The sequence below is a fragment of the Zosterops lateralis genome (assembly GCF_965231275.1).
Source record: "Zosterops lateralis genome assembly, chromosome: 12".
Lineage (NCBI taxonomy): Eukaryota > Metazoa > Chordata > Aves > Passeriformes > Zosteropidae > Zosterops > Zosterops lateralis.
The window spans coordinates 13,482,737-13,584,164 of record NC_139772.1 but is presented as its reverse complement, the minus strand read 5'-3'; the positions used below and the strand labels follow the sequence as shown (position 1 = coordinate 13,584,164).

The 101,428-nt window shown below is 47.9% G+C and overlaps 2 protein-coding genes across 7 annotated transcripts; one reads left to right on the top strand and one right to left on the bottom strand.

Annotated features, from left to right (window-relative positions):
• The first annotated feature begins 628 nt into the window (after positions 1 to 628).
• Positions 629 to 4,314, top strand: TPPP3 (tubulin polymerization promoting protein family member 3). 2 transcript variants are annotated; one of them, XM_083869918.1, is made up of 4 exons: positions 629 to 698; positions 1,649 to 1,993; positions 3,040 to 3,193; positions 3,453 to 4,314. In XM_083869918.1, exons 2-4 carry the CDS (start codon positions 1,806 to 1,808, stop codon positions 3,639 to 3,641), a joined length of 531 nt encoding a protein of 176 aa, XP_083726044.1. In that variant the 5' UTR covers positions 629 to 698; positions 1,649 to 1,805; the 3' UTR covers positions 3,642 to 4,314. The 2 variants fall into 2 exon arrangements, with proteins under 2 accessions (XP_083726044.1, XP_083726043.1); XM_083869917.1 differs by lacking the exon at positions 629 to 698 and having other exon boundaries at positions 1,461 to 1,993.
• A 10,695-nt stretch (positions 4,315 to 15,009) lies between these two features.
• Positions 15,010 to 101,092, bottom strand: PLEKHG4 (pleckstrin homology and RhoGEF domain containing G4). Of its 5 annotated transcripts, none has more exons than XM_083870116.1 (24): positions 100,939 to 101,092; positions 87,060 to 87,257; positions 78,989 to 81,116; positions 73,642 to 73,857; positions 69,779 to 69,902; positions 68,619 to 68,712; positions 63,307 to 63,393; positions 61,405 to 61,521; positions 59,070 to 59,168; positions 57,958 to 58,106; positions 45,011 to 45,149; positions 42,532 to 42,654; positions 41,831 to 42,022; positions 25,607 to 26,550; positions 23,481 to 23,730; positions 22,830 to 22,919; positions 22,274 to 22,498; positions 21,214 to 21,384; positions 20,534 to 20,750; positions 19,817 to 19,933; positions 19,465 to 19,731; positions 18,687 to 18,883; positions 18,066 to 18,141; positions 15,010 to 16,858 (listed from the first exon to the last, which is right to left on the bottom strand). In XM_083870116.1, the coding sequence occupies exons 1-23, from the start codon at positions 100,939 to 100,941 to the stop codon at positions 18,100 to 18,102; spliced, it is 6,189 nt and encodes a 2,062-aa protein (XP_083726242.1). In that variant the 5' UTR covers positions 100,942 to 101,092; the 3' UTR covers positions 15,010 to 16,858; positions 18,066 to 18,099. The 5 variants fall into 5 exon arrangements, with proteins under 5 accessions (XP_083726242.1, XP_083726244.1, XP_083726243.1 ...); XM_083870118.1 differs by having other exon boundaries at positions 20,573 to 20,750; XM_083870117.1 differs by lacking the exon at positions 18,066 to 18,141.
• Positions 101,093 to 101,428: the final 336 nt, after the last annotated feature.

Here is a 101,428-nt window from a genome sequence, read left to right as displayed (position 1 = left end):
CATGTGGCTGCTCCAAGGGTGTCTCACTGGGTCACAGGTGCTCACCACAGTCCCTGAGGCACCAGGATGGTTGTCATTGTCTCCCCAGCCTGGGCAGTGGCCTCGGTCTGTGGTGTCACCCACCAAGAGGACAGTTCCTCTATGGGAGGCATGGTGACTGTGTGGGGCAGGGAAAGGGCTGTAGGGTAAAGCACAGCAGGGGGGCCAGGGTAAGGTTAACCTATGCCAGGGCAAGGTTAACCTCAGCACAGGCTCCTTAACCTGTGTTAACCTTTACCAGGTTAAGGAGCCTGTGCCGAGGGGGTGGCAGAGAAACCTTGTGGGTTTATGCTGGGGCCTGGAAGGTGCTAAAGGGACCTTGTGGGACAAGGCTGGGGCTTTCTAGGGTGATGGAGAGACTTTGTGGAGTGTAGGAAAGACCTGGTCAGGTGCCGGTAGGGTCTCGTGAGGAAGCAGAGAGGCTCCATGGGGTGGTGGAGGGTCCCAGAAATGGTCCGGGTCCGCCGCCCGGGCTCCGTCTCCCCGCCCCGAGGGCGCTCCCGCCGTGCCGCGGCCCGGGGGAGGCGGGCGGGGGCGGCCCGGCCCCTCCCGTCGCTATGGCGGCGCCTTAAACAGACGGCGGCGGCCGCCCCCGCCCGCCTCAGAGCGCGGCGCCGGGAGGGGAGCGAGTGACCGGGAGGTGCCTGAGTGGCCTGGAGGTGAGTGACCGAGCCACCGGGACCCCCCGCACCCGCGGCCCCTCCGGTGCCCGTCCCGGGGCCGCTGCACGGGGAGGGAGGAAGCCGGGGAGGAGGGCGGGCGGGGTCGTCTCTGCCCCGGCATCCCGCGGCCGCGGGCAGTGACCTCCCAACTCCAGCGGGGGGAGCCCCGGCTGGCGCTGCGGGGCCGTGCGGGCCCGGGGCGATGGGAGCCCGCGGGAGAGCGGGGCCAGGAGGGGACCGGCGGCATCCCCGCCCCGCCGCGCCTCCTTAGCGACGGTCGCCAGGCAACGCCCATCCTCCCTAGCGACGGTCTTAGGGACCACTCCCCGGCCCTCGCCGAGGCTCCGGGGGCCCATCCCGGCCTCTCTCGCCCGGGCATCCACCGGGGGAGGTACCCGCTCTGCACCTCGGGGTGCCGGAGACCCCCCTGGGTACTGGAGCTCCCCCGAGTACGGCTGCACCAGTCCTGGCCGAGGTGCTGTGTGTGCTCGGGGCGTGGTGAGGGATGCTGAGCCTCCAGGGCGAGGTTGGCGAGGCGATGTTAGACGGGGAGGGGAATGGGGCAGCAGCAACAGTGCCCCCATGGGGTGCAGAGAATTGTTGGCAACTTGTCACCCTGCAGGGCATCACATTGGCCCGGCCCTGGGGGCAGGTCACAGGGCTGGGGCGCTGCCCAGGGGATGCAGGCAGGGGAGAGGTGGGGCTGAAGGCGGGCGGCGATGCCGGTTCTCCTGATCTCGAGCGGGAGCAAGGCGGACGCATTGCGTCATTCCCGGAGAGCGCTCCCGAGGGGACAGGCTGATGCTCTCACTCCCCGCCAGCCCCGGAGCCGACAGCCTCGCTGCTGACAGCTCTCGACCCGGAGCCTCCATTCCCCAAGGCACGTTCTTGGCTTTCGGCCTCGGGGCTCATCCGAGCTGCTGTCAGCCCTCACCCCACGCCCGCAGGTGCTGCCAACACCCCGATCCTGCTGCGGAGCCTCCACCCTCTCCAGCCTTCCTCCTCCTCCTCCTGCTGCTGCCCTCGAGGGCCTGTGAGCAGCCAGCTGAGCTCTGCCTGCAGCCAGAGGAGCCTGGGCTCGTCTGCCCCCTGTCCTGCAGCCCCATGGCTGAGAACGCTGAGGTGGCGTCCCTGGAGGAGAGTTTCCGCAAGTTCGCCATCTATGGGGACACCAAGGCAACGGGGCAGGAGATGAACGGGAAGAATTGGGCCAAGCTGTGCAAAGACTGCAAAGTCACCGACGGCAAAAGCGTCACCAGCACCGACGTGGACATTGTCTTCTCCAAGGTGAAGTAAGTGACTTGGATGCCTTTGCAGTGGGGGCAGGGGGTCGGTGTCTGGGCCTGGGGGTCCCCACAGAGCTGTGCCACCCCTGCCGTGTGCCCAGGCTGTCCATCCTGCTTGTCACGGAGCTGTGGGCACTGTCCTGCAGTGCCACACCTTCAGGTTGGACATGTGGCTGCTTCTGAAAGACCCAATAATAAATCAACCCAAATTTTGGGATGGGAGGCTCAGATTTGGTGCAGAGATTGTGTCTCTTCTCCCACTCCAAGCGTTGGGGTGGGCCTGGTTGGCTCTGCCAGGTTCCCATATCCCAAGAAGGTGCCACAGGGAGCAGAGGAGGGTGCTCAGGGTTGTCCCATGTGATGGGCCCTTCCCTGGGCCTGGCCAGCCAATGCACAAGCTTGGGGAGGACTCTGGTCCATGGAGGTCACAGCGGCAGCTTGAAGGGCTAAAAGGCACCTGGAACTGCTTTTAGGGTCCCTGGGGACACAATGACACTTCATGCTCCACACCAGGGTATGAAACAAGAATGGGTGGAGCTGCTTTCCTCCATGTTCTCTGTCCAGGCATTCCCATGTTCCTGGGTTGGGTCAGACAGAGCTGAGCACTGGGAGGTTTTTGGGGTGCAGGAGACCAGGTTGCTGTGCTGCCCCAGAGATGAGGACCAGGAGCTCAGGGGAGCGATGCTCTGTGTATGTCCTTCCAAATTTGACTGGAGGATTGATGCCTGCCAGGGGAGAGGGGGTGCTGGGCAACCCAGGCAGGCTGGGAGCAGTGGGAAAGGACACACTCCCCTCCTGACACCAGCACCAAGTCCTAGAGCACTTCTATGCACTATGGTTTTTGGTAACAGAGACTTCAACAGCATGTGGCTGAAAAGCTCCTGGAGCTCAGCATCAGCTGTGCCCAGCCCAACCCATTCAGCTGTAGCTGAATTTCAGAAGTGGGTGAGGGACCCAAGGGTGATATAGGACAAAGGGTCTCTCTGATGCCACTCATTTGGAGGCATGACCCAAAGATGTGCCTGGTGGCAGCCTGAGTTTTGTTCTTGCAGAGGGAAGACAGCCCGTGTCATCAACTACGAGGAGTTCAAGAAGGCTCTGGAGGAGCTGGCTCCCAAGAGGTTTAAGGACAAAAGCAAAGAGGAGGCCTATGAAGCCATCTGCCAGCTGGTGGCAGGGAAGGAGCCCATTAACGTGGGTGTCACGGTGAGTGAGGAGCCCCTGGCTGCTGGGAGCAGGAGTGATCACCAGGAGGGGAGGATGGAGCTCTGCCCACAGTGCAGAGATGCTTTCTGGAGACCCCATGGCCCTGGGTGAGTGGGGTGGGCTGAGGGTTGCACAGGGCACAGGGGGCACAGCAGGGGCTTTGGTGGGGGTCAGGAGCTTGTGTGGGGCAGGGGATGGAGTTGTGTGGGAAGGGGATGGAGCATCTTCTCGACTGCCACGTCCCATCTCCCCACTGCAGAAAGCCAAGACAGTGGGGGCCGTGGAGAGGCTGACAGACACCTCCAAGTACACGGGCTCCCACAAGGAGCGCTTCGACGAGAGCGGCAAGGGCAAGGGCAAGAGCGGGCGGGAGAACATCGTGGACACCAGCGGCTACGTCAGCGCCTACAAGAACGCGGGCACCTACGACTCCAAAGTCAAAAAGTAGGGCCGGGTGCCCGTGGCGCCACCGCCCCGGTCCCTGCGCCGGCCGTGGGTCAGTGCCCGGCCCTGGGACGTGCCCTGAGGGGGGGCCCGGGGGGCTGCGCTGGGGCCGGGCCCGGGCTGGCGGGATGTGTCCGCCCGGCGCTGGGGGCACTGGGGAACTCACCGGGCCGTGTGTGCGCTCTGCCCCAGCGCCGCGTCCGTCCCACCCTGCGCTGTGATCCCCCGCCCCTCCCGTGTCCCCCGTGCTGTCACCCCAGCCCCACACCGCACTAACAGCACTGCTCCTCAGGGCTGCGCTGCCCCCGGCACCCACACCTGCCCTACCTCAGCCCCGGCTTCTGGGGCACCTCCCTTGTCCCACCGGGGACCGCAGCCTGTCCTCCCCTCCCGGGGACCTGCCTTAACCCCGCACCAGTCACACCACAGCCGCCTCCTCCCTCCCCCACCGGTGCCCTCGCCTCGAGGCTGCCCGGCTTTGCCGCTTGGCCGGCGGGAGGCTCAGCCCCTGCGGTGCCCTTTGTGCCGGAGCTGCCGGGATGCTCCTGGCCCAGCCCCGGGATGCGCCCCGGGAGAGTTTAGTGTTGCCTGGCCACCGGCAAAGATCTCCCGCTGCCTTCGTGAAGCCCAAACCAAAGGATGCTGCAGACCCACGCTGTAACCCGGCTCTGCAATAAACCCCCTCCGCACTGAGCTCCCGTCTGGTTGTGTTGATGGACCGAGCGCCCGGAGCCTCTCTGGCCGCTCGTCTGGCCGGACAGAGGGGCCCGGCCGGCCACGCCGCCCCAGGGCAGCTGTGCCGGGGGCTTGGCCCTGGCCACCGAGGATTTTGGCAGCTCCCGGCTGGCTCCGAGTTGCCTGAGCAACCGCAGGCACACAAACACGAGCGCCTGGCTCTCACCGCTGCTCTGTTTGCAACCAAACACACGAGCTCCTGGTAACGATCCCTGGGAACAGGCAGGGCTCCAGGATGGGACGGCAGCTCCGGGATGGGATGGGATGGGATGGGATGGGATGTGATGGGATGGGATGGGATGGGATGGGATGGGATGGGATGGGATGGTCACTCCGGCCAGTGCACGGAACTGGGTGTGGGCGCTGTGACCCCGCTCCCAGGCACGGGCTGAGCCTGCTGCAGAGCTGCTGGGGGGCAGTGCCAGGATTTGCAGCTGCATATCCACCTCCAGGCTCATCCATTCACAGCCAGGCTCCCTAAATAACCCGCAGGGGTTATTTCCAGGTGCCTCAGCTGTGGCGCTGCTCAGGCCATGAGGGCTGTGCCAGGGGCACACGTGTGGCTGGGACAGGCTCACTCCCTGCCAAGGCACAGCACTGCACCTGTGCATCCCAGACACCTGCTTTGGAAAACACGGGAGAAGGAAGAGGTTGTCTTTTTCCGGGCTGGATTCAGCCCCATCCTCAGTGAGGGTGTACCAGGCTGGGGGATATTTACTCTTCTTTCTCCTTTGAACAGGTTTGAGGGAGTTTGTGGCTGTCTATCCCTGAATGCTCTTTCTAAGCATCCAAAGATCCTCCAAAAAATTGTTGTGAGGGGGAGTGGCGGAGAGGGGGGCAGGGGGAAGGGGAAGAGAGACTTTAACCCTTTGCTGACAACACTGCCCAGCTGCACAAATGAGCTGCAGGATTCCCAGGGCCAGGCTGCCCTGCGTGCCCCGAGGTCTGTGGAGGTGACTCAGCCTTGTCCTTGGAGGCTTGGCAAAGGAAGATTATTTTGGGAAGAGATGAGCAGGTCAGGCCCCACAGCACTCATCCCCTGCCTGTGTGTGCTCCTGGTCAGGACCTGGTTGTGGAGCACTGTCCCCATGTGGGGACAGCTCTGAAGGTGTTGATCTGTTTTTGATATGGGGAAATCAAGATTGGGAATCACAGAATCCTGGAATTATTTGGGTTGGAAGGTACCACAAAGACCATCTTGCTCCAATCCTCATGCCATTAGCAGGGACACCAGGTTGTTCCAAGCTCTGTCCAACCTGGCTGTGAATGTTTCCAAGGAAGGGAGCACCCACACCTTCTCTGGCCACCCTGTGCCAGGGCCTCCCCACCCTGCTGCTGAGGTGATGGCTCATCCAAGACAGGGACTGTGGGATCTCCCAGGACAGCCAGCTCCATCAGCCAGCCTCTCCCTGCTCTGAATCCTGAACAGAAGCAGCTTCTTCACAGCCTGTGAAGCCACTGCAGAGACCAGGCAACAGCCCACAGCTCTCACAGCTCCCGCAGCTCCCACGTGCTGCCACCCCCTGCATAAAAATGCTCCTCACCCACTCCAGCACCTCTTCAAGTCCTCCACTGCTTTCTCCACAGATTACACAGGATTTCTCCCCTCCAGCCTTCTTGGTTCTCAAGGAGGCAGTTCCAGTGCATGATGTTCCCAGCATGGAAAGGGCATCTCAGTCCTGCCAAAGCAGCCCCAGGAGAATCTGTGCTGGTCAAGACCGACTGGGTCTTTTCACTGCAAAGTCCTCCAGATCAGCCTGAAAAAATCATGTCCTCTGAGGTGATGGGAACAGCTTTCTGGGAAGAGCAAGATACTGATCTGGGTCTTCATCAAAAAGGGGAATCTTGCTAAATACCAGCGTAGTTATCTCCTGAGGGTTGTTGGCTCTGTGTGTGCATGTCCAAGGCTCCCCCATTCATCCTTGCAGGAGGGTCTGAATGCCCTTTAGAAACAGCATCTGCAGGACTGTGGCTGTGACCTGTATTGCAGATACATCACACACTCATCAAAGTGGTCGAATCCAGGTGGAGACACAGGTAAGTGCAAGGAATATGGCCTTTAAACACCAGTCTTCCTGAGCAGTGTGGGCAGGAAAGCAGAGGTTCCTGGAGTGGTTGGCAGTGGAGCACAGGACTGACAAGGAGAGGTCGAGTTGGAGTGCTCAGCACTTCAGAAGACCAAAACCTGAAGGAACTTGCACAGGACCAGCAGCTCCAGCTCTTTCCCCAGTGAAGCTTGAAGTGGTGCCACAGGCTGTTGAGACAGGGAGACCTTGAGGCATTAGCTGCAGATCTACTCAGTGTGGTGAAAAGTGACACTGCCCAAACCAAAGAGCCCGCAGCCATTTCCTCGTGCTAATGGCCTTCCTCTGGCCAAGCATCTGCTCTGAGCTTGGCTCCACACCAGCCCAAGACAGACACTTTGCAGCCAGCCTGTAATTCCCTGGCAGCAGAGGAGCCAGCAGGGGGAAGGTGTCTCAGCCAGTGTTTGTGTTGTGTGCATTGATCCAAGCTCCAGACATGAAGATATTTTTTCCTTCCCACTTGTCTCTTCCCCTTGGCCACTCTCTGGCCACACTCCCACAGTGGAGAGACACGCCAGACCTTGCTCCCTGTGGTACCCTGCCACCAGAAACTGCCACCCCCTCTGGGTTTTAGACAAACTTAGACTCTCTTACAAGGTGATGTCCCACCTTGCCACTGAGATGTGCAGCCTGGAAGGATCAGCTGGGTGTTTGCAGCTAATTTAGTTGTAAAATGTGTTTTCTGCCCCCAAGGTCTCTTCCCTAGAGAGTTTCTAAAGTCATCTGGGATCATGGCTAATGTGCTTCATGCCTTGACAGCAAGTTGTGTGCTGGGGATGAGGGAACTGGCTCCTCTGAGAGGTCATTTTTCTCTAGGATGAGCCATTTGACCAGAAATACTGATGAGGATGGATCACCATGGCCTTCAAGGATATAGATTTGTTCCTAGAAGAAGGAGATAGTGGATACCAATATGCCCAGGGAGGTTTTACCCTTTCTGTCCCTGTGCAGGATCACCAAGAGCTCATATGTTGTCCAAATATCTGCTCCCCAGGGAACATCCCTCCTTGGAGGGCATTGTGCTGGTGCAGAGCAGGTCCTTGGTCCTGGGCCAGGCAAAACACCTTCCCTGTGGAGCTGTACCTGCCCTGCTCCTCAGTACTTTTCCATTTCACAGCTAGCCTGATGGACAATGTTCCAAAATACACAGACAATGTTGTAAATCCTGTTCAGACAAGATTCAGAGTGCAGCCTCTATCACCTAAACCTGACACTCAGATTCAAACTCCTCCTGTCAGTGCCCTGAGACTGGTTTGACCACGTGTGTTCCAGGCAATACTTCACCGCCAGCCACGTGCTCCAGCCCTGTGCTGGAATATTGATTCAGTGCCCTTTTAGATGGAATTCAATTAACTAAATTACCATCTTCCCAGCATGGCATGGTTCCAGATAAAATGTTATTATCCAGGACTCATCCCTGCATTTTGTTAATGTAATTACTGCAACAGAGTTGTAAGAACACAGGGGGAGATGGAAACAGGAAGATGCAGAGAAAGAAAACAAAAGGCAAGGATTGGATTCACCAGATTTAAATACAACACAAGATACCATGCAAGGTAAAACTGAACATGATCCATAGTTAATGTCTTGTTCCCTGTACAGAGCACAATTGTATAATTGCACTGAACTCCAGAAATACCCAGAGCTGTGTGCACAACTTCACTGATGTGGGATGCATTTCTTCCTAGTGGGGATGATGGTGCATTTCTCATGACTGGTGCATTTCTCAGCTGGGAGAGGTGTTTTGGGAACAGTGTGGCTGCTCTCTTTAGTCAGCTGCTGCTGCAGCAGGATGATTTGTGGATAGTAAAGACCTGGTCAAGATTGTAGAAAAAAGATTAAATGATAAGCAGGAATTTGGGAGAGGGCACATGCTGCAAGGACATTTTTCCAAAACTGATACACTGATTTCATCATGGAACATTTGGGTCTAGAGGGGATCTTAAAGATCCTTTAGTCCCAACCCCTGCCATGGGCAGGGACACATTCCACTATCCAAGGTTGCTCCAAGCCCTGTCCAACCTGGCCTTGACCACAGCCAGGGATGGGGCAGCCACAGCTGCTCTTTCCACCCTCACAAGAAAGAATTTCTTCCTAACACTCAATCTAAACCTCCCGTTGTCAGTGTGAAGCCATTCCCCCTTGTCCTGTCACTCCATGCCTTTGTCCAATGTCTCCCTCCAGCTCTCTTGGAACCCCTTTAGGGACTAAAAGGTGCTCTAAGGTCTCCTCCTCTCTTCTCCAGGCTGATTTCCATTTATTCAAAATCACATTTTAAAACATTTGTACTTGGAGCTCTGAGCTTGTAGCCCAGAGCTCTGTATTTCAAGATCTACAGCTACAGCCAAGATTCATTTTAAGATTTCATGCAGAGCTTGCTGACAATCGTTAATAACTGATAGAAACTGTTCCAAGAGATCAATAACATGTGCTAAGATAGCTGGAAGCACATCAGTGGAGCTCTGTGATTGCAAAAGCCAAGTCTCCTCTCTCTCGTTTTTGCATAAGATATTTTTCTAAAAAAAAAAAAAGGTTTCTTCAGACACAGAATATTCCTGATGTGCCACTCACCAAACTGGCATTTTCATGACTTGGCTTAGAAGTCTGTGACCAGTCCCAGCCTCATTAAGGGTACAGTGTGTGTTAATGGCCGCTGAAATAGCTCCCTGTTGTGTCCCAAATCCCTCCATCTGCCAGCAGTGGGGGGCATTACAAAAAGCAGGCAGACTGGAGGAATTCCTCTGGGACAGAGGTACCACGTCCTGCCATGGCAGCTTAGCTGTCCCCTGCCTGTGACCAGCCCACACCTCTGCCTGTCCTGCAGAACAGCCCTGGGCTCCTGCAGTTCACTCAGTTCACTTCCATTCTTGGAAATAACATCTGGCAACTCAGACATTTTTCCAAAACATTCTTCCAAAACATTTTTCCATCAGAAGGAAACACAGGGAGAAGGGTGGGTGATCTTACAGGTGCTGCTGTTCTGAGCGTCTTTCTAACAGGCTGGACTGTTCTGAGGGACAAAGGGGACTGTGGGATCCAGCAGCTGGAGATTACACACAGCACAAAATCTCCAGAGCTGCCTGTGAGAGGCTGCACATTCTGTTTATAGAAAAGCTTGTTTTGGTTCTGCAGCAGCCCAGGTAGCCATCTTGTGGTGCTCTGGCTTCCTTGGAGTAACTGCGTTCTTGCTGGACCATGACTCCAAGCTCCTGGAAAATGCCAACAGGGCACAGCTGGCTCTGGCACCACATAGGTGTTGTTGCTTTGTATCAGTTCTCATGAACCTTATAAACCACATCAGCCCCCATTTACTTGATGCCCAGGAGGCTCTGAAGGATCCTTCCATTTTTCTTTACTCTGTATGGGCGTTTGATTCCTGGAGATGCAGTGGCTGGAAGCAGCAGCCTGATCCATCTCTTGTAGGGTGGAAGCTGCTACATGGTTCCCCTAAAGCCTTTCATCCAGCTACTGAATCAGATAATCCCTTTGGGATGAGACAAGACATAAGAAAACAAACCTCAAATCCCCAGAATCACAAAGGGTCATAAATGTTACAAGAAATGAATCACTTTTGTACAGTTTTCCCCATGTCTGGTAAGTCCCTCGGAGCCTTTCCAGTGGTGCTGCTGAGCCCTCGGAAGCAATGAATATCCATGAGTGTAACATGGTGTGAGTTTAAACAAACCCTTATGTCACTGCTTTGAAGTATTTGTCTCAAACACACTTCAAAAGGAAAAAAACCCAACTTTTTCCACGCATTCCTGCATAGGTGTGCGAAAAAAAAAAAAAATAACCTAAACAAGCAGTAAAATCTGAAACACACCAAGATAATCTGGAGTTTTGGCAGGAAGCTCAGGTGATGTCAGGAAACAATTCTAAACAGAAAAGTTTCTATGGATTTTTTTTAAAACCTAATTGGAAACAGATTTTTGCTTTGGATTTAGACACATCCCTGCAAGTATCTGCAGTTATCCCTGCCTTATGCATGTCAGGAACAGGAAGGAGGAGATGGAGCAGAGAAGGGAAAAGCTCAGCATCCTCCTGTTCACTTAATTGCCACAGGTTTAGCCAGTCTTGGGACAGCCATACAACATCATTTTCTTGGGATTATTACCCAGTAGATTTCAAGGTAAATTACAAAATCCAGGAAGCTCCTGCCCATTGAGGTCCAACCTTCCGCCCTCATAAATCCAGCAAGGGTTTCTTGTTCGGAGCTTTGGGAAGAACAAGGAACCCAGCGCAGGATGCCGCTGTTTTCCCGGGAATGGGGAGAGGAATGAGCAGCTCCTCGGTGCGGCGGCCGCTGGGGCAGCACGGCCGGGACACGGCGGGTGTCAAACACTGAGCTGAATGTGAGCACAAAACCCCCACGGGCATTGTCTAAACACGGGATCTGAACGGTACCAAAGCTTGGAACTGTCAGTGGGTTCACGCTGCACAGCCTGGACAGGACAACAGTGACCAGCCACTGGTTCATGCAGTGCTTGTTTATCAATGGGATAATAAAAATATCCTTATTTGGGGTTTTAATATTGTTCTGAAAACATTTTCACCTTATCCTAAAACACCATCTGGCTGCCCTTCTTCCATCACGCCTCTCAGATCTGCCATCTAAAAGCATCCAACAGCTCTTCTATATTAATGTTTTTTGCAGTCAAGCCGACCAGCAGAGAATGTCAGAGACACCAGCGACTCCATAAACCTGACACAAAAACCAGCCTGCAAAACACTGTCTGGAAAGGTTATTAATAAAAAAAATTTAAATAAATTATCTTTATGTCAGCTGAGAGTTTCAGTAGTAACGTGCAGAGATGATAATGGGTAAACCTAAGAGAAATGTTCAAGCCATGTAAACTCATCCCCAAGGTGTGACACAACCCCAGAATTGCAGTTGTTATTGTACAGATTTATTTAGATATTAATATTTAAAGTATAAATTATTAACAAATAAAAATGTAGACATCAACATGCAGAGTTAGCCTGTGTTCATATTGATGCTCTTTTTTTTTTTAATGCTGACCTTATCTCCAAAGGAAGCTTTAAAATATTATTTTGAAAAATAGTTTAAATGTTCAAATAATTAAATATTAATGCATATTAATAAAATATTAATGTACTATTGATGAGCATTCCTATATCTTCATCTAAAGCCCTCTTTAGGTTTTTAAACTAAAAAGTCCACATGATCAAATTGATTAGTTAATTTATCAGCTGTCATATTCCACATTTTCTTGGGTTTTTTTATTCTTCAGGTCTTGCTCCTCACCTGTCTTCTGAGAGATTGAAGAGATCTGTCACGTTAGCATAGTGTTAATTGGCTTTTAAATAAATTGCAGCCCTGCCATGGCCCCCTTTGTGCAGGGGGGAGCTGCTGGCTGGGCACTGATGCCCATCAAACAGCAGCCTGAGCTGCCTGAACACCCTCAGGAATGTCTGGGAATACTTTCCTTGGAGCAATGGTGCCATGGGGGTGTTCTGGTGGTGCTTTGTTCCACTGTCCCCTAAAATTGGATTGAGCCTCAGATATACCACGATTTTACTATCCAGTTGTTTTTCTTTAAATTTTTCATCTTTCTTGTTGAACAGTATCAGCAATAAGAAGTTGACAAGATTATTGATGGAAAAATCTTGTTTCCCACATCATCTTTGATTATCAGTGCAGTGTGGAGCTACAAGCTGTCTCTGGAAGCTACTGATATTAATTCTTGCATCCACTTACAGAGGGGTTCCCCCAACCCCATCCTCCAGACATGCTTTTGACTCCCTTTTCTGTGGCCATTTGCATGGGAAATAGCCTAAAAACATTCCAGACATGAGGTTGTTCTATAATTTACAGGTTTGTTCTTGCTCCTCAATGTTTTCTGTGCGGAGGAACCTGAGAGCATTCTGGGATCTGCAGAAGAGTTAATTCATTTTAATGTCAGTGACTGGTATTTCTCAATTCCCGAAAGTCACTCTGTTTCCTGAATCTCTGTTGTGGAAAGAAGCTCCTGCACAGGGTAAGTCTGATAATCATAAATTATTCATTGACCAACACAGTTTTGTGGTTTTGCACTTTCATTTTTACGCAGAGACCTCAAAGTTACCATTTCTCAGCTCTGTTGAATTTATTTGTATGAGCATTAATTTTGCAGCTGAAGCCTTTCTTGCAGGCAAAGTGGGATTTTCTATGTTGTTTTTCTATGCTTTTTTCATACTTAGATAATATTGTTTGCAGAAGGACATCACAGAGTTTGTGTAAAACTTAACTTTATTAATGCTCCTGACACATATCCAAACAAATAATTGTCACATTCAACTGGTTGGTGAGAACAGAAAATTCCAAATTTCATGCTTGACCTTTCCATAAGAGCTCATTTAATAGTTTTGTTTTTAATTAACTACAGTTAAAGAAAGCAGTTGTTATGTTTGAGGACAATTTTATACTGCCCCATCTTATTGAATACAAATGTTTTAATCTGGAAAATGTGGTGTTGCCCTTTTTACTGTTCCATGAGGAGGTCCAGTTGGCCTGAAAATAAATTCATTCCAATGTGACACCACTGAATTTACTGTCATGTGCAACAGGAAAGTGACAGCTCTTCCTCTTCCCCTACTCTGTATCTGTATAAATGAAAATATTAAATGGGTATCTCTAACAAAGATTTAATTTGCTATTCAGCTACAAGTATTTTTTATTTAAACTACAGTGTATTTTTGTCTTGTGCCAGTGAAGGGTGAGTGTGTACATCCTGGCTGGATGAAATGTCTATTTTCAAGCATTAATGCATTTCCTCCAAGTTTTATCTAAACTCATTTTCTTCTGATTTCCATTTTTTAATGGAATTGTCTCAAAAATCTTACGCTGCTTCATATTTCTAACATCAAATATTAACATTTTGCATTTAACATCATCCTTTTTTTTTCTTTTTTTTTTTTTCTTTTTTTTTTTTTTTTTTTTCTTTTTTTTTTTTTTTTTTTCTTTTTAGGCAGTGTTTAAAGATGTCCCCTCTCCAAAGGAGAGGAAGACCAGCAAAACCCAGTATTACTGCATTTACAAACAGTGCACAATCATATTTGCCATGAACCTGTTGAGGTATGGCCAGAAGATATCCCACTGAAGTAGAATTCTTGCATTCCCTATCCCTATCCCAGGCTTGGAGCAACTTGATCTATTCAGGTTGGTGCCACTGTCCATGGCAGGGGGTTGGAACATGGTGATTTTTAAAGCCCTTTCCAACACAAACCAGTCTGTGATCACAGATTTGTGCAATGTCTGCACATCTTTAACAAAAAGGAAAATTGCATCTCTCTTTAGATTTTTGTGGGGCTTTTTTAGGGCAGGATCAGCAAAGTCAGATTAGTCCAGCTGAAAAATGCTCTATCTGCCCCCTCTGCTGGTGTCCCTGCTCCAAGGCTGAAAAATGCTTTCCGAAACTGCAGTGGTCAGAAGAATTCAGGGAGCTTAGAGGAGAGAGCACTCTCCCTTCACAGGCACAGCAATCTATTAGATCTATAAAATTTATCAATCATCAGAAACTGAGATGGCTTAAAACACCAGTGTCCTGTGAATATTCCACACTCCACCAAATTAGAATTCTTGCATTCCCCATTCCTGCAAGTGTCCAAGGCCAGCCTGGACAGGACTTGGAGTGACCTGGTCCAGTGGAAGGTGTCACTGCCCATGGCAGTGGGGTTGAAGGAGATGGTCTTTAAAGTTTCTTCCAACCCATTCCAGGATTTTCTAATTCTAACACCCAAATGGCCAAGCTATGCCTGGGAACTGTTGGGAGTACAAACCAGGCAGGGCCAAGCCTGGTTACAATGTCCATTACCAGCAGAGATAATGGTGCTCTCGGGAAGGGGGGATTTCCTAACAGTCCACTGAACCCATCTACCATCTTTAGAGGATTCCCTATGGAAAATGTCATGAAGAATTTTCCATGTGAGATGTGTCATGAGTGTCACAGAGCAGAGTGGGATTCCTGCTTTTTAGTATCAAACTTTATCTACCCTTGGTTAGCTAAAGAAGGAGAAAAAAAGAAATAAGGGACAGAGAATGTCACTTAACTTACAGAAAGGCAATAGCTGGAAAAGGTATTGAAAATTCCAATTCTGAAAAGATTTCAGGCAAAGACCTCTGGCTTAGAAGCTTATTTATTTTGGTTACAGCCTCCCAAAAATGCATTGTCTAATTGGGGATTCCTGATAGCAGCTCAGACCTTGTGAAAGTCAAGGTTGGCAAAGGAAAGATTTCTACCTATGCCAATAAAACCAAACTTTTTTTTTCCTCATTGTTTGGGTGCCAGATATGGAATAGGGGGAAAAATTGTTTGTGTACTTTTCAGTGTTTAAAATGACAGGCACCATCAGCCTGACCCCAACAACCTGCTGGGTTAGGTTTGGTCAGAGAAATGTTACTTCAAGCTGTCCCCAATTCTCTGAGGGGCTATTTAGACACCCCAGGGACAACTGCCCCTCTCAGTGCTCCCTGTCTCCTTCTGCAGCCCAGGTTCCCATGCTGAAATCAAGACACAGTGCAACTAAGATTCATATAAAGAAAATAACCTTTATTAGACAAATCAATCAAACCCTGAAAAAAGAATGTCAGGTAAACAATGCTAAAGGATTTTCCAGCAATTCAGAAACCTTTGAAACTGAGAAATTCCAGAAGTTTCATGTTCCTCTTGTTGCATTACTAAGTTCTCTCCCTCTTGTGACATGAGCTACTGCTGTCTTGACAGCCCAAAAACCTTGCACTAACCCAGCAATTATCTCAAAATAGTAACTTGTAAAATATTCCCTGTGTAACTGTTTCCCACACAATTTTGTACAAAGGTATATAACTGTATTTTCTTTGCTGTTTGAAAAAAGAACAAGGTTTAAAAACATCCAGCTTATTAAAAATAAACAAGTGTTTTATATACAGTACAGGAATTTCCAGACTTGAAGGAACACTGTCTCCAGGGCAGCTGTGAGGTGTAACACCCCAGTCTGCCAAGGGGAGAAAACTGCAGTTAAATAAATTACTACTCCATCTTCTTCCTCGGGCCAGATGTGGCACTTCTCTCACACCTGCAGGAGCCTGATTTACAGCCCTGCATAAACCAGGAGTAAACAGGAGCTTGGCAGCCATGTAACTACTGTTTCCAAAAATGCTAATTTTCATTTTGTCCAAGAACAGAGGGAAGGTGTCACAGCCACGCAGTAACCTTGGATGTTACTTAAGAAAAAGCCACCTTGGAACACAGGGCTCGTTTGTCCTCCAGTTACACTGAGTTATTTCAAACAACATGCACTTAAGGTTCAGCATTATAACCAACTCATTACACTCAAAACCTGTTGGTCTCGAATGCCAGCACCATCCAAAGCTCCTCAAACAAGCCATGACAGTGGGACTGAAGTACCAGAAGAGGGGCTGAGTCAGGGGTGAAGCAAGGAGCCAGTCCCTGCCACTCCAAAACCAGGGGCACAGCCAGGATAAAGCACAAAGGAGCTGAACTAAGCCACTGGAACCTGAACCAGAAGGGCAAGAGAGAAGACTTGCACTGGGACAGCAGCTACAGGGGGCAAGTGGCTAAAAATAGAGCCAGGTACATTGGAGCCCTCCTGAACTCCACCAGACAGGTCCCTCTTCCTCCCACCTACTGACACCTCTGCTGGCTGCTCCAAAGCCCCTCTTTGTGTCAGCCTCCCCACTGGCATCAGGAGAGTCCCTTCCTGGGCATCTCCCCCTCCTCTGGTGAATGCACTGAGGATTTACAGGTGGAGCTGGCAGTCGGTTAGAGCAGAGGTGGCACAGGCAGAGTGGCAGAGCTGACAGATGGTTATGAGAGAGATTAGCTCAGCACCAAGGCACTGGAAGAACCATCTGAAGAAACAATTTATAACAATGAAATTGCTTTTATTAGAATGAAAGTGTTAAGCCCAGGAAATAAATTATTGCCTACGATAGACATATTTAGAACATAAGGAAGGACGTTAAATCTTGAGCTTCAGGTCAATATAACCCCGAAACAGAAAGTTATACTACTTTTTTTAAATACCTCAATTTCTCTTCATGCCCTTCCAAAAACTTTATAAAATGTGCAGCTTACACAACAAATAGTAACAGAGTCTTGTAATAAAAATCTGTACAACTCATAGCTTTAAAAATAATACATTTTTTTCCTCCAAAATGCTATGTTACTTATTATAAATATAGGGCTAATGAGTTTTAAATGCCCAAGGTCCCATCCAACACCAAAGCTATTACATTTAGTTGACAGAAGCCTTCCTGCCACTTCACCTCAGGCAGAGGTCAGGTTTTGGGCTGTTTGAAAGAGCCTGATAATGGGCAAAAAATATCTTCATGGATGAAGACTGTCTCCTTCTGCTGGTCAGAGGCCTGGGGTCTTCAGTGAGTTTGAAATGGCAATCAAACCTGTAACACAGCACCGTGCAATGGGTTAGACCAGCTGCACTCCCATGACATGGCAGGATCCCACAGGTCCCTCTGTCCTGGCCAGCAGTAACTTCACAAAACACTTGAAATCCACTGTTTGTCAGAGGTAAATTTTGGTGGGGGAAAAATATCTTAGTGGAAGAGCCTTGCAGGAGAAGCACAGCTCTTCCCCCATGTGGAGATCTGACTCTGTGCATCACGACTCACCCAAAGGCTATGTTCTGCTGTCCCTACTGCTTCTGTGGCCACTTCAAAAGTCTCATCTGTGACCCTCCAGAAGGGGCTCAGGATCTTAAATCTGAACCTTGGCTGGTTCTGTACAGCTGGTTCTGAACTCCTGCACCCGCAGGTGACGAGGCATGGCCCTGCATGGTGTTACACCCCACAGTGCCATTCATCACCCTGTGCTTGACCATTCAAGCCCTAATCCTGCCTCTCTCATGCTTGTAGCCCTGTGCTCCCTGTGATAAGGGAGGCTGAGCCTGAAGAACAGAGAGGAAAAAGCTGAGTCAGGAGCAGGCTGGTTTGAGTGGGTCCTCACATGACATATCAAAGGCTGCCAGCCATGAGGAGGAGCCCTGCTTGGCTGCAAGCCTTGTCAGGGTTCACCCCCCTGGAATCAACAGTGACTTCCTCACAGACAAGGCATCTTCCCAAAATCACTAAGTACCGGAGCAACATCTGGCAGCTCCCTCACGACATCCTGACCATAATGTAGCAGGTTCCTCTGCCTGGTGAAGTACCATTTCCTTTGGAGGTTTGAAGGAAACTATGGGATAAATCCACCTTGGGGAGGAGACTGATTCCCCAAGGCAGTTCAGAGGGACTAAGAGCAGGATTTTGGCAAACAGCCACAAGAAACAGATTAGTGGTTAGACAGGTGGACAGCATTCAGAGGAAAGCAGCTCATCTGAACACTCAGGAGGTGGTCAGGCCTCTACTACCTGAACATGATTTTGGTCGTTTTACTTCTGCAAGGCAGAAAGCATCAGACCAGCTGTTCAGAGTGTGGCTCCATGGGAGTTGCTCCTCTGTAACCAGATGAATCAGAGCCTCAGACACCAGTCAGGAATGCATAGGGAAAACTCATAGAGGAGCTGAGGGTGAGGTTCCCCTGACTCAGAGCTACTGACAAACCTAACCAGCACTTAGAACTGCTGGAAAATACCCTGCAGGGGCTACTTACAACAACTCCACTTCCTGAGGCGGGGCCGAGAGGCTCACACTATTCTTGAGGGAGTTATGGTGACCTGGCCTGCTTTCTGCAGAAGAGAGAAGCCAGTGTTAGTACAGGGTTAGAGGACAACAGCATCAGGACAGGATTTAGTGGGAAGCAAAGCAGCTGAGAACTCTCAGGAACACATCAACATCTCAGAGCAACAGGCTCCCACTCTTCCATCTCATCATTCCTCAAAAAAGGCCCAAATCTCCCAGAAAAGGAGCTTGGCAGCATCTGCAGCAGAGCTCCAGCCATTCCAGGAGGTTATATATGTACCCCAGCCTATGGCAGCATTATAGCTCCTGTTTGTGCAGCATCTCTTCCTTATGCAGCCTCCAGCACCGCAAGTCCTTTCTAGCTCATCTCCTCAGGGATCTTGGCCACCCCAGGGGTGGCCCCTGCACCAGAGGGGCTCTTGCCCACCCCAGAGGGGGTGAGTCTCTGCAAGAGGAAATGTCACTTCCCCACAGTCACCCCAAGCCCAAAAGCAGCATCTTCGGTCCCCCTGGGAGAGGCAGTGGCTTGAACTGGGGAGGCAGTTGCAGGAGCAGGCAAACTGAACAAAGTGTTTTGGCTGCTTGCACTTACTGCAGAAATGTACTGGCTGTTTGTGAACCTGGGTCTGCCCTCCATGGCAGAGCTATGTTGTGGGCCTACAGGCATGTAGGGGGCCGAGCCCATGTCTTCACAGAAGCTTTCCTGTGGGACGTTGGAGACACAGCCGCTGTCAGAGCCGCTGGAGCCAGTGGCTGACATGCAGTGCGATGACTCTGAGCTCTCTGTTGCTGGGGAAAGACAGGAAGGTCACTCTGATAACCATGACTTTGGGCTGCATAGAACTCGTGCCAAATACACTTGATAACATACCTGATTGAAAAAGCACTGGCCACACAAACCCACATATCAGCCACACTCCTGTCTAGGGGCCTCTTTAAGGCCACAGACAACAAATCAACACAAGGAAGTAGAGTTATAATGATGCTGGTGATTGGTATGGGCTGGCCAATGAAGTTCCCACAAGGGAAGGCAAAGGGTCACAGGGCCAGGCTGGTGAGGGCAAGGGACAGAGCACTTCATACCAGGGGGGCAGGGACCCAAGAAAAGACCACAGCAGCACCTGTACACAGCATCAAGCCTGCCGTGAGTATGGCTGCAGCTCAGCAGGTACTTTATAAGCCCTGTATTTGAGCTAATGGAACATGAGACAGAGCTGCCAGGGAAAGGCAGGGCCCTCATGCCCTGGTCTGGGTAGGAGACAGGGACTGCCATTACCCCAGCAAGCCTGGTCTGACCACACTGCACAGAACAAGATGCAGGGATGAGCCCACACATCCCAGGTGCTGCAGAGCAACGGGGCTGTACGTACTCATTGAGGGCTGGCTGCTTGTCTCGTGCTCCAGCTCATCTTCCTCGATGCAAGTGCCAATGTCAAAGGGGCGTCTGGGGGCCAGGACTCCTGGCAGCAGAGCCTGGTCCAGGTACATGTGGAGGTTGAGGGGCCCCAGCAGGGAGGAGGAGGAAGAAGGGGTGTAGGCAGTGGGGGTGCTGCTGGTGGAGAGCTGCGTCTGTGTCCTCTTGAAGGGATTGGAATGGTCAAATAGAGACACTGCAATTGAGGCTCTGGTCCTGGCACCTGCCAGAAAACATAAAAAGAACCCCCTGAGAACCAGTCCTGTCTCACTCACATGGATCAAGGGAAAGGCACAGCCGGCACCTACCTCTGCCTTTCATGATGTAATCGATAGCACGGTCATTAATAGCTGCCTCACTGGGTTTGATATCCAGGAACGGCTTGTTACCCACACCCATGGACACCATCTCCTGCATACGGATTTCTGGAGAGGAAGAGACCCATAGCCACGTTGTGAGGCTGACCTGACCCAACCCTCCCCACAGGCATTATTCAGCCATAGGTTAGAGCACTCCTGGGCTGGACTGCTTCTGAACTGCTGAGATTAGACCTCTTCTCCCCTTGCTCCCCTCCCCAGTGCTGTGGACTCTCCAGGAACAAGCAATCATGCCCTACTCTGGCCAAGTAGCTCAGTGCCATGCCATTAGAGTCCTGCCAAGCGGGAAGCCTGTGGGGGACAGGGGGAACTTGGTCAGCATGATTCAGTAGTGAGCTCCGGTAGTGGCCTAGATCACAGGAAGACCAGCAAGTCTTTCAGGAGCACAGCTTGTGCTCACAGGACAGGGAACCCTGAGAGTGGATCTTCTGTTTCTCTCATGGGGAACAGGTGGGTGTCCACAGTCACACAGAGCTTGGACCAGTTGAGCTCCCTGAGGATGAGGGGCAGGGAAGGGACATGCCCAGCCAAGCCCAGCACATGCTCCTGAGGCTGCATGCTGGCACACAGCTGCTTGCTGCACAGAGCTGCCTGGTAACAGGATCCAAACCTACTCAGGACAGCATGAGCTGAACAGGGCTCCCGCACCTTTTGCGGCACAGAAGGAATTCCAGGAAGGAATCACACCTTTATTGCGGGCTGCCTGCTGCCACAGGATCTTGGCAATGTCACAGGTCCAGGCGTCCTTAGTCTCAGCTGAGCTGGCCTGGAGGATGTAGGTGTCACTGGACTTCCGCCTTCGGAACCAGATCTCAAAGCGCAGGCCGCTGTCTCCAGAGTTTTCTGTCAGACCAATGTCTGCAGTCTGTGAGGAAGAGGAAAAGCAAAGCATAAACCAGACTGCACCAGGAGCAAAAGGAGTAAACTGCTTCAAACCCGTGCTAGAGCTATCACCAGCTTGGCAGACCTAACAGGAAGGAGCCTGAGGATCTGGAAAGCGGCAGGTATGTCTTGGACACAGTTGAGCACAGACAGCTCAAGCAATTGCCAGTGCTTCATCCAGAATTAGCACCACTTCCCTACCACATACACACTGTCCTTCCCCCATACTTCATGACCCTCAGAAAATGTTGGCCCCACATCTCACAGCACAGAGAGGGCCTAGGCATAAATGAGTGAAGTATTGCCTTCTGGCTTCACTGTATGATTTGGAGGACGCTTAGAAGTGGTGGGAGCTCCTGGTTCCCATTTCAGAGGCATGTGCCATGCATGGGGAAACCAGCCACGGACATCTCCCACACAAGAGGGAGCTGCAGGGCTGCCCTTACCTTGAAGGAGCGCTTGTAGATATACACATCAAAGCCCCCCTCGATCCTCTTGGGCTTGCTGAAGAGGATGAGGTCCTCAAAGAGGAAGACATGTCGCTGGCACTTCCTGCGGCCCAGCCAGATGGTGAACTCGTCCTGCCGCACCAGCTGCCCCTGCTCCTTCAGGTTTACCTGGACACAGAGGACATCTTCCTAAGATGACACCAGTATAATCCAGGCAGCCCTAGACCTGGACTGGGAGAACAGGGTCCCATACGGCTGTAGCCCAGGTGGTGAAGAAGCGGCAGCTACCTGACATCTTAAGAGGGCTCTCAAAGAAGCTGGGATGCATGGCATTGCTGGGGACCACATCCAGCTGAAACAACTCGCTCCAGGCTCAGGGGAGAACTGGACCTTTCTCCTACACATAACCCACAGATGACCCTCCTCTGTCACCCTGTGCAGATCTGTGACAAAACTCTGGAGTGGCAGCAGCAGGCAGCAGACAGAGCTTTCTCTGGGGGAGGAAATGAGTTCCATCCACTGCCAGGAGCCCATCTGAGTCAGAAGGCCAGCTCCTCAGTTCTTCCTGACCCAGACTGATCCTATGTCCACCCTGAGCCTCAGGATTTCTCCTTTTCCAGTGTTGCACTTTGTACGCCTCTCCAAGTCCCACTTAGTCGATTTTGCCCTACCCCTGGTATTTGCATCAGTTTGAATTCCTTCTTGCAATCTGCCTGACCCTCTTTTCACCAACTCAGGAGATGAAAGGTCCAAAGCAGCCTGCAGGAAGCCATTTGCAAGGGCTGCCAGGCTGCCTCCCATCACTGGGACCATGATTATGACAAGCAGCTAAGGTAGCAGCACCCAGGCTGTTCTAGGAAATGAGGGAGACCTCCATGCCCCACTGTTCCCTTGCCCCACACCTCAGCAGTCCTGGTATGCTGTACTGGCAGACAGCACTCTGATCACTGGGGGAACCTGAAGGAAGGCTCACCATACAATCCAAAGACCCCAAGTCTAGAGAAGGGGAATAAGTGTGGCTCTGTCACCCCGGGCAGGGGAAGACACTGGAACGTACGTCACAGTCACGGATGGCATCCATGGCCAGCAGGTCATTTCCATGCCGGAGCTGAAACTTCACCATCTCCTCAGCAGCCCGGAGATAGCCCAGCTCCTGCTCTTGTGCCTCACTGCACTCCTTGATCAGGTCCTTCAGGAGCAGGGCATATTTGCTCATCCGCTGGATGGGTTTCAGCAGGTAGGAGGCCAGGTCCATCTTATCCCCCAGCTTCATCTGCTTGAACTGAGAAATGCAGCAGAGTGAAGGTGGCAGCTTCCCCAAGGAGCACCCTGTGTCCTCAGGCAAGCACTGACACCTCTTGACTGGAGTACTCAGGGAAAGTAAGTACTGTTAGGGATATGCAAGGCCACAGGACCAATGCTCCTGTGTGATGGGTTCCTTCCCCAAGCCCTCACTGCACCTCTGCCCTGTCCCTTCCATACAGCTGTGTAGAGAGTTGTGCCAGGGAAGCAGAGGCAGCACTGAGCCCACTTTAGGCACATAAGTTGGTTTTTCTTAAACAGATCAGTGACCAAACACACTGAGCAATCCTGATACAGGCAGTGAAACTTACCTTGAAGAAGGTATTCCCATGGCTGGCTAGCAGTGAATCTGACTTCGGCTTGTTCTTGCTGTACAGTGCATACATTCCAAACTGGTCTTTCTGCAGAAGAGATCCATCCTCGTGTGAGACTCATGCACCCAGGACATGCTGACAGCCACAACCCTGATAGGTTACTCTACTACTTCTGCCTCTCCCTGGCTGCACCAGAGCCTCCTCTGATATCAGGAATCACTTTGTTTCAAGCTGTTAAAGAGCCAGGAAATGTTCTTCCTACTCCCGGAGTAGCTAGCACTTTTTGATTCATTGTTCTGCTACCCCTAGCCCCTTCAATACCCCAATAGTCACCTGGTACCATTCACACCAGGTAGCAGCAAAATGCATGGGGCAGCTGACCTTAAGACCTGCATCCCTATGCTTCTGCCCAGCAGCCCTTTTCACCAAGAGTTGGTCTGTATCTCTCTGCTCACTCCAGTCATTCCCACTGACACCAGACAAAAAACAGATTAAGGGCTGTCCCTGTAGAAACTGATGGGCTTTAAGGAGCAGACATTTTGTTTCCCTGGCAGCATCTCTTGGTGGGAAAGCACAACAGGAAAGGCACAGAAACCAAGCCCATGTCTGGAAGAGCCTAACCCCGGGGGCAAGGTGCTGATGCCTTACGTGTCGCAGGAAGCAGTGGCTGACCCTCAGTGGGTGGTTGCAGCAGCTCTCAAGCTCTCGCAGGAAGTATTGGCTGTGGAAGTCATAGAGTTTCTCCAGGTTTCCAAAAATGACACTGCGCTTCCCACGCAGGTCCTGGGGGAGGTCGAGGCGCTCCATCTCAGGGAAGTAGCTGTCAATGATGTAGCGAAGTGACCGCACATATTCCCGCTCCGTGGTTACCATCTCATCAATGATGTGCCGCAGTTTGCTGCAACAGGAAACACTCAGCCTTGAAGGGACCCAGGCTGCAGCAGGGCTACAGCAGCCCTACAGCAGCCAAAGTGCCTGCAAAGCTCTCTTCAATGCCCAGCATGGAAATGAAATGATCCCTAGCACAGACCAAGCTCAGATCCGCAACTGTCCATGATAGCTCTGATCCTGAGCACTGACAGGATTCAAGGGAAGAGCATGAAGCTGTGTCAGGGGAGGTTTAGGCTGAGGCTATTAGGAAAAGGTTCTTCTTTGTGAAAGAGGGTGGTTAGGCACTGGAACAGGCTCCCCAGGGAAGTGGTCATGGCACCAAGGCTGTGGGAACTCAAAGAGCCTTTGGACAAGGCTCTCAAGCACAGGGTGCGGTTCTTGGAGTCCAATGCAATCAGAAGTTGGATCAATTATCCATTTGGGTCTCCCTTTCAGCTTGGGATATTCTGTGATTTTAAGGATTCAGGAAGGGAGTGCTCAAGGCTGGCTGTGATCCTGACCCAAACTCAGCAGGACACAAATTCCTGGGCCCAAACAACCCTTGCTGTGGACACAACGGGTGCTCTGCAGATGGCTGCTCTCCTGAAACAACAGGGACAGCAGTAGCCACAGTAACTTCTGTGAGGTGTCGGCCTGACGACTGGAGACTGTGAGGAGCAATGTTAACCCTGGGAGAGGGTTAATAGCTCTAGAACTAGGTGCTGTTGGGCTTGTCCTAGTAAAAGTGAGAGAGTAAAACTACATGTCCCAACACATTGGTGAACAGCAGTTCCAAGCATGGGTTGCTCTCACATATCTCAAATGATGCCCCTTAGGTACTTGACGTTTCCACTGTGAGGCAGTGTAGCACCAAGCATAACTACTCCAGTGTGTCCCTGGAGTATCTGCCTTTCAGCTTTCCCTCAAGTCAACTCCTCTGGCTGTTCAGAGAGCAGAGCAGTGGGACTGTCCCAGCACCCATGGACATGGAGGCCTGTTGCACTGCTCCCTTGAGAAGCAAAGTAGTCACCCTGCTATCTGCTGGTGCACATTCTCTGCCATGAACTTTTCTGGGCCTCCCAGGGATATCAGAGTCCCCTTCCCAAAAATTTCACTGTCCCCAGCCATTTCACTCAAGAGTAGTAACCATGGTCCCCCAGCATCCAGAACTCTATTCTCATCTCTGCCAGTAATATTTTATTTTTATTTTAACCTTTTCCAGTGAGAGCAACTGAAAGACCTGCCTGGAGATCCTTTGTCAAGAGCAGCTCATATCCCTGGGCTCTCTAAAGTCTAGGCACACATTGTAGTATGACAACAGTGTTGAGATTCTCAAGGATAGAGAAGGAAAACAGCACAAATGCCAGCTGTTGGACACCCAGAGATTTCAGCTCCAAAGGCACTAATACAAACATCCTCTTATCTGTGAAGCTGCTGTCACAAGGTGCTGGAAGTGCCTTCCTACCAGTCCAGGTACAGCACTCCCAAAAGCATGGGGGATGATGCCCTGTGCTTCTGGTCTCCCACTGCACCTGTACCCCTGGCTTTGTTAGGTCACTGTATACTGTTTCTGTAATCCCTCATCCTCCAATGCCAGCAATGTTCAGAAACTCCCTCTCCTGTCTGGGAACTGAACTTTCCTCTCCTAGAGGAATCACACTGTGAGAGAAGAGCCACAAATCCCATTTCTCTGCTTCCCCACCAAGGGAGATGCCAGATTATGGGACATCCCTGTGGGCTTGCTCAACACGACATACACATATGCAGGGAAGCTGGAGCTACATCTCCATCTATCTGTCCTGTAACCAGTGCCAAAGCGATTAGCACTACAGAGCTCCTCTAATCTCTGCTGGTGCCTTTTCACCACCCTGAGAAACAAAACACCAAACGTCACAGACACTTACCTGCCCCAGCTCTTGGCTTCTGACCCAGAGAGGCAGCCCCTCTGTCCCTCCAGCAGGCAGTCTGCAGCCCAGCTGCATACAGCTGGCTGCCGCAGTGCGAATGTCCTGTCCACCAGCTCGGTGCTGCTCACCTCCAGCCCCTTAATGAAGACGCCGGTGTTGCCGTATCTGGCTGGCTCACTCCTCTGGCAGCTTGACCACAGGCTCTCACCACAAGGCAGGTCAAAGCTTTGGGCCTTCCGGAGGACCCTTCTGGGAGGCAGCTTCCCAGGGACTGGAGTGGATGTATAAGATTGCTTCACCTCTGTGGTTTCTAATATGCTGTCCAGGATTGGCTTTTCTTCAGGCAGCACTGGAGACTTACAAGCCTTGCTGGTGAAAGAAATTCTGCTTGAGTGAGGACAAGGGCTGAGAGCAGCTTGGCTGGCAAATACTTCCTCAGCATCAAAATCACCAGGGCAGCTCAGGGAGGGTGAGGGAACTTTCTCCTCAGTCCACTCCAGAGAGCTGTTGGCTCTGTTGTAGCCATGGGATGTGCTCTGAGTCCTGTCCCAGTGGGACCTGGAGGTGGTCCCCTCAGAGTGCCTCCGGTGAGACAGAGTGCCAGTCTCACTGCCAGCCTGGGGCTGCTCCCCAACAGCTGGGTTGCGGTCTGACAGCAGAGACTTCCTTGTTCTCAAGGCTGCTTCGAGTTTCTTTTCAAAAACCTGCTTGGTCTCCTGGCATTTAGACCATGCAAATTTCCACTGCTTGAGCCCCTTGTCACTCTTCAGCTTACAGGCCAGTTCTTTCATGTCCTGGAACCGGGCAGCACTGATGTCCGGGTGTTGCCCCTTGTAACTCTCCAGGCACTTGATCACATCTGCACAGTGCTCAGCGGAGCTGCAGTCCTCCATGCTGATACAGGCAAGGTGTCGCATCCCTTCCAAGGCCCACTCGTACGCCTGCAGAGGGAGAACAAAAAGCAGCAGCCAGTCAAGAGGGACTCAGTGCTAAGAATAACCCTAATTCGGTGCCTAAAGACAAGAGAAAGGATCAGTGTCTGGCCATCACAGTTCCTTGAGTGTGCAGAGTAGGGGGGGCTGCTATTGTCAATGGGGCTTAACAATTCAGCAAAACAAACAGCTCCTTATGCAAAGGGCTTCAGCTGTGCTGGCTGCTCTGCCACAGCCCCACCTCCCCACCAGGTCCCTGTGAGCTGGCACCCACACTGCTGGGCACATTTGCCCTCTCCGAGCAGGGGGGCACAGGGAAAGCTGCTGCTAAGACTGCAGGAATTCACGCCTCAGTGTGGCCTTGCTCAGTATAAAACCTGGAACTCTCCCTCCTCCTTTGTCCAGCCACTTTCACCACTGTCAAGCAGGACAAAGTCAAGGGGCACCAGAGAGCTGCATGCAAAGGGACTGCTGCTCCCTACACTGTTTTCCTGGAGTTGATAGCACATAGAAGCCACAGCTGGGCTCTGTGGATCACCCCAAATGCTCCGACCCATCCTTGCAGCAATGAGGAATCTGAAACTATGCAGCTTGCTCATTTTCTGTGCCTGCTGGCAGCTTGTGTGGTGTGCCTTGTTCTGCCTGCCTGCCTGGCTCTGCCTGCCACTGCACTACATGCTTGTGCTGGTTAGTCAAATACTGAGCTCAGCAGTTTATTTCTAATACTCCAGGAATGCTGGAAGCAGCTTCATGGGGCTTAACTCTATCACTGATGCACATGCTGGCCTTGCTAAAACAGTTCTGCCGCATCAGTCAACCAAGGGAAGTGGGACAAAATGTGGTCCAGTGGGACAAATACAAGGGAGGAGTGAGTGCTTTATCACCATGGAAGGAATGGGGCTCAGCACCAAGACCCATCATCGATCAAAGGAGAAGAAAAGCAAACATCTGACTTAGGCTCATAAGCCACCATTTTCTCTATAAAGCAGAGATGGCAAGATTTCATGATAGAATAAATAAGATGTGACCAGCTGCTGTAGGCCTGTCCAGGGAACTTAAATGCTCATCAGTGAACTCACAGGGTTATTTGTTGAAATCAGACACACAAGGTGGGGAAAACACCCTGGAAAGGGCTGCCTGGCATCTTCTGCCGACTGCCCAACATCGGTGTATGTGCAGAAACACCACTGGCTACCCTGAAGTGAGCCAGACCATTTCTAGCACTTGACCTGTCAGGCCTTGTGTATTTGCAGAGAAACAACTCTCATGCTTAGTGCCAGGAACAAAGTGACTGGCTTTTCCATTTTTCATTTCCTGAGCAGCCTCACTGTAGCAACCTTCACTCAGAGAGCTTAAATCACTTTTATGCAGCTTTAGACATCAAGAAAATCCTCTCAAGCTTTATGCAAATAGACATTGCATCCCCATCAGGGACATGGTGGTCAAACAGATTGGGTGCCAGGCTCACTCTCTGTTGGTGACAGAGACAGGCAGGGCAGAAGGTATTTCATACACATGATGCTCAGTCCCTGGATGGGGATGGCTATGACAGCCAAATGCTGCTGTTTGTAGCAGAGCTGAATGCCAGCACAGGCTGCAGCCTCAAAAGAGTCACTCTAGGGACAGATTCCACAGGAGCTCTCACAGCCGTCCACATTCTCCTTCGAGCTGCAGCTGCATGGTGTGCGTGCAGCCAGCCCCATTACTCATGCGGAGCAAGGAGCTGCTTCAGAAACACCAGCAGCTGCTCAGGGAAAATGCTTCTCAGCACCACACAACTGCAGCACGGGATAATCCAAAGAGCAGCAGCCCCCTTTTCTCCCATTGCCCTGCCTAGAGCTGCAACAGGCCCCTGACCTGCCTCTCTCTTGATCCAGGCTTTATGCTCTAGACTTGTCCACTGCTGCTGGCCAGGAAGAGGGTGCAGAGGCAGAGGACATGTCAGATTCTGCGAATCTGCATTTATCCTCGATGCAGAGGTTTTTCTATTCCCTGGGGATGGAAGCCTTTCAAGGCGAGGTGAATCTCCAAGTGCAGCAGAGCCCAGCAGATCTGCACAGCAGTGACAGATGGCCTATTCTGCTGTGGGGTTTTGAGCTGCCCCCTCCAGCTGTACACAAACCAACACCAGCCCCTTACAGCTCTGCCCAGAGCAAGGGTTGGCCATTACTCTGGGCTAAGAAAGGGCACATCTCACCTCTCTTGCTGTGGAGGTCAATTGGTGATCCTCACTGAAGGCTGCATGCTGGCTGCCTTTTGCTCAGTGATGGGAAAAGCTAAGCTCAAAAGGCACACAGGGCTGTCAAACAGGCTGCTGAGAGCAATGTGCCAAGAGGGACATCCAGCAGGCCTGCCTGGACTTCACAGTAACCAGTCAGGAAGGCGGATGCCCTGTGAAGGCTTTATCTAAGGCTGGGGTACTCACTTCCAAGCACAGATGGGAGAGAGAGAAAAGAGACTTCCTTTATTTCTTGGAAACTCTGCAGATCTGCATGCAATTATTGTGAGGAGACATCAGGGCTGCAGAGCACACAGGACAGCCACCCCACCACCTCTCATCTTCATATGGTCTCTGTCTGTTCTTGGCAAGGACTCCAGGCCTGAGCAGAAATTACTCTCAATCTCGATGGCATTTCCCTCCATCACCAATGCTTGTCGAAGGCCCAGCAAATAGCTCAGCTTTGTTCCCTGCACAATGGAGCAGCCCTCCACATTCTGCAGCTTTGTTTGGTAACATGCTAAGTGACCACCAAGGCTTTCTCCAGTCCCATCACCTGCTTTAACTGCCCCTTTCTGCACATAAATGGCAATCCTCTCCAGGGATAAAGTGTGTCCCCATCCTAATTCGGGCTGGGGTATTGCTGTCATCTGTCCCCCCAGTAAGGCTGCAAACAACACTCAGCCAAGCCAGGATATGGCCCTCTGGATGTGGGGCTTTTGGGGTGCAGGCAGCCCTACACCTTCCCTGCAGAGCTGCTCAGATAAAAGGAGGCACCTGTGCACAGGGAAGCTGAAATCTTCCCAACCACGTCTGGAACCAGGCAGGAAGGAGCCTGTACCTCAGCTTTTGATCTTCACAGGCAAGTTGTTACTGAAACTCTCAATTACAGGATTAAAGACAAATGTGCTTCCTGAATACACAGGACTGACCTATCCTGCAACAGGCATCAGCAACAGGTTGGTCCTGCCAGGCTGCCCAGGAGAGGCTTGGGCTCTCAGGGACCTGCCATGTTATAAGGAAAAGCCAGGGACTGCACTGGATTATGGTGCAACCTTTAAGGCCATCATCCTCAGCTGGTCTCTGATCATTTCATCATGGACAAGGCTTGCAGCACATCGAGGACAGGAGCTAATGGAGTCTGTCAGGTTTGGCACCACTCAAGTACCATCTGCAAACACAGGCCCAGACAAGTTGCTCAGCCCTGGCTCAGGGCATGCTGCCAGCACTGAAAGCCTCCCAGGGGTCCTGGATCCTCACCTGAGCCACCACGCAGAAATTACACCTCCCCAACCCAAGCCTATCACAAACCTCAGATTCCTCGCATACTCAAGGTTAAGTGACCTCTAAGACACCCTCTGGGTAGCCAAAACAGGGAGCAGACACTGTGCATCTCTGACATATGCCAGACATATGCCAGCTCATTGTGCTGCCTTTGTCCAAACCTCTTTCCCCCTCCTGTGGGGAGATGATGACTGTAACTGTATTTTTCTTGACAAATAAACTCTGTGAACAGAGTGTCTGAATTGGCAGAGGTAGGCAGATCAACTTTCTGAAGAAGAAAAATACATCTGGGTGGGTGTCTAACTCTCCTGTGAGGTTTCCTTAGGAATCTCAAGTGACTGCACAGTGCAGCTGAGACAGAGGTGATGAAAAGTCGAGACTGGTCCTGGTGGGAGCAGCAATACAGGCAGGGGTGGAATTGTGCTTGTGGACACAATGACTGAAGCACAGCAACAAGACAGACCAAATTTCTCACTTTTCTGTGGGGATGTCCCAGGACTGAAGTCCCCATCTCCCTCACTCTCTACAGATCAGAGAGGAGGAAGCAGCACAACAGCTGAGAACACTGCCAAAGACAGCAATAAAAAAACCAACATAATCAAACAAACCCTGATCCAGCTTGGTGCAGCACCTGCATCCAGGGTGTGCTCCACTCTGCTGTTTCTCAGTGAAACACAACTGACTGTAGGTCTCTGTGGCAAGAAACAACTGCACAGCTCCCCCACTTAACCAGACCTCCTCTCACCACTGCTGTGCTCAATTTAAGTGTCCTCAACTCCAGCTGTGAGCTTTAAGAGCAAAATGAGGTTAGCTTGCAGCAAAGGAGACAAAACTGGTGCAGCCAGAAAAATGAAAAGCATCACAGATACTGTTGTGAACTAAACAAAGCACTTCCCAACAGCTATGCAGGGTGTCACACAGGCACTGAGTCCTGCAGCTGCCCTGCTCTGCTGGCCACCCATAGCCTTGGTACTGAACCTTGCAGAGCTCAGACCTTGATTGCAGCATTCCCAGCACAGGAGTAGAGTGACAGGAACTCACCAGAACACCATTCCAAAGTAAATACAGCTCTCTTGTAAGAAAATGCTACTGTCATTACAGATGCTCATTTGGGTTTACCCCCTCTAAAGTCCAATATGGCTTTAGGTTGGTTTGAAAAATGACTCTTGCTCACAACACTGGTATGTCCCTTGTTACAGGCTGCTGCAGCATGCAGTGTTAGCAGGGACCCGTGGCTGGAGACTGCCTTATATGCTGACAGTTCAGAAGGACCATGATTAAAAAGCTATTTTACATCAAAATATATTGAAAGAAAAATCACCCAGGCTTACCTTACCTACCACAAGTACTGTCAGCTGGCAAATGGTGACAAGCCTAACTCAGAGACCAAGCAGCTTCAGCAGAAAGTGGTCAGCTCACCACTCATTTGGATCTGCTCCTTTCCTCAGGCTCCCACCTACCAATACTAACAGCACCCGTGAAGAAAGGAGCAGAGAAAGAGCAAGACTTCAAGACCTGCAGATATTCCCTTAGCAAGTCTATTTGTTGGTTAAAAACAGACTTCATCCTACCTTCCCATCCGTCCAGAGGGAGTCCATACCCTGGCTGTGCCCAGCTCTGTGCTGTACATTATCCCCTACAGCCAGACTGAGGCAGGGCCACTGCTTCAGTGCATCATCTCAGCTCTGGTTATTCACAAGCAAATGCTGCTACCCTAAATACCAGATTGAGGGGCCCTGGTAACCAGAGACAAGGCAGAGGGGGAAGGGGCCGTGATTCACACGAGAGCTACTGAAGTGTGCAGAGAACACCCTGACTGGGCACAAGCCAGATACTCTTTCACAATGCAAAAAACAGGGTGAGAAAGCATCCCAATTGACCCCAAATTGAAGCAAAATGCAAAGTAAACCACTACTCAACATATAAGAGCTATGAAGGAAACACTGATCCCCTCCTAAACAGCATGACACTTCTTCCACCTCTCTAAGAGCCAAGATCTTGCTCACTTCTACCAAGATCTGAGGGTCCACAGGCAGGCAGCTACACTTACACACAAGAAACCATGTAATTTCAGAGCACAAGCATTTCAGCGAAGCCACAAAGTTAGAAGTAATCCCTTCTCTATGCAGAGGTTCACTGTTATTCTCCAACCCCTCTGCAGCACTCAACTTTTCCAAATTGCATTTGCAGCTCTGCCTGCAATTCATTACCAGCACAAACCAAACTAATCAAAAGTGTGCCCTTCATGGGTTGTAGCTGGTAAAAGCTCAGCTTTAAGAAAAGGAGTCATGCTCTTGAAATGAAGAGCTAAACCATTTCTGAGTTGCTGTGTAGCTCAGAGAGCCTCCCCTCCTCCAAGGGAAAACAGATCTTTAGTTTGCCTAAAACTAGCTGCTAAGGAAAATAAACTTTAAATCCTGTATTTGCATTTCTGCCAGTTACCAAGTGCCAGCTGCTGTACAAACACTGTGGGAGGGCAAAGGATGAGAGACAAGCACAAACAAGAAACTCCTTGGATTTAAGCATAAGAAAGGAGAACAAGCAAATATCCACAGCTGGGCAGGAAAGATGAACAAGGGGTCAGAGAAGCAGCACCTGTCAGGGTTGGTCTAGGCATGCCACAGTCTCTGTACCATCAAAGACTGCTCATTAGAGCAATGTGCTTGGACATCCTTTTGCAGCAGCACTCTTAAACAGAGCTCAAAAATCCCCTCATTTGCCCTCTGGGTAGCCAGGCATGACAAGTCCAGGAGAGCCTAATTACAGGAGAATATAATAGGCTAAAATAAGATTGCACATGATTTCTGCTTTCTTGATGACAGCACGAGGACCCAAAGGGCAAATGTGGCTCGCTGGGCTGGAGCTGTCGTGCAGGACGCGTGCTTGCCCTTCTTTTTTCTAACTGCTGCCACTGCCAGGCAGCACCTACGGGTGTCCATTAGAAACAGGGTGACTCACCTGATGAATCACAAGCAGCTACAATAACCCCTGCTTCAGAGTAACTCTGAGATTCCACAATCTCAGAGCAGCCTGTGTCAGTTTCTCCATCTATCTATGTACACACACACACATAGGTAAATATGACACGCGTATGTATATTTACATGTGTATGTATGTATAAAATTACTCTCTAGGTAGCTGGGGAGCAAATGGCAGATTTGCTTTTCTCAAAGCTAACGAGTCTCTCATGACTGTGGCTTTGGGTAGATTCTACACTGATTATTCTCCCCCTACTTTTCTGTCTCATCATAGGGATTTTCTCAACATTTGAAAGCTCCCAAGTCCAGAGGACCAGGGGCCAAGTTTGCTCCCAGTAAAGCTAGAAAATTCAATGTTTGCTTTTGCTGCAAACCAGCCTCCTCACATTTGAGGCACTGCCCATTTTTTCAGCAGCTTTGTGCACCCATGAGCCAAGAGCCTCATGTTACCAGCCAAGCTCAAGATCAAGCAACAGCAAGATGTGTGAGTCACCAAAGCTGGAGCTGGCAACTTATGCAACAGCAACAAATTACCCCATTCAGAGACTAATGTCACCTCCAGAGGTTTTTTGCATGCTTTGCTTTTACATCTGTCCCGACAGTCACATCGTCATCCTGTTCAAATACCCCACTGTAATAGCACCCCACAGGCAGGTGTGGACAGACTGGACTGTGGTGGGAGTCTCCCCTCTGCCCTGTACTGGCTCCCTTTTAATGAGGTTCTTCGTGCTCCATGCTGGGGATTGCAAAACTTCCAGTATGCCCTTGGGCCTGCATGGGGAAACATAGGTGCTTTCTCTATAGTCTTCATTTCACATCCTTTCCCTTGTGACAAGCTGAGCCAAACTCTGCTTAACTACTGCATGATGTGTTGGGATCTCTCTGCACTGCACTTTGGGTGCTTGTGCCTGGGAAATGTGGAGCTGAAACTGGATCTAGACAACCCAGCACATTTACTGGCTCTGTCATCCCCAGGGGAACTGAGAATGCTGGAAACAGCTCCCTGTTTTAAGAGCACACCAAGATGTACTTGGCTGGTGCAAGGCCCTGCAGAGCAGCCAAAGGAGCCTCGGCAGCGGGCGCTTGGGAGAACCCTGTCCATATGTCCAGGGCTTTGATATGCAGATCGAGCCATTGTGAGCTTCAGTTCCATCTGTACACTGAGGGGAGCTTCATGACCAGATTGTGTGAACAGATCTATTTAACTCCCATGACTAAAGGGAATTCCAGTCTCCAGGAGGATCCGAGCATCCAGATGGATGCCAGCACACAAAAATTCAGAAAATCTGTCACCCTGTACAGCTTCTATCTCAAGATTAGAGGGGGGAAAAAGTACCCAAACTTTGCAGTGCACACAAGCACAAGGCTTGAAGGGAGATCTCTGCTGCCTTCAGATCTCACATTTCAAACACTCCGCTCGCACCTCAGCTGCAATGAGAGCTGGGAAATCCCTAAACCTGCTGGGTGGAAATGCTGTTTCCCTGTCACGACTGACTGGCTCCCTGTCATGATCCCTGTGTCATGATCCTGCAGGAGATTTGAACCCACCTGACAGAGGCCGAAATTTTTCAGATAACTGTCAATTTACGCTCATGGCAGCCAAGGACACCGAGGAATTTTTACACAGAGGTGCCTGACAATCAAGGCTGAAGGTGGTTTCAGCATGACAGGCATTACTCCCCACATACCTGCAGTGGCAGCGACTCCTTGGATCAGGGAAGGCACATGAGGGGCAAATACCCTACATCCCAACATATGCTACACACTGGCTGGCTCCCTCAGCTTCTTGTTCCTACTGTGTCCTCCACCGAGGGGGAGAATTTGGCCAGCACAGTAGGAGGAAGAAGGACTCCAGACGGATCAAGGCTTTGCCTCTCTGCACATGTCACAAACACATCACAGACCTCATACTGCACTGAAGCATTGCCTGAGGTGCTGGGACAGGTGCTCAAAAGCGTCTTAACCAAGAACCTCTCACCTTCAACTGCAAATTGCACTTGGATTTAGCACATGACAAAAACCTAATTAATTCACTGCTGCTGCCCTGTAACACTGAGGGACAAATGAGTCTCACACCTATGTTGTGCAACCAGAAAGGAGCACTGAGTGCTGGTGCTAACTACTATTTAGCTTTTACCTCCTGCCACAGAGCTCGCCAGGGCTACAGGCACTGCTGTGCTGCCCATTTGACAATACAGTTATTGGTGAAACATGGGAGAAAATAACTCAAGTACCAGTAGAGCTAGTAGTGATTTACTGAAGAATTTATAAGACAGAACAGTTTCCAAATTTTGCAAGACAAAAAAAATTATCTGTAGCAGATCAGATTTAAGTGTTCAGGACTTGTTTGTGCAAGAGGGCTATCTCCAAGGCAAAGCAGAAACTTTCTAATGCATGAATACACTTTGAGAGGAAAGTAAACACTAGACGCTTTTTAACCTTGCAAAAAAAATTTCTCCAGCAAAAACCTGGCAGGAAGGAGAGGGGAGAGATTTCGCCCATTAACCTTGCATGAACTCTGCCAGAGGATCGATTTTCCTCGAGGCTCATTCCCCCCACTGCTTCAGGCTGTGCATGAAAAAGGACACCCCTGAAACAGGAGAACAAATCAGACTAGATGTCTGTCTAGGGGCACGACTTTACAGGCATAACTGAGGACGGAGAGAGAAGGAGAGATGAGACAGCTGCTGTCAGACAATGCTGAAGCCAGAAAACAGTGACTTCCTCTAGAACTCTACTGTAAATATTCCTCTCCCATGCCTTTTGGATCTCCTTTCATCATCCTGAGAACTTGCATCAGTAACAAGATGAAAACTGTTATTTGTGAATGTTGTGCAGATCATCCCCAGAAAGGCAAAGCCAATCTCTGCACAGAGGTGGAGAGAGAATAGTGCATGGTAAGTCCCAGGGACTTCATTACAAACCACAGCAAAATCTCATTTACTCCAAGGTGCTGGGGGGCAAAACCATGTTCTGACCTGTGTAGAACTGATGGCATCGTCATGGCACAGCGACCTATGTCTCTGTTTATGGTAAGTATGCTAGAGTAAGGACACATCAAATATTGTTTTTTCCACTTTGGTGCTAAGTTCTACTCTGCATTTCTCCAAGCACATTCCCAGAGCAGGGAATCATAGCACCCTTTCAGTAAAATTACTTCTCAAACTCTGCCAAACAGCCTGCTACAGAAAAATCAACCTTTTAGGTTGCAGACACCAGGATCGTTTCCAGCTTCCCACAGATCAGCATTCACAACCCTGCTTTTTCATCAAAGGCTAAGAATAAAGAAACATCAATAATTTTTTGCCTAGAAGCGACTTTTTTCCCTCAAAATGATCATCTGCAAAATTGTATCTGGTACATAATCAGAAATGAAACACAGCAGAAAACAAGGTATCAGCAGGTCTCTGTTCTGAAACTTTTGGGGAGAAGTCAGAGGAACACAACCTATTTAGCACAGTCTGGATTTCTGCTGACAAATCTAAAATCAGATCCATTTCTGGAAGCTGGGAGTGCTGTGCCAGCAGGTCCCAGTCACCTGGACGGCAGGAACCCAGCAAACCTTAGAACAGTCCAGGTGAGCAGCCCCCTCCTGTGCTGTCCACAACATTTGACAGAAGTCCTGGAGGCTGAGAGGTACCACCTGCCCTGCACATATACCCAGTCAGTCTGCAGCACCCAGCCCCCGCAGCAACTTCTAGCTGCAGGTAAATTATGGCCACTGAAATGATCATGCAGTAACTTCTAATAAAGAGAAAGAGGGACAGACTCTGCTCTACTACAGACAGCACAACCCTGGGATTCAGAGGGACCATGCAAAGATGCCCACGGCCCACAGGATTCTGTCTGAGTGCACAAAAGCCGCACACAAAGCACTCTGATTCATGCTGGAAGCGCACAGACACGCACAAGCAACCGAGTGAAAAGCCTTCTCTACATTGTTTCCAAACAATATCAATACAGCTCACACGTCAGCCGGGGCGCCGCACACTTGGTACTTACAAGAGGGTTTGCTGTGTCCGTCTGCTGCCTGTGCCGGGATGGAGCGATTGAGACTTGGAGGGAAAGGTGCATGGAGATGTGCAAAGCGGCGAGAGCGATGGGAAGAAGGGCCTCAGCCCCTCTTTGGGCCCCAGAGTAGCAACACTTGCTCACGGGATGGAGCGCAAAAAGGCTGGCATTCCTACAGCAGCAAGGACAATGGGGAGGGATGAGGAGGCACTACCATAATCAAATGCAGGCCAGCTGGCCCTCCCCCAGGAAGGGCAGGCACCTCCTTCACTTGCCAAAGGCTTTGTTTTCTAAGCCACAAAGAACAAAGTGGCTGAGGAGGAGAGCACAGGAGAACCCACTGTGGGGGCAGATCCACCCATGAGCACAGGTAACCCAATCCTGGAGATGAAAACACAGATAGAGAGGAGTCAGGCAATATTCTGCCCACTCCAAGCAGAGGTCAGAAGCAGCAGCTCCTTGTGTGCAGCAGAAAGAAGACAGACAACTGAGGAACAAGAATCAGCAGAGGTTGATGGTCAGGGGTCCTTTGAGGGAAAAGATCCAAGGGAGGCAGACAGAGAACGCCACTGAAGGAATCACTTGTGGAACAGAGCCCCAAGAAATCCCACTATGGGAAACCCTACCATTTCTCAACCTACCTTGTCCCACTGATCCTGAACAGTGAAAACTGAAGCTGAACAGCGAAAACTGAAGCTGAACAGCTTCCCTCAGAAAGCAAACCTAAGGCAAAGGCTCAAGCTGCAAGAGACTCACAAGCTATGGCAGGGCAATGACCATACTTTCCCTGAGCACCAATGAGGCACCGTCTTGCACAACATCCTGAGAAGCAGGAAAAAGCCCCCGGAGCTGCCTCAGGCCCTCCTGTAATGATACAGGCAGTTCAGCTCTGGGCACCACATCACCACACAGCCACAGGGTATGCAGGTGCTGAGCCTGCAATGGGAAGCTGCTCATTCTGGTTGGGTCAGTGCTTTCTTCCATTTGTGCCAGCAAGGATCAAGCACCTTTACTCCCGACCTTCAGCAGGACTGGTTGTCATCCCAGACCTGGTAGAGACTGTCCTGTGTGCTCTGGCTCACTGGACATGCTGCTGCAAGTTAGGTGATCAGTCCAGATAGGGCACATGGCTCTCACATGAGCCATTTCAAACCTGCAGTCCAGGTAACCTGCACTTCACTTATGGTAAAGTCAACAGCATGGGATGTAAGTGTTCCGGGAAATAATTCACCCAGAGAGAGCTTGGGGAAAGAAAAAATATGAAGGCTAATGAGATAAATAAGGAGAGGAAGACTTGCTGTGGCTGCTCCTGGTCTTGATGGTGTACCTATGGCAGTGTTACTGTGAACCCAGAATAGAGAGCAGGAGAAAAGGATACTGGGAACTGTCCTTGCAGGAACCCCAGAACAAAACAGATATCAATGCTTTTGGTACACCATACATACCCTTCCTTTTTCAGCTGCCCAGTTTTTCCCCAAAAGCACTGTATGGTGCCAGATCCTAGCACAGTCTTGGAACTGAGTAAACAAGGGACAGTGGCCAAACCAGGCTTGAAGCCACAGGGAGATGGCAGGTCCCTGAATATGCCCGCATTGACTTTGTGGTACTGAAAAACAATCCTCCAGCCCACAGTCAGAGTTAGGGAAGGCATATTCCTTCACTGCTCCTCCTGCCTCAGCCTAGCCACCATCCACCCCCTGTCAGGCACCAAGGGCTAGTGCCGGAAAAGAAGCGGGGACAAATGGAAACATCCAGCTTGGCACCAGTCATGTCTTTGGGGAGGGAACCCTGCCAGCCCATGTGCAAGCTCCATGTGGTTTGGCCCAGCTCAGCCTGCCTCATTGCAAGGAGCTCTGACAGGCCTTCAGGAACTGCCAAGCAATGAAAAAACACAGTACAGCATCTTAATGGGGCATATGGGGTTATGCTGTCCTGTCCCATGGCCTGTCCAGCAGCCACAGGCAGTGCCCTACATAACACTTGCCCACCACATGCAGGAGGGTCAGCACAACAGAGCCTCCCATTCCCAGCAGGCAGCGAGGTACGTGAGGGATGAACACCATGATCCCTGTGGAGGGTGTTCCACTCTCTTGGCACATGCTGAGATGTTTGGAGGTCTGAGCTTGCCAGCTCATTACCATAGTGTACATTGCTTACGCATCCCTGGGCTTCTTCCCCAAATCCTGGGGTTTGGCACTCTGCAGGCTCTTTACGAGAAGGAAAATCAAGGACACTGCTTATGGTAGACTCCTGCTGTAGACATCCTCTCAGATATTAGGGAAGAGAGAAGGGAGTTAGGCAGGCACTGACAAGATCGCTGCAGGAAGGTTGAAAGCAGCTCAGTATCAGAAGACAGTGAAATCAGTTTAAATAAAACCTTCTGCTTATCCCCCACTCCCAGACCATACTACTAACTTTGCTTTGGGAAGACAGAAATATTCTGGAGATCAAGATCAAACTCATAGGCACTGAAAATGAAAGAACTCCCATGCTGGGCAGCAATTTCTGCACTGATCCTACAGCTGCAGGATGTATCCCCCTCCATTCCTGGTTTCGGTTGGCCACTGGTTCACAATACACACATGGTATATTTACACCACTAGAATTGTTTATAGCTCTACTGAAACCACTGAGATCAAAATCCTCCTCCCTTCCTGGGCCAGCTGCCTCTCCTCTACACAAAGCAGTGTGCAAACACACTGTGTCACTATAATTTTGTTTTCACTGGGGCCGTGCAGCATGAAAGGCACAACCAAGAGGGCTGCTGCCGCCAAGGACTGCATCCTGGAATTTTCATCCACCAAGAAGAAGCTGCAATGCTCTCAGAAAACTAATGGGCCACTGTTAGGGTCTATGTAGTATTTGTGTCCCTAGAAATGACCCAGTCTCTGAAAAGGCTTGGAAGCTGCAGAGGAACACACTGCTATAGAGTCATGTCCAACTATCCTGGCACATCAAGAGCTACCAGCACAATGTAATTTCCATGCCTGAACAGAGCACTGCGCAGTCTGCAAGCTTTGGGGAGACCTTAGAACACCTTGCAGAACCTGAAGGGGCTCCAAGAGAGTTGGAGAGGGACTTTGGACAAGGGCATGGAGTGACAGGACAAGAGGGAATAGCTTCAAACTGACAGCGGGCAGGATTAGATTGGGTATTAGGAAGAAATTCCTCCCTGTGAGGGTGGTGAGGCCCTGGCACAGGTTGTCCAGAGAAGCTGTGGCTGTCCCATCCCTGTAAGTGTTCAAGGCCAGGATGGGGGCTTGTAGCAACCTGGTCTAGTGGGTTGTATCCCTATAGCAGGGAAGCTGGAACTGGATGATTCCTTTAAAATCCCTTCAAGCTCAAATCATTGTATGGTTCTATGATCATGTGCTACAGTCCACATTTGTGCTCCAGAGACTTTCAGCTCTGGCTGGAAGGGTTCACATACAACCAATGTTTGGCTTGGCTGCAGAATTGTCAATATGCCAAGCAAGCCTTGATGCTTTTATGTGCCTCAATTTATCAGAACAAACATGAGAAAACCCTTCCCAGGATCCCCCAGGATGGCAAGGGGTTTTCAAGTACCAGAGCAGCACCTGAACATCTCTGTTCAGGGAGATAGAAAAGGACAGATTCTTGTCATTCTCCTATGGCACAGGAGGCATTTCTCTCTCCACTGGGGTGAAAAAAAAACCCATATTTCCACAGCAAGAGGGTCCCCACCTGCACAGCAAACTGCAGAGATGAGCCAGAGCAGACTTGCAGAGCATCACCAAACAAACTCAATCCTCATTGCCCTGACAGCAGTCTTCTGGGCTGCCTTGTCCACTTTTCTGCCTCACACGGGATGCTTTTCCATGTTTTCATGTTTAGCTAAATTTCCTCCCTCCTCCCCTGAGCACTTCTAGCTGCCAAGGCAGCTCAGAGACAGCAACTAAGTGGCACCTACATCTGGTACAGCTTAACTTTTAGTATCTATTCTTTTTGGAATTTGAGAACTTCAATACTCAGTGTTTGTACAAGTGTGGAATAAATGGAGCACAGGCTCCCTTCCCTTCTGTTCTTGCCAAAGTTGTATTTTAAAATGCACTTAGAAAATCCTACTGCTTGTTCATCTGCAACTTTAGAAATAAAAGAACACCAAATCCAACTGTAGATCTGCTAAATGGGTACATTTACACTAAATCAGACAGGTGAGAAGGTCAGGCACTCAGCACAGTCACCACACACATCCTCTCCTCCTGCTTCCCAGATCCCTGTGATGATCCAGGGATCCCTTGTTCAGCCACACTTCCCGACCCTCCATTCTGGTGCCCCTTTCCTCAGGCAGGCCTCAACATAGGAGGAGTTGGACTGTATTTAGCACTGAAGAGCAGGGTGCTACTCTTGATGGGTCAACAGGCTGAATTGTCCAGTGTGTAAGGATACAGCAGGAAAATGCAGGAGGCCTACCCTGGCATGGTGGCCAAGACAATCAGCCCATCTTTTGGCCCTTGTCATCAGAGCCAGCACTGCCATAATGCTGTTCACTGTGGCCATGAAAGGGGTTAAAAAGCTCCAGCTCAGAGAGTAGAAAACTTCTATGCTTAACAGATGTGGACATGTTCTGGAAGACACACCCACCCCTTTTCTCACATTCTGACTTGAAAAAAATCACTGTAGACACATGAGCATGAGGGGACTGCTGCAGGTTGTAGATCCAGCTCCCTGATGGAGCAAATACTACATTTCACACCTTTCATAAACAATCTAGCACTGGACTGAGTCCAAGCAGACTTTTTACACCTTCCTCTGTGCAGCAGATGCCTTGTCTTACCTTGTCAAAGAATTCATACAGCCTGACTGTTTCACAGACTCGGTGCCTTGTTTTATCCAGCTGGGTGCAGAACTCCTCCAGCTGATCTCTGTAGGCCTGCAGCTTTACCCTGTAAGAATGCACATCCACAAAGGAAAAGTCTTCCCATTGATTCATCTTCTTTAATGCTTCCTGTCCCCTTTTGCAATATTCCTGAAAACAAAAAGGAATTGCTCATGAGGATAGAGACCTGGAATCAACAGTAAGTAGTCTTCAAGGCCATTAACAGCTAAGGCTAATTAGACCAGTTTTTAAGGTTCAAATCACATAGGCAGGGGTGTCTTTGTTTACAGTAGAATTCTGGAGCCTGATCTCTTATGATTTACACTTGTCACGCGGCAGCTTGTAAAGGCTTAAACAGCAAGACCATGGCTTAATTAGGATCAAAAAAAGGCAGTGTTACAAGTACAAAGGAGGAACAACAACAAAAAAAATTGAAAAAAAAATCTATCTACCCCCAAGACTGGTAAATGCCATCTACTAAGTGTTGAGCTGGTGGCTCTGTCTGCAAAAGGAGAGCAGGGATACTATATAGTGAGACAGAATGACACACAGTCTGGTGATGAACCCTCTTAGCATGTGTTTGGCGGAGCACATACAAGACACACATGCTACCAACTCAGACACTGGAGAATATAATTTTCCAGTCCAACAACACTTACACTGGCAACAAGATCAAACTCCTTGAACTGCTTTTGTGCTTGAAGCAGCATCTCCAAAGAATCATCCAGGTTGATAGTTTCCTTTAGCCGTTTTTTGCCAACATTCTCAATCCAACTGCTAACCTAGAAGAAAATGGATAAGTCCTGCTTGTTAGTCACCCTGTGCTACTCACCAATGTAGGCCTTTATGTGGAAAGAGTAAGGAACTGCTCTCATAATGCTGGTCATCTCATTACTGGAAAAAATGTGTGTAGACTTCTGCTCCCCCCCACTCCAGCATTTCAGTCTGAGCCTCCTGCTAAGAGTTTTTCCATTTCAGGTTACAGAGTAATTGAAAAGCTCTGCTGTTGCTCACTAGCCTTAGGCATAAACAGGGCAAGTGGCTGCCTGGGCTCTGTTTCGGGTGAGCCATGGTCTAAAGCAAGCTCTGCAACCTGCAGACTGGCCTGAAATTCCTATTATTGTTACCCCCGACCAGGATCAAATCTCCTTGTTGCCAGATTTCCTACATCACTTGCCTTTTCTGATTGGCAGGACATGGACTATGTCAGTGTGAATGTATCAATGGACTCTCCCCATCTGCAATGTTTCATAGCTCCCTGGGACTCTCAGCTACTGGTTTTCTGAAGGCAGCTCTCCACAAAGCTGAGCAGCAACTGTGTGTTCCTCAGTGGAGCCCAGCCACTGCTGCAGTTATCAGCCCATATCCTCAAAGAGGGGTAGAGGACTGATTAACAAGAACATCCTAGAAGCAAAGCAGTCTTAGGAGGCCAGGCAGAATAACACAGCATCTCCATCATCACTAGGTTTAAAAACAGGCTGGTGAACTTGTCTGCAATGCTCCAGGCATAGGTGCACCTGGGGGAAGGGACAGACTAAGTGCTTCCTAACGCCCACACATCCTGTTTTCCTATGTCACCTGAATCCATATCCCAACTCAACCCCATAGTCAAGGACAAACCCCTAGTTTTGTGGCCTGTGAGAAGGTTACAAGGAGCAAGCCCACTGGCAAGCAGAAAAGATGGTGGTGGGCTCTCAGTACTGCAGAGGGGCACACTTCTGCTGCCCAGAGCTCCCAGGCAGGCTTAACAGCAAGAGCAGCTGCTGCCATCATTGGTGATCTACAAGCAAAGTAAGCTGGGAGCAGTTGAGTGTTACTCAATTCTACAAAAAAAAATAAAGTTCAGCTTAAAGCAGAAACAGGTTGCAGTGCTTGCTTTTGCACCTTTTTTCATTTCTTTTTGGTATTAGGAACCTGTGTTTAACAAGAGTCTCCACTAGATTCTTGCAACACACTTCTTGTCCTGAACACATCTTACATGGTGCCCAAGTGTCTACCTCCAAATGGGAGGTCACTAAAACTCCCAGATCCACCTTGGCCTGTGAAAACGCTCGGTAGGCTACAGCCTCCTTTTCAAATCCAGCTCCCACTAGAGGAGAGGAACCCAGAATCCCAGAACAACAGTGAAATTGATCCTAGTAGTGATTTTTAAGGACACATAAACTTCTCATTGTTGATGAGTTACAGCAAGAGACCATGCCACTCCATAATCTCAGGGTTGGGTTTAGGCTTAGGGATCTCCAACATGGAATATCTGGGATCCGCAAGACTGAAAGGACTGATCAGCTCTTGTAGGATGCTCAGACCTGAGCTGATTTATGACTTTTTGAGTCCTCTATGAACTTGGCCACAGGTTTCAAAGGTCTTTCTGAAAGCCAGGGGCTGTTTTCAGTTATCCCAGGGCAGTCAAGAGTTTCAACAAGCACTAAATGAAGGGAAGTTGAAAGTCTCACAGAAGTGCAGGGGGTGGGAGGTTGAGCATGGCTCTTGGACAAGAGGCTGTTCCCTTCCTGGAGCCTGTATAGAGGGCTGCACCCAGAGGCAAACTGAGTGTGCCTGGTGCTGCACCCAGAGGGGAAGGAGTGTGCCTGGACTTATCAGATATCAGGAACCTGGGAACAGCACAGGAATCTAAACAACAGAGTACAGGACAGGGATGGGCAGCCAGTGTGGTGCAAGGATATTCAGCAACAGGATGTCAGCAAACCCTGCAGGAGCTACAGCCCAAAGGGGACATGCAGACTTATTATAAGCTTGTTGTCATCACTCTGCTGCTTCTCAAGGTGAAGTATGAAGAATGCCTCATCAACAGTCTCACTGAGAGGGTAAAAAAAGACACCCAACCTCCAAGTGTATTGCTTACCTATGAGCCACTTCACAGATGTTTACAGAGTTCGACTGACCCACACCTACAAAGGAGCCAAGAGACTTTCATCTGGCATCAAGAGATACCAGAGAAATAAGTGGCTTGATTCTCAGCACTGCTGAAATTCTATCTCAAACTTTTATGTTCACATGTTCTTTTTAAGCATCAAGCATCACTGTACACCTTCACACAACAGATCAACACGGCCAGTACCTGGTGTGGAACACACAGTCAGAGGGCAGCAGTCACTGGAACTGACAGGTAAGCCTTACCTCCTTAAAACACTCTTCCACTTTCTCAAACTCCATCACCAGCTCCAGCTCCTGGATGCGCTTGTTTGACATCATCACCAGCCGGTGAACGCCCTCATCAACTTGATTATAAAGCACGCTGGCAGCATCAAGTGCATCTCTGCAAGGGGACACAGGTCTGGTCAAGGTTTTGCATTAGGTCCTTCCCCCAGCACTTCATGCAAACACAACCTGGCTAACAACAGCACTCCAGTCATCCTCCCTGTGGGACCATCTCCATATGGAGAACAGAAGAGAATATTGCTGCTCCTTGCACATTACTGTGATTCCCCACTCTGACCCCAATGCAGATAACCTGGCAGGAAGGACAAGAGCATCTCCTCCCAGCCAGGCTACTTAGAAGATTTACCATATTTCTCACACTTTCACCTTTTCATAAACATAGATTGTTGCATCAATGGATTTTCACAAAATACAGGGTCAAGCAGTTTCAGCATCTAAAACTACCATTTGAATTTAATTAAGTAAATAAGCCATCACTAGTAAGCAAATCTCTCCTGAGTGACAACTACAATATTAAGTGCCTGATGCCCCACTTACTCTCAGGGTTTCCACCAGCCAAACAAAAATGCAAAGTGTACAACAATTCAGTGCCATGAGAAATCAGATTTTACAGTGTTGTGCTGACAAGATTTATTCACTGAGCTCCCTATTTTCCACAGGCAGCCATGCTGACCAAAGCCCAGCAGGCAACACCAGGAGGCACTCTCTCTGCCAGCCTGCCACAGCACACAGGCAAGCATGGAAGGGTTCAGGATAGAGTCCAGTGCCTTCAGATGCTGCAGCCATGGCCTTGGTAAGATGATGAGTATTAGCAAATGCCTTTTAGATGTGTGCAACACCTCTCCAGCACAGACTCGGGTGAATTACAGATGGGATCCAGGAAACAGAAGACCATTCAAGCTTATTCTTCTTGTATATCTTTTGCTTCAAGATTTCCCCTCCTACAATTATGGGCTCAAGACACAGCTAAAAGAAAACACTACAGCTTCCTTCAGCTGTGCCCTACACTGGTATATTCAGCTGCCTGGTCATCTCCAGTACTCACCTTAAACCAATTTTCATTTCATTGTCTTACAACCTTCTGGCTTATTAGAGCGTGGCTTTTTTATCATATAATTATCTAAAGCACTTGCAAAATAGGTAGCTAATATTGCTAATGGATAATTCAAAACAATTCAGTATACATGTTTATTTCTTTCTGGGTTTACAGGCAATCTTGAACCTATGAAATGCAACCGAATATGAGAGGTTAGTAGCAGCCATCCTGTAGTTCTAATTGACACAAGGCAGTGCCATAGGTCTGGAGAACTAGCTCTGCATAGCAGAATTCCACATTATTTTTCCATTCAGAATTCCATCCAGTGTGCAACAGCCAACTTCTTAAACCTCAAGCTCTTAGATACTTTTGTTTTTCCTCTTTGAAATGCTATTAGACTGAATGAATTTCTCCAAAGTGCAGCCAAAAATACCCGAATAGCTTCTGGACTAAGATCAGTGCTACTGCATTGCAGAGCAGACAGGTTCCGTACAGAGAATCTGAAGGCTTCAATGGAAAGATCTGAGCTGTAGCGCTGCTCTGGCATTTCCCAAAACCGCCGTAAACAAACTGTGATGATACGAGCCTTCTGTTTTGTAATCCTTTCCTACAGACAGACCCAGATCCAACCCAGGAAACTCACAGGAGCAGAGTCATAATCATTGTCCAAGCTGAGCTCTGGAAAGTATTTACAGAGCAGGTTGTGGAGGCCAGTTCCTGTCAGCAGCAGTGATACAGCTGGGACAGCTAATGAGAAAAGGTTCGGACAATGGCTGCTAGTTAAACTTGGCAACACCAGTAAAATGCTGTTGAGTTTTGTGCAGCAGAGCGTATCTGTCAAGTCCCATTTTCTGAGTAAGTCTACAGCATACTGATGGCCAGACAGGCAGACACCCTTTGGCCTTACTCCCACAGGGCTGAATTCCCTGCTGGCATGAATGCTCTCATCCACTCAGGAGAACACATGGATACAGCAAACACTCTTCTTCCCGCTGGCACAGACAATCAAGCACCTATAACTTTAGGCATTCCATGCTGCTATATGCAAACATTTTCAATTACCCCCTCATGAGGCAAAATATTTTTCGAACCTTTCTCTAAGCTTCCATGGAAATCACTTTGGTGTTGATGTTACCTCTTTGATGGGACTCATCAGCAAGCCAGACTGACCTGCTAGACCTTGTAATAGGAGTCCTTATGTCCACCCAAGCCAGTGACAAAGTGAGCATCCACGGCTTCAGCACTTAACATGGCATTGTCAGATGGTAACCTGACAGCACAGGGACCTGAGACAAGGGTTCCAGCTCTAGCACTGCCTGACCTAGCACAGAGTATGATCTAATTAGGGGATGGGAGCCAGGGAGTCCCACTCTGCCCCTTTCCATACCTGACAGAGGAAACAACCCCCACTGTTGTAAGTCTGAATAGTTTTCCTTGACAGGAGTCAGTAGCAACCTGGGCTGCAAGGCCTAACAAATACTACAGATTCTAGCAGAGCAGACAGCACATTTCCCAAAGTCACAAAACACAGGTGTTCCTGAAGACAACACTACAATTATGTGGGGGGAAAAATCACCTTCAAGATAGAGGGATAGGACGTGAATATTAAAAAAAAGCTAACAAAACCCACATTTCAAGGTTTTTTTTTAACCAGAAATAGGCATACCAAGATCACCATGTAAAAAGGCCTATCCACTGTACCACTGTGGAAAAGACCAGTCTCTTGGAGACCAATTGAGACCAGTGTCAGCCTTGTGACCAGCAAACCCCTTCAGGGAAAGTCAGGCTCAAGACTGCAGCAATAAAGTACTCCTGCTGGCCCACCAACCATAGTCTGAGGAACCCATTTCAGGAGAAGGGGCTTGAGTCAACTTCTTGGCACCCAATTAAAAGACTGAGAAAAATCCACCCCAAACAACACTTCTGGCCCCATGCATTCTTTCCACCGAAGGAGTTATCCTGCCTCTGAAGATCTCAATCCAACCAAGTCTTTATGTGCATTTGCAGAAGGTGGAAGGGAGCTCCAGTTTAGAAGTGAGCCCTTTACCCCATTGGATGTAATCGTAAAATACATATCTTGGTAAATAATATGGCAGCTACAGATGTACAGAATCTACAAATCTATGCACATCAGTCATCTTCCATCTATCTCAGCTGATTCAATGGTACTAAAAGTGACATCCTGTTACTGAAGGCACACACAGAAAACCTTTGCTTTACTGATCCACAAGCATCTCAAACTTACCTGAAGTCAGTCTAGGATGCATTTGAGAGTTTATGCTACAACCAGGGCCTAAACAGAGAATTCAGTCCAGAAGAAGGCTGGAAATTAACTCTTATCGGTAAGTTGGGCTGTTTGGGGTTATATAAGCCAAAATCCCTTACTCTTGTCATTTAAGTGATTTCTTTTCCTCTGTGAATGCTTGCAGCAGGCTATTGATGCCCTCATCAGCCACACTCTAAGGCTGCCCTTTCTCATGGTCCTGCCAACGGTTTCCTGAGCAACTGCAAACAACATGCACAGAAAAAAATGTTTCTGAACAGCTCCTCGGGGCTCAAAGTCCCCAGACAACTTCAGGTGTGGCCTTACACCACTCCTGCTCCTCTCTGAGTTCCTCCAGCATCCCAGCTCCTCAGCTCTTTGTTTCAAGGACCAGCCACGCTGTTTTCACACATTCTGCCTCGCTTGGCAGGCATTCATTAAAACCTCAACATCTAGTTGTTGGTCTTCTGTTGCATCTCCAAGGTAACTCCATTCATATGCTGTCAGCCCCTGACAGTTCACTTTTACCAGCTGGACAGGCTCTCTGACTAATATCCATTTTTTACTCTCTTACACAGAGGAAAATATAAGCATTTCCATGCTGTAGTATAAAGTTGGTAGGCAAACTGAGCCAAACAAAGAAATTGCTCACAATCCATGGGAAAGTTTGTTTTTTCGATTCACTTGGGCACTTCAGTGCTCAGAGAGGATCCACTGGGCATTAAGCCTGTTCTCCCAAACCTCTGTACATCCGTTTATCTATTTACACACACACACATTTGCTGATCTAGATCTTAAAAACTTCCTAAATAACTTCCAGCACACTAGTAAATGCCACAATATCCTGAAAAAGGGAGTTTTATGGGGAAAATGATACTTCACACAAATATCTATTTCTTTTTCAGCTTCAGACTCAGAAGTTTTTAACTTCTGTCCTTCAGTACCTTCAAGGCAAATATTGAAAATCTGGTTGAAGAAAAAAGTGACTTCCATCCTGGCACACAAAGGAAACACCTGGTTGTTAAGGACTTTAAAGACATTTTAATAGTGGCCTGTGCAACTGTGAGCACAAAAGGCAGAGTTGTTTGAAGTCAGTGGAAAGTCTCGTCTCAGCTCAGATTTGTGTGGATGCATTGCAATTTCCCTGCACATGGGAGTGTGGTAATAAGAGTCTTTCACTACATTCTTCCACGGTCAAATCATCAAAAGCAATTTTGCAATAGTGGAGTCAATATAATTTATAGCAAAAAGGAGTAGCTTGATGTCAAGTTTATGTTTCCCCAAATCCTGTTTTCATTGGGCAATTATCATTTCAGTGGAAAAGGTTCCAAACGTCTTCAGTTTTCTGGAGAAGTGCCAAGCTGTTGTATAATGGTAGGGTAATTTTAAACCTATAATTTAGAAAGACCATTTCTGTCTGAATCCATTCTTCAAAAAGAGCCAGCCTTGGAGAGTTACACTTGAGTTTTCAAAGAAAAATACCTGTTTTGTTTTCAAAAAATAGATGGCCACAGAAGAAGCATCCAGAAGAGTCACAAAAGCAGGTGCTGCCTGAGCCACGCCTGCCAATGTCAGCGAGATGCAAACAGGGAAGGGAGCAGCAGAACCATGGCTATTCTTGTCTGTCCTTCCTGTCTGCCCCTTCAAGAACTGCTTTGACAAACAGCAAAAAGAGCAGATTAACAAAATGGCTGAAATCAAGAGTTCATCCTCTGACCAGCCTTGGTCAATTTTAAAATGGAAAAAATTTATGGATGGAAGGAAATACTACATTTTGGTAATGTATTTGATGGGGTTTGGGCAAGTATAGGGCAGCTAACTTGTCCTGAGAAAATCAGATATCCTAAATCTGATCTGTCCTGTAATTTAGAAAAAACACAGTCAGATGTTCCATTAGCCTCATCTAATCTACCACTCTTGATGCCGAACTTCCCTTGTGGATGTCCCTACAGGTTTTAGCAGAAAATGAATAGGATCTGTGAACTAGGAGGTTTAAAGAACAGATTAGTCCAAGGACATCACCCAGATATGTCTGCTGATACCTTGGCTACAAATCACTTAAAACATCCTGAGCAATGCTTCTGGAAAAAATTCTTCCAGGCCAGCAGGGACAGTCCTATGTGCCTGAGGGACCTTTTGCAGGATGAGAAATGTCATTCTTGGTCATTACTGCATTTTGGTAGCAACCTACCTAAGTGCCATATTTATAATGATCCCATAAAAGGAGGTCAACCTGAAATGCACACTCCTGCTCTTTGAGCTAAAGGTTTCACATGCAGCTGAGGTTAAAACTCAAACTAGCCATGGTGAAGCTAAAGCAGATATGGTTAAATAAACTAATTATTCTCTGCAGCACACAAATAGCCATGGCGGTTTCAATTTCCTGATAGAAGTATATGAGGAACTGGGTACATTTTTCAGAACCCTGAAGTGTCCTTAAAAAGGCACAGAGGTCAAACACCAAATCTGTGGTTGCCTGTGGGATGCCTGTTCCCATTGACGATGAGACCAGTGGATCAGCTGAGACCAAAGACCTGGCTGAATCTTTCCTCACTAGGTTACCTGACCTGGGAGCAAACCATCCAGTAATACAACACACTGGAGACCACAACTGGCAAGAGAATTCTCTTCTGGAGCACAGTTAGTTTAAGTGTGGGGGTTTCTTTAATACACTCAGAAATCCATTTAAAAATAAAGTGATCAAAGCACGCAGTTAAACTAGTGTCCAAGGACAGTCCCAAGATGTGATCTTTGTTTCTTTCTCCTGCCTGGCTTGCATTTAGTTATAATAAAACTGTGTTCAGACTCTGGTTGATTTTAAATCCCAGTAAGATCCATAAAACTGACTGGAAAAAAACCCACGAAAACAAACATTATAAGAAATCCCAAACCAACAAGTACCCTGCTTTATGGGGAAAGTTCCCTGTGCAGTGGAGGCTTGGATAGGATTTAGAAACACCATTCTGGGAACACTGAGCCTCAAGATGTGGTTTTCTACCAGCTGTGAACAATTTCTACCTCCAAACCTTGTCTAATGTACATTAATCTGCTTACGTTTACACTTTATATCCTGGTCAAATGCACCAGTCTAAGAGCTGTGTTCCTGAAGCTGGGACCACCAGGCTTTCAAGATGCCCTGCTCAAATACATACACACATCCCTATTTCACTGATATGTCCTTTTGTCCACTTTCAGGGCTATGATCCATATAATAGCAGGGACTGTGCTATTAACCAGCCTAGCAACAGAAGAATCTATCCCAACATAGTTATATAAAAAATGGTGCTTGTGGGATAGCCTGGGCTGAGGCAGGAATGTCAGGCAGTTCAGCTAACATCCTATACTGGAAACTTTTTGAAATTTTTTCCATAATATTTTTAAACAGATAAAACACGGTGTGTCATTAATTACCTAATGCCCTGTTGGCATGACAAGCATTGCAAACAAAAACAAGCAAAACTGGAGTCTCCTGGATAAATTCTCATTGAATCCAAGAAGATTTAGGACATAAGACAGCAGAAAATAAAAAACAGAAAGGGAGCTGATGGGAATCATCTCATAAAAAGCCCAAGAGGACAATGAAAACTTACCTAGACAGAACTCTGCAATCTTTTAGCTCTCTGCAAATGCCACAATTGACGTCTCACAGCACTTCATGCACTCAGAATGACAACAGCCCCAGCTCCACTCTCCTTTATGTGCGGAGCGGCGAGATTTGTTTAATGTGAGTGTAAGTGCTTTTTACCGGGCTAAAACCACCACGCAAACAGAGGGAACAGGTTAGACTGTAACCAAAATGAATACCAAGTAGCACAGTATGTGTTTGGGTAGAAATGTCCTCCTGCGCTCCTCCCTCCACCTGACACAAACAAATAAAGCCAGGGAAGAGCACTGCCACCCATGCTTGGCCACAGGCTTAGGGCTCGTCAGCACCTTCTGTGTCACCAGCAACAGTGCAGAGGTGTCTTGTGGCAGCCTTTGAGGCCAGATTTTAAGCATGTTTTCTCATACCTTCAAAGATATACATCTTGTCCCAAGATGGAGGTTTTAGGATTAGGTCCACAGAAGGAGCACGGAAAAGACCTTACAATGAAAGGTGCCTCTCACAGATCACATTAGAAGGGCACACTGTGGCAAGTGGTAGCATGAGAGGCTCCCAAAGCTCCCAGAGAGGCACAAAGATGAGCAGGCCCTAGTTCAACTGCCATCAGTCAGAGGGTCACAAGCATTAGCATCTTCTGAAGCATGTACAGAGAGCCACAGCAGACACACATCTCTAAAGCAGAAAGGGGATGGCAGAAGACATGCCTCCAGGAAAGATTTCCCAGTGCAAGTTGCCTGGCTATGACCACCAGGCTGTGGCAGCAGCTGTCAGTTTGGCAGTGCACATGCTGTACCTTACAAACCAAGAGGTCCAGCCATCTCAGTCTGCCCAAACTGGGACTTAAACACCAGACACCTTATCTCCATCCTAACCTTGCTCCCAACTTGCTCCACACTTTGGATGATCAGCTTAGTCTCTCTGACTCTACCCAAGCTTCAGACGGTGCTGTGCAGTCTCTGGCAGGGGGCAGAGAGCCTGTACATTATCCAGGTTTACTTCCACCACAGGGATGTGTACACCACTTTGCAGAATGGCACACACAGGCTTTCTAACATCCCAGGAATTGCTACTAGCAAGAGGCTTGCTGAAGATCCACAAACACGGGTCTGCAGCCCCACACAGCTACACCCTACTGCACTGTTAGCTGGCAACAGCTTCAAGTAGACCCAGAGTCTCAGTAGTGTGTGTGGAATGCAGAACGTGAACTATGGAGGCTTTTAGCTGTAAGATCACCCTCTCTATCACTGTAATTAAATCAGGTCCAGCACTAGGAACCTGGCAGCTGCTGCTCAGGAAGTCTGCTCTGTACTGTCCATTACCTCTGCTCAGCTCAGGTCCCCACCCAGGGCTTCCAACTAGATCACCAAGCCACACTAAAAATAGCCAGCTCACAAAACCAGCTCTTGGCTGTAGCCACTCCACCCTCAAAATACAGAGACTAACTATACTGCCTTCTGCAAACAAAGGAGAATTCACTCCTCTATCTATTTATAAGCTGCTTATTCACAGCTTGCAAGCACAGATTCTTTTCAGATGAGGAGCTTGGGGGAAGAGATTAAGCTTTTTCTGGTTCCATGCTGCACAGAGCCAAGCACTCAACATGATCATTCCTCCACCATCTGAGGTTTTTCTCCTGTCAACTCTCACCTCTAGCCTTGGGACTATCTTGCCCATCACCATGCAGAGCATGACACAATCCCACTACTGTGCCACAGTGAGAACACGAGTTCGTGGTAGAGCCAGGCAGGTGCATTCTGGTTAAACTAGCATAAACCATCTATATATTCATATCAAATGATTATACCTTCTTTAATCTAGTTGTGACTCGTAACACATCTGCAGGACAAAACCCATTTACTGGGCACTTGTCTATGCACACGTTTCCAGCTCTTGGCTATGCTGGAAGAGTAGAAATAATGAGAACAGTGAAAAGCATCTGGCTAAAGACCAGGTTAAAAGGATCCTGGCCTTTGCTTCTCAGCCCCACATCACATCCTCACTTCAGCAAGAGCTCCCACTGCTGCTGCCCAGTTTCTGGTAACTTCTCTGACATTTCCATCATAAAGTGTGTGTTTTTGACATCCACTACTGAAGCAGCAATACATTAGTCCATCTTTCATAGCTGGCTCAGTGAGCTGTCTGCAAGCTACAGGTTAGTTGACCACTACACTAGATAGCCAGAAGCCAAAGCTACATCTGCTAAACAACTCTATGTACCTTATTAAAAAGACTGTGGTTATTAAAAAAATCCTGTTTGAAAGTGCAAAAGAAGTATTAACAGTATTGAAGTGACAGAGTTCTCAGTGCCATTTGGCCACACTTACCAAGAAGAACTTCAGGTAGGCTAACAGTTCTGCCTTTCAATCCCATGAAAGACTGGGACAGCAAAACCTTGAAGGGTTCAGCTAACAGACCTGGAGAAGCACTGAGCCTTCAGCACAGTGGGTGGTGTGAAGGCAAATAATGTGCTGGCTTTAAATCCACCAACAGTGAGCAAGTGTCATTGCCACCTCCAGCAGTCCCCCTGCACCTCTGGGTGGCCAGCCCTATTATTACAGCACTTAAAGAGGCGCCACAAAGATACTGGCTCACCAGTGCCACACCCACAGCAACTCCAGGCCAAATTCAGCCTGGTCTTGCTGGAGGTGGGAGATCTCAGAGGGACCAGCTGAGCACACCACAGCCCCTAAGCCAACTCCCTGCAATGAACTGCCTGCAGGATGTGTATTCTGGTAACTGAGCTCCTCCTTCCTAAGTCGGGAAAAGACAGAGTTCCAGACAGTGTGCTTGGAGAAGTCCGTCTCCTTTTGCGGACAGGCAGCTGAACGGGTAAGGCTATCTTTTACAGTGGTACTTGGTGGAGAAAGGTGCATGAAGACTCTTGGTCAGCTCACAATGTGAGCAGTTACTGGTCAAAGCTACTGCTGTGGTGCTACAGCATCTCAGGATTAGACCATCCAGGAAAGACTCCCAGAAGCTCTCAAATCTCTGTTAGTGAAACAAAGGGATGGAGCGCAACACATCCCTCCTGCCTGCCCACATCTTTGATGGAATGAGTTCAACTTCTGCAGAAAAGAACCTGTGGCATTGGCTTAGCAAAGCCTCACAAATTCCAGGTCAGACCTGAGCAGCAACGAGGTCCCACTGCTCTGTGCCACAAAACACTCCAAAGAGCATCTCTGCTCTCTAGGAGGGCAGAGTGAGCAGAGGTGGTTCCACAACCAATCCCATGGGAAGAGTTTCATTACTAAAGAAAGACTAAAACAATTCTTGTTTGCTGTGTGCTCTTGAAAGGTATTTGGCAGATAACATCTGACTGCACTGAGTATATGCCTGCTTCCTTGCCTGTTTTAACTTATTATCTCCAACCTGTGGTCAGGCATTTTCAGAAGGGTTCATCCATCTCTATTCTTACCAGCCCCTGGTGTTCTATTTCCACATGAAACCACAAAATAGCAAGAAAGACATTTGTTAATGCTAGAAAAATATATCACCTGAAAAAAATGGCAAGTCAACTCCTCTCTTGGTTAATCCCAAGGTAAAGGTGCAGATGGGCTTGTCATCTTTATTCTTAAAAAAAAAAAAAATCACAATTTTACCTTTAGTTCTCCACTTGTAGTTGGTGTATTTTAATTAAGTGGAGCCAAAAGTCCAGAAAACTGCTCTTAAAATTGTCTTCTCTATTTATATGTAATTCTTGCACAGTCAGACCTGTTCACAACTGGCCACAGCTTATGACTAAGAAGTCCTGGCAGTCATGACTCTGTTTTATCAGACTTTTGCACCACACAAGACAATAAAAAACGACAACGGGACACGTGATAGACAAAAGAGCCAAAAGGTGGCTTAGAAGAGTAAAGCCATTTGACTTGCTTTTGTAAATAATTTATTTCAAGTATTGGGATAATGGGTGTGGAATTAGGCTGTTAAGCATTGATCAAGATTTTACAATTCAAAGTTCAGAGCAGCAGTACCACGAGCCCTGCTGAGTGCACACACAAAGGCAGTCCTGTTCCCTTTTTAACACATCAACATTTAGAAATCAAATACTGGACCTAGATACATCAAGAGCCACTCCATGCTAGCTTAGTTGGCCAATTGCAATATTTTGTCTGTACCGTGCTTTGATCATATCTATTAAAGAAGCCTTTGAAAACCATAACCTTTATAGTATTAGCAGAGCTCAGAAACTTTAATAGCTGCACATCAGATAGGAAAGAAGGAATAAGTGCAAAGCCATGGAGGACCCAAAACCAACAGTGCCTTATACAGAGTTCTCAAGCCAAGTGATTAGAGCTTTCTTCCCCATTTGAAGGGATCCTGGAACAAAGAAGAGTGGACTTCTTTAGTCCTCTGCCTCAAGTTAGAAGAAAATTGAAATACTGTATGGATTTTAGTTTCTGCAACTACTCCACAACCAAGAAAAAAAACTTTCTCCTGCTATATTCATTTAGGCTCCTTAAGCTGGAGAGAGCCACATGTATTTGAGCCATGGCATACAGTCTTCTTTCACGCTGGCAGGCAATGAATATAACCTGAATTAAGCAGAGAACATGCTACACAGCTTCAGCATGCACTCAAACACCATACAATCAAAGAATTATGTGTGTATTCCCCACCCCTGCCCTTGCTAAAGTAATCAAAGCAGTAAATTATCCTCAGGGGCTCTGTCAGATCAGGTCTCAAAGTTGATCATTTCCCTGCACAAAAACACAAGCTTAGCTTAAAACCAAAACAAAACATAAAACTCATGCACATTTTCCCCATTCTCCTAGGACTCTTAAGTTGCTGTGTTGCTTAAAATAAAAGAAATAATAAAAAAAAACTTTAAAAAAACAAAGCACAAAACCCCATATTATTGTGCTTTTCATGTCACGCAAGAAAGAAAAGATTATACTGTATAGTAATTCAATCCAAAATTGCATCAAGATTACTTCACCAGTTCAGCAAAAGAACTGTGTCTGCATAGTCTGCCAGAGCTCCTGACAGGAGTCACAGCAAGCAAGAACAGAAACAGTTACACAGCCTGCCCCCACACTCCTCTCTCTGGACCAAAATGTCGATCCTCTTCTTCCAGTGACAGGTAGCAACTTGCACTGTAATCCACTTACTGAATTTTAAAAGAGAAATGTTCTTTTCACAGTGTTTGGTTGAGATAGTCCATAACTACTTTGTTATCTTCTCTTCATTCCCTCCCTTCAAACCTCCCAGCTTGTGATGGCAACAGGGAGTTGAACCAGAGCAAGGCTGTGGATGCACGGAGCTATTCCACACCACCCTGCCACCCCCTGCGCCCTCATCTGCACCCACATGTCAGAGCTTATCTCACACTGGGCTGGAAGCTCCTGGGTGCAAAGGCTGCCTTTCTGCCTTGCTGTTTGCACAGCACATAGCACAGAGGCCTTCTCATGCTGATAGGCTTCAGGTGTTTTAACAGTACAAACACAAGTTGTGCAATGCCCTGGGGATGTCAAACAGCTGGGCTCTCTCAGTCCCTGCTTCTCAAACCACCCTGCAAATAGGCAGTATTTGTTTGTGCAAACTGCACCAATGTGTGAGGAGATCAGAGCCTGCTGCAGCCAACAAGCATTCCTCCCAGCTAAGTCCTTGGAAATCCCCCTGCATAAGGAGTGCCTTAGGAAATCACACAGCGATAATGGTGTGCACCTAAACATTCATCACTGGTATCATCAATTAAGGCTTCTGTTTTACAGGTACCCAAAATATCCAGCTCTCTCTCAGCCACAGAAGATAAGCCTGATTTGCCTTAAAAAAGGAAGTTGAACCACCTAAGTGAATCCACCTGGGCTAGTTTTTTGACTGGGGAAGAAACAATCAAGATAACAGTAAAATTCATTACATTTTTCACCTCTGTTGTTTTCAACATAATTCCTTGTTACACAAAGCTGTTCTCCAGCCTGCACCAATGATGGGGCACCTCAGGGAGACTCCCAGCACCTGCTTTTTGCTCATCTCCATCTCTTCCCACTCTGGGGGCTCACCTGTAGTCTTGGGTAAGGGTGACACAAGACTCCTCCTTCCCCAGTCTGGCCAGGAGTGCTCCACCCTCCTGCTGCACCTTGACCAAATTTGCATCTTCAAGAACACTCTTCATCAACTGCCTTGAATTCCTGAGCAGCACAGCTGCATCCTGGAGGGATCACAAGAGTGAGGTGAGCACTTACTGCAACCTACAGGCAATGAGGGAACAGGCAAAAACCAGCACCTAAACCAAAACACACCCAAACTCCATCTCACCTGGGCCTGCTCTAGGAAAAGAGATTGGTTCCCACAGCTGTTTCTCTCCAGCCTGACAAGCCTAAAGTGATAAGCTGCGCTCCTTATACCTTACCCACCAGGCTAAAATCGTGACCAAATTCCCATCATTGTTGTTCCATTCATTTGCTGGGCATAGAAGAAATAAGCTTTCCAGCCTCACTTCCCACTTACACCTAGCTCCTGCTCTGAGAGCCTTGAGACAAGGTGCACATGAAGGGTTTGTGGATATACAGATGTGTGTAGGAAGGCCACTACCATATCTTCCCATCATTTACTATTGGGACCCTCAGTGCAGAGCTGGCAGCAATCCTCTAGCATGTCAGGAGTACAGCAGCTTCTCAAGAGCATAAATAGAAAGTTTGTGACCACATAGGCTTGGCCTTCGTCCTTTCCTCTTCTTGCCCACTTCCAAACTTGTGTACTGGAGGCAGCAAAACTGGAGCCACAGCACAGAATTAAGCTGTCACCTAATTTTATTCCAGGCCATTCAAGCCGACCTGATGTGGCACAGCCCAAGGCAGCTGCTGTGTATCTGGCCCACCAAAGTCTGTACCACCTACAGAGCTCTGGAGCTGCTGAGAATGCACCCCGGTGCTGGAGCAAGCACCTGTCAGCAACAAGCCCAGCTGGAGAGATCTCCTTGGTGACACTGAGGAATCAGACTATCAGCTTCCAAACCCACCCAAATATCACTTCATTTGGATTAGCTTCTACTAGTACTGAGAAATCCTGCTACTACTACTTGCAAATTCAAAGCTACAGCTTTTCTTCAGCAATCCAGACTCATGCTCTCTTCTGTCTCAGGTCAACCTGTGATCCAAGGTGTGTAACATACCTCAGCCTTTTCTGGTAATTTTGCAGATTCCACTTTATTAATAGCTCCCTGAAGAAAGGCACAAACACCATGGCATTGTTGTAGCAAGTATTCCAGCTTCTACAAGAAGAAAAGACCAAGGCAGAGATCATTGTCTTAAAACTGACAGGAAAGGTCTTCTGAGCTTGCAGAAGCTTAAGAGTACAAAAATCAAGAGAGGATCAAACATATTAATTCAAGGGTTCAATTATATCATTCAGTGAGACTGTATCAGCAAAAAGAGGCCCATAAGAAGGTTCAGATGCATCACACTAGACCAAGGCCTCTATGCAGACCTTAGAAACCTGCATACTCATGGCTCATGCTTTAAAGAAAAAAACTCCCAGTCCACTTATGTCTCACATTCTTCTATTAGCATTTCTTGTAATTTTCCATGAAGATGAATCACACTGCATGAATTTCAGAAAAACAAAACACAAAACAAGTACTTGGAATTTTTCTACTTTAAATCATTTCTCTTCATGCTAAAAGTAGTGTAAATTAAAGATCAGGAAACTGGAAAGCTTCCAAAATTAAGCACCTTAACCTATGGACAAATTTGAAATCCTTCCGCTCTTCAGGGTTGGGGGGAAGCAGGGAGAAAAACAAACAAAAAGTCCAGTCATCTCATAAGGGTTCGTGAGGCATTATTTTTTAGAAAAGTTAGTAATATAAAGCCCAAATACTGTCAGATGCCACACTCTAACCACTTAAATCAAGAGAAGGGAGAAACAGTTATTCCAAAATAACTGTATTTAAAACAAAACAAAAAAGCAGTTGTTTGAATCTTTACTGAATTGAACTCCCTCCTCCCCTGGAGTGCTGGAACACCGCCAGCAGTGACAGATTAGCAGGCAGGATGCAGGTGAGATCACTGAGACAGGAAATAAATGCTGTTTGCCACATAGCTGCAGAGCTAAAGGAGCTGAGCACACGGCTCATTATCACACACAGTATAAACAGGCATTCCGTACAGAATCATTCCCATACTAACTCCCTTTGGTAATGTTTTACATGCTAAGACAAGAAGTAGCCTGATATTATGGTCCTTCCTTCAAGAATTACCCTTCTGCACACACAGAGCACCTCAGTTCTCAAGGTATTCTCAACTCTGTCCATTAAACTAGTCCATAACTTCTTGCAAAGTTTCTCTGCTCTGTCACTGACAAATAAACTTCAACTTCTCAAAGTCAATCCTCGGCACCAAGATTAGGCCTCTGTATCTCTACTGCATCAGCATAGGTTCATACAACTCCTTTTAGATGAAAGTTAAAAAAAAAAAAAAAGGGGTTCTAAGTAAGTTGGAAAAAATAAGTTAACATTTGGCACATGCCAAGCCTATCTTCTGAAGCCTGCCACCAGCACCACAGTGATGTTATCAGTGACATCTTAATCTGCTTCAAGTGTTGCACTTTGCCACACACCACTTTGCATAGCGAGGTCAGAGCCAAAACACCACTGGATCCTCTGGAAGCTGAGATGACAATTCTGTCAACCACCAGGGTGAGCAAACTCAATGTGAAGACAGCCAGGCTTGTGTGCAGATTTACAGAGATTTGATCCTGTCTAGTCTTGATGTGCCAAGTAACTCAATAGAGCCTTTAAAGACTCAACAAGCACATGGTCCACAGCACTCAGGCTCCCTCCACAGCACAAGTGCACACAGAGCTGGGTACTGGTACTATGGATGCTACCTCTGCAGGCTTCTGGCAGTCTGCACACACCCTGCTGCTTGGAAGTAAAAGATATTCCTAGAACAACTCTGAACTGACTATCTGGAACTTCCAAGTCTCACTCATGCAAGGACTGCAGATATTACCAAGGAATAATAGCTTGATCTGGAGAACTTGCTCCAACACCTGAAAAGATTTAACTCATTATTACACTCAAGCTCTACATTGTTAGCCCAATGGTAACATGATACTAACACCTTCTCCTGAGATTAATTTCAGATGTCTGTCCTCCTGTCTAACTCAAGAGGCACTGCATATCACAACAACACAGGATTCCATTTCAGATTTCACCATATTTTGAAGGCAAGAAAGAATAGAAAGAATTAATGCAGTTCAAGTAGATGAGGAAAAAACCTAAAATTTTAGTTCCTGAAGTCATGCTAAGAGACCACAGTGTGTACCCATCTTATGAAGACAGTATTAGCATTTTTTTGATACCAGAGATTCATTTGCACTCACAGCTTTATAAGAACATTGTTTTTTAATGCTTGTAGGTTCAGCTGTTGACAGGTTTCTCTTGTTCCCATCTGTTACCATGCCATTGCCTCTCTCAGACACCAAAGCACACAAGACATCCTACTCACCCTGCGGAAGTTTAGCCAGTCCTGGTGGCTGTATGGGAAGCTCCCTTCCAGTTCTGGAGGCAGCTGTGAGCTGTCTATGTGCTTATGGAGGGATTTCATAGAGGTGAGAAGTTCAAACTGCACAGGAATAAAAAGGAAAAGAAAGAAGTACACTTGCATTAGGGTGTGAGTACTGGAGGAGGAAGGGAAGGTTAACAAAAGGCAGAATCTATAATTTCTTTATCTATCTTGCACAGAAGCACAGTATGCAGTGTGTAGCTGCAATATCATTACAATATGAAAGAAAAAAAAAAAACAAAAAAACAAACAATTTGATCTTAGAGCAGCTTGCTGAACAGCTTAGTGAGTGAACCCTGAAGGAATGCAGGCCACAACACGCTGTTTCACCAGGCAGAACATCTGTGATGGAAGTCTGGCAGCAGCCAGCCTTCTCCAGAGCCAGTACCTCCTGGTGTAAGCAGAGCAACTCCCTCGTATGTTCCCACAGTTGTGCTGTGATTTGCATCTGTTTGGAGAATCTGGGAGGTCGAATCCAACCCCCAGCTTCCCCATCTCACTTCCTGGAAAAGAGTCTAACAGAGCAGCCTCTGCCCTGCCCTCAACTCTCCACTCATCACAGCAGCTATTTGCTCCAAGAGTTTCTTGGATCTTCACACAGGTAACTTGCCTTCTGCAAGCCTGTAGGACCTCAGAGCATTTCTACACTCACCAGAGCAACAAGTGCTTCTGCAGGTACATGGAAGCCAGCCCAGACACAAATTCAGGTGCAGACATTGAACTCCCACACACACACACAGTGTGAAGTTTCTACCTCCTTACAAAATTGTGATGATGCTTCCAATTCCTTCTGCATGCCCATATGTTTATTAGCCTTTCCTCGGTTCCCTCCTACACTCTTTGTGTTTGTTCAATGTGTTTAATGTCTTCTGTAGCTCCCCTGCATGCACATGCCTGCAGCCTCCATTCTGACTCCAAATTCTTCCACATGGGGGCAATAAGGAAATGGACTAATAGCATTTTTTATTCTTTAGCCTTTTGGGACACCACCCAAAAACCTGATGCCTGTCACATCTTCATCCACAGGAGCCAAAAGGGAGCTCCTAGCCTACTCTGAAGCCTACAGAGTTTCAGCAGGCACAGAGTTTCAGTCCATTCCTGTAGCTTGCAACAGTCTTGGAGCACAGAGAGAGGATGAAGTCTGATCCTCTGTTCATTCACCACAGAGTGGCTGGGAGCCTACATTTCTTACAGAGCTATGGAATACCAAGGCAGTTTTACTGTTAGTGGGAGAGTTCATAGCATGTGATAACTTTCCCTCCTGTTGGTCTTTCCAGACATTTCAGCTACAAAGGGAACCTCACATAAATGCCCATTTCATCTTCCTCTTCTTGCAGAAGTCTCTTAGCCTCTGGCAGTAGCAGGTATGAGACCAGGAAACAGAAGAGATGCAAAATGCAAGAAAGAAACAAGCATCTTCAAAGGTGGAGTTCAGGATTTAGCAAAATGTGATCTCTTCCTGACCACGCATTTCCCCCCTTGTTAATGGGAGAACATGAAAAGCATCTCCAGCTGATTGTGCAGGGCTCCTCCATACAGTTATCTGCATTCCCAACAAACCCCCTGCGTTCTGAGTGCCCAGCAAAGTGACGCAATTGTGGCACAAATGTCACTGATGGACGTGGCAATAAACAGAGCATGACAGGGATCTGTTCAGCTCACATAAACACTACAACCCAATAAATACCACACCCACAGAGACCACAAACACAAAAGACAGAGGACACCTACAGAAATTTCATGTGAGAATAAACATACATCAGTGACAAGGAATTTGCTGTCTGGAGGGTTAAATTAAGGATATCCAGAGTGGCCCAGCAAACTCCAGATAAATGGTTCCATTACCTGTCCTGCTGGTGGCTTCTCCATCCGAAAAGTCAGATCTCTTTCAACCAGAAGCAGTACCCCATGAATACAGTGAGGATTCACATCCTACAATAAAACAAGAGCACAAATCCATTACTGATCTGCCTTGGATACTAACGAGAATGCTCCGCACCAGGTTCATACACAAGTTTGCAATTTATCCTTCAAAGGCATCTACAAAGCCTGGAAGGCAGTCACCAGAAATTAAAGGCCAGTCTACAGAGTACCAAGGTGATGTCTTTAAGGTAGTTCATTTGAGATCAACCAATCCTGCAATATTTAAGGAAGCAATGGAAAAGGTCAGGTGTTGGCTGTACTAAAGAAGCTCTGCCTTCTGCACAGGGAAACGAGCCAGGGAAAAAAAAAAAACAAAAAAAAAAACCAAAACCAGAACTAAAAAAAAAAACCAAAACCAAAAACCATGTTCTGTGTCCAAGTTTTTTCCTGATAACTTTCCTGGTCACTTCACCTAACCAAAAGGAAGTGGCTTTCCCCCCTCCACCCACAACCCAGTGCCAAAAACCTCATCTTGTCTCTACTTACTGCCAATTTACAGTCAAGTACTTGCATCCTGTTTCTACTGTTAAACAGACAGAAATTCCAAATACAAGGGATGTCTGGCAGCTGTAGTTCAATCTCAGTGATCCAGAAGTAGCTCTCCAATTATAGAAGCATTCTACAGGGAAGTGTGAAACAGGCAGAGAGGGCAGCAGCAGGAAGAGGGGAAACATGGCAGAAAGGTCCAGACCATAGAGACAGGGCTCCCTACACATGTGATGCCTGGACCAGGAAAGCAAGGAGAAGTGCCATTTAAGCTGTTGTGCTACATGATTAAACAAGAACCATCCCATTTCGATGTCTCCTACGTGGTCTTTGCCTCTGCAAAGATCTCAGGAATTGTCAAGCAATAAATCCTTTCCGGTGCTGCTCGAGCTGCAAGGAACCTGCCACACAGCAGGCCACAACAGCAAAGGAAAGTTGTTTAAATAAACAGCTCCAGCAGTGAGTAGGGTTAAATATCTGCCAGGAGCAGCAGAGCCAGAGTACAGAGAGAAGTGGACCAACAGAGACTGAATGACCTAACCTGACACTGGACCCAGTTCAGCAATTAAGAAACAATGCAAACACAAAGAGCCCAAATTCTGCAAGTGAAAGCAGCAGCAGAGATTCCAGAACAGAGGAAAAAGACCATTCTTTAATCCAGTCCTAAACCACAATTCTTTTAAACACGCAGCAAAAAAAAAAAAAAAAAAAAAAAAAATCCCAACTGAAACACCTTCCAAAACCATGAGAGGTTTCTAAATTGTCTCAAATTTCTCCAAAGTGAATTATTCACACTTTCGCTGTTATTTGAACACTGATCAAAAGGCCAAAAATGATTTACTGCATAATTAGGCTGCATTAGGTAAATACTGGAGAGAGGATGGGGAGATATTACAGCTATTATCACCAGCTCTGAATTTATCTGCTAGAAAGTACTGAAGGGTGAAGACTGGACACAGCTTCAAGACTGAGGATGGTACTAAACTAATTTTTCTTACACAATCCCTTTTCTATGCCAACAGTCACAAGATGTGTAATCTGAGTGAGGGATAAAGGTAGTGATGGTGTAACAAGTGGTTACCACAATAGCCAAAACACTCATGTTTGTTACTCCTGAAAATAGAATCTGAAAAACCATTAATAAATAAAGCTGTCAAGGGAAAAGTTCAAGGTTTTCCAACTCAAGAAGAAATTGTATTTCCAAAGAAATCAAGTACTTTTCACTGTATTTTTCAATTTAAACAGCTAAGAGAAGTCAGTCTCATCCTGGATGATGGATGGAGCAATCCAAAGACTGAAACAGTTTATCAGGAACATTTCAGGAGACAAGCAGAGCTGGGAACAGCAGGATGCCACTTGAGGAAGCTTTCCTGCAGCTTTAAGCACAATCGCTTGCCACCTTTGCTAACAAAACCAACTACACAGAAGCAAAGAAACAAGAGTTCCACACATATACGCGAACTCCTCACCTCCAAAAACAGGTACAGTGTGGACAGCACAGAATAGAGGGGAATCAAGAGGAGCTCAGACAGCACCAGGGTAAATACAGATCCTTACATTATTATTCTTTAAAAAGTGAATTAGATACTTTCTTCAATGTTTCTCAGACTGAAGTTCCAGTTTTCTGGCTTCCTGCTCCAAATGGAAACCCATGACCAGACTTAACAACACTGGCACAGTCTGAAGGACAGGCTGCCAGGAATGTTTGTGCAGATGGGAGAGTCCCCAGGCACCTCAGTCAGCCTCAAAGTGACCACTCTAATGGAGTAGCAGGAGGTCCCTGGTCTTTAACACGAGACCAAAGCCCTCTGTACTTCTGCACTAAAGTGAGAATGCAAATACACACCTTGAATAGAAAAGTTTGCACAGAACTTCTCTGCTTTCAAATGGTAGACTGACTCTTCCCAATCCAACACACAAACACAGCTGATTACAGGATTAAGCCTTCATGCTGATATGGGAAATTCAAAAGAATCCCACTGTATTAAGACACAGGCAGAGGGAAATCCCACAGATACCTGCTCACTGAAGGCAGGGCACACATTCCACTGTTCATGCCCTGCCTGCTCACTGAGCAAAGAGATCAGCCTAGCAGTTCTGAGCAGCACAGTTTCTCTTAAGAGTTGCCCTCCCTCAGCACAGAGCTTACTGGTGACAACCTGTAAGTAAACATTACAGCATTTATCCCTGCAAAAATCTTTGCTCCAAAAGCATCATTACGCAGCTTCCCACAGGAACAAGCCTGATCTATTCCTGCCACATGTACACTGTGCACTTCCCTTCACCTCCGCACAGAGCTGCCGGAGTTCCTCCTGCTTCCTCCTGAGATAGCGCTGCAGCAGCTTTTTATTCTGCCCCACTCCCTCTGCTCCAGCTGCTGTCTGGGACACAAAGATTTCCCACCCACCCGATACTTTAAAAAGAAGGGGGGAAAAAAAATTCTTGCAACTAAATACAGCTGGTCCTGCCCTGAAGGCAGGGCACCAGTTACCAGGTGGTTCTGGACAGAGTAACTGACAGACTCCCAGTGCTGTAGGGAAAACTAACCTGCGAGCACCCAAAGTTGTCTACTAGCACTTAATTCCAATCATGCATTCATTCTGGAAAGATGGAGAAGTGGAAGAAAGATTTCCTCAGGCTGACATATCTTGACCCAGGAACCTCTGCTCCCCAGGAGTCTCTCTAGGCTTAAGAGGTCCCAGCAGGAAGGGACTCTGCATTAGGGCATCTGATCTGTGCTTCCCCACTGTGAAGAAGTGCTTCCCATTGATGGGTTAAGAGGAAAACACTCCTTCAGATTTGAACAAGGCAGTGCTGGACCTCAACATTTCACAGATTCCAGCACATTATCATAGTAGGCTTCACAGAAACTATGTAAGTAAAGTCATGTATAAGCAGAGTGCAGGGCAGCACAGAAATGAGCTCTAGAGACAGTCTGCCAGAGATAAAAGACACTTAGATGAGCAAGGAATTTCAGAAAGGACCCCGAGGAGGTGATCTGCTGTGTAAACTTAGAGGCATAACAGTCAAGGTTTTCCCATTCAAGAAGAAATTGTATTTCCAAAGAAATTAAGTACTTTTCACCGTATTTTTCAATTTAAACAGTTAAGAGCAGTCAGTCTCATCCAGCACTGATGGAGCAATCCAAAGACTGAAACAGTTTACCAGGAGCATCTCAGGAGACAAGCAGAGCTGGGAACAGCAGGATGCTGTTCAGTGCAGTCACTTCCAGGCCAAACTTCCTGCTGCACTCTGGAACACTTAGATTGCCTCACTTGTAGTTACACTCAGTTTTCTGTATTACACTACCCTTGTTCCAGAGCAGAGAACATTGCCATGGGAGCACAGAGTAAATGCTGAGGATCTCCAAAAGGCTCAGAGGAGACAGGGATTACTCCTATGCCATAACTAGGTAATGAGCTTCCTGAACAGGTCTCTTTTACAGAGTCTTCAGAAGAGTCAATGTAAGGATCCAGAAACCATAAGCAGACTAATCAGCCTCTGTCAGTCACTGTTACCTGAAGCACACACTTAGGTCCAGCAATCTGTCTTGCAGCACACTAAACTCTGTTAAATAACTGTAGCACCACCCTGATAATGAGGTGCTCAGAGCCAAACAGCCATCATAGCACAGCAAAAAGCTTCCCCCTCCCTCATTTCAGAGAGGAAACTTAAGGTTAAAATGGCATTATTACCATGCTTGTATGAGAATTGAGACAGCAAGAACATGTTACTAATTTCCAAATCAGGCCACTAAGACTGCCATGCAACTTACATGGACAGTGAAATGCTCAAAAGCTTTAGCAAGCCCACTGCCATGTGGGCAAAGCATAAAAGAGAACGTATTTTTTTGTTACCTCTGCAGAACTGAGCAGGGCACCAGATTACTCCTTCACCACAGAAAATGAGCACGCTGATAGAGCTCACAGCTCCACCCAGCCCAGGAAGCAGGAGGACAGACCTCTGAGTCAGACTCAACTCTCAGATGTGGCACTGAAGCACATAAACCACAGACATCAGCTTCATTAAAACATTGCCCTGTTCCAGTTTGCAGAGTTTGAGTCCTGAGAGACCTAAGCTCTGATTTAAAAGGAACACCTGCTTAAACAAGATTAGTCATCGCTACAACCCAGCATCTCCCTGGCTTTCTAACAGCAGCAGATAGTTTCTATCTGGGAGGGGGGGCAACACAACCCACAGGCTTCCCAAGTGACTGATACGAAAGCCTTTGACCTGAAGCAATATAGAGTTACAGCACATCCGATTCTAATCATTCACCAACAGCCACATCAACAGCTGCACGTGCTTTTCCACCTGGCATGGCAAGCAGCGTCCTCCCCTTCCCATGCAGGCAGAGGCCTCTCTTACTCCCTTCTCTGTGACAGGCAAAAATCCCTGCACATTTCACACAGACCCTCAGTGCAGCAGACAACACCTCCAAGCAAGATAATTCATGACAGTACTGAGACTGGGGTATGGGCTGTTCTCAGCACTGAGATAAAAGCAAATTTGGAGGGGTAGGGAGGGGTGTTCTCCCCTAACTCAGACTTGCTTAGGTTTTTTTGCTTTGTCTGCAGTCTGGCAAGTCCAGGTCATCCTCCTAAAGCAGGGCTGGGTGTGTGCCTCCACCTCCCAAAGCCAATTGAAAGCCAGGTGGCAGATGGAGGACATAAGCAGCAGATGGAAATGTAACATCCAACCACGACAGCAAGGCAGCCAGTGCTCCTCTGCCCAAGCTCGAGGCTCACCTGCAACGTGCTGAACACCTTGAAGAGAGCAGGAACGGGCGAACAGCGACGGGCATCCACAAGAACAGTGAGACCCAAAGCCTGACATTCTGGTCTGCAAGGACAAACACAAAAAGGTCACCTTTGTCACCAATGAAAATTAATACGACTATGGAAACAGAAACTGTAGTCATGGCAAGGTGAAAAAAACCAGTACATTATGGCTTTGTAATAACAGGAACTAACAGGGCACCTTTTCCTAAACAAAACACACACAGAAACCACCAACTGATTGCTCACTTTTTACCTTTGCCGTTTGATTCTATGACTTCCACCCAATTTCCCCCTTCTCCTATTCCTAGAATATGTGTCACTGATGGCAAGGGTGCTCATGTCAACTGGATAATACACACAGGAAAACCAATCCTTCCTAATTGTGTTCAGGGACAAGCTTGGTTTCTGAAGCCTCACTGCTTCAGAAGAGCAGCCAGTATGGAGCAGGCCCAATGCCTATCTCACCCAGAAAAAGATTTGAAGGGAAATGCATAAGAAACAAAGCATGAGTTTCTCATGGGTTAAGCCTGCTCCTCTTATTAATTGTTTAAAGGCCTCAAAAAAAAAAAAAAACACCACTATCAGAGTTAGCTTTACCTCTTCTTATTTAATCGTCTAAAGGTGAAACATAGTGATGAGCTGGTGAAGAAGAGCCTGTCATAGTGAAAGGCAGAGAAGCTGCAGCAAACTCCAGCCTGCAGACTCCAAAAACAATTTTCAGCCAGACATCAAGTCAGACTCTCAACCCCTGCAGATCCTCCTTCCTCTAGCTTGGAGGCCTGGCCCTAAAATATCATGTCACAACACTATCACAGAGCTGCTGCATGACTGCCCCATGATAGCTCCCAAATCCCATTTCCTGAACCAATGAAGGATAGCAAGAATGGCTTGGATTCATGGCAACACATGAAAACATTCAGTACATACCCAATTATATCGCATCATGTGCACATGGCATACACAGAATAGGTCAAGTACTTGCTGAACACAAGCAGGAGATTCCCACCTGTGTAATTTCAGGACTGTCTGGACCAAGTTCCTAGGCCAATAAAGTCAACCTCCTTCCATTCCTGCCTCAATTCCCACCTCCCTGAAAGGCACAGTGTCATCCCAAGAGCATCACAAACCTGGGGATGCTGTGCAAGTACAGAAGAAGGCGTACAAGCTCAGTGGTGTTGCAGTGGGGGTTTAACCAGGCTGTGCTCCTTGTCGTTATTATGGCCACTGCACGTCCTGATCTGTCTCTTGTACCTGTAAAAAGAGGGGGGGCGGGGCAGAAATCACACAAGTAATTCAACAGAGTCTGTTCCAGGTATGTATGCCTCATATTCTACCACTAAGACTCCACCTGGAAATCCTCCACAAAACTCAATATAGCGTATGTTGCAGATGGTAGGAGGCTATAAACTCCCAAAGTACCCAAAAGCTGCCCCAGAGTTAGGCAGATGAGCTCAGCTTGTCTTTCTCTCATGGTAGTGTTAAAATTTTTACTGCCGTCTTCCACCCCAACAGATGTTCTGGCTGAAGTTGCCTAACGATTATCTTGAGAAAAGCAGAAATCTCATAAATTCAAGATACAGAGTCTCACCTTCACATTGCTGTCACATGAGGGAATGCAGACAGGTCTGCAGAACATGCACTACGTAATGAGACTGGGCACATGCCGCAGGCTGAGCCCAGAATATAACCAGTCAGCTCCTTGAAGCAAAGCCCTGGAGCAGGAGCCGAGAGCTCCTCCTCAGGCTGCAGAGAGGACAGCCCAGCACAGTCCTGCCTGCCTATAGCTCTACAAGGGCAGAGGCAGTGCCAGGCTTTTGTTAGGTGCAGAGCTTGCTCAGTGCCCAGGGAATAGATATAGCACAGTACGGGCAACCCAGCTGAGTTGTGATACACTGAAGAAGTAGAAATCTCTCTGCTTCAGTTACCCAGGAAGAACAATGCTTCTCTGCCACCCATTTTCCAAAAGCCTGAAGTCACAGCTTATCACAGGAGGAGAAAAACCTAACAGTGGCAGTTTTGGAATTATGTCCAGCCTCCTCTCCAGGTGCAAAAGCAGGCTAAAGAGCAGGTGGACACACCACTTTGGAAAGCCAGAACTGCCTCTGAGACTCAGAATTAGGCAGTACCTGCAGTGAGCCTGCTCAAGGAATTGTGACGGTAAGTCATCTGGGGAACAGGAGGGACAACACCTCTTTTGTGTGAAAAGTAATTTACAAGAACAGGAGCCTCTCCCTGTCAAAAGAACTGTATTAGAAAGATGGGGAGGGCAGAAATCCCAAGCACAAGACAAAACCAGAGACTTAGAGAAATCTGTTTCTTTCTCTCCTTAACTCTGTTGCTACCACAGGAGATAGTGTGCTGGACCATCTCTCTCCCCCATCCCAGGGACAAGCACGTGAGTTGACAGGTAAAACAGACACAGATGGACAGCCTCAAGCACGGAAAGCTGCCCCAGTGTGATCTCAATCTGTCATTAGGACATGAATCGAGTCAACGCCACAGACACAGATGGACACCATTTTGAAGCAGGGCTTTCTCCCTCCCAGGGACCAAAACTGACACAGCCTGTGACACAGGCTTTCTCCTGCTAACAAAAATCTTTCATCATCAGTGTAATTCAGGAGGATTTTTATTATTCCTGAAATACTGTAGCTTGGATGCTGCATAATCAAAGAGACGGAAAGAAATTAGAAAAAGCTCAGTAACATAATTTGTTTCATAAGCTAAGGGGACCATCACAAAATAAAATAAAAAACCAAAGCCCTCAACTACTGGAAAAATGGCTCAATAAAAGATTTTTAACTCTGAAAGCAACATCTCCTGTCCATCAAGCAGGTTGGGCATCACCAGAACTTGATTAATCCTTGAACTTCTATCTAGTAGTCTGGGAATTGCCTGATAAGGTCAAAAAAGCAACCAGAACCACCAGGGCTAGGTGTTCAACAATGGCATAATCCAGAACTGAAACTATTCTGCAAGTTTCGGCTAACTCCATCAGCTGCTAGTTTATTAATTAGTTCTTATTCACCATTCATTATAAAAGTTATTCTTTCTAATGTAATTACTGTATCATTACCACTGACTAACATAAAGCATTGAACTGAGTTGTGAGTACATTCCCTCAGGTGTGAGGACTGCCCACTGAAACCTCAAAGAGGCAGAGAGGTCAATCAAATCTGATAGTGGTTGTACAGGAAACACAACTCCTTCCTTAGAGAAAAACTCCCTTGGAAGCAGTATCAAACCCAATCCTTGCTTCTTGCAGGCATTTGATACCCCTTCATCACATATTCAAATGGTTTTGTCTCATTTAACAGTGGTACATTATGACAGGAATCTGTGACAAATGGAGCGTTTGGTAGCATGGCCAGGTTCCTGCAACACCATGGACTGAGAGCTTCTCTGAAAGACCCTCTCTAATCCTGTAACTTCTTGGGTTGTTATATACAGCATGAAAATGTCCAAACTGATCATAGATCAGAAGATTAAAAATTCTCCTTTGGAATTTGTTGTAACAATTCATCTCCTAATGCAAAGTTACATGTACAAATGTACCATTATTCTGCCCTGCCCTTGGTTTTCCATTTCACCTTCTTCCAGAAGCTGGCAAAGTTTTAACTCCCTTCTTCCTTCCTGGCACAAAGGTGATTTCACCTCTTTCTTAATTATCCTATGAGATAAACAACCTTCCAGTCTCTTATTGTAAGACACCCAGTTTGGTTACAAGAAAGGGCTGCCACCCTTCTCTGCACCACCTCTAATATTTACCATTTCCTTTTACAATAGAGACGAAACTATTTCAGAGGCACCACCAACAAGTATACAGAGGCAAAAAATCAGTCTCTAGTAATTCCCTCCCCTTTACACAGCTGAGGTCAAAATGGGTCTGGCAGACCCAGCACCACCTGGGAGATGCCTGTGCTGCCTTTCTGCTCTCCTTCCCACACTGCACAGGTCTGCCTGACCTCTCCCCTAAGCTTGGGCTCTCTGCCTACTTTTCAACTCGTACGTGGCCCCTGTGCTGATCAAATGCAGCTCCTCATGCCCCACACTGAACAACCCTTTCTCTGGCTCTGAAAGGACAAGCCCACAGGGGCTCCTTACACAGAGCTGCCAAATGCTGCTTCTCACTAGACAGGTAGATCTTACTTCCTCTGCTTTATTTCATGTTTGGTTAAACACAAAGATGTCTTGTGTGGGCCCTGTACATGAAGCAATCCTGGCTGCTCTGCTCAACAGCCTCAGCTTTGTTCACCCCTCTGCCAGTATTTGTCCCATGCAGAAATGTTATCTGCAGCTATTTGATATTCATTGCTCTATTAGATGCAAACACTGAATAACATTTGACCTGCAACCCAATTCTGGGAGGTTCTCTCTTGATAGCTAGTTTTGTCATCTGCTATTTAGCTTCGCTATCATTCACTCTACACGGTGCTCATCCACTTCACTGGGGTATTCCTTTCAACACTATGTGTCATGAAATCAAATGTTTTCTAAAAATCTATTATATCTAGAGTGGCTACATTTAATCAACCAAACTTCTAATTACCAAGAATAAAACTCGTTTTCAAGAGTCGTGTCAAAGAGCATCTTCTACATTCCTGTCCTTTAATTATCTACCAAGTGAATCAAGTTCCTATTCTTCTGACCAGGTCTGATGTCAGGCCCACCAGCCCATCATTAGCTGCACCCTCACTCTGCTCTTTTTGAACTCCTGGTATGAGCCCACAGATTTGGCATTTCTGACTCATACACGCTTGGTTAACATTTTGAGACTCCTGAGAGCAAATTAACATTAATGGGAGGGAAGTTCTACTTCCTGTCCTGCCCATTCGGAAACTTCAGAGGATTCAAGAAGTGGAATTCCTGAAGAGGTTTGGGGTCAAAGAAACAGAATTGCCACCAGTCTCCAGCACTCCAAAAGGAGGCTTATCTCCCTTGCCCTCCTACTAACTGCATTCCCAAGACACATTCCAGCTCAGCTACTCACCAGGCAGGTAGGCAACTCCACTCCTGAGCACTTCTGGGTTCACATCCTTGACTATGGTAGGTGCAAACTGACCACCCCAGGCAGCTCCACAAGTCGGGGATGTCGAGGGAGTAACAGGTGGTGAAGCTTCCTCCAGGGCACTGCTTTTACCCACTGGTTTCAACACACCTGTGCCTGTTGCCTCTTTTCTCATTTCTGTCTCTTCTGACATCATCCCTGTAAGACAAGCAACAAACAGAAGCTTGAGCAGAGTTGCACCCAAAAGATGCCAGGTAAACACAAGACTGGTGAGGGATGTACCCCCAGCCCCAGCACTCTGCAGCTCCTCCAGCCCTTTAGTCAGTAGCATGCATGTTCCAAAACTGGTTATAACATTAAAACTACTGTACTTCTAAAAAAAAGAAACCAATTTATTGTGAAGTTTGCAAAGTATAAAAGCTCGATTCAGATCAGGATTACTGTAGTCAAAGTCCTTTTTAAAGGTAACATATCAAGCAGTACATGTCTGCTCACAGCCTGGAAGTCTGGCACAGTGCAAGCTCCTGGCTGAGCTCCAGCAGCCTGAGCATGCTGAAGTGATAAACCAGCTTCTGACAGGGAGGGCTACTCCATCACGACAGAATTACTCCCCCAACACCACTTTCAGTTTAGTTCCTGAAAATATAAAGTCAACTGGAGGCTGACAAATCAGCTGGAAATTAGCCAGAGACCTTGTTCTCCTCATCTAGCTTCTTTTTAATTAACATTTAATGTGAAAGTCAGAAACCCATTTAAGAACACTGAAGAACAGGATGATTACACCAACCAGCTCTTGTTCAAGAACTGCAGAAAATGCGTCCTTTGTCTGACACCTCAGCTCTAAAGTACAAGTTATTAGAATCAGTTAATTCTAAAATTAAATATCTTGGCTACTACATAGAAACTAAGGCTAGTTCTATGAAGTTTCAATTTGAATGTAAAACTATCTGGAAAGATGAAAAAAAGTATCTACCCTCTGTGCAAGAAGTATTATAATTCCCCATTTCCCAACATCACAAGAATTAAAAGCCAACAGTACATCTTCAATAATAAGATTTTAGCAGCCTTAAGTACACAACTAGGCTACCCCTGTGTTTGCAGAAAGCTATACTAAAAAAAAGGCTACACTTGACCACAAATCCTGATATTTCATTGTCTACCAACACAAATATCAACCTTTCTTTGGGAAAATAAGAGTGGATTATTTATTTGCTTGCTATGAAGTCAGACATTTTAATTGCTATTTAAAATTTACTTCAATCATCCTACCTTCCTGCTGCATCAACAATGTTGACACTTGACTCAGTTTATTTACTAACAGATTCCAATACTTCATTAAAGAGCAGGACCAGGAACAAAGCAGTCCTTGAAGTGGCTTTAAATACAAGTTTTAGCAGTGAAGGAGATTTACAGGTTGAGGCTTAGCCCAAACTGCTTTCAAAATTGCTAAAATGGGTGAGAGAAGTGCCCTGAGCAGCATGGCTCACTGCACCAAATCACCCAACAGCAGGGGAAACTAGGAGGAGCTCCTGGGCTCTGCACCATGGAGGGCACGATAGAATAGCTGCTCATCCCTCGTTGGTAACACCCCCAATGTTGAGAAGCATCCCTGGGATCCAGCTTGGCCACATAAGCCGCTGGGATGGCTCCAGGGCTCTGCCCAGTTCTGGGCTGTACCAGAGCCCCACTGTGTCCCTAGGGCTACCTCGGCCTCCACTTCCCAGTGATGTAAGAGGTCACCCACTTCAGACAACACTGCTACATCTTCCCGAAGCAGCATTTTAGAGGGGCACTGATCTCCTGCAGAAAGGGTATCCTGAATATCATAGATGTTGTGCCCAAAAGTTTCACAGATTTTCTAGGAGAACATGGAATCACCTTATCAATGAGCTGTAAAGCCTGGCAATAAGAACTACACAGCTTGTAGTAAAGGGATCTGCATTAAATGACAAAAGAGAGGCAAAGAGAGCCAAAATGTGAGATTTAAAGAGGACAATAAATGGAACATAGCTGTATTCCACACAGGTTACACACCAGGGCAAGAGAAATACATAAATGTATGTGACAGTCCTGCCTTGGATATCTCTTAAGAATGAGGTAGCAGCTCCCAAAAGGTAGGACAGAAGGATTTTGCGCAGCCCACCATACACAGTCATGGTACCAGGGCTTTTCAGCCCAGGGGAAACTTCACCAAAGCTCTGCAGTCTCAAGACTGTGCACATCTTGCCCAAACAAAACTCTTCACCGAGCTCCTGAAGCCCAGTTCAGATCTGCAGATGGCAGCTCTCCCAAACAGGCCCGAGCACACTGTTTGTTATTTGCAATCTGGGGCGGAGGCACTCACTAAAGCGGAAATTGTCGAATGCGGAGGATTACATCTAAAAGCAAATTGAGAACAGGGACATCTGAATTTGCCGTGGTTGCAAGTTCCACCTTTCCCCGAGGTTAAGGAAGTGGTAGAGGAGGATTTGCTTGTGTGCATTTCAAAGAGACATTAGCATTTTCCATGCAAACTGCCCCAGCACCAGTATCACCTATACTAACATCAGGTTGTAACCGGGACCAGGAATGGAATGCCCTAACAGGTGCTGCTGAATATGCCCCAGTGTGGCTTTTCAGCCTATTTCTTGAATATCAAGATATTTTCCACCCACGAAATAGAGGAATTCTTTCCAGAGCTACAAAGTTTCAAAATCCACTTTCATTTAGATGTTAGTCATTAGGAAAAAAGAGCAGGCACATTATCTGTGAAAGGAACCAGTGTAAATTTTAAGCCACCGACTCAAACAGTTCACATTTAAATTCAGACTTTTTTCTATTTATATCTAAGTCTTTCTAAGTTAGACTCTATTTGTGCACAAAATAAGCTCACTGAGAATGGAAGTAAAGGGAGAGAGTTAAGGGACAAGGAAAAACCTGCAGACCCAGCAAACTCAGATGCCCCAGTTCTGAACACGTATTTTGACAAAATCTACAATATCTGCTGTAACAAGCAAGCTCCTCCACCTCACACAGAGCAAACTGTGCCTCTGCCTACTGCTGCTGAGGTGTGAACTTCAGATCTGAATTGACCCAGTAAAGCTAAAGCCTTGTTATTTATATTTTAGGCAAGATACCCACAGTTTCCAATCAAAGTAGCAAAATTACCTCAACAAGACACAGAATTCAACCTACAGAACTGCCTTGATGGAAAAGTAGAGTCCATGTGTAGGACACTTGTTTTGCTTTGTAATTTTATCTCTGAATTATCTTAGAAGTACATCTCTGAGGGTTTAATGGGGCTAGATTAGGGGATGGCTTGTTTGGATCTCAAAGCAATCAAATGTAATTGAATGGATTAAGTTTTTTACAGTGCTAGCTATAGTGTTTAAGAAATACTGCCAGCATTAACAGATACGTGAGCTGCCCTTTGCCATAAAGAGTTTATTTGGTTAGTTTGGGTGGCCTTCCTGGCAATTTAGGTTGTTTCTTTTGCTTTACAATCACAGAGATAATAAAGTTTGCTTTTTTCTTAAACTTCAATGCCCAAGTTTAACATCAGCAGACTTGAGCCACGAATGCCACTTATTTCAGCCAAATCCCCAGAATCATTTGTATTGTCTTTCATTAAAAACAAACTCTGTGTGTACCCCAGAGGGGTCCATCGCTGCTGAAACCTCCAGCAGTGGCCAAGATTTCTTCTTTGGACCAGTGAGAATAAGCTCAAACGAGCTGGACCTGGCTAATTTTAGACAGAGGAGATGGGAACACTGAACAATCAGCCACTGGACTCAGGAACCAAGTGTCCACCCATCACCAAACACAGACTAGGTGTTTCAAGGCCTGGTCCTGAGCAAGCATGAAGTCAAACCAGGTTCAGCTTGGCCAAGGGAATGGATACCCACAGCATGGTTATTTCCTGGCATATATCCCCCAAGACCCACAGAGAGGCAGAAAGCAATTTTTTTTTTTTTTTTTTTTTTTTTGCTTTTGAGCTGACCCCTGCATTTCGCAGAAGAGAAATGCTTGCCACTTCAAAAGTATCAGAAATGCCTGGCAACCCTGGGCTTGCCTAACTATGGAATTAAATAAGTTTGATGCAAATGTTAATGAATTTTATTTTAATCAATGGACACTAATTTAGCTCCATTAGGAGGTCACTAACGCATTAGGTAAAATGTGACACTCAAGACACTTTTGGACACTTGAGATGCAGCTGTGTGTGCAGTCAAATGGAATCACACTGGAGGTCTTGGCCACATAATTCGGGACCAGGGCATACATTACAGTGGCAGCACATCCCGGGACAACCAGCTTTGGATCTGTTGCCCCAGAGGGCCAAACGTGCTCTAGGAACACGGGTCTGTACGCCAACCCTTTCGAGAGCCCTCACTCCAACATTTCAAGCTGGGTAATTTTCCTAGCCAGGGGTCTCAGGGAATGAGAGCCGTTGAACTGGAAAGGCGTGTTCCAGACGCCCCCGCCCACAGCCGCTCCTCCGTGTGATCTGCAGATCCAGCCGCGGCTCCCCGCGCTCGGCAGAGCCCACACCGGGCCCCTGCGGCCACACACCGCCCGCACAGTCTGGTGCAAAAGGCAGCCACCTGGATTGCCCTCGCAATTCCTCCTCAAGTGGCACAGCTCCAGCTCAGGAACCCAAGCATCGAGAAATCTGGGTAATACCTGCTTGAACATTCCATCTGAGTTGAAGTTAGATGCTTAATTTCTGTGGTCTCTCACTCAAGTTAAACAGCTCCTACTTGAAACGTAATCGAGCTGAAGAAAGCATGCCGGAGGGGAAGGCAGGGAAGAGGGGGAATCCCTCAGCTCTGCAGTTTGCTGCCTAAATCAGTTATCAGCACATGCATTTGTTGATCTTCAGGTCACGTTACACAGCTAGTAAGTATTTTACTGTAGCATCCACTGCTGCTTCCTCTTGCCACAGCCACCTTCCTAAAAACAGTTTTCAACTACGAAAGACTTGTGCAGTTAAACAAGCCTCTCTTCACACATTCTGCACATCATGAATGTAGTGGGAAGAGGTCACCAGCAATCAGATTAACTGAAATTAAAAGCTTCTTCCAATGGAACTTTGTTCTGTACCAACATAAATTTGCAAAGAATTATTAAACAAAATACCACGATAAACCCACCTGTGAAGAGAAAGCTGATTTCATGCCACAAAAAATGACATTTTAATCACTTCCCAGTATTTTGTGCTATTACCCCAAAGCCTCCCAGATATGTTTATCAAATCCTGCCTGACAGGTAGCATTGAAGCAGTACTCCTTGAGGACTTTGTTTTCAATCTGCTACCAAACACAACCACACAAACATCCAACAGCTGTACCTTTAGGAGACGATGTCCCAGAAGCTGCCTCTGGCTGGGAGTGCAGAGTGGTAGGCTCTGTATGCCCCTCAGCAGGTCCTGAGGACAGTGGTCCACACTCCAATTCCTCTTCAATGGATTCCAGTGTTTTTGAGGCTGTAGTCTTCAACCTTTCCCTGTAAGAACCACCTTCCTGGTTCTCCACCTGTCCCTGCAAGTCCTGTACTGCAACATGCTCCAGGTTCAGCACAGAGCTCTCTTCACTTTCACTGCCATGGTTTTCCACCAGTCTTTGTGGTTCCTCAAGCCTCCCTCCAGACTTCTGGGTTTTGAACAGACTTGAGTTTTCTTCTTGTGCACTGGGAGCCAACAAGTCACTGTTACTTAATTGTTCTGCCATCTGATTCCCCTCAGCTGACAGGGTAGTTTGGAGTAGTACGGCTTCTTCAGTCTTTTTATGCTCTGGCTCTTCACCATCTGACACAGTTCCGTTTGCTGGAGCTTTCACAGAACAGTGACTATGACTAGTCTGATTTTCACTTACACTCAACATTTCTTTAGACTCTTTCACTTCCTCTTGGCTGTCTCTTCTTCCCACCTCAAATTCATCTACATCTCCTTGGTTCTCTTCTTGAGGATTTAATGGAGAAATTATATTTGCTCCATTAATGCTGCAGCAAGCACTTACATCTCCCATGCTCCCTGAAGGAGAGCCTCTCACCCCACCCACATCTGAATTCTCAGGCAATGTAGTGACCTGCACTGGCTCAACACTTCCACTGACACCCTGGCAAGAGACATCAGAACTTTCCTTTAGCGTGCAACATGGTCCCAAAGGCTCTAGGACAGATACAGGAGAAGCATCCATCAGTGTCACCTCCTTTTGATCCTCAGTCAGTGGTTCTGTGTGTACTCCCAGTATCACTTCCTCTTTAGCAGCAGTAGCATCATCTAGAATCACTTCAGGGCTCTGCTCCAATGTTTTAACACCAGCATTTTCTCTAGGTCCATCACTTCCTCCTTCCATGTTTTCAGGGGCACCAGGCACTTGTGCTTTGCAGCTGACAGCATCTCCAGCACACACATCACTGTAGCTGCACAGGGCATATCGCCAATCCAGTGAGTGTTCACTGTGAGTCTCCTGCTCTGCAGAGGAATCTTCTGTGCGGCAAGCAGGAGACTCAACCACAGGAAAGTTATCACCCATACTTCCAGGATCAACCAGTATCAGCTGACCTTCTGGAGACAGTTCTCCATGTGCCATCATTTTGTTGCCTTTCAATGGAGTAACATTTTTGAGAACTTCTGCAGAAGTGCTCAGAGTGTCCATTTGACAGTGCTCCTTCTGCATAAGTGCTGACTGAATTAAGTTCTTGGAGTAGGTGCTGTCTTGTATGACAATAAACTTGTGCTTGTCTTTAGACTCATTCACTCGTGCCCTGGGCTGAGTTAGATAACTTAATGCCAGGGACTGGGTTAAAGATCCTGTTTGTGGCCCAAACTCGGGCAGTGAAACTTTTGCCAGCTCAACGTACTCCCCTTCAAGGTCACTTCCCAAGTCCTCTTGAGTCACAGGACTCATACAGACACCATTGACCAGAGCTTCACTTAACTGTGGAGCTGTGCTGCTAATGACAGGGCTGTCTCGATTTGGGCTTAGTTCCTGTAGACACTGAGACCTCAGATCTGGTGAACTGCACTCAGTATGGTTCGTGGGGAGGCACAAAACTGAACGTTCCTCTGTTACTTCTGGAGAGATGATATTGTTTTCAATAATTTTTGGTTTATTTATAAATTCAGGATTAACCACTTTATCCCAGGGGACACGAAATATTTTATCATCAGTGGTTAGTAAACAATTTTCCAGTGCTATGCCCATCCGCTCTCCATTGAACGTACTCAACCATTCCAGCGTAAAAATAGAGGTATATGAAACTTCTGGAATCACCACTTCTTCTACATTATGCTTATCTTTTGCCAAACATTTCAATACGATTCGTGGAGGTTTCTTCAGAGAGGGGACCACCTGCAGGTAGAAGTCACCAGGCTTCAAAATTCGCCAGTCAATGGAAGATAGCTGGATTATAATCTTCTCTTGAACACACAGGGGCCAGCCCGCATGGCGAAACAGCAATCCGCAGTACGGAGCCTATGGAGACAAGAGAAAGGGTTTTCAGCACCACCAAAATACCTCAGCTCAAACTTTTCAATAAGAGAGATCAAGAAAACAGATGAATTTAGGGTCTTTGGTTATTGGTAGGCAAGTTCTCCACGCTAAGGTCTTCTCTTTAAAAAGCAGAAGTAAGAAAAGCTACCAACACAAACCACCTATGCAGGACAGGCGGGCACAAGTCACACTGGGAGGCTGCAACCTCCCAGTGAAGGGAAGAAGACACTGCAGAGACAAAGCAGGAGATAGGAAGCAGCAAATGAGGAAAGCATGGCAGAGCCACAGAGAAAGAAGACAGCAAGTGCCATCAGCAAGCTGCAAGGAACCACACTTAAAATACCAGCAATTTCCTCATTCTTCTAACATAGCAGCATTGAGGCCATGCCTCAGACAAATCCTGCCCAAGAACTGAGGTTTCATGGCTGAACTGACTTGCCTCATTATTTACAGCTTTATCACAACTTCAAAAAATAACTTCAGTGCTTTGAACTTGATTCTGTTTGGGTAAGATTTAAATTAAGCCATGATATAAACCATCAATTCCACAATTAATTTCATCTTTTTCTGTACAACAAGGCTTTAGATCCACTTAATTCAAGTATTTTGCCATACAGCAGAGAAACCAGAGAACTGAAAGGAACTTCCTGGATCCTCACACACCTTGAAACAACATGTACTGGCATAATGTGATTTCTTTTCTCATTTTCATCAAGCTTTACCTTCCCCACCAGATTTCTAACTCTCCTTGCATCTGAAGCAAAATTGCTCACAGGTTTGGAAACCCAAATCGTCCTTCAGATTCAGTAATTCCTCTTCCTCAATCCTGTATTTTCTGGATGTGTTCCCATTGCTTAGACTTATTAATCCATGTCACATGACCTTAGCATGTCTACCTTCATCATCTCCTCAGTGTGTCTGAAGTATCTCCTTTGCAATGCCCTTTTTTTTAAAAAAAAGGCCATTTTTTTCGTTGTGCAAAGCATTACAAAACACTGTATAATGGCACCAGCACTTCCCAAAAGTGCTAGAAGCATCTCTTAAAGCTAAGATCCCACTTGTCTTCCAGTCATGCCCCTAGTGTAACCCAGTCACCTACTGGTTTTTCTTTTCAAACTGATGAACTTCAGTCCACAACAGAAGTTCTGCCTGCCACTCTGTGGAGGCATCAGCTTGCCCTCTGAGTCAACCATTACAAAAATTTAAGCACAAAGCTTTAGAGCTCATTTTATGCAACACATTTATCACCCTCCTCTTCTAGGTTACTGTTTGTGCGTCCCAGGCTGGTTTCACCACAAACATGCCATACATACTCTTACTTTTTATGCCAAGGTCATGGATGAGAAGCACTGCATGTTTCACAGCTCCTGCCTCCAATTCTGTTTTCCCTGCAGTACAAATATCCTCCCTCCCTTCCACCAGTTTGTAGCCATCTTGCAATTCTTGCATAAACCTCAATCCCTTTGACACAGTAATTAATCTTCCATATGATTCTATAATAAATCCTTTATGGCAGAGATTAAACAATGAAACTTATCTCTCTAGAGAGAGCTGTTTTATTAAAAAGGCTGGTGTGACACTACTTGCCATGGAGCAAGCCACATGAAAATGTTATTCAGTTTTTCATGGGTCAGTTAATTCAGTCCTTGCTCAGTGCACGATGTTGTAGGCTCAGCTTGTTCTCTGTATTTTGTTACTAGCCCTGACTTAACAGATTCAATAAAATCCCTGTTACCAGACATTCAGCATTATATGGTAACTTCTTCCACATTCCAGGATGGAGACCTGCCAGTCCCAGTTCTTTGAAATAGTCAATTTCAGTCACAGTAGTTTTATTTCTGTTCACTTACTGCTACTGCCCTACTGATGTACTTAATGTATTACTACAAAATGGACCTTACTTTAGTTTTCATTCACTTGAAGGATCATCTTAATATTACCTTTCTATTCTAACTCTGACTCAGGGCAGACCCACCTCCCCTTCTTTCCTCTTTCTATCAAGTTAGAACCAAAAACCCCTATAACCTGACACACAGAGTTCTTGTACTTCCCTCAAAGGCACAGCAAAGCTGTGCAGTCGGGTTTTCTCAGGTTTTCTGATCTGCAAGGCACAGATGCCTCTATCAGTAAGTTTCTTTCATCCACAATACAGTTAAACTCAGCCAACCAAGACCATCTCTCCCAGCAGTTTGCACAAGCTGCTTCTGGCTCCAGCAGGTCTTAGGCTAAATGTACTTCATGGACTTTATATCAAGACTCACACAGCACCTCAGCCAACAAAGCTTTTTTTATGTGGCTCCTACATAAGTGCCCAAACCAAGTATTTTGTACATAAATTTTACACTAGAGCAATTTGCAGTTTTCCAGAGCCATTGCACCACACCAACCCCTCTTCTCCCATTAGAATATCTCCTAGTAGGTATATTAAGGCCAAGGGTCTGTACCAAGGCTCTTTCAGGGGAAGAAGAGGCAGATGAAGATCAGTTCCCAAACTATTATAGTTTATAGGGCTGAAAAGTGAAAGACACAACCAGCAGCAGCATAAACATAAAGCTGAATTCCATCAGTGCATACTTGATATAGAGATTCTGTTAAAATTTGGATGCAGAGTAACCCACTGGAGGGCCATTCACACATTGAGAAATCCAAAAACTCAGCCTCACTGCTTAGATGCTTGTCTACCTACTGACTCATAAGGAGAAAACTCAGCAATAAAATCACCACAACCAAAATGCAGAATGCATTGAAGTTCCTGAAAAGACCTACAAAGCCACAGTCTAAACTGTGAAGAGCCAGAGTAACATCCAAAGCAGTAATGCAAGTCCCACAATAGCCTAAACATTACTGAGCTTTAGAACTTCAGAAGTGGAGCATCCTCATGCTGCTCCTGCTCCAAAATGCACCTTCAAAGGGGAGATTATGTGAAGAGGCTTATTACAGTCCCTTTAACATCTCATTCTGAGGCTCAAGAATTTGCTTTTCTCTTGTCCAAACACTACTGAGCCAAACCAGGCTCATCAGAGGAGTGCCAGGAACACCCTCTACACCCAGTGGCTGCAGCCAGGAATAAAGCTGCCTCTGAGGAAAGAGCTGGGCACCAATAACAGAAATGGCACAAATAGAATCTTCTAGACCTACAGGAATGGTTAAACTGGAACAGACCATTGAGCCCAGGATGTCACCTCAAAGCCAAGGGCAAAATCTGGTTTTTAACTTTGTGCTAAGGAGAGACAGACCCTCTTGTAACACCCCTTCCAGTCCCTGAGGAATCACACACAGGCTGATGATTTTAGTACACCCAGCTGAAGCCCATGAACTTGTCCAATACTTCATGAAGCCATTTACATTTTTGTCACTGCAGAGGCTGACAAAAGATCTAGTGCTCTCAAAACTTTCTACAGCAGTCCTTCAGACAGGAGGTAATTCTTTTCCCTCTAATGTGTTTAGGAAATGCTCACACGGAGCAGCCGAAATATAAACTAAGGAGGAAGTATTACTTTTGTTTAGACTCTCTAAAAGGCATGCAAGACTTTCAAAAAGCCATTAGTAAGAAACAATCCCCTGTGATTTCAGACTGTAAAGATGAAGGGGCATACAGTGGAGATTTGGGGGAGATCACAGCAAATTAAATAAATTTCATGAATCGGAAAAAATAAATTTAAAATATCAAACAAGCAGAGTTTTAAATAAAATATGGAATAACCTAGGGCTAACTCTAAAGACGGTACAACGTACCTAGAGCTTCCCTCAATCTCCCTGTGCTACCATTCTGGAAGTAAAAAATCATGAGTACCAGCCAGAAAGGGTCACAACCAAGTAAGAAAGGATCTTGCTGACCACTGTCCCAGACATTTCGCACTTCACCACAAGCCCCCGGTACCTAATGCTGAGCCCCGTGCAGCCCCCCAACAAAGGCAGCTGCCCAACCAACAGCACACCTTGTGGCCACCAGGCAGGCCACTAAGGGCCAGGCAGGCCTGCAAGCACAGCTCGTGTCCCTGCATCATCTCCCCAAACTGTGCTATACAAGTAGGACAGCCCTACCGTGCAGGTTTCCCCCTCCCACAGGACACCCCAGACACCGTCACACCTCCGTGTCACCCGAGCCCAGGCTCCAGGCCAGCCGGGTGCGCCACCAGCATCCTGAGCTCCTCCAGTGCCCACCGCCCTCATACTTCTCTCATCAGGACCTCGAGCTCACACTGGTCCTCACCTCTCCCTCCTCAGAACACCCACCGCCCTCATTTCTCCCGCCTCAGGGCCCTCAGCGCCCACTGCCCTCACCTCTGTCCCTCCCCGAGGCGCCCACCGCCCACGGCCCTCACACCTCTCCCGCCTCAGGGCCCTCAGCACACACTGCCCTCACGTCTCTCCCTCCCCGGGGCGCCCACCGCCCACCGCCCTCGCACCTCTCCGGCCTCACCCCTGAACGCCTCTGCGCCTCGTGCTCCAACGGCGCTTCAACCGCTCAACCGAAGCCGCCCTGCCTGTCAACGCCACTCCGCGCTGCTATTGGCTGCTGCAAGCCCCGCCGTCCTCCCATTGGCTGTGGGGCGGCCGAGGCCCGCCCTGCCGCCACACCCGTGTCCAAGCCGTGGCGCCCCGAGGACAGCGCGGGCCGCGGTGGGTGCGCGGCCTGTCCCTCGGCCGCTGTCCCCAGTGCCTCCCCTCTGGGACAGCAGCACTGTGGGCACAGCTCCCTGCTGCTTCCCCTCCCTCCCCTTCACTGCCTCATCTCCCCAAGGCACCGCTGGCTGCTCGGAAGCTGCCTGGATCTCGAGAGGAGTGGGGAAATTGCTACCTTGGCTCCTCCAGCGAGGGCGGTGTTTTGGGGAAAAGCTGTGAAGCGTCTTGAAATAATTACCGGTTTGTACAAACGGAAAAGCCTTTTGTTTCTTTAAAGGGGAGAAACGCACAATGCACCGTAGAATTAGAAGCTGCAATTAGATAGTGATGGAATAACGTCTATGCCAGTGTTCAGGGTGGGAGAGAGCAGCGAGGTCAGGCACCACCTTGGATCCTCCTCGACTCATGGAGAAAGCTGGACCAAGCTGGAGGCTGGGGACAATATGGGGTGACAAACACGGCACCAAAACATGCTTTCAAGACGCCTAGCTCACATGGATTTATCCTATGTGATGGGTCTGTCCCCTCAGTATTTTCTTGAAACAATTAACTTGACTATTTCAGCCTCTCTTCCATATTTTCCCTCCTCCTAGAAATTCCTTGCCCTCTACCAGGAGGACTTGAATTGAAGGCCTGGCCACACGCCCCTTTTGCATTCAGAGACAAAAAGATTAGAACAAACCCACATTTTAGGTTGTTTGGGCTGGTTGGGCTTTTTTCATCTTGCAGACTTGGAGCCAAGTTTTGTGATGGAGGTGTTTGACTCATCGTTTCTAACATTTTAGACTCCCAACAGTAAAGTACGTTAATCGTGGACTCGTTCTGGCAGTAAATGTAACGTGACTCCTCGGGGCTACTGAGCCTTGTGACCGTTCCAGCAACCATCAAAGGGGAGCTGGAGTTCTGGGAAAAACACCGACTGGCAGCATTTTGCCCCACACGTCATCCTGCCAGTGGCGGGAGCCCGACAGCTTCATCCACAGGGCCAGGGAACAGCTGGGGTCAGAGGCCACCCCAGTCAGACACATCTAGCAAGCACTTTGCGAAACCTCTTCCCGTGAATCCCTTAAGCCCTTGGTGTTCCTGATTATGGCAAGGGAGAGCACTGCTCCACACCTGATCTCTGAAGGGTTAAGCTTCAACAACAATTTCTCAACTGTTTCTTAATTGTCTGCCTGCCCTCCCACCTAGGCTGCCATACATACTCAAGTGCTTTTTGCCAGCAGTTTTGCATACGAGAGCAGAAAGAAAACTCTCCAAGAAAGCCTTCACAGGCCTTAGAGAGCATGATGTACTCACACAGGCATCCTGCTGAATGCACTGCAGGATGTGCTTGGCTGGAATCAGGAAGTCTATGAGGTAGTGCAGTCCATCCCCACGGTACGTCTTCTCCACCACATCAAAAACTTGGCACAGAACAGTGGCTGCGGTAGCCTCAAATGGAGGGTAGAGTGCTGATAACGTACTCTGAATGCAGCCGTCCAGCGATTCCGAGTCCTGCCGAGAGAGAAAGCGTTAGTGGTACCAGGGCACGATTTGCCCAACGCCCAGGAGCGCAGCCATCTCCAAATGCAGGAGGAACAAAGACCAAAGGAGCCAAGTGCTGTCCTTTCTAGCTTCTTTTGGCACCGGCGATTCCAGGTAAACACAGAAAAGCTGTCCCAGAAGAGGAGCGGAGTGCTCGCAGAGCGCTGCACACAGCGGTGAGAATTCCCGGCTTTTGCTTACGCAGCAAGTCCTTCTCCTGCCTGCGTGGGGTGGGGCGGCTGTTAGACCACACCACGGCACGTGAGCCCGTGCCAGCGAAACAACCCTGGGGTGGGCACATCACCAGCCCCATGCCTTGGGTGCACTCCTTGGTGGGCTAAGGGGAGCTGCAGTGGGCTGAAGTTCCCCTCAGCCTCCTGCGCTCTGGAGTCCCAGCACAGGATAAGGTGCCAGAGCTGTTTGGTTCTGTGGAAAGCCATTCACCAGTGCGACTCCTCGTTATTCAAAGCTGTTTGCCTCTCATGAAAGGCTCTACTTGAGGAGCCAGGAATTTTGTGCAGTGCGAGATGCCTCACACCAGGATTCACACAATGCGTGTGAACAGGGCTGCCTGTGGTCCCATTGATACCCAGGATGCCTGTTCAGGGGGATCAGAGGCAATGGCTTCCCTGCATCCACCTTCATCTGGTTCTGCCAGCCAGAGCCTGCCCATAGTGTCAGGACCAATTCCAGTGCTGGAGGCCAAATTTTGAGTTATTGCATGGGTGTAAATCAAGAGACCTTGCCAGAAAGTAACAATAAAAAAAAAAAAATAATAAAAAGCTGTACATATCTGGAGAGAGGATCAGGATCACTCCTCTCTTTTCTATTTTAGAGGGGATCCCTTGGGCTAACTTACAGCCAGTGCGAGTAAGTTTTGCTACAAAACCAAATGAAAGTTTACTCAGGTGTCTCACCAGATCCTCATCTGCTCCAAATCCACCTCCTTTCACTAGAAACAAGCAAAGCACTTCAGCTGCTGGCCCAGAAGCTCTACAGCCTCCTGTAGAACAGGAACAACTGCATGGACATGCCTGAAAATACACTTCAGTCCCACAGCAAGATTGGGAGAGAAAGTTAAACAAAGCAGTGCCACAACAGCTTACGCCACAGCCGGGGAAGACTAGAACAAGGGGATCAGGAGGAAACAAACAGTTTCACTGCTTCCACTCCATGGCAGCACATCACTGCAGATGCGTCCACCAGCCTGAGAAAGTTCAACCGCCTCAGAGCAAGCCTGAACTGACCTGCAGCACAGCAGAGATGATGCTCCTCACACAAGCCTTCCCATCTCTCGCAGCTTAATGATCTCCAGGTTCCTCCTTTAGAGGGCTGGGTGTTTAAGCACAATATGAACTCCCTGCTCTGATGCAAACCCGTCTTGTAGGACAGCCTGTGGGACTGCACAGGAGAGGTGAGGACGCCCAGGTGATGCCTCCACAATCCCTGCCTGCAACGAGCTGGCAGAACTACATTGACAGGCAAACCACACACTGCCTGTGGGACAGTACTGCTTCCTTACCTTTTCTGCTGTTTTTCCTGATGTCAGCAACAAGCAAGGCTAGATGGCAGCAAGCTCCTAAAGTGTCCATACCTTTTCTGAGAGACCAGCTGCCTCCTGCAATACTCAAGGCCAATGCAACCAGATAAACAAAGGTTAAGGAGCTATTTTTCATATGCATAGAATCATAGATTATCCTGAGTTGGAATTCTTAATCCAATATTCTTAATCCAGGAATTCCAAAAGCTCCTATGTGCACACTCCCAAGTGCTGAGTTCTAGGGATGAGCATTTAACCTCATTTCTAAATAGAAGGAGAAGGCTGTTTAAAACAATTTACTTTTCACTCAGAAAAATAATAACTTCTGTTGATACCAACCTGCTCCAGCAAGTGCCTGTGACCTTGTCAGATAAAAGTGGCCTTCAGACAGGTGCTCTCCTACCCCACCAGTCACCTGCTTGGACATTATCACAGTAGCACTCCTGCTGGCAGCATTTAACAACAATCTCCCTCTGACCCTCCACAGCCCACAAGTTCAAAATATCACTCAAAACCACCTGGGAGTGGTTCTGCACCATCTTCTGTCCCCATGCTCTGCTTGAGCAAAATTCCTTCAGATATCAATCCCTCCCCAAAATAAATTTGTTAAGTTCACTGTAGCAAATAAAACAAAGATGTCAAAATATTTGCACATGAGTCAGTGCATCGCTCTAAGGTTCTCACACCATTCCTGCTGCCTTAGCCTTCACAAAACAATTATTAACATTGGCACCAAATCAAAAATCCTTTATATGGTTAAAATAAACCAGGTCATACATTATCCTTCCTTTAGTAAAATACAGAATAACCATAGCCTGTAGCCATTGCAGAGTGCAGTGCTAACTGCACTCCCAAGCACAGAGGCTTTATCTCCCTCTGCCTGGATTATACCACAAAGCCATGATAGCTGGGTAGGTTTCTAAGGGACAGAGAGAAGGTTTCAACCACTACCTTTTAGTAAAAAGAGATGTTTGCACCAATCTCTGCTAATTCTGCAGGAAAAGCCCCAAATAGGAAGTAGATTCCCACATCCCACTGTGCTGATGGGACTGTGGCACCAGCATCCTTGGGAGGCTACAGAACAAGGTACAGAATGAGGCTACAGAACTCGGCAGCCTCCGTGTGCCACAGATGATGCAGAGGTGACACTGCTCTTCAGTGCTCCCACCCAGGATGGTCACCCAGGAATAACTTCTGCCTGGATGGAGGGTGAAACATGGCTGTGCCTCAAAAGCCACGCTGAAAATACAGGGGTTAGAACATGGCAGAGCTTGGAGCCCCCAACAGCAACAGATTCTCCCTCAATAAGGGACTCACTAACCCAGCTCAGAATCCTAGGGATGGGGCTGCTTATTTGCACTAATTAACTTCTCAGACTGCAGAGGGGCTGGAGGAAAGCACCTCAGCCAGGACTGCAAGAGGCCTCATGGTCCTGCTGTGGAATGCCAGAGCACAGATGGGCAACCTCACACATCCAGCCTGCCGACAGGGCCAGCTACCATGTACATGGAGGAGACAGGGTTTGCAGGCACAGGGAGCTCATACAAACCTGAGAAAGAAATAGCGCCTTGTGGTCCTGAGTCTGATAAACCTGAAGTCTAGAGCCCATCTCACCTACATCATGGAATCACAGAATGAGTAAAGTTGGAAGGGACCACTGGAGGTCACCTAGTCCAACTTCCCTGCTCCGGAGTGCCCTGGACCATGCTAGGAGGCCCCTAGACCCCTGCAGGGTCCTCTAGAGCATGTTACTCCAGTCTTTGAATATCTCCAGAGAAGGTGAGTCCACAATCTCTGGCCAACTTGTTCCAGAGCTTCCATCCCTTATCTCAAATAAGCAGTGTAACCTGTCGCAGGCACGAGGAGAAACTTTTGTGACCTGGGATAAGAGAACAGCACCTGGAGAGAAGAACAAACTAAACCTACCAAGGATTCATGGAGGGGGCACTCCTGCTCCAGCACATTTCCACTATAACTAGCCCACAGTGGCCCCCAAGAGCTAGCAGAGCATAGCACAGGAACCCACTGGAAAAACAGCCTCCTTCAGATACTGCACATTTCAAGTTTCCCTGCTTCCAACACTGTTGCCACATCCCTCTCACAAGAAAGGTCCTGGGCATGTGCTCCTTTTCAGCCACTGGGCACAAACACCAACAGAAGCACTCTCCAAGCAAGCCAGAGAGCATCTCCGCAAGCAAAAGGAGCCTTTGGATTCAAATGATTCTTTGTCAATAGCACAGGAGGACCTGTAAAATCCAGCTCACTGCCACCACTCCACCACACCTCCCAAAAGAGAAACATGCTTTTAAAATAACTGCTCTGTAAATCAAGGCGCTAAATAAAGCCCAGGTTAAGGTCATGTCCGGCCAAACTGGCTTTCACTGCTGCTCAGCTGAAAGCCGGCTGCCGGTGCAGGGGCTGGAGCACAGGGAGGGAAGAGGAAAGCACTACATGGGGATGGGGTGGGCTTGGCTCCATGGGACAGGAACAACCTAGCATGGTCCCACCCAGGACACCAGGGGAGCAGTGAGAACCCAGGAGGACTTCACAACTTGCAGACGGCTTCAGTCTGAACAGTGGGTGGGTGGGCTGCTCTTTCTCTTCTGCATATTACAGGAGCTGTGGATGCTGTGACAAATAGGACAATAAAGACTGTTGTGGCAAAGCTGTGCTCCTCAGCCCTTAGAGCCCCACTCCATCACAAACTGCAGCAAGAACCAGGATTTAATCAGAAATGAGGCTACGAGTGCCTGGGCAGAAGAGGAGCCCAGCAGTTGTTGCAATCCTGCTCAGGGGACATCTGCTTTTCTGGATGCAGACACTACAGGTTGGAAGAGGAGCCTGTCATGAGGCATATGGAGTAACCAGGAGCTTCTTGGGCTTTTCTAGGTGCACTGATTGAATTTTCTGCCTACCTTTGTGGGCATGAAGACAGCAATATAGCAGCTCCAGCCACTAGGAACTCCTGTCATTCTACATTTCTTTCTGACTCAGGACTGAACTTCTTCCTCTTCAGGACCTACTGCTCACCAATTAAGCCTGAACCCTGGAGAACCTCCTACAGGTTTGGAGAACAAAAAGTCAGCCTGCCTGGGGAGCAGAGAGACCATCCCCAGGGCTACACACACACTTCAGAATACCTGTGCTTTTCAAGCAAGAGACAGCAACACAAGTGGCTCAAGAAAATGTAAGTCAGTGCAGGGGAGGGCTGCAATGCTTCTGGACCCACCTGGGACCACAAAGCCTTGGCAGCATTTTCCCTACAACTCACCCAAGCACTTTGCTCATTTTGCCTACAAAGTACTGAGTCTTGGTCAAGGCGAATATGAAGAGGCACAGATCTTCCCTGCTGAGAGCCCAGATGCTGTCTGCAGACTACTAAAAAAGATTGTTTTGGTGAGACCAGACTAACAGTTTGACTAACCCATGACTTATGGCAGACAACTCTCCTCTTCCAGCAGGCTGGACTGGCCCGTGTAACACGCTGAGAATCCATCCTTTCAACAGGAATTTAGTTAAAGAACCTACAGCTCTGCTTTCACAAACCTACGCCCTCATTTGAGCTGCCAAAGAATGAAACTACATATCCCAAAGTGCCCAGTTAAATCCAGGGCTTGCCGTGGCTTGGCAGAGCAAGGAGCACAGCTGGGCAGAGGAGCAGAGCCCGGCGCGGCTGCAAGCACAGCGAGTGGTGCCCGTGTACACCCAGCTCTGAGTCATCGAGCGTCTGGGCTCTCGCTCAGCAGGGAGACTTTCCGAGGAGCTCCCGCAACTTTGCCCTTCTTCTGCCGGCTGCCCGGAGCCCGGCCACGTCCTCCACGCACCCACTTTCTCCCCTCTAGCCCAGGTGCTACGACACAGTGCCAAGGCAGGACAGGAGAGACCAGAGTGTGCAAAGGTGAGGGGAAGAAATGACCCAACCCTCCCACTCCCCAGACTGGAAAGTAGGAATAATATCAAAACTGGGGAGAGGCAGAGCTCCGAGCAGCACAACACAGCGCCTGCCCATGGCTCCCAGCCAGCTTTGGGACTGGGGGAAAAGCAGCTCACAGCAGGCGCTGAGCAGGGCCGGGTTAGCTGGTCCCTCTGCCAGCAAAGGCTGCTGTGCTGCACCACTTGGCTGGGGCTGCTCAGCTCTCAGCTGACGTGAGAAACCTCATTTCCAGTAAAAACAGACCTCTGGGCTTTCCATGAAGCCTTTCCACTTTCAGACACAAAGCTGAAAGACAGGCTGCTTTCCCTTTAAAAAAAAAGACATTTCTGTGTTCAGAAAGGTCTTTGGCTAAAAACAAGGCTTGTGGTTCTGACAAAATTTGCGATTTCCCACTCCATTGCTGTAGAGAGGAGAACCCTCCCAGCCCCATTTCCTGAGCTGTTCTAATCACAGCGGCAATGAGTTCAAGAGAGAAAAATCTTCCCAGAGCAAGTGCCAGCTCCCCCGTCTGCTGCTTGCTTTGAGGCTCAGGGGGAGGCTGAGAAGAGGGCGCCTGCCTTCGGCACCCTGCCTTCCTCTGGATAAAATAATGCATTATTAAGTGGTGCAGCTATAGAGGTAGGCATTCCCACTCCTGTAATTACACCACCTTCCTGTGAGATAACCAGGAACAGTTCTACCTGCTCTTTGGGCTATTGTTTTAGGCTTTTCAGGGAGAAAAGCACAGCACCCAGTTCCACTTGGGAGGCACGTGTTTGCACTCTCACCCGGGCCAGCTTTGCTGAAGTGCTGTACACCCAAAAGCAAGCTGCTTTCTGCAGGCCACCATGGCACCCCTTGCAGCGGGCATGGGTGTAGCCTGGCTCAGCTCCCCTGCACTGAGGCAGGCAGGACTGCTCCATAGCCTGTGGATAAACCAGCTCCTACAGCTTTGCAGGGAGTGGTGCTCTGCCGACAGAGCTCAGAGAATCATTTCCAGATGCCTCCCTCTGTTCTCCCAGCCCTACTCCGTGTTGACGCGGCTGCGGCAGCCAAAGCAGCTCCTACTGGGCAGCACACAGGATTATCATTCCAGGCTCTGCAGGAAAACAAGCGCTTGGAAGCGATTAACTCATGATCTCTCATTTAATTAAACAAAGGGAAAAATGATGTATTTGCTTTTCAGCTCCGAGGTCCCTGTTCTGCGCATGCTGTAGGTCTGGGCGTGTGCAGCTGGGGAAAGGCAGGCCCAAAGCTGGGTGATCTATCCAAGCTCAGGCTTGGTTTGTTTTCACTCAAGGGGGGACACCCTAGATTCCTTTGAAAGTGAAGCATGACCTCCTCGAGTTTCGGAGTGCACAACTACACCAATGCTGTCCTTGTGCTGGAGCAAAAGGCAGGGAATAGCAGGCAACAGAGGCAGCCTGGTTCAGGTACATCCCTGGCTCTGCACCACACTGCAGGTGGCCTAACACAGGTGGCAACATGACCTGAGCCTGCTTCCCAGCCCAAGACCCCTGTTTACATGGGTCTAATGCAACACCTTCCCCCTAATTCACCTTTCTTCTCTCTACCCTTCAGGTTTTTGTACTCCAACTTTTCTGGAGAAGAGATTGTAACTTTCTTCTTTCTCTGTGCAACATCCAACACATCAGAAGAGCTGCTGACAACTGCTGAAGATTAAAGAGGCCAAAGTGGGGTGACCCACAATCCAAGAAAGTTGTCTTTTAGTCAGAATGGGGGAGAACTGGGAAATGAAGATAAGCATTTCCTCACAGGGAGATGTCTTGCTCCCTAATGAGTTCTCAATGTACTAAACACAGGAGGTGGGTCTTTTATCCATAGCAACAAATGAGCCCTGGTCTCAAAGACCAGTTACTTTCTATCAGAAATAGATCAAGGAGATGATATAGGTGTTTAAAGGGCAGCTGAGAGAACAGATCAAAGCCCTGTCCTTAAACAGACACCTTCCAGCTGAAACAAAGGCCTGCAAGTGGATGAGAAGAGCTGTGTGTAAAACACCATCCTACAGCTGGACACCAGCTTATTTTGGTTTAGTTTAATCAAGGGATTAAATCCTTAATCTGAAATAACTGTCTAAGCACAGATTTTTTTTTTTTCTTTAAATATCACTAGCATTGCTCTAACAATGCAATTAATTAAACAGGTTGTATTCTGTGTGCTGCAAAGCTTTTGGTACTTTTAGAACAACCTTCCCAGCAACAGACTCATGCTGGAAGAGCGTGAGCACTGGCAGCCATGGCTTCACTACCCATTGTTAGCCAAGTGCACCTTCCCACCTCCCCAGGAACTGCCTGGAGCTCTCCTCCTCATGCCTGCTGCCAGCCTGCACAGGCTGCCCTGCCTTGGGCACTGACACTCTGGCTGTGGCACCATATGCCACAGCCCAGCCAGGGACCTCTACATCCCAAGTGTCACGTTCCTACAACAGGCTCAGACAAGGCTTGCTAAATCCTGTTAGATATCACAGACAGAGCCAAGAATTTCACAGGCCACTTCTATACAAGTCCTGAGACACTGCAGCCGACTCCCTTTCTTTATAGGGCTCTTTCTACAAATCCACTAAAAACCTTTCTCTCTGCTATCGAACAAAAGAAATTGCTTGAGCTCATTCAGCCTGTTATTAGTGACAGCATTTGCTCTGCTCTCAACTTCAGGCATTGGCATCCATCTGGTAAACCAACCCAAGCAGCAGCATGTTGTGCCCCTTCTCATTTTTGCCTAATGGGTACCAACTAATAGGGCACTCCAGGCAGATGAAAGATTTCTTTATACCAGCCAGCTATAAAATACCCTAAGTAAATTCTTTACCAAACAGGTCAGTTCATTTTAACACCTTTTAGTCAGAGGCATTAGACCATAGCCAACCCCTTGTGTTCAGACATCCATCTGGGGGCATCTTACAACAGATGGGCAGCCTCCTGTGCTCAAAAAGAAAATGATAATCCTTCATCAGGCCAGCTGATGAGTGCCAAAAACTATCTTCATGGGGTCAGTATTTAGATTATTAGATCTGTGCCAATGCTGCACACATTTTGGACTCATGTTCAGATCTCGCCCCTTCCTTTTGCAAGGTGCATGAGCTGCTGGACAGACTCCCATGGGGACTGGTGGATTCTCCATGCCTTGCAACCTCCATAATTAAGGGTGGATTCCACAGAAAAATTATCCTCTTTTAGTTAAAGGGCTCCCAGACTCCATATGGGAGCTAGGAAACACTCTATGGTCCCAATATCCCATAACAGATGAGCCATAGTTCCTATTGGCCTCAAACACACTGCATTACCATGTGCTCATGAAATACAAGTCCTGCTATGTCAGAGGGGAACAGAAGCTGCTCTGAAGCAGAGCTGCAATTCCAGGAGGGGATGGCTGAGCACATGAGAAAACAGAAAATACAGAAGGACTTCCTTGGAGGAGCACATCCCTGCACACCATTGATAGGAGAAAGCACACAGCAGCAGTGATCAGATGCCTCTTAGGAAGAGGCTGTGAGGAAGGATGAGCCAGAAAGACAGAGCAGGCAGATCAGAGATGTCATGGTTATGCCAGCCCAGCCATGGACCACTCCAAGAAGTATCAGTCAGTGCTGAAGAAGGGAGAAGTGTTCCTGGTCAGAGGGACCAAGATTTGTTCCAAGACTCTCTGAGCTCAATGGGGAACAGACACACGTGTGCTCAAGTTCTCCTCCTGCCCCTAAGCAGCAAACCTGGGACAGATTCAGATGAAAACATTTCCCCTATATTTGGATACAGCACTAAATGCATGCCTCCCAGAAAGCTAAGTGAATCAGTCATAAATTCAGGGCATTTCTTTCATTAAACTCCCGAGTTAGAAAGGGGTGAACACAGGCTTTTAAAGCTACTCCCTTTATAGATTTTTTTTTTCCCAAACAGAAAACAGTCTCACGTGTCCCATTATTTCCATACATATCAAAGGAGGGTGGAGATTTAACTAGCAATTTCTAAAAGATCTTTGTGCACAGAAGGGATGTATGCCAAAACGTGGGTGGTTATAAGCCCAAACACAAAGGAGAATACATCCACAGGCATTTTTCCCCTTGATCCATTAACGGGTCTGCATACCAGCCTCCTGAGCATATGAGAGGGACCTTGTTCAAAAGGTAAATGCATTCAGCAAGATGACAACAGACAGCAAATAACCCGCATCCCTTAACCATGTTGGAGGCTCAACAATGCTGGGGTTTTGTTGGGAGGCACTGAGATTTGACAAGCAGCCTCAGGGAAGGTATCCTTCTGAAGGAACCTTCTCAGGAAGCCTCTGCCACACCTAACACAGACTGCAAAGCTCAAGGTGGACACCTAGCTAAGGTCACCAGAACTCCAGCAGCTTTTCCTGCATCATGCAAACCACCATCAGTGTGACCCATTGCAGGTAACCATAAGGCCCCATGAAGACTCCCTTTTACCACATCCACCAGTGTCCAGGAGGAGCACGTGCAAATCTTCTCTTCAGCTGAACCATTTGACTGGATTCAAATCAATGGCTGGTTGCACCAGCTGGAGCAAAGGTTCATCCTGGGCTTCCCAGGCTGATGGCAGGATGGCAAATCTGAGCCGACAGAAAGATTTTCAGATTCATTCCGTGGTGCTTTGATCTTGGAAGTTTCAGCTTAGTGTTCAGTGATGCAAAAAATAGGATATATATGAAACCAGCACTTACCACAAGAAAGGCCCCATTTTTTGTTAATATTTTAATGAAAGGCTAAACGAGCCAACAGAGATGAGGCACTTGGTGTGGCAGAGAGGTATAAGCATGGTCAAACCTTCAGAATCAGCAAGGGCATGTCCACTCACTTCTCTGAGCTGCAATCCAGGTACTATGAATGGTGCAAAAAACACAGAGCATCCCATGGCCAGAAGTGGGCAGCTTTACCCTGGCAGCTTTTCTTGCTTTTTACTGCTCTTCAGTCAGCAACATGTCTGCTCCCAGTGATAATACTCACTTTTTCAGACCTTGGTGACATTGAACTCCGCAGGACTAGAACAGGGGGTTCCATCATGTGTAAACAGCCAAGAATAAGAACAAAAAGTGTTCTGGTACAAGTGCCTACAAGGGGGTTCAGTTTATAGTTTCTTCGGGACACCTTGATTGTTTCAACAGATTTTTTCAACACTTCAGTGCTAAAGGAGCCTGTAGCCCCTGTGATCTAACTTCCACCCACACTCAACACCAGTGCTCAGGTTAAGGCTGTGCTCAGCCTGTAGAATGGTTCAAATTTTACACATGATTGGTTGCAGACAGGGTTGCATTTGAGATGCAACTAAAAAATGAGGCTCTGTGAGCTGAGCACTGTGCCTGTGCTCTAGAATTTAGAGACATGCTGGCTATCTTGTCTGAAGTGACCAGCCACAAGATGCTGACAAGGCTCTCATGTTATGATCTCTTCTGCTAGCAAGGTGTGCCTTCAGAGCCAACTGCCCATGGGGGTGGGTGGCCAGCAGCACTGCCAGAGGGGGCTGTGCTACAGGATGCTGGTTTTCAGAAAATAACTGCTGACACACAGCACAGAGTCCTCCTTGAACACCTGCGTTGTGTCACTGTAAGCATCTGCTGTCTTCCATTCCCATGTGGTACTAGAATACATTTGGCAATTTCTACAAGGAAATACCTGCATGCAGCTGGCCTGACACTTGCATTTAGCTATTATTTTTATTGTTACAATGAACAGCATGTTTACCTGCCCAGTGCTTTTGAAAAGAAGCTGGGCAAAATGCAAGTTGTCAACCTTGTTACCCCAGAGGAGGTGCTTTCAAACTGCTTCCATGTGCTCAGGATTATGTCTCTGGACTTTGTCTGTGTTCCAATATCTTGCTCATGGTTTTGGCACAGAAATAAAGAAAGAAGATCCCCAATGCTTAAAGCTTTTTGTGATTCCCAGACTCATTTCCTTCCCACCCTGGGAGAAGACATAGCTGGAGGATAAAAGAAAGACCCTATTTTCTGCTGAAACCCATCCTCTCTCCTACCAGCATAGAGGTGCCACCAGAACTTCTCTGCAGGAAGCACCAGGAAAGACGAACCCTGGGAATACCATGGAATGAAGACAGATCCTAAGTCACAAAAGCTATGATGGGTGAGCAAGGTAGATAGAGCCCAGCCAGGCTCCTGCCCTGCTCTCCCCATGGGGCTTTCACAGCTCCAGAAGTCACTTCCTGTGGAATTGGACTACTTTGGCCCAAGGTGTCTCACCCATTTGGTGCTTTGGGCACCTTCCAGCTGCCACAACCTTATGTACCCATACACACACATCAGCTCTAACACAAACCCCATGAAGAGGAATCACCTGCCTCACAGAGTGGGACAGCCAGTAGTGGTGCCTTGCCAGACCTCCATCAGGAGCCAAGTCTCCAAGAGTCCTGCAAGCTGCTGGAGGCCATAGAAGGTCTACAGGCCAGCAGACTGACACACATTCACTGAGATCCAAATCTTTTGCCTTCAGTGTTTGTTTGATTTACAAGGACACAAAAAACTCAAGTTAATCAGAACAGCTTGCAGCTACAGTCACAACTTGGTTGCTCACAGAAATGCACCTCCCAAAATGTAGATTGGTCTAGCATAGCATTGAGAACTGATACCTGCCATGGGACCAGAAGTGTCCACAAAGTGGTCAGCACTCATTGCTGGGTCTGGTGCAGCTTGGCCTCTGGTTCCTGTTCCTTCCACTGCACTCAGCCCCTGAGAGGCGCACAATCCCTCCTCACCAGTGATACACAGTCCTTGAATGCCCAACCACCAGGACCTGGTCATGGCACTGCTCCACACAAAGGCCCCTGCTCCAGACAGCTTTTCCATCACACATTAAAACAACATCAAGGAGGGGGGCTGAAGCACCTGGGAATCAGAAAGACACCTCCAACTTGAAGGAGCAGAGTAGCAGCAACCAGTCTGTGCCTCCAGCCTCCCAGGGCAGAATTTCACAAGCACTGCTCCAGCCCAGATGGCAAAATGCAGCCCATGAGACTGCAAGGGATGGCCCCAACCCTGCACAACCCCAAGAAGTGCTCTCCTTTGATTTCAACTTCATAATATAACCTGCATAGACCAAAAATTGCCAGGAACATACTAAGCATGGAGTAAGGGAAAGGTCTTCTGACTGGGATGGAGAAGTAGAGGTGAGATGCCTCCACAGAAGGATAGCAGGAGGGAGCACACCAGGGCTCTGATGGGCATGTGAGGGCAAAGAACACCACAGGATTCTCTGCAGAGGAGCTGGAGGGTGGTAAAGGGAAAAGACATGAGTCTATAAACTTAGCTCAACTTACAGAAGTCAGAATTCAACTCACCTCTCAATGAAGGCCAAGTTTCTGCAGGCTCAGAAGCTGAACTTTTAAAGAGCAAGTCACTGCCAGGCATAGCAGCAATACAAGCTGCTTCTCATGGATTTTCTTCCCTCTGCTGTGGGGAAGCAACCCATAACATAGCGGGACACCTCCAGGAGATTTAGGGCTGCTGGGTACATGGATCTCAGCCTGAGCCTAGGAGCAAACCACCAGAAGCTAGACTGGTGCTCAGTGGGATGTCACCACAGGGCCAGCGATCCCTCCAGCAATGGACAGCCCAGGGCTGGGCACCTCTGTCTGCAGGGCAGTGCCAGTGTGGCTGGGCAGGGGACAGCCCTGCAGCCACTCCCAAGGAGTCTAGGTGCTCTCCTGCCCACTGGGCTCACCATCCTTTCCCCTCTCCAAACAAAGATCCCCACGTGCAGAACTTGACACTGAAGAGGAACATCCCTGCCCAGCTCCAGGGGTTCTCTGGATGCCCACCCTGGGCAGCAGAAAAGGCTCTGCAAAAAGGCAATGCCCAGAGCAGGATTGGCAGAGTGAGGCCAGGAGGAGAGCCCAGCACCCAGGCAGCACAAAAGACAAGGCTGTGCCCGAACTGACCCAACCCAGCTTCTCACTCCAGCACCGTAGCCCGATAACACCTCGCAGGGGTCAGTGCCAACAAGAAGTTTGTGTCCGTGCAGCCACCGCCCAGGCTGGCACCAAGAGCACAGTGTGCCACCCGAGTAACGGGAAGTGCCAAAAGAGCTGTTTGCCACTCCCGGCATTAGCGCCGTGCGCTGGCTCCAGGCAGGCTGCCCCGATAGCAGCTTCGTCCCGCACAGCCCTGACCGTGCCCGGGGCAAGAGCCCTTTGCAGAGATTTCCTTACCATGTTCCCGGCCTCCTTTATTCCCCCTCACTTCCAAAGACAGCGTTTTTTCTCTTTTTCCTCCATGTGTGCGACGGGGCGTCTCCTCTCCCCTCCGATGTGAACCACCGAAGCACTTTGAGTTCTGGACTGTAATCCAAACCCTCACCGCCCCCAGCACAGCTCCAACTAATCTAACTCATGACACTACCGGGGCTGAGCAGGGGACCTCGAAGGTTTCTCTGACAGCCAACTCCAGCGCTAGACGGCAGAGGGGCATAGCGAGAGCAGGGCTCCGCATCACCCGGCCCTGCGGAGACCTCACAGACACGGGCAGAGCCAGAGGCGCTCCCGGGCTGCTCCTTACGGCATCGCTGCTCTCCGCGTCCCTCGGAGCGCCTGGCCCGCCGCACAGACCTGCTTAATGCAGACGCGTCGTGGCAGGGAGCTGCCTCCGCCCGGCAAGATCTGAATAGCTGCTAGAGGAGAATAAGGCAGACATCCCGAGAAG

Excerpts from the sequence above, each read along its gene's own strand:
- TPPP3 (XM_083869917.1), top strand. The coding sequence starts at position 1,503 with ATGCTCTCACTCCCCGCCAGCCCCGGAGCCGACAGCCTCGCTGCTGAC. Across the intron at positions 1,994-3,039 it reads ATTGTCTTCTCCAAGGTGAA|AGGGAAGACAGCCCGTGTCA; the intron begins GTAAGTGACTTG and ends TTGTTCTTGCAG. Across the intron at positions 3,194-3,452 it reads CCATTAACGTGGGTGTCACG|AAAGCCAAGACAGTGGGGGC; the intron begins GTGAGTGAGGAG and ends TCCCCACTGCAG.
- PLEKHG4 (XM_083870116.1), bottom strand. Across the intron at positions 73,858-78,988 it reads TGGGACATCGTCTCCTAAAG|GGATGATGTCAGAAGAGACA; the intron begins GTACAGCTGTTG and ends CTTGTCTTACAG. Across the intron at positions 61,522-63,306 it reads AGAAGCCACCAGCAGGACAG|TTTGAACTTCTCACCTCTAT; the intron begins GTAATGGAACCA and ends ATTCCTGTGCAG.